The 144,179-nt window shown below is 44.2% G+C and overlaps 1 protein-coding gene, 1 long non-coding RNA gene and 1 pseudogene across 6 annotated transcripts in view; 2 read left to right on the plus strand and 1 right to left on the minus strand.

Moving 5' to 3' along the window:
• Window positions 1-8,681: 8,681 nt before the first annotated feature.
• LOC309492962 (verrucotoxin subunit beta-like) lies at window positions 8,682-43,772 on the plus strand (annotated as a pseudogene). The gene is made up of 6 exons (XR_014211748.1): window positions 8,682-8,787; window positions 25,679-25,791; window positions 25,930-26,020; window positions 28,784-28,876; window positions 40,553-42,222; window positions 43,744-43,772. The product of XR_014211748.1 is annotated as a verrucotoxin subunit beta-like (transcript).
• A 5,875-nt stretch (window positions 43,773-49,647) lies between these two features.
• Window positions 49,648-50,974, plus strand: LOC309493144. Its single transcript, XR_014203816.1, has 3 exons — window positions 49,648-49,668; window positions 49,881-49,996; window positions 50,948-50,974. It is a non-coding gene; the product is annotated as an uncharacterized lncRNA (long non-coding RNA).
• Window positions 50,975-93,444: 42,470 nt separating this feature from the next.
• LOC309482911 (hydroperoxide isomerase ALOXE3-like) overlaps window positions 93,445-144,179 on the minus strand; it is a 61,353-nt gene continuing 10,618 nt past the window's right edge. Inside the window, exons 1-16 of one of the 4 annotated variants that reach the window (XM_082148514.1) lie at window positions 134,876-135,363; window positions 134,712-134,743; window positions 134,456-134,606; window positions 133,539-133,743; window positions 126,865-126,946; window positions 126,621-126,743; window positions 111,806-111,909; window positions 111,538-111,707; window positions 111,262-111,405; window positions 110,777-110,980; window positions 98,701-98,787; window positions 96,676-96,845; window positions 96,196-96,317; window positions 95,672-95,772; window positions 94,026-94,196; window positions 93,445-93,703 (exon numbers count right to left, since the gene is read on the minus strand). In XM_082148514.1, the coding sequence (XP_082004640.1) occupies window positions 93,524-93,703; window positions 94,026-94,196; window positions 95,672-95,772; window positions 96,196-96,317; window positions 96,676-96,845; window positions 98,701-98,787; window positions 110,777-110,980; window positions 111,262-111,405; window positions 111,538-111,707; window positions 111,806-111,909; window positions 126,621-126,743; window positions 126,865-126,946; window positions 133,539-133,743; window positions 134,456-134,599 (2,007 nt within the window). In that variant the 5' untranslated portion in view covers window positions 134,600-134,606; window positions 134,712-134,743; window positions 134,876-135,363 and the 3' untranslated portion in view covers window positions 93,445-93,523. Of the gene's footprint in view, window positions 93,704-94,025; window positions 94,197-95,671; window positions 95,773-96,195; window positions 96,318-96,675; window positions 96,846-98,700; window positions 98,788-110,776; window positions 110,981-111,261; window positions 111,406-111,537; window positions 111,708-111,805; window positions 111,910-126,620; window positions 126,744-126,864; window positions 126,947-133,538; window positions 133,744-134,455; window positions 134,607-134,711; window positions 134,771-134,875; window positions 135,364-143,585; window positions 143,778-144,179 lie in introns of those variants that run through there. The other 3 variants (XM_082148513.1, XM_082148515.1, XM_082148516.1) reach the window with 3 other exon arrangements.

The following is a 144,179-nucleotide window of genomic DNA, read 5'->3' on the forward strand; positions in this document are numbered from 1 at the left end:
TAGCGCATTTTCGTTCCGCTTTCATTTTGTTTGGATTCGCTGCTCGCCAACGTTGTGGTCGCGCCAGTGTGACCTAAATAAATATTTGGTCGCACCGGCAGGAAAAATGGTTGCAAAATGCGACCAATTGGTCGCAGTCTGGAGCCCTGATTCCGTTAATTTTGTGAATTGGTAAGTTTCGTCTGGGCGTGAAGAAATATAGAGCTGAGTATCATCAGCATAACAGTGAAAACTAATGCCATGCTTCCTAATGATATCTCCCAAGGGTAGCATGTACAGAGTGAACAGCAACGGTCCTAGTACTGAGCATTGTGGTACACCATACTGAACTTGTGATCGATAAGACATCTCTTCATTTACTCCTACAAACTGATAACGGTCAGATAAGTATGATTTAAACCATGCTAGTGCAATTCCACTAATGCCAACATCATTTTCGAGTCTATTTAAAAGAATGTTGTGGTCGATAGTGTCAAATACAGCACTAAGATCGAGTAACACTTATAGAGAGATACAACCACGTTCGGATGATAAAGAGCAAATCATGTGTGACTCTAATGAGAGCTGTCTCAGTACTATGGTACGGTCTAAATTCTGACTGGAAATCCTCACAGATATAATTTCTTTCTAAAAAGGAACACAGTTGTGAGGATACCGCCTTTTCTAGTATCTTTGACAGAAAGGGTAGATTTGAGATCGGCCTGTAATTGACTAATTCTGTACGATCAAGTTGCGTTTTTTTAACAAGCGGTTTAATCATAGCCAGCTTAAAAGTTTTTGGTACGTATCCTAGAGACAAAGATGAATTAATGATAGTAAGAAGAGGATCTATGACCTCTGGAAGCATCTCTTTCAGTAGCTTAGTCGGTATACGGTCTAACATACATGTTGTCGATTTAGATGATTTAACGAGTTTAGTAAATTCTTCCTCTCCTATAGCAGCAGGGCTCCAGACTGCAACCAATTGATAAATTGCAGCCTGATAAATGTTCATATTTGTGAGATTTTTGAAATTCCACACATTGCTCACCCTTGTGACACAGTAAAAACAGCCAAATGACCCATTCGTACACATAGAAACCACAAAATAGTGAAAGAGCAAAAAAAATGTATGAGAGCAGTCAAATATGAGCCTTAGTGCATAAGATGCTCATATTTGTGAGATTTTTTTCCATTTCGTACATTTCTCACCCTTATGTCACAGCACAAGCAGGGAAATTATCCATTGGTAATCAGCGACCATCTCAATGCGATAGTGATGAGCCTAATTTTTTTGTATGGATTAAGTTTTCAGGGTGTGGCTTTGGAAATGTACCGTTCGGTACCATAATTCATGACTCATATTAGGCCTAAAAGAGTGAGAATGTGCTGGACGCAAGCTCTCGCGGGACAGACCGTTCAGGTGCGCAACTCTCACAATCTAGCATATGTTCACACATATTTGGAAAATGCTCACTGAGACTTCGAGGGGCTCTCTGGAAAACTCAAAGTTGTGACCCAGCGTCTGATCCAAGAGAATCAGGTATCGACACATCCGGCCCGCTCTCCCAAGAAGATTGGTGCCTTCCATTTCGACATACATGTTCGTGTCACGGGTGACTAGGCAAGGCAAGGCAAGGCAAGGCAAGGCAAGTTTATTTATATAGCACATTTCATACACAATGGCAATTCAAAGTGCTTTACATAGAAGAAATTAAAATAATAAAAAGAAATTATCCAAAGCGACTTACAATTGCTATATGTCAGAGGTCGCACGCCTCTGGAGCAACTAGGGGTTAAGTGTCTTGCTCAGGGACACATTGGTGTCTCACAGTGGATTCGAACCCGGGTCTCTCACACCAAAGGCATGTGTCTTATCCATTGCGCCACTCCCACCCCTAGCTTTAAAAAAAAAAAAAAAAATATTATTATAGATCTTTCCTTCAAAGGATTCCCTTAAGACTTAAATCTTTCCTTCTTTTAACCTTCAATCTTCTTACGACTTCCATCTATCAACTTTCCTTTAACTTTCTTTTCTCCCTCATTTACTCACACGTTCTTTTCACTTTCTTTAGCACTGCGTTCACATTCTTTCTCGACTTCCATCTATCAACTTTCCTTTAACTTTCTTTTCTCCCTCATTTACTCACACGTTCTTTTCACTTTCTTTAGCTACAGTACAGTACAAACAGTCGGACGAACAGCGGCACAGTGCTCATTCAGTAAATGCACAACTAAACACAAGTGTTTTGAGTCTGGATTTGAATGTGACCACTGTAGGAGCACATCTGATCTCTTCTGGAAGCTGGTTCCAGCTGCGGCTGGCATAATAGCTAAAAGCAGACTCACCATGTTTAGAGTGAACCCTTGGTATTTCTAGCTGATATGATCCTAATGATCTGAGTGATCTGTTGGGTTTATATTCAGTGAGCATATCTGCAATGTATTGAGGTCCTAGGCCATTGAATGATTTATATACCAGTAATAGTACTTTAAAATCAATCCTAAATTTAACTGGGAGCCAGTGTAAAGACCTGAGGACTGGTGTGATATGTTCATATTTTCTGGTTCTGCTCAGAATCCTAGCGGCAGCGTTCTGTATGAGCTGCAACTGTCTTATGGTCTTTTTGGGAAGGCCAGTGAGGAGTCCATTACAATAATCCACCCTGCTGGTGATGAAAGCATGCACAAGTTTCTCTAAGTCTTGCCTGGAAACAAAGCATCTAATTCTTGCAATATTTTTCAGATGATAGTATGCTGATTTAGTTATTGCTTTGACATGACTACTGAAACTAAGGTCTGACTCTAGTGTCACACCAAGATTCCTGACTTGATGTTTAGTTGTTTGACCCCTAGAGTGAAGGTATGCGTTCACCTTGAGAACTTCATCTTTGTTTCCAAACGCAATAACTTCAGTTTTGTCTTTGTTTAATTGAAGAAAGTTTTGACACATCCAACTGTTGACTTCGTCAATGCATCGGCACAAGGAGTCAATGGGGCTGTAATCGTTAGGCGATAGGGCTAAGTACAGCTGTGTGTCGTCTGCATAGCTGTGGTAAGCAATTTGGTTATTTCTCATTATTTGGCTCATTGGGAGCATATACAGGTTGAACAGGAGTGGCGCAAGAATTGAGCCTTGAGGGACTCCGCATGTCATGGATGTCCACTCAGACTTATGGTCTCCTATACTAACATAATAACCTCTCCCATCTAAGTATGACCTGAACCATTTTAGGACTATCCCAGAAAGCCCCACCCAGTTTTCCAGCCTGTCAAGAAGTATGTTATGATCGACAGTGTCAAATGCAGCACTGAGGTCGAGTAGTACCAGCACTGATAATTTTCCTGAATCAGTATTTAAGCGAATATCGTTTATTATCTTTATGAGCGCTGTCTCTGTGCTGTGATGCGGTCGGAAACCAGATTGAAAATTGTCAAAGTATCCATTTGAGCTTAAGAATTTGTTCAGCTGATTGAAGATAACTTTTTCAATGAGCTTGCCTATGAAAGGAAGATTTGAGATCGGTCTATAGTTGCTTAATATGGTCTTATCCAGATTGCTCTTTTTCAGGAGGGGCTTGACAACTGCAGTTTTCAGGGAGTTTGGAAAACTCCCAGAGAGAAGTGAGGCATTTACCACTTCTAGAAGATCTGCTTCTAAACTGTTTAGCACACTTTTGAAAAAAGATGTGGGAAGTGTGTCAAGAGCGCATGTTGATGTTTTAAGGTGCTGTACGGTTTCTTCCAAAATTTTGCCATCAATTTCTTTGAAGTCAGACATAGTAACTACTTTCTCAGGTGGTCTGATCTGTCTGACCTCAGTGCAACTCAAGGATGTGCTGATCACCTTTCTGATATTATTGATTTTCTCAGAGAAGAAAGAAGCAAACTCACTGCACTTGCTGTTTGAGAGCATTTCACTGGGAATCTGGCTTGGGGGGTTTGTCAGTCTCTCTACAGTAGCAAAAAGAGTGCGTGTGTTGTTTAAATTGCTGTTTATAATATTTGAGAAGAAAGTCTGTCTAGCTTTGCCTAGTTCCATATTGAAAGCATGCAGGCTGTCTTTGTAGATGTTATAATGGACTACAAGTTTTGTCTTCCGCCACATGCGCTCTGCTTTTCTGCATTGTCTTTTCATATGTTGCACTGCTGTTGAGTTTCTCCAAGGTGCTTTTTGTCTGCCACTCTTCTTCCTGACTTTAACAGGAGCAATATCATCAATTATATTTTTAACTTTTGAATTAAAAGAATCAAGGAGAAAATCAACAGAGTCAGCAGATATGCTTGGTGTTAAAGATATAGCCTTCATAAATAGTACACTAGTGTTCTCATTTAAGCATCTCTTCTTGACAGACACAGATCTAGCTTCAATGGCAGGAGAGATCAATATATCAAAGAAAATACAGAAATGATCAGACAGTGCTACATCCTTAATAACAATCGATGAAATGTTTAGACCCTTACTGATAAGTAAATCTAGAGTGTGTCCATGATTGTGTGTGGGTCCATGTACATGCTGAGTCAGATCAAAAGTTTTTAAAACAGTTTTGATTTCTTTTGCCATATTGTTTTCTGCATTATCTATGTGAATGTTAAAATCTCCAGCAATGGCAAAACAGTCAAACTCTGAAGAAATTGTTGATAACAGTTCTGTAAAGTCCTCAGCAAAGGCTGGAGAATATTTTGGAGGCCTGTAAATAATGATAAGTAAAATGCGAGGAGCACCTTTTAACACAGTACCCAGATATTCGAAAGACGGGTAATTCCCAAATGATATTTGCTTACATTGATAGATATCTTTAAAAAGAGCAGCTAGACCCCCACCTCTCTTAACAGCTCTGCAGACACTCATAAAAGTGAAGTTAGGAGGGGCTGTTTCATTGAGGATTGTTGCACTGCAGCTGTCTTCTAGCCAGGTTTCATTTAGAAACATAAAGTCCAGGTTGTTTGTGGTTATTAAGTCGTTGACTAGAAGTGATTTATTTTTAAGTGAGCGAATGTTTAAAAGTGCTAACTTAACAGTCTTACTTTTTGTCCCCACAGCAATCTTAGTTTGACATGTAATAGGCACCAGATTAGTTGGGTTTGCTGTACGGCTATTGAAGGCCTTAGACTTTCTATCTTGTAATAGAACAGCAATAGAGAAAGATACAGGCACACTGGGTTCCCGCTTGTTCTGTAAACATTTGAGAAGGTTACTGTTATCATAACAGGAACCCAAAATACATCACTGAGAGCTGGTATCAGTTGTTTTTGGTTCACCTCGAGCAGATGGAGGAGGGTGTGGGCCCTGGCGTTTTGGCCGAAGAGGCCGAAGAGCTCTCACAGGAGGAGGGGGCGGGCGAGCTCGGCGCGCAGGCTTTGGTGTTTGAGGTGCCTGACGTTTTTTGGTTGGTATCTGGGGGCTTGCAGCAAAAGAGTGGGATAGTCTGGTTCCAGCATGCACAAGTTCTTCCATTTTCTGTGAGAAGCACAAAAGTGGAGTTGCTGGCGAGAGTGAGAAAGTATCTGGTGAAAGGGGCTGTTGCTCAGGTGTTATCGGAGGCTGGGATATGCTGTCCTGGCTTCCCTGGCTGTTTTCCAGGAAGTCGTCCTTGGGTGCTGAATCTTGGAGCAGTTCTGATATGACTGTCTGTGGTGAGCTCTGTGGGCAGGGCTCAGCTGAGATGGTGTCCATGAGCAGAGGTTGTTGTGGCTCAGTGGTGTTATCATTGTCCTTGTGTGATATGTCAACCGCATGTCCATTTTGCTGCTGAAGTGAAGTCCCGTGTTCATTCATACTGTTTCCAGGTGTGTGTGTGTCGTTCAGATTGACACACACTGCAGAAGGACGATTGAGGGAGAAGTTGATATTGTCCTTTAACACTCTTGAACCAAGTTTGTTTGGGTGATGGCCATCCCGATGAAATAGTTGTCTCTGACTCCAGAAAAGATTGAAGTTGTCAATGAAGTTGACTCCTTTTATATTGCAGGTTTTTTGCAGCCATGTATTAATCCCAAGCAGCCGTGAAAACCTGTTTGTTCCTCTTGCTGGGAGTGGTCCACTGATGAATGTTTGAACTTTCAGTCTTTTAAGTGTTTCAAAAAGTTCATTGAAATCCTTCTTAAGGAGTTCTGACTGCTCTTTATGAATATCATTCTTCCCCACATGAATTATGAGTCGATTTGCAGTCTTATGTTTCATCAGAATGTTTTGAAGTTCCCTGTTTATATCAGAAGTTGTAGCTTGTGGAAGGCAGCATGTAGTTGTATCCCTGCTGCTAATGTTTCTGATTATGGAGTCCCCCACTATCAGAGTCCTTGGCTCGGCTGTGCTCTGAGCTGAGTGCCGCTGTCTGCTCGACCTTGAGCGCCAGTTAGCATCAGTGTTAGCTACTGGCTGATACAGTCTGTGTTCGATCATATTCATCATGTTTGGGGATTCCTCATTTACATTCATTAGTACTTCAAATCTGTTCTCAAGATGTATAGGTGTTGGTAGGAGACCAGTGTTTGCAGTCCTTGTCAGAGCTGTATCTGGGGTAGAGGATGCTACTGCGGTAATATGTGAGGCTCGTGACAATCTGATGTCTCGAGTGCCTTTGGGTCTCGCTCCCTGTTTGTGCCATCGATTTGTAAGTCGATCGGCTTGTTTCTGTACCTGTCGAGGAGCACTAGTTTCATGGGACTCACCGGCTATATGCTGAGGGCGTCCATGACGAAGCTCTGTTGTGTGTTCCGTCTGGTTTGGTGGTCCCGTAAATAACTTTGTTTCAAGAACTGCAATCCTTTGTAAAAGTCTGTGGCAGTTAGTGCAGCAAGTAGATTCCAGAAGAGGCATTTTCTCTCTTATCCTTGTAGGCAGTTGTGTTTTCCTTTCCCCGGAATGTAAGCTGGTCGGGTAGAAGAATTCTGCGTTTTTGTGGTAATCCAAACTTTGTCGTTTGAGCACTGTGCTGATTTGCTGAAGTAAAAATTAGGTGATAAAAGGAGCTAAAATATAAAAATATAGAAGATAAAATATAAAAGCGATAGAGCAAAGCGCGGAGCAGTAAGCAAGAGCGTCCGAACGGTAGCTGAGCTGAGCAGGAAGCCTAGTCGCGGAGAAGACGGAACGAATATTCGGAGTTAAGGTTCCTATGGGGAGCGCTTTCAGCGTGGGACCCACCGAATCTCCGGTTTCGGGTAAACCCACAAACGCTGGCTATTCTAATGTTTTAATTAGAAACAGGTGCGTAAGGATGGTCCGCGGGGTCCCGATTGGAGAGCCCCGAAGAGAAACCTACCTCCATTCTTTCTGCCTGAGCCCCGAAGAGAACAGTTACGCTGGTGAGCAACCTACTTTCATTCTCTCTGCCTGAGCCCTGAAGAGAACAGTTACGCTAGTGAGCAACCTACCTCCATTCTCTCTGCCTGAGCCCCGAAGAGAACAGTTACGCTTTCATTCTCTCTGCCTGAGCCCCGAAGAGAACAGTTACGCTGGTGAGCAACCTACCTCCATTCTCTCTGCCTGAGCCCCGAAGAGAACAGTTACGCTGGTGAGCAACCTACTTTCATTCTCTCTGCCTGAGCCCTGAAGAGAACAGTTATGCTGGTGAGCAACCTACCTCCATTCTCTCTGCCTGAGCCCCGAAGAGAACAGTTACGCTGGTGAGCAACCTACCTTCATTCTCTCTGCCTGAGCCCCGAAGAGAACAGTTATGCTGGTGAGCAACCTACCTTCATTCTCTCTGCCTGAGCCCCGAAGAGAACAGTTACGCTGGTGAGCAACCTACCTCCATTCTCTCTGCCTGAGCTCCGAAGAGAACAGTTACGCTGGTGAGCAACCTACCTTCATTCTCTCTGCCTGAGCCCCGAAGAGAACAGTTACGCTGGTGAGCAACCTACCTCCATTCTCTCTGCCTGAGCTCCGAAGAGAACAGTTACGCTGGTGAGCAACCTACCTTCATTCTCTCTGCCTGAGCCCCAAAGAGAACAGTTACGCTGGTGAGCAACTTACCTCCATTCTCTCTCTGCCTGAGCCTCGAAGAATACGGCTATTCTGGCTGTCCTCCTGGTTGACACGAAGAAACCTGCCCACGGAGAGTCGTTCTAAAATCAGAGTTTTAATCAATAAAGAACTTTTTACTGTACTTCACTGTCTCTGTCTGTCTGTTGTGTACCTGCGGTGTCGGCTCCTCACAGTGGGGTGTAAGTCAGGGGTTTGGCCGGTCATCTGGCGCCCGCCCCGGCCTACACCAGTGACATTCGCATGACAATTGTGATTTTGGCTTGACTCTGGCCAGAGAGAGACCGATCGGTACAAGAGGTAAACCCAGAAACGAGGTGAATACAGCAATGGGCTTGGACTTGTTGCAAGCAGCAAAAAAATTGGCTTTACAATGACATAAAACATATGTATATTGTATTTTATTTGGCAGAATCACCAAGAAAATTACAGTAATTTAATCTGCCTGATTATATTGTCTGCTATATTTGCTTATTTATTAAATCCAGGTGGGTGATAAGATAAGATAATCTTATACAGAATATAATGTATATTGTAGGCCTATATGCAGGGGCGGATGGGACAAACATTCAGCCCTGGCACTGTAGTCACACAAACACAGTATACTGCCAAAAATGATTGTATACTGCCAGAAAGCATTTCAAGGTCAAAGGGGCAATGTCCACTGGGCCACCCCCTCTCCCACTCCCAACCTTTCTCAACATTTCTGAGAACACTTTTTTCTGACAACACACTTTTTCATGAGACGTTTCCTCAGTAGCAGAACTTTAACTATAACTACAGCCTCAGACTTCTTACCATATCAGGAACAGAGACTCCAGGTAAGATGTGATTTTAAAACAATATCAAGAGGCAGTGTCAGTGTGTGTTGGAGTAAAGGTTGAGAGAAGGTTGAGAGAAGGTTAATACAATGCTCAGCAAATCAATCTACATGTTCACTGAAAGGAAAAGTTAATGCAAGTTTTGCATTAATGCAAATTGTGAAACCATGAAGTTGAAACTGGAGAGACTAGAAAGTGCAACATTGTGTTTAAATATTATATTATCTTTTACCTTTTATATTACTGTTATATATATATATATATATATATATATATATATATATGTATGTATGTATGTATGTATGTATGTATGTATGTATGTATGTATGTGTGTGTGTGTGTGTGTCCTGTGCTAGCAGAATGAGTCAGAATGTTAATTCTTTCTAATAGCGATAAAAAAATTCTGTATTATTAATTTTAAGGCCAGTCAAGTAGTTTGTTGAGGGTTGGTTTGTAGGGAAGGACTACACGCCTGCGCACATATATTCAAACGCACATACCTATAGACTGAACTCGTAATACGCATGTAATACGCCATCAGCGTTCTCACTGGTTCGCATTTTTGAAGTTTGCGCAGAAAGAACTTAAGAGTTTTCTGTTAGAACGGTGTGTGTTAGCGGCCCCTAAGTTAATAACTAATGATCTTCGCAAATGAAGTGAATCAATCAAACTAACTTTATCTGGAAAATAACTTTATTCTAGAGCTGCTGTAAAGCCTAAACAATCTCTGTTACTGTAATCTCCTGTTATCACTGTAAAGCTGCTTTGGAACAATCTACATTGTTAAAAGCGCTATATAAATGAAGATGACTTGACTAATTATGAGCTGCAGGAAAAATGTCAATTTTGGTCGAATTTGAGGTTCTCTGAGAGGAATACCTTCAAATACTGTTTTAGCGCAGCATTCCAACTTTGTGAATATTCATAGCCAATTCTCGATGGCATGAGTGATTTTCAAACTCATGCTGATGTAAACAAACGATCTTACGCGCGCTGACGGACACAAAAACTCTCAGACAGCTCGATCTTGACATACACACATACACAGAATTACAGTGTTTCAAAATATCTGTCTTGGCAAGTATTCACACGAACATTATCTGTTTTGTCTTAAATTAACATTTTGTGAACTGTTGGGGGAAAACATTTGATGTGTAACATTATATTACATCCGTACGGTTCTGTAAGTCATAATATATATGCTGTCTGTCTCATTAAAGTTAATCAATCAATTGTGGTATCATGGAAAGATAATGAATATATATTTTTTCAATAGATATGGATTTTGACTTGGTTTGTTCCAAATGTGGTGTTATTATCAGGGATTTTACAGTATGATTGCTTAGTGATTTTGTTTTGGAACCTTCAGAAAACTTTAACATGATTCTTCTCAAAACTCTGTTGACTGAGCAACACATGTTTGAAGTCGATAGAGACAAAGAAACACAGACAACAGAGAGTATAATGGGGATAAAAGAGAAGACTGTCTATGAAGTAAATTTATGTGATTAGTGGAATATTAAACAAAACGAGTAACGGCTATATAGCTGTGTGCGCGAGCTGATAAGAGAAAAACGCGCAGTAGGTCAGTCGGATGTCAATGGCAAATGAAGGAAAAACGAGGCATGTATTCTTAAGGTTAACTGACGAGAGAGAAAGAGAGAGAGAGAGACAGACAGAGAGAGAGAGTACTTCTGTTGAAGACCCTTGTCAAAAAATCTTAAAGGATTCCAATAAGAAAATTGTACAGGATTCTAATTAGAATTTCTATCATATTTTGGAACCATTCCTATAGGATTTCCAATAGGAATTGTCTTATAGGACTATACATACATATTCTATAGGATTCCGATAGAAATAGTCTTATAGGACAATGCATAAATATCCTGTAGTATTTTCTACAGGATTTTAATGGGATCCAATTGGGTCACTACTCCGGTTTATATGGGATTTCCTTTTTTTTTCCTGAGAATTTTTTAGAATCCTAAAGGTGCACTTTTCCAATGTTTTTCTTTTACTAATGGTAGTTTTTTTATTGTGTCTTGCAGTTTGCTTAAACTCACCTCAATGTAGACATTGTTCACTGTTTAATGTATGTTGTGCAACCTGCAGTCACATTATAAACAACATGGCAGGTGATTTGGGCACACAGTATTAGTGCACACATTTTCTAAGGCACTGATAATGGATTGATGAAATAAAACAAACAAATCAACAAATGCATTTTCTGTTATTTTAATTTCATTAGTATTTTCTTTTTCTTTTTTTTCTTTCATAACTAATGAATTTATTACTTTTTACAGATTATATACATTACAGACTTACATTCAAACAAACTCACACACAATCATTGTGGCGCCTTTTTGAAATCTTGCATTCATCTGCACATTTCTGGGACATGGCCTTCTTAATTATACTTGCTTCAATATTAAATTTATTTTGTAGCCTGTAAGGAAAGAAATAAACAGAACATACGTTTACAAACCATAATGATTAATGAGGAATGGTTTTGGGCATCTATGTTCACAATAGAACTCCTCAAGGGAAGCCTGTGCCTATATTCTTATAGGGATATTCTTACTATGGATTAGGGTTGAGAGAAAAAAAATCGATTCACCTAGCTATCACAAAACATTTTTTTACGATTCTAAAATTTAAAAAAATTATTCCAGAATCAATATTAATTCAAATTCAATTGCTTTTTTTTTTCATTCTTTTTTTCGTTGGAAGCACATCCCATGTTGGGGGATCTTCAATACATTGGATTGACATAAACCTCATTTTCTAAATAGGATAAAAAAAAAAAGACAATATTCAGTCAATCACATGCTCTTGATGTGTGGGTAAAACAAAGAGTGTTTATCCTAATATTATATGCTTTGATGTTTAATGTAAAAAGACATGAATGTTTTATAGGTGTATTAATCTTGGTTGAGGTTTTGTTAGATCTGGACCTATATTCAGACATAGCCTCGCACCAGCCGGTGGATCTAGCCGTGTTACTGTAGTTGCGTGCCTGTATGAATCTTGTACATTATGACAGCCTGTTGCTTGCTTTCTCTCAGGAGAGATATGCTCAAGGTCAAAGAACACAAGTTGTTTCTCGTTTATATTGCGAGGTTTACAGTGGATTTAGAACAGATAAGGGTCATTTCCCTCCAAAATAATGTTTTAAACTGTTACTAAGCAACCAGCAACAGAAACGTATGTCCGAGGCATAACCGACAGCCACTGATGATTAAGTCCATTGTGATGTTAATTACAAAAATAACCTTTAAGAAATTACTTAAGTTTCTACTTAAGGTGTATTTCTACTTAAAAGTTTCTACTTATGGTGTAAGTAGTTGATAAATGTAAGGACCGTTAACGTTAAACATGATCTATACTGAAAAGCAGATGACTAACGTTAACGTTACTGACCACACATGTCTATGTTAAGAAAAAAACATTGTACGCAGGCTTACACATAAATATTTCTAGATTGTGTCAAATGTTAATATAAAGAAACATTTAAATATGTTACTTACAATTGTTTGTCACAGCTCGTCACAGAAAGTTCGTCTCCTCCGACCGTTGCGCTGCAGTGTGAGCAAGGATGCACATGCGCAATTGAATGTTCATGCCTACGAGTTGTGGGCGGTGTTCTTTGTATGAATATACAAATTATTTTCCGTTCAGTTTTTATTATGTTAACTTTCTAACGCCAAGCTTTTGTATTATAATTATTATTATTATTTACAATAATAAATAAATAAATAATGATAATAATTAATGAATAAATAAAATGTTGTGTTTAAAATGAACTTGCTGTATAAATGTTTATAATATTTAATATTATACATTTAATGTTTAATATTATATATTTAATTTAATATATTTTATATTCAATGGTGTTCCTGCAAGTGTAAATAAATCCTTTTATTGTGTCGACTAAATGACATTCTACCTAAATTGTATTTATATTCTTTTATTTATGAATCTGTCTATAATGTATATAATTTCTGAATTGAAATTATTAAAATGATCTTGCTGTATAAATGTTTATAATATTTAATTGTAATTACCTGGAAAAACAGTACAACATACAGAAATACAGATATAGAATAAAAAATATATATATACTATAGGACAAACTGAAATTCCATGAAAATAAATTTGAATGAATGACTCTAAGAATAATACGATCCTATAAGAATCAAATTAGATCCTACAGGACAAAGTGAAATTCCATTAAAAAAAATCTGAATGTCCAATAGGATTCTAAGAATCCAATAAGATCCTATTGGAATCCAATAAGATCCTACAGGATAAACTGAAATTCCATTAAAATAAATCAGAATGTCCAATAGGATTCTAAGAATCCAATAAGATCCTATTGGAATCCAATAAGATCCTACAGGATAAACTGAAATTCCATTAAAATAAATCAGAATGTCCAATAGGATTCTAAGAATCCAATAAGATCCTATTAGAATCCAATAAGATCCTACAGGATAAACTGAAATTCCAATAGGATTTTTTGACAAGGGGACTCATGACTGCTGATCGTTCACTCAGCACACGTGTCATTTGGATTAAAACTAACTCGTATTTGTAAGTAGAAACTGTCACCTGATTTATGTATAACGAGTGGTTCCCTACATTATAACAGGATGTTTGCAAGTCAAGAAGTTTAATGAACGCAAACATCTGAAGTGCGCGCCCCGAAAACCTGTGTCTCTGAATTCTTCAATACTGAATTGAATTCTCTTTCACGTCTTGTGCTTGGACAAACTCACACTAAATCGTTTAAAAACACCCGTCTTGGCGAGTATCCTAAACATAGTCAGTTATATCTCAAGGAAACGTAGACAGTATATTCATATTGGACCGGTGCATTCGGTCTTAAAGGGACAGCAGTCTAATAAACCTGCAAAGAAATCACTCACTGCTGTTGACTAAATACCTCTCGTAACTTTATGAAGTTCCATCTATATTTAATTTATACAGTGAAGAATATGCAGTGATATTTCACATATGATTACTTTGTTTTCTTGTATTTATTTGTGCTATTTGTAATTTGATTATTTGTTCATGTTTTATTAATGACTATTTACTTGTCTTTAATAATGTTGTAAATTTACATTAATCAGGCTTGTAGTTTTGCTGTAGTATAAAAATTATAATAGAGAATTGTGATATTTCACTGGTAAACATCTGAACCGCTGGCCCAGTCCTCAGCACTGAGCCCTGCTGGAGCTGCTCTGAATATGTGCTGTGCTATTAAATGATAGATCAAATATGATAGAGCAAAAGAATGAACAATAAAAGTAACAGAAACTCATACAATGCATTTTAGCAGGATTAATTAATCATGAAAATAACTGAAGAAAATATATATTTGCTGAACAAATTAAGCCAACTAATATTATTTATATTATTTTGGTTTCTCTACACAATATATATATATATATATATATATATATATATATATATATATATATATATATATAAAAAAAAATTTGTTGTTTTTTATTTTTTTTACAAATGCAGTGAAAATACAGGTATCGGTATCAGTACTCGGTATCGGTGAGTACCAAAAATTTAAGTATCTGTATCAGACTCTTTCTGGAAAAAAGTGGTATTGGTGCATCCCTATAAAAAAATTAAAAAAAAATAAAAAAAAATATGTATATAAAAGTGGCGAGCGGTGAGTTTTTTAACCTGGTATGCTGGGTGACGTGTCATGTCAGAAATGCACCTGGTGAACGTTGGGTGGGTTTATAATAAGTGAGTTCGCTCTAGACAGTGTTCGCTGCTCAGTTGCTTACTCTCATGACATATAGCAACACAGATAAAAGTTTCTTGATATATTTGACCATTTATTGAAAGTAGCCATTTGCTAAATATGCTGTATTTTTGTAATTCCGCTAGGTGGCACTAATGTCACAGAAACTACATGCTTCACCTTTAAAACAGGGGACGCACTAATATAAATCAGAGATGACAAATCAGAAACACCATGGCAGGCGTCAATTTAAATTTATGACGTAAGTGTTTTTTATTTATTTATTAAGAGTTAAAAATGTGTATATTATAATAAATATTAGTAGCCTATTATAAATAACATGTATGTAAAATATGATTAGAATAAATGTAAGGGAAAATTAAAATATAAGTATTCGTTTTAAATATATGTTGAAATAATGCAAATTGATGACTTTAACAAACACATAGACTACGATTAACATAGCCTTGTATTCATGGGTTTCATCAGGTCCCTTTCCACAGGTGTATAAAATCAAGCACCTAGATTATGAATGCAGACTGCATTGTGCTTGATTAATACACCTGTGGAAAGGGACCTGATGAAATCCATGAATAGTTACAATTCTGCTTACAGTAGGTCTGTCTTTAACAGTTTATACGTTTTTGTTAATAATAAATATCCTTATGGAGAAAATAAAATACTATGAAAATAGTTTCCTTTATGTCTTTTTTTTCCACTTGATTTAGTCTAGTTAGTCTTGTTTTTTCCAATCCAATTTTTGTGGATCGAGATATGGCAGTAACAGCACATTTTTCCTCTTGGGCGAACGATTCGCGGACACCTTTCCCTGCGCATTAAATCCCCCATATGCCAGCAAACCAATGAGAACGCCGGACAGTGATGACGATCCATAACAACAGAACGTAAACCAATGAGAACGCGGGACAGTGATGACAATCCATAACAACAGAACGTAAACCAATGAGAACGCGGGACAGTGATGACGATACATAACAACAGAGTGTAAACCAATAAGAACGCGGGACAGTGATAATATCCGTAATCAAACTATAAATAAACTAAGCAGTTTTTAAAGTGCCATGTGTAGCGCATTTTTTACAATCTATGATTAGACCGTTTGTTTTTTATTTTATTGTTTGCCATCTCATCCAGTAGCAGGTGCTCTAAACGTATTGTAGCGTAGGCCCATGACCAAATCAAGCGAATAATAGCCACCGTTTTGAAAATGGAAGATAACGCACAGAACGGCCAGCCTGAGCGGACAATTACGACCCCAACTCATCTAAAAAGTAGTGTCTGGAAATATTTTGGGTTCTACACCGTAGATGGTAAAGTAACCGTTAAAGATAAGGTAGTTTGCCGTATTTGCAAAAAAAAAAAAAAAACAGTTTACTTACGCATCCTCGACATCCAATCTTCGCGCTCACCTGTGGAGTTACCGTAATGAGGGCGGAGTCAGAGACAGAGCAGACGGCCAGAGCATCGCCAGGCGTCCAGCATCGAATGACTGCATACGTTCCTGCACAACCGGTCGGCACCTTTTATTCCATGTGGCCTGATTTTGTGATTGGCTATGCATAGTGACACTTAATATAGATTAAGTTGATAACCTGCTGTTTAAAAGAAAAATTCAGACAGGCCTGTTTATGACTGTCAGACTGTTAATAAATTTGTGATTGAATCTCCGTTACGTTTTTTTTCTTCTTTTTCTCGTAGATATTAGAATATATTCGAATACAATGCTTGATATTTGATATCCGTTCAAATGAGATTTTTCTCAAAAGTGACAGCCGTAATGAGAACACGGGACAGTGATGACGATACATAACGTACTTGGTTACTTACGTAACCTCGGTTCCCTTAGAGATAAGGGAACGAGTACTGCGTTGCAAACGCTGTGGGAAAACTCCTTTTCTCGAGAATATTGAAGCCTTTATTTTAAAACGCATTGCTGCAGCACAGGCGAGAGCATCAGGCTCGCGCGAGCATGCTGATAGGCTGTGCTGTGGCAACTGCACGAACCAATGGCGGATAGGCAGAGGCGCGCGAACCAATCAGGGCGCTTGGCACACTGCCAAAGTCAAGCGCGCGAAAATACACGTGACCATAGAATATAAATACAGATAAAATCCGCCATTTGACAGGTATAATCGACTGAAGCGAAAAAAACACCTGACACAAGATAAACAGCATGGCAAGGCAACGCAGTACTCGTTCCCTTATCTCTAAGGGAACCGAGGTTACGTAAGTAACCAAGTACGTTCCCTTACGAGAACGTTCTCTCGTACTGCGTTGCAAACGCTGTGGGAACGCTATTTAAAACGCCGTGCTATAATCTTGTGGCCGCTCTGACTCACCAAGTACCGGGAAGTTACAGAATTGGCCAAGATAAACGAGACCGAAACATCGGGCCCAGAAATTTAAACCATAAGAAATGGCCAAGGGCCAGTCTTACGTAACCCACAACTCAAGGTGACAACCGTGTGTCTGAGTCAAAAACTAGTCTGGATCCACAGAGCCAGGGTCTAGATAGAAAGCACTCGTGCCTGCAGAGCAGGGACATCCAAGTTGTAAAATCTCACAAATGTGGCCGCCGCACAAATGTCCTCGATCGGAACACCACTCGACCAAGCCCACGAAGAGGCGACACCTCTCGTAGAGTGAGCTCTAACACCTATGGGACAGGAAAGGCCCAGTGAGGTGTAAGCCAGAGCAATGGCATCAACTATCCATCTGGACAGCGTGAGCTTAGTGACCGGAAGGCCTTTGGTTCGGCCCCCGAAACAAACAAAGAGCTGTTCAGACTGTCTGAAAGAGGCCGAACGCTCTAGATAAATTCTCAAAGCTCTGACAGGGCAGAGCGTGAGAGAATCACTGTCCTCCTCAGTGGGAAGAGCTGACAGAGAAATAACCTGGGGTCTGAACGGAGTTGAGAGCACCTTAGGAACATATCCATGTCTTGGCCTAAGAATGACCTTGGAGTCATTAGGGCCAAACTCCAGACAGGAGGCGCTAGTAGAAAGCGCCTGCAGGTCCCCTACTCTCTTCACTGACGCCAGTGCCAGGAGCAGGGCGGTTTTCAGAGAGAGGGGCTTAAGATCAGCTGACTGAAGTGGTTCAAAGGGAGGCCCCTTAAGAGCCCGCAGGACCAGAGAAAGGTCCCAGGCCGGTACAGACGGCGGCCGAGGCGGGTTAAGCCTTCTGGCGCCCTTAAGGAAACGAACTATAAGGTCGCTTTTACCTAAGGAGGCTCCGGCTTCCAATACGTGATAAGCAGCAATGGCTGCCACATACACTTTGAGAGTGGAGGGGGAACGACCCGCATCCAACATCTCCTGCAGAAAAGAAAGCACTTTTGGTACTTCACACGTGTGTGGGTCGAGGCCTCGAGCTAAACACCAGCTGGAGAACACTGACCATTTAAGGTGATAGAGGCGTCTGGTAGACGGAGCTCTAGCCTCCTTAATAGTGTTCAGGACACCTTCTGGGAGATCCTGGGGTACCCGTTGAGTGGCCATACATGTAGGGCCCACAAGTCGGGACAGGGATGCCAGATTGTCCCGTTGGCCTGAGTCAGAAGGTCGCACCTCACTGGGATTGGCCATGGGTCTGTTACAGACAGTTGCATCAGCTCTGGAAACCAAATCTGGGTTTGCCAGAGAGGAGCTACTAAGAGAACTGCGCTTCTCGTGTTCCTGATCCGTTCGATGACCTGAGGGAGCATCGAGACCGGAGGAAACGCATAGAGAGGAAGGTTGGGCCAATCGTGGGCCAACGCATCCCTGCTCTTTGAAAAGAAGATTGGGCAGTGACAGTTGTCTTTTGAGGCGAAAAGATCTACTTCTGCCTTCCCGAAGACCTCCCAAAGCAGGAGAACTGTCTGAGGGTGGAGAGACCATTCCTCTGGGGGGACTCTGCCCCGAGAGAGCATGTCTGCTCCTATGTTCATCGTGCCTGGCACGTGAGCTGCCCTGAGCGAGCGCAGGTTGGTGTGAGCCCATAGCAGGAGCTGAGAGGCTATGGCAAACAGGTTGCGAGACCTGATGCCGCCCTGGCGATTTATGTAAGAGACCACCGACATATTGTCCGTCCGAACCAACACGTGGTGACCAGCCAGGTATGGGAGGAAGGCTCTCAGGGCTAGAAAAACTGCTCTCATTTCGAGACAGTTGATGTGTAGGCGTTTCTCCGAGCTCGACCAGAGGCCGGAGACAGGCCTGCCCTCGTACAGAGCTCCCCAACCCAGGTTGGAAGCATCTGTTGAAATCATCCTCCTCTCCGAAACCACCCCCATGCTTACGCCCTGCTGGTACCAGCTGGCGTCTTTCCAATGGGCCAGGGCTTGAACACAGCGCTGGTCCACCTTGATAATCAAGTGGCCTGAGTGCCAGGCGTGGGGTGGCACCAGAGGTGCTAGCCACAGCTGAAGAGGACGCATACGCAGTAGGCCTAGTTGGAGTACTGATGATGCAGAGGCCATCAGGCCAAGGATCCTCTGAAACGTTCTGAGGGGTACATGAGAGCCCTTTAAGAACGATGCTGCGAGCTGCTGAATCGTTAAAGCACGGGCCGGTGTGGGCCATGCTTTCATAAGTACGGAGTCGAGAACTGTTCCCAGGAACGTGATGCGTTGGCTGGGCAACAGAATACTCTTGGAAAAATTGACCCTGAGCCCCAGACCTTCCAAATGGCTGAGGAGCCAGGCTCTGTGAGTATGTGACTCCGCCTCTGACTGAGTCAGTATGAGCCAGTCGTCGAGGTAGTTTAGGATGCGCATGCCCCGCTGCCTCAGGGGGGAGAGAGCTGCATCCATGCACTTCGTGAAAGTGCGAGGTGCCAGTGCCAGTCCAAATGGTAGAACTGTGTACTGGTATGTCTGCCCCTCGAAGGCGAATCTCAAGAATGGCCTGTGGTGGGGGTTCACTTGAATGTGAAAGTAAGCGTCTTTCAGATCTACTGAGAAAAACCAATCGCCTGGGCGAATTTGCGCCAGGATATGTTTGGTCGTGAGCATTCTGAACGGCCGTGACATGAGAGCCTTGTTCAGATGTCTGAGATCTAAAATGGGTCTCAGGCCGCCGTCTTTCTTTGGAACAAGAAAGTAACGGCTGTAAAAACCTGACTCGCTCTGAGAAGGGGGGATCTTCTCGATGGCCCCTTTTGCCAGCAGACTTAACACTTCGGTGCGGAGGACATGACTCAATGTGCTCCTTACCGTGGTTTGTATAACCGCGCGAAAACGCGGTGGTCTGCGGGCGAACTGAAGCGAGTAACCGCGCTTTATGATGTTCATCACCCAATCTGAAATTCCGGGGATAGCTTGCCAAGCTAGAGCCCGCAGAGCCAGAGGTATTATCATATCTGGAACGCCCAGTATCGGGGGCTCGGACTGACATGTATGTAGGTGAGAAATTTTGCTCGATTTGTGCTTTTTGTGGGTCGCTGTTAAAACAGCGTTTGTGTGCAGGGGTGCGTGACAGGTGACGGGCCCATGTACTGCATTTAAAACTGCTCCAACCACCTGAACTGAAGAGGGGGCTGCGAGTAGCACTCGAGCGACTTTTGGGGCTGGTCCGGCCGCAGCGGGACAATGACCCCTCTTTAAGCTGGTTAGGTTGGCTTCTTGGGCTCGTGATCGAGCGTGAGCTTAGGCCGTGGGCCCTGGCGCTTCGTGAACGGGAACCGTTTAGCAGGCTTCGGGTGCTGGCTGGTCTCAGCCGCTGGGCGGGGCTGGAGGACCTGTGAAACTACCCTCTCAGGTCGCGGCGTGCTCTTGGGGCGCCGTTGGACCGAGCTAGAGCGTTTGGGCAGAAAGTGCTTCATAGCGCTGGAAGCTTTTTGAGCCTCTGTGAAGCGTTCTGCGAAGCCGCTAACAGACGGGCCGAAGAGACCGGATGGTGTAACTAGATAGTCGAGGAAGGCGGTCTTATCTGCGTCCCTGATCTCAGTTAAATTCAGCCACAGGTGGCGCTCTAAAACCACCAGGCTGGCCATGTTGCGGCCCAGGGCTTGAGCAGTGGTCTTAGTGGCCCGCAGCGCCAAATCCGTTGCACTTCTGAGGTCCTTAAAGGTGTCTGGGTCAGGGCCTGACTCATCCATGGAGCGGAGGAGCTTAGCCTGGAAGACTTGAAGGGTCGCCATGGCGTGAAGTGCAGAGGCGGCTTGACCAGCGGCAGCATAAGCGCGGCTGGCGATGGCCGATGTGGTCCTGCACGGCTTAGATGGGTGCACAGTCTTAGACCTCCAACTACCTGCAGTGGGAGGGCATAAGTGTGCGGCGACCGCTTCCTCCAGTGGAGGGAGAGACATATAGCCTTTTTCTTCAGCGCCGTCAACAGTGGAGAGCGTCGAAGAAGCAGATGAGCGCGTTCGCGCTGAAAAGGGCGCGCGCCAGCTCTTAGTGAGCTCTTCGTGGACCTCAGGCAGAAAGGGGGCGGCGCGCTGACGAGGGGCCTGATGGCGCCCCGGCAGGAACCATTCGTCGAGGCGGCTTCTGGGCGGTTCAACAGGAGAAACCCATTCGAGTCCCAGCTCGTTGACAGCGCGAGACATGACACGGAAGAGTTCGGCGTCGATGTTCGCTCGAGTGTCGGAAGAATCCAACTGAGAGGGGGGGACGGGGTCCGCGGAGCCCGACCAATCCTCGCTCTCAGATGCCGCCACGGAAACTGCGTCATCATTTTCCTCAGCAGATCCGCCAAAAGAGACGAGTCCAGCCGCATCAGATGAGGGGCGTTGGTCGCTCCGAGAAAATAGAACTGGAGAAGGGGGCGTGGGCGAAGCACGTGGAGAAAGGCCCGGCGTGCATTCGCTAAACTCACTGCATTCAGGACGCCTCTGCTCGCGTCGCTTCTTCCTACGGGGCTCGCGGGGCGCCGAAGACGGAAGATGGGCGGGATCACTCACCGACGAAGCGAGGGCGAGTCTCGAGCGTAGAGTAGAAACAGGCATCCCGTCGCAGAAAAGGCAGCCGCCTTTGGTGAGCGCTGACTCGGCGTGCTCAGGGCCGAGACAGGCAGCGCACTGTGTGTGTCTGTCAGACACATGCAGGGGAACCCCGCAAGATAGACAGAGAGAGGGAGGCATTTGAAGCAACGCCTATGCGCTGTGAAAACAGCGATTTGCTCTTTTAGATAGAGAAAAAGGATACTCGTCGGATGCCACAGGGAAACGCTTGGCTGGCAGGTGCCGAGATGCGAAGCTGTTCCGCTGGAAGGCTTTTCAGACGACGAGCGGCTTCTATCCGGAGATGATCAGCGACGAGGTGAGTCGAGCTGAAGGAGATTAAATCTGTCAAATGGCGGATTTTATCTGTATTTATATTCTATGGTCACGTGTATTTTCGCGCGCTTGACTTTGGCAGTGTGCCAAGCGCCCTGATTGGTTCGCGCGCCTCTGCCTATCCGCCATTGGTTCGTGCAGTTGCCACAGCACAGCCTATCAGCATGCTCGCGCGAGCCTGATGCTCTCGCCTGTGCTGCAGCAATGCGTTTTAAAATAAAGGCTTCAATATTCTCGAGAAAAGGAGTTTTCCCACAGCGTTTGCAACGCAGTACGAGAGAACGTTCTCGTAAGGGAACAACACAGCGTAAACCAATGAGAAGACGGGACAGTGATGGCGATACATAACAACAGAGCGTAAACCAATGAGAACGCGGGACAGTGATGGCGATACATAACAACAGAGCGTAAACCAATGAGAACGCGGGACAGTGATGACGATACATAACAACAGAACGTAAACCAATGAGAACGCGGGACAGTGATGACGATACATATAAACACAACGTAAACCAATGAGAATGCGGGACAGTGATGGCGATACATAACAACAGAGCCTAAACCAATGAGAACGCGGGACAGTGATGACCATACATAACAGAGCGTAAACCAATGAGAACGCGGGACAGTGATGGCGACACATAACAACAGATCGTAAACCAATGAGAACGCGGGACGGTGATGACGATCCATAACAACAGATCGTAAACCAATGAGAACGCGGGACAGTGATGACGATCCATAACAACAGAGCGTAAACCAATGAGAACGCGGGACAGTGATGACGATCCATAACAACAGATCGTAAACCAATGAGAACGCGGGACAGTGATGGCGATACATAACAGAGCGTAAACCAATGAGAACGCGGGACAGTGATGACAATCTTATAACTACTTATAACTACTAGTTGGCTTGTGGTTGGCACTATCTAAATCTCGCCTAGAGCACCAAACAGAGCCTGGGCCGGCTCATGAATATTTCACACCTGGGAAGACAGAGACTCCTCTCTTAATGGCCCTATCATGAATGGGACTAGAAGAAAGAATGTGAGGAGATTAAAATAATGGCTTTTTGATTGTTTTTATTTTATTTACATCAAAACACAATCCAAATATACATAACAAAGGACAAAAAGGCACATTGTTGAACAAACTGATCTAAACACCTTGGTGCCATTCCTAAAACAGTCCTTGTTCAACATACCTGTCATTTACCCTGTCATCATCTCTTTAAGAAAGAAAGAGACTTCCGGTAGAGTGAACGCTGGTGTGTCTGTCTGCCGCTGCTCTCTGGGTTTTCGTCTTAGTGGCGTTCTGTATGAATGACTTTAGGAACCTCAAATATTACCTTCTCTACGTACAATCTTATGGATAAATGACTTGTCTTGTGTTTGAAATCTACGCTACACCTCATGTCTTACTGGATTAACTCAAGGAAATTAAAACCGCTGCACTCACCTTTGCTGTGACCGTTACGTGTAGTGAACCTTGTACCTAACCCTAACCCTAACCCTAACCCTGCTTGTTTCCTTGTTCATTGTCAACATCAAGTGGGGCTGGAGCGTGTGGGTTTTAACTCCGAACTGTTCTGGTGGATGCATTGAGAATGATCTGCCTTCTGTTGCTTAGTCTGGCCTTCTGGAATTTTACTGCCTGCCCTCGCCAACTTCAACAGAGAGTTTCCTGCTTGTCTGATATGGTCCTATTCTACTCATCTCTGGAGTTACAGAGTTTGAATTCCTAGGATCGCTTGTCAGACGGAGTATACAATCATTGCACTGCGCATCGCTGTTATGTCCATTGAGGGTCAAAATGACGACATCTCTGCAGATTACAGATCGACCACCCTGATAACGGCCAAATACCGGCCATCTGATCTTCATGCCGTCGTTCTTCGATTAGTGAAAGTAATACGAAGCGGGGTGGAAATCTTGACATACTGACACGCACATCTCTCCCCAACAAAACATGGATAGTGTCAATATTAAAATGGCTCTCATTAATTCTCGTTCAATATCGAACAAGTCCTTTATTCTTAATTACTTTTTTATATTACAATCTTTGGATCTCTTATTCATCACGGAGACGTGGCTGAACCCCGGCGAACAAATGGCTTTGGGGGATGTAACACCACCAGGCTACGACTTTCTAAATTCCCCACGGATTTCAGGACTCGGCGTTGGTGTCGCTACTGTTTTTGAAAACTCTTTTAAATGCAGAACCTTTGAGGCCCAGTTGTAAAAAAATCGACATCTTGGGTCCTGTTTTCTGTGTACTCGTCTACAGACTTCCCAAATTTAACAAGGATTTTATTCAACAGTTTTCGGACTTCCTCTCTGGACTGGCGTCTCGTGGTGACAGACTCCTCACTCTTGGGAATTTTATTATCCATGTATGCTGTCCATCGAAACTGCTGGTAAATGAATTTATCTCGCTCACTGAGTCACTAAACCTTGTACAGCACATCACTGATCCTACTCACAACAAGGGTCATACATTAGATCTGGTATTATTGTATGGTCTTTCTGTGTTCAATTTAGTGATTTTATATACTGGCATTTCTGACCATTATTCAATCATATTTGAGTCTGTGTCTACCTGCCCTCACCCTTTACATACGCAGTTTTAAACATGTAATCTTACATCCCTGCATCCGGCAATACATGACAACTACAGAACGATCTCCAAACTGCCTTTCATGTCAAAGATTTTGGAGAGAGAGTTGTTTATTCCCAGCTCTACTCCTATCTAAATACATTTAACATTTTGGATACATTTCTGTCTGGTTCAGATGTGTTGCACAACACTGAATCTGCATTATTGAAGCTCACAAATGATATTCTAGTCTCCATGGACTCAGGTTCGCCTGTTGTCCTAGTTTTGTTAGATCTCAGTGCTGCGTTCGATACAATCGACCATGATAGTCTTTTAAATCATTTAGAATGTATGGGGGTATCCAGGATTAAGAAAAAGGAATCATATTTCCCCAGTTTTGGTATCTCTACACTGGCTCCCGGTGAAATTCAGGGTGGATTTAAAAAATTTGACTTTTGTTTACAAGGCACTATTTGGTCTCGCACCCAAATATACTAGTGAACTTTTACACCCTTAAGGCAGGCATACACTGTGCGATTTCTGCGCGATTTGAACTGAACGAGTAGATGTAAAGCCAAAGCCAAAGCTCACGTTTTATGTGCTCACACTATACGGTCCGATCATCAAGCATTTTTTTGCCTCTTCACGATGACTCGCTTAATTTTGTCCTAATTTGTAAGTCGCTTTGGACAAAAGCGTCTGCTAAATGACTAAATGTAAATGTATTCTTGCTTGATCTGTAAAGCACTTTGGGTCAACTTCTGTTGCTTTTAAATATGCTATAAAAATAAAGGTTGACTTGACTTGATCAGAGAAGGTTATGAGGAGTCAGCAGGACTCGTCAGTGGCATCTGGTCCCGGTAAAAAATAACTGTGAACCTGCTGAAATCAGGAGCAACTAGGGCTGCACAGTTTAGGGGGAAATCTGGTTAAATTCTGGTTAAAATTGTGATTTAACATTCACATTGTGCCTTCTTGTAGGGTTGCACTATTTCATTATTATAAAATTACAGTATTTAAGAATAAATATAATATAGTAATTAAAATACTACTAATAATTGCATCTTTATTTTATAAGAAAAATGCAGGCAGCCTATAACTATAAATAATTAGAAAGGAACACTTAAGAAACAACAAACAAAGAACGAGAACAAATGGTGACAGGGAAAACTAAGCAGAATATGACAATGAAACTAAACAAGACAAGACAAGGTCGACAGGCATCTCCTTCACATTCAAACAGGTCTCCTGGTTGACGATTCCAAGATGGCGGCACTTTTGACGTACCTGAAGCAGCCGAGCTGCACCTACTGTACATATCTATGGTTGGCGACCCTAGCTGCGGTGAATGCACAGGTAAGTGCACTCCCTCAGACAAAATGTGCAAGTGTAACCAGATGTATTTCATGAGTTTAAGGATAAAAAACCTTTGTGGAAGTTTTTTTATTTTTTTAACTTTTTTTATTTTTTAATGAACCATTCCTTCAAAAATAGGAAGTGTTACAACCCAAACCTGATGAACTTCAGATTTTAACCACCAGAGGACTTCATTTCTTAGCAGACGAAGGAAACAAAAAACATCCAGGTAAGATTGAAATGTTGTTACAAAATGTGAATGTGCAATCAAAAATATCACTGGACAGATTCAATATCATTTGAAGGAAAAATTCCCTAAGAGGGGTTGGTAATGACATTTCCATAGTGTCAACACCATGACAGCATTTAGTTCCCCTTTCAGGGAACCAAGTTACATGCGTAACCGGAAACGTTCCCTTTCGGAACTGAACGCTGTCATGGCATTGACACTATGGGAATGTCATTACCAACGCTGCCACACTGAGGAAGATTGTCTGCTCAACAAGGCTGTGCAATACTGGCATAGACAACTGTTGAATGCAGACATGACTTAGTAAACCCTGAAGGACCTGTGACCCTGGGGTTGAGCCCATGTCCAGACTGTAAATCCTGAGTAATGTGTGTGGAGAGGGCCAGCCGGCTGCAGCACAAACCTTATGTAAGGGCTCACCCCTAGATAGAGCTATAGAAGATGCTACACTCCTTGTGGATTTCCAGAGGCAAAGCCATTACGAGAGCCTCATAGGACAGAGCGATAGCATCTATAATCCAATGGGAAAGGCACTGCTTGGTGACTGTGTTACTAAAGCAGACCAGAAAACAAGACAGGGGTAGCTGCAGGTCAGAGCAATGGGCGTGCAGAAAGGAGGTGTGTTTTGGAGGTGTGAATTGCTACAACAGAAACTAACCCTGCCGCACACCTTGGTCGACAGCTTTCGCGACCAATAATAAAGACCCTTCTATGCGCACCTACCATTCGGCATGCCCCAACCTTTCGTCATGCTCATTACTCCAACCTGCAGATATCCACACTTGCAAAAAACTGGGCGAATGTACGCCACTGGTCCGACATAAATCCTAAGAGCCTGGATTGGTTATATTAGATGCAGCCTCTCTATTGCTCTGGCGATTCATGCGTCGAAGGGAAGTACGACCAGGTGGCTGGTTACAGGAGGTGTGCAAAATAGCTCTGATCATACCTGGGGCAAAGTCTACTGACAGGGCCTGCAGATCTCCTACTCTTTTGAGCAATGCCAATGCAAATAGTAGAGCCACCTTAAAAGTGAGAAGCCTCTCTGAGGCTGACTCTAAGGGCTCAAATGGAGCCTCTAATAAAATAAAATAAACTTTCCAGGACCACATAAAGATCCTACAAAGGAACTCTGCAATTTTAGGTCATACAATTTTCTTGTGGTGGGAGCTCTGGAAGTCAAAAGTGTCTCAACATCCTCAGTTGAGAGATCAGAATATATGAGCTGTTACCTTTCAGGGACAAGACCCAAAGTTTCCAAATCTCCAGCCAGAATGTAAATTGCGCTCTGGAAGAGCAGTTTGGCTTCTGCCAAAAGCAGGAACTGCTGTGCCTGCCTGAATAGGAGGTGCAAGCACAGCTCGCTCTGGTGATTGATGTGAGAGACTCTATTGTAAGTTGCTTTGGATAAAAGCGTCTTTTAAATGTGTACATGCAAATAAAGCATTTTATATATAATTATACTGACCTGAAGGTCGAAAGTTTAATTCTGTATTTCCTATGACCATTTTCTTTGCCATGTGCTTGCTATGGCTTCAGTGCTTTCTTGACCCCATATTGCTACTTGCATCTTTATTTTAAAATGGATTTCTTCAGTATTAACACTTTCCATTGACGGAAATTTCCATCATTTGTGAAAACGCTTCCCCGCCATTGACGGAAATTTCCGTCATTTCGTGTTTTCACTGTTTTACGGTAGCGGGCACTATTACACATCTTCTGAAAGAGTACAGAATCTCCTGATCAAAACACAGGTGAAAAAGCAGAAACATTCATTCATCAACATTAAACATTGCCTAATGTTACCGAATGAAAAGTCGACCCAGGACAAGCTATAGGACTGTGCAACTTTGAGGGTGTTGACTCAATCTACTCGATCCATCTATGTTTTTGTTGTGAAGAGGCAGAGACAGTGGGATCCATTTGCAGCTTTTTTAGAGAATGGTCAAGACAGGCAGGGTCAAAAACAGCAGACAGGGCAATGCAGGTTAGGCAGAGACAAACCAGGTAGACAGGCAAGGGTCGAGGCAGGCAGCAAGAATCAGGAGTCGATAAACAATCCAGGTCAGGCAGAAGAGAATCAGCAACGATAAACAGTCCAAGGTCAATAACAAAATCAAACACGGGAAATAACACTCAGAAATGGCCAGGGCAGATCAAGACTTCACACTGAATGGTGTGTGGAAGTGGTTTATATGTGTGTGTAAATGAGGTGCAGGTGTGTAGTGCAATCAGTCCCAGGTATTATGGGAATTGGAGTTCGGTGAGTAATATTAATATTCCGGAGGCGGTTCCCTCCGGTGGTGAAGAGGAGGTGGTGCGGGAGCCTGCTCTGTAACAGTTTTGATCATCGTTCTGAATTAGATCTAGATGTAGTCTTTGACAAAAACGTGATTTTTTTTCAGCTTTTTGCTCAAATTGTTGCTTTTTTTTTTTATACTTAAAAAGGAAGTGCATAAAGCTAGAATAAAATCTTTTTGTTTTTTAAAGCAGAGGGTTTTTAAAGCAGAGGGTTTTTATTTTGAAATTTAGCATGTTTGAGATATTCACACAACAAAATATTCTGGGGGTCATGAAATGTTGTGAAAATGATCCACAATGCTGGCAGTGGCTAGCAACTTTTTTCAAAAATGCTGGCGGGTAAAGAGTTAAACAGTATTCATTACCATCAGATATAATTTTGTTAATATATGATAAATATTCTAAGTATAAATGATACCTTTTATTTGTTATTTACTGCAGCCCTGGCATCACAGACCATTGAAGTGGCAGCTCTAGGAAGACCTCTGTATCCTGGTATGCTGTATGACTGCCGCAAGGATACCTTCATTCCAGGTGCTTTACAAACCTAAAATATATAAATAAATAAAAGTTTATTTTCCCCTCTTCATCAAATATTGCATCACTAATTACCAATCCTTGTTTAATAACACTATAAAACCTGCATGTTTCTTCAACAGTACATCACTTCCTCGTACATCTATCTGTAAATTACAGCAACGTCTGTCTGTCAGTCTGTGTGTGTGTGTGTGTGTGTGTGTGTGTGTGTGTGTGTGTGTGTCTGTGTGTGTTATTCGCATATCTCTCAAACCGTTAGTCCAATGGATTTCAAACTTGACAGGTGTCTTGCTACGGGCACGAGTAAGTGCAGTGCCAAGTTTGACGTTGTTTGGATTAGAAATGCAAAAGATATCATTAATATATATCGGTAAAAGAAGCACACACTGCACACTGAATGAGCACAGCTGGCCACTCCCCCTCTCACACTGACACTGAAGCTGTGTCCCAATGTGAAGGCTGCATCCTTCGAAGGACTGAAGACTTCAAGGATGCAGCCTTTGCGTCCTCCGAAGGACGCACCATGTAGCCTTCATAGGATTTCCTAATTGCGCAACCAGGTGTTTCTGATCACCGCTCCTCAACGGTGCGAGAGGACAGCTGCCATCCTGATAACTCATTTGATATAGCCTAATTGAGTAAACAGCTATGGAGCCAGAATTGGCTATTGTCATTTTTATGTTTTATATTTTACTGGAGGACATGGTGAGGATGTTTCAGCCCCGGCGCTGCCAGGTCATGTATTTTCGGCTTAGCCCTGTTTGAATATAAAACCCAATTGAATATAAAAAAGTCCAGTATTTCTCCCGCTCGTCATCGGCAGCTGTCACGGTTGCCAGGCGACAAGAGTCGCAGTCCTTGTAGGCAAGACCGGTCCGAGTGCTTCAGATGCGCCCTTTGATATGGGACATATCAAACTTATATGAGACTTTAATTTTCAAACTGATATGGGACTTTAATTTTCGGAACTGCATATTTCATTAAATATTCACGTACAAATGTGAAGTAACCTACTGAAGTACCTTTTTTCCCTCACATATGATTTTACATTAAACTACACAAAAGTATATAATGTAACAACCTTGAAAATATTCATAAGTAAAATGCAGGAGTAGCATAATATAAATACAAACTATAATAAAAACCCTGACAATGAGTTTTTTTTCCCTGCAGAATACATACCTCTAGTTTTACTCTTGATACTAAAAACTTGTTATTAAAAGTACTTTTTTTCAGAAATTACTCTTTTTGAAAGTCTAATTATTATTCTAATAAATTCTAATAAAAGTCTACATCATTTTTTTCTTTTTTTATGTACTGTAAATGTTTGTTGATTTTGATATGTTTAACGTATGTTGTTAATAGTTGGAAAAAGTACTTTAATGTAGCCCATGGAACAAATTATTTTCATTTACCAATTGTATTTTTTAAAAAAAAATTTTAAGGTATACAAGAGTTTGTTTTAAGTAGAAATTATGACTGTCAAAAAAATAACCAATGTCCAGAACAATTCATTCTCTTTTATTTACACATTTAAAGTTACATAAAAATAATGTACAGATTTTCTTTCCTTTTAAAAAATAGTGAAAAAAGTTAAAGAATATGTAGAAAAAAAGAAATATTTTTCAATCATTTTCTCAAGAAGAGAAAACAACCTGTCCATCCTCTCCCTGCTCTCTTCGCCTCTGCCTTGGTGCTGGTGCTGCTGGTGCTGGCTCCTCCTCACCGTGGATACCCACTGCTGAACTGGGCCCTGAGGACAAACCAGGGCCAAGTTTCAGCAGTGGGTTTCCCACTCACACCCTCACCTGTCCCAGGACACTTGCAATCCTAAGGGCAGAGCAAATTAACCATGGCTTGTTAACAACAACAGCACAATACATTTCAGCAAAGACGTGTGTATTAACTTTCTTACTTTGTATTTTTTTTCTCCTGAATTGCTCTAAAAAAGCTTAACACAGGGGTGCAATCTTAAGTGCATTGTTAACACTGCAAAATATGACACATCAAGACATGCATACAAAATACTTAAGAAATCATATTTCTATATACTCAAATTTGGTTAAAACCACATAGCTTTCATGACAGCACTACAAAAACACATAAAAGTGAAACCCCATTGCCTTATCAACTGCTTTTCTTATTGTTGTGGGCTTTATAGGGTGAGTGATATTTCTTATAATACACAAGTGAGATAGACTAGTGCAAATATTACAAATAGGTCGTTAAACTAATATTAGCACAAGTTTTGCCTCAAACTACCTGACAAATGAAGCCACGCAATGGTGACGAAGGAGTTAAGATGAAGTTTATAATAAACTTTAACTCGGTTTCGCTAGCTATTTAAGTAAATGAAAACATAATACTTACATTTAAATGTGAATTTTCTGTCCACCACCGATCTCTAGTCTCGACCGCCTTTAAAAATAAATAAATAAATGCTGTCGTCAACGGTGCGCAATGAGTTATGGGGTAGAATAGGGTAGGATAGGCCGCTAAGTGTTCATTTATGTATCCTTCCTTTCACGGGGAAACGAAGGAGGCATTTGGCGTCGCTTTTGAATCAGGGTAGCCTTCGTCGCGTCGCAATGACGCAACCGGTCTTCAAATACGGACTTCGGAGGATGCAGAACTGAATTGGGACAGCCTTCATCGCGCCGCGGTGACGCAATCAGCCTTCGAATGCGACCTTCCAAGGATGCAGCCTTTGAATTGGGACGTCCTTCGTCGCGCCGCTGTGACGCAATCGGCCTTCAAATGCGGCCAATCGGCCTTCAAATACGGCCTTCGGAGGATGCAGCCTTCACATTGGGACACAGCTTGAGTGAGCACAGCTGGCCACTCCCCCTCTCACACTGACACTGAGTGAGCACAGCTGGCCACTCCCCCTCTCACACTGACACTGAATGAGCACAGCTGGCCACTCCCCCTCTCACACTGACACTGAATGAGCACAGCTGGCCACTCCCCCTCTCACACTGACACTGAAGGCTTGTTTGAGATGAGCAAAATCTGCGCAGAATCGATCACCGGTGATCAGCGCGAGATGCATGCCGGTTAGAAATGTGTCCTAGTGCGGTCAGCCTTGCTCTGATGTCATGCTGACGTATGTCAAAAATCTCTCGCGAGCGCAAGGCGCACCTGTCGGATTCTGCTGTAACGACAATGACTATGACATGCGGTCACATGCTGTTCAAATTAGTAGATCCTGATCTCCCAACACATCCTTCGTTGTCTCCTTAGACAACGAGTTTGTTCATGGCGCCTCTGAGTCTGCTTGAACGGTCAAAATGGCATCTTTGTGGCTCCCCAGAGGGACATTTGATTCACATAGGGAACCCTGTTTTGGAGAATACCCTCTAAAACCCCCATTTGAGCATGGACTCCCTGTGACTTTTACAGCCTCATGACATTCCAACGCACGCACGCACACACACACACACACACACACACACACACACACACACACACACACACACACACACACACACACCAAGAGACCAACATTTGTGTGTAACTCAGGATAAGCAATATTTCTTGTAAATATATGTACAATTCCATTATGCATGTGTGGTTAGTTTGCCTTATAATAGAGGTGTGGTTTACTAGAGTATAATTTTGAATTCTAAAGGTTCACTGAAAGAAGGTTCCTCAATAGTGTCTTGTAACCCGACCTCGACCTGGTCATAAACTTTATGACTCCAAAGCTGCAGCTCAGCCAGTTCTTCTGCAAGCCAACATTCCAGACATTTCCACACATATGATCCAATAGCAATGTTTGTGATATGTATTTTTATGTGTGTATAATTAGCCAGATAATGTCTGAGGTATCTATGCAACGTTATTACGTTAATCAAAATCACTAGGCTAAGTGATTATGAGGAAATTATGTAACCCTGTATTTCTTTCATGCAAAAACGTCATTCGAGGTGTCAATGTAATGGGAAAAACACGTCGGAGTCGAATCTTGACTGCAAAGTACAATAATATGCATTTATTCCAGGAAATACCATATTTCTAAATATGAATGTTATTTTCGACCTCTCACATGACAGTCAAAGGGGGGGGGGGGGGGGGGGGGGGGGGGGGGGTTCTTCACAAACAAAGAAACCTCTCCCCGCTTCAGATCAGAAGATCTGATTCGTCCTCCACGCAAAAGAAGGCGTACACGAGACACTGTTAAAAGTCCGAACCTTCAGTTTAGACTCTCTCTCATCCAACTCAACTCAACTCTCAACTCTCAACTCATCCTCTCTTCGGACCTTCTTCTCCCCGGCGCAGCGCTTCTCCAAGGAACATCTGAAGGAGGCCCTGGCCTTCTCTATCGACGAACACATGTTCGAGTCGTAGCTGCGTCCTTTGCAACAAAGACTTTAAACCTCTCCCTGCCCGGGAGATGAATCTGAACTTTCTCGGTAACGTTAAATTCAAGTGAGCCTTTACATCGTCTTGCGAAACGACCCAAAAGACGAAGCTAGACGCAAACCAGCCGGACACGCGCACGCGCGCCCCCTCTTCAGCACCACACTGAAAGAACACAGAATCTTGCACGTAACGTAACTCTCTCTAAACGCTGATTTCAGGTGTCCAATTCTTAGGTCTGTGAATTAAGTTACCCTCTATCTCTTCTCTCTGTCTATCTTCCTTTCTTTCATTTCATTTCATTCTGATCACGCTATGTTTTATGTTTTTGTTCGGTTAAATGTTTGTTTGTTTGTTTGCATTTTTACGTACGTTTATATTTGTAGTTTATATAATCTCTAGTGTGTGCCATTTTATTAATAAACCCATTTATACTTTTAATTGTCTCTGTGTTTGAAAACCCACCTTATAAAAGTCAATGAAACTAAAAGATCTAAGCTACAAGCTCGATATAAACTACATTTAGTAGTTCTTAATTCATAAACTCAGAAAGTTTGATATTCGTGGCCAGAAGATAAAACTTTCTCGGAGTTTGAAAAGGGATATCCCCTTCTTAACTGTAATGATCTTACATTTATTCGCTGGATGAATTGAATGGTGATCAGACAGTTACAGAACAAGGAAATCTCGATAATTGATAAAATAAATGTACATGCGACTTATGAATTATGACCATGAGTCATAATTATTAATATTCCCAAGATTCCCCATATTCTTGAGCTAATTCACATTTACCCAGAGTCGTTATTGTTACACTGCTGTCGAGCGCAGTTGCTCTCCACTGACTGCGCTGATCAAAAGCATGATGGGAAACGACTTGCTGACGACACAGCTTAATGTTCATTGGTTTAAACAACCGTGAAGTAGGCCTATTGTTCTCTTTTAAAATGTTTGATTTTAAAACTCTGATATCATGCTTTATGTGTATACGTTATGTGTGAATATTCCCAAACTATCTAACAGTGCGATCTCTATGGGTTATGCAATGTAATTTTTATTAAAAAAAAAGAAAAGAAAAGAAAAAACAAAGAAAGAAAAAACATGTCTGTATTAAAAAAAAAAAGATTGATAAACATGTATTTGGAATGGAATTAAATAAGTAGGCTACTTTGGGTGTCTTGTTCATTATATTTATTTTCATATAAAAGCAACAGAACTTAAATTCCATCCAGTTTATTAGCAACACTGTGCACGAGCGTGAATCCGGTGAATCCCGCGATATCCATCTTTGATCTCACAGGTGTCAGATCCACTGCGAGAAGAGAGAACTGTCCGGCTTGCCTGCACTTTTTTCACTCCTCCTCTCACTGCGGCCGCCTACTCTCGCGTACATTTCAGGCGAGGCAAGGCGTATCTCAAACAAACCTTGAGTGAGCACAGCTGGCCCCTCCCCCTCTCAAACTGACACTGACACAGCTGCGGCTGGATGTAACCAATCGGCGAGAGTAGCTGCGTGCAGGCGGGGAGGAGCTGCAAACGGAGGCGTGAAGTCGGACACTTTCTGGTTACCGTAGTGACCGCTCACGTGGTGTTTGCATACTTTACCACAGCTGAAGTGAAATAAATGCAATATTTGCCAAATAATACACAGATGTTTCAGAGGTATTTTCATTCAATACTTTATGTACTGCTTCATACAGCGTCTGCTTGAACAAGAATAAAGTTCAACATAAGCTACTATCAATGAAGTGGAGTCTACGTTTTTTAATCAGTTTTAATTTGATAAACATGACACAATATACCATTGCAACTACATGAAAGAGTGTTTACTGTTATAAAAAACTGATTTGTGAGCTTTAGAGGAACTAAAGGTGTTCAAATAAACACGAAACACACGTGATCGTTGTCATGCGGTGAATCCGGCCAATCATGGAACAGCTGTGTGGTCATAAGCCTTCATGCAGCCCAGTGTAGCCGCTCTTGAGAAGCTGCGCTGGCTGAGTTCTCCGGCTACTCTTGAATTGCTCTTGCAGTACTCTGATGGCACACGTCACAGTCACGTGGCGTTGGCGCTGTATCAAGTCGGACAAAATTTCTAACTGGCATGCACTGCTTCAAGTCAGCCGGCGATCGGTCTGCGCAGAGCTGCATGAAGTCGAACAAGCCTTGAGTGAGCACAGCTGACCACTCCCCCTCTCACACTGCACACTGAGTGAGCACAGCTGGCCACTCCCCCTCTCACACTGCACACTGAGTGAGCACAGCTGGCCCCTCCCCCTCTCACACTGACACTGAGTGAGCACAGCTGGCCACTCCCCCTCTCACACTGCACACTGAGTGAGCACAGCTGGCCACTCCCCCTCTTACATTGACACTGAGTGAGCACAGCTGGTCACTCCCCCTCTCACACTGCACACTGAGTGAACACAGCTGGCCACTCCCCTCTCACACTGACACTGAGTGAGCACAGCTGGCCCCTCCCATTCTCACACTGACACTGAGTGAGCACAGCTGGCCACTCCCCCTCTCACATTGACACTGAAGCTGTGTCCCAATGTGAAGGCTGCATCCTTCGAAGGACTGAAGACTTCAAGGATGCAGCCTATGCGTCCTCCGAAGGACGCACCATGTAGCCTTCATAGGATTTCCTAATTGTGCAACCAGGTATTTCTGATCACCGCTCCTCAACGGTGCGAGAGGACAGCTGCCATCCTGATAACTCATTTGATATAGCCTAATTGAGTAAACAGCTATGGAGCCAGAATTGGCTATTGTCATTTTTATGTTTTATATTTTACTGGAGGACATGGTGAGGATGTTTCAGCCCCGGCGCTGCCAGGTCATGTATTTTCGGTTTAGCCCTGTTTGAATATAAAACCCAATTGAATATAAAAAAGTCCAGTATTTCTCGCGCTCGTCATCGGCAGCTGTCACGGTTGCCAGGCGACAAGAGTCGCAGTCCTTGTAGGCTAGACCGGTCCGAGCGCTTCAGATGCGCCCTTTGATATGGGACACAGCTGTAGTTAGCAACAATTTGTTAATATTGTGACAACAGACCTACATTTTGTTACTTTAATTTTCGGAACTGCATATTTCATTAAATATTCACGTACAAATGTGAAGTAACCTACTGAAGTACCTTTTTTCCCTCACATATGATTTTACATTACACAAAAGTATATAATGTAACAACCTTGAAAATATTCAGAAGTAAAATGCAGGAGTAGCATAATATAAATACAAAACTATAATAAAAACCATGACAAGGAGTTTTTTCCCCTGCAGAATACATACCTCTAGTTTTACTCTTGATACTAAAAACTTGTTATTAAAAGTACTTTTTTCAGAAATTACTCTTTTTGAAAGTCTAATTATTATTCTAATAAATTCTAATAAAAGTCTACATCATTTTTTTTCTTATTTTATGTACTGTAAATGTTAGTTGATTTTGATATGTTTAATGTATGTTGTTAATAGTTGGAAAAAGTACTTTAATGTAGCCCATGGAACAAATGATTTTCATTTACCAATTGTATTTGAAAAAAAAAAAGGTATACAAGAGTTTGTTTCAAGTAGAAATTATGACGGTCAAAAAAATAACCAATGTCCAGAACAATTCATTCTCTTTTATTTACACATTTAAAGTTGCATATAAATAATGTACAGATTTTTTCTTTCCTTTTAAAAAATTGTGAAAAAAGTTAAACAAGAATATGTAGAAAAAATATATATTTTTCAATCATTTTCTCAAGAAGAGTCCATCCTCTCCTCGCCTCTGCCTTTGTGCTGGTGCTGCTGGTGCTGGCTGCTCCTCACCATGGGCACCCACTGCTGAACTGGGCCCCGAGGACAAACCAGGGCCAAGTTTCAGCAGTGGGTTTCCCACTCACACCCTCACCTGTCCCAGGACACTTACAATCCTAAGGGCAGAGCAAATGAACCATGGCTTGTTAACAACAACAGCACAATACATTTCAGCAAAGACGTGTGTATTAACTTTAGTACTTTGTATTTTTTTTCTCCTGAATTGCTCTAAAAAAGCTTAACACAGGAGTGCAATCTTAAGTGCATTGTTAACACTGCAAAATATGACACATCAAGACATGCATACAAAATACTTAAGAAATCATATTTCTATATACTCAAATTTGGTTAAAACCACATAGCTTTCATGACAGCACTACAAAAACACATAAAAGTGAAACCCCATTGCCTTATCAACTGCTTTTCTTATTGTTGTGGGCTTACTTCTTTAGAATATTTCTTTTAGCCTAATACACAAGTGAGATCGACTAGTGCAAATATTACAAATAGATCGTTAAACTAATATTAGCACAAGTTTTGCCTCAAACTACCTGACAAATGAAGCCACGCAATGGTGACGAAGGAGTTAAGATTAAGTTTATAATAAACTTTAACTCGGTTTCGCTAGCCATTTAAATAAATGAAAACATAATACTTACATTTAAATGTGAATTTGATGTCCACCACCGATCTCTAGTCTCGACCGCCTTTAAAAAAAAATAAATAAATGCTGTCTTCAACGGCGCACAATGACTTATGGGGTAGAATAGGGTAGGATAGGCCGCTAAGTGTTCATTTATGCATCCTTCCTTTCACGGGGAAACGAAGGACGCGTTTGGCGTCGCTTTTGAATCAGGGTAGCCTTCGTCGCGTCGCGATGACGCAACCGGCCTTCAAATACGGCTTTCGGAGGATGCAGAACTGAATTGGGACAGCCTTCATCGCGCCGCGGTGACGCAATCGGCCTTCAAATGCGACCTTCCAAGGATGCAGCCTTTGAATTGGGACGTCCTTCGTCGCGCCGCGGTGACGCAATCAGCCTTCAAATGCGGCCAATCGGCCTTCAAATACGGCCTTCGGAGGATGCAGCCTTCACATTGGGACACAGCATGAGTGAGCACAGCTGGTCACTCCCCCTCTCACACTGACACTGAATGAGCACAGCTGGCCACTCCCCCTCTCACACTGCACACTGAGTGAGCACAGCTGGCCCCTCCCCCTCTCACACTGCACACTGAGTGAGCACAGCTGGCCCCTCCCCCTCTCACACTGCACACTGAGTGAGCACAGCTGGCCACTCCCCCTCTCACACTGACACTGAGTGAGCACAGCTGGCCCCTCCCCCTCTCACACTGACACTGAGTACAGCTGGCCACTCCCCCTCTCACACTGACACTGAGTGAGCACAGCTGGCACCTCCCCTTTTCACACTGCACACTGAGTGAGCACAGCTGGCCCCTCCCCCTCTCACACTGACACTGAGTGAGTACAGCTGGCCACTCCCCCTCTCACACTGACACTGAGTGAGCACAGCTGGCCACTCACCCTCTCACACTGACACTGAGTGAGCACAGCTGGCCACACCCCTTCTCACACTGCACACTGAGTGAGCACAGCTGGCCACTCCCCCTCTCACACTGACACTGAGTGAGCACAGCTGGCCCCTCCCCCTCTCACACTGACACTGAGTGAGCACAGCTGGCCACTCCCCCTCTCACACTGACACTGAGTGAGCACAGCTGGCCCCTCCCCCTCTCACACACACACACTGAGTGAGCACAGCTGGCCACTCCCCCTCTCACACACACACTGAGTGAGCACAGCTGGCCCCTCCCCCTCTCACACACACACTGAGTGAGCACAGCTGGCCACTCCCCCTCTCACACACACACTGAGTGAGCACAGCTGGCCACTCCCCCTCTCACACACACACTGAGTGAGTACAGCTGACCCCTCCCCCTCTCACACTGACAGTGAGGGTGCTTTCACTGAGGGTGCCTCATTTAGTTCGGTTAAATCGCACTAGAGTTCGTTTTCCCCGTTGGTGCGGTTCGTTTGGGCAGGTGTGAATGCGGCAATCGCACTCGGGTGCGCATCAAAAGCGGACCAAACAAGCGTACCGAGACCTCCTGGAAAAGGTTGTCTCGGTACGCTTTGAAACGAACTCTGGAGCGGTTCGTTTGTGGTGAGAACGTGATCCGATCTCGAACAGAACCAACTGCCAAAGAACTGCGCATTTTTGGACTAAGCAGTTGCCGTAGTCAGCTGCGCTGTGCATTATAGGATGAGGAGAAATGTTTGTTGACATTTTGCAGCTCGCGGACAAACTTGGAGTTGTGAGGAGGTGCGGAGCCTGATATAAATTATTATTAACATTATTTTCGAGCCGCATCCTCGGTTCATTCTCAAATATTATTGTTTGTCTAAAGTGGTGTAGACAAACTATATGATAAAATATGACCAAGGATACAATCAGCCCACGCAGTCGTCTCTCCATAAACAGCAGCGTTTGTCTGCCGGATTTTCCACCTCTTTGTTTACTTCCGGGAGTTCTGTTGGAATTTTCCCGCACTTTAATTCTGACCAAACGAAGTGCAGTTATGGAATGCGTTCCGAGTGATGTGGATGTTGTCACGTGACTGCATTTTGGTTCGTTTTATCAACTCATAAACTGATTCGGACCAGAGCGATCAGTGTGGTGTGAAAAGGAACCAAAACGCCTTAAAAATGCTACAAAGTATAATTTTTTACCCTTGGTCCGGACCAAATTAACCGAACTACAGATGTGAAAGCACACTGAGTGAGCACAGCCCAGGACCAGAGACAGAGAGGGTCGTAGAAAGCAGCGGAGCTTGAGTAGCATTTTCTCTGAGTTCACTGTGTAGCCTGTTCCCTGAATCGTGTAGTTCAATTTTCCACATTTATTGTATGTCATTATGTCAGTATCAGTATTTGCTTTCTACCATGCACAAATAAAAATGTCACTGAACTTTTGCTGTGTAATTGTAACAATGAGCACTCAAATACACCAAACCAACAATTACTAAAAACACACAAAAACTGATTTTGCACGGGCACTTTGCACTGCTCCCTGAATCGACGCGCTTATTCATTTGTGGATGTTAACTGAATCTGTAAGTCAGCTATGCTGTTTACTTCTGAATATTATATTTCATTCTGGTGCGCTTAACGTTATCACTACGGTGTAATAGTAGCCTATGCTATTCACCAGCTAAACATATCCTATTCAATGCGTTCACAGTCTCTTTCACAGGCATCATTTGTAGTTACCTATTCACAAACTGTTTGCTCAAGCATAGCGTTTTCTCGGAGTTCACTGTGTGCTTTCTACCATGCACAAATAAAAATGTCACTGAACATTTGCTGTGTAATTGTAACAATGAGCACTCAAACACACCAAACCAACAATTACTAAAAACACACACAAAAACTGATTTTGCACGGGCATTTTGCACTAGTAACTCTAAAAGTAATTTCTCATTTCAGGTGTCACTCTGTGGGATAAGAAATCAGATTTGGACAGTCGTCCACAGTTCAGGACAGATTTGAAGTTCAGTAGCTCCGACTCTCACTCTAGTAAGTCCAGTCTCCTGGATGTGAGTGCTTCCCTGAAGGCCAGCTTCTTGGCAGGGCTGGTGGAGGTGGGAGGATCTGCCAAGTTCCTGCGTGACACCAAATCCTCAAACCAACAGTCCAGAGTTACAATGTATTACAGTGAAACCTCTAGATTCGAACAGCTCAATATGACTCAGTTGGGACAGATCACCTACCCTCAGGTCTTTGACCAGAAAACTGCAACTCATGTGGTCACAGGTGTACTATACGGAGCTCAGGCCTTCATGGTGTTTGATCTGACATTTTCAGAAGAGGAAGAAAAGCAGGAGATTGAGGGAGAACTGAATATCATGGTCGAGAAGATTCCTCAATTTTCCATTAAGGGACACAGAGCTGTAGATTTCATGGTGACGTCCGCCTTGAGCAGAACCCCACCACTTTCATGCAGGCCCTAGAGGTGTACAAGAAGCTCCCCACTATACTGAAGGAGAATCCACAGAATGCAGCTCCAATAAAAGTCTGGCTCTATCCTCTTTCTCTACTGGATACAAAAGCAGCTCAGGTCGAGAGAGAAATTAGCACAAGTCTGGTTTCCAACACTGAAGATATAATAGAGGGGCTGGGAGAAGTAGAGAGGACATGCAACGACCTCTCCAGAAAAACACTGGTAAATGTTTTCAAAGACATCAAAGAGAGGCTCCGTTTATTTCAGGGCTCTCTTAGCACTTACGAAACGGTGCTCCTGAAAGAAGTGGCCAAGGTCTTGCCTGCTATACGAGGAGGAGAGAAGGAGCAAAATTCATTGGAAGACATCCTTAAGATCCACTACAGCTCCCCCTTTAATACTGACATGCTTAACCAGTGGTTAGATCATGCAAAGACTGAACTTAACCTCTTGAGTTCTCAAACCAAGATGCTGGAGGGAATCTATACTGTAGACTCAAACCATCTCAACACCATCCTCCTTGACCCTTATATTGATGTTGTGGTGTGCTTGACCTTCACATCTCTGAAGTATGAAGACCCGTATCTTTTAGCCGTGAAGAATTTTCTGGAATCTGATGAGTTTAAAGAGCTAGATGTGGGAATGAAACACACTTCTATCATGTTAGCATCTGTCAGAAAGTGGTTCAACGATCGTGATGTCATCTCAAAAATGAGAGAGAACTTATCTCTTTTCAGAAGTTTTTCAGAGGCTAATAAAGATAAAAAGAGATATCGATTCATTATTTCTGCCATCTCTGATCCCTCCAATCCTGGCTCCTCTATCTATCTGTATGAATCAGGGAAGCTGACAGATACACAGTTCCAGCCCATGTCGAAGCCTCCTCCACCAGAAGTGATGAAGGTCCTGGAGCGCGGTGTGACCCTGAAACTGCAGAAGTCCCCAACTGGAGAAACTGTGCAGTTCAGAGTGGAGTACCAGCAGGTGAAAGCAGATTCTGGCGCTGAGGAACAGTGGATTATAATAAACACAGCTGAGGAAGTCTTTAATCTGACTGGATTGGAGTTTGGAAAGCAGTACTCGATCCGCTACAGGATAGTGGGTAAAGTGGGAGTGAGTGAAGCCAGTGACACTATCTTCCCCATACAGTCTTCAGGTAAGTGTTATATGCACTTCTTTTTTCTTTTTCTTTTTTTTGCATTAATCTTTATCTTTAAAAAAAAAACATATTTTGGTTCATTCACAGTCAATGTTTGCATTGACAACCATATTTCCTAACATGTGTGGCTATAATTAAATGTTTAACATGTTGTAAAGTGTTTCCCACTTGACTGTATATATGAACGTATTATTTCCTTTGTTCATGTTGTTACAAATAGTCCTTAACCCTCTGGTGTCTGAGCTTTTTTCTGGCCCTGGAGGTGTTCTGACATGCTCTGACATTTGTCCTTATTTCTGTTAATTGTGACATTGTCATGGCTAAAGTCTTATTACACTGTATTTAGCACAAACTCTGCTACAATAATATATCAGCAGCATGTGTGTAAAAGTTTGTAGTTTTGAGATAATGACATTTATGCGTGGTTTGTGAAAATACAAAAGAAAATTGTCACTGAAATAAGGCCATGAAACCCATACTGATTATCTCTTCACAAGACCTTTGAAAATTGTATCGCGTAGCCTAGAATATTTGCTCCAAAACTATGTGAAAATCACCCTGACTGCTCATTCAGATAAGACAATATATTGATTTAAAATTTCTAAGACGTGTTTTGTGTGAAAAAGCCTTATACGAAGAGGCGTGATCATCTCATTAATATGTAAGCCTTTAACACCTGAGAAAGACAAAGACACTCCCCTAACGGCCCTATTAGGAGCGATCAGGCCCTGTCATTCAGAGCAACCTTGCACAAAGAATGAGGAGATTTAAAAAATAATGGCTTTTAGATTGTTTGGATTTATTTACAACACAACATAATCCAAAGATACACAACAAATGACAAAAGAGCACATTGAAAACTGTTCAAAAGGCTCCTGTTACTTGACCAATCGCTACCTTCAACGTCATCGCTGATCACGTCATCACCGATTATGTGCCAGAAGGGAAAGTAGGTGTACCGAGCAGATGTAATGAACGCGAGCTGTTAAGAGATGACTCCGCTTTAACGCACGTTGTGGGCAGCATCTGAATATTACTGATGTAATATAGTGTGCGTGAATGAAAAGTAAGTGTAATTTGTTAGTTTTCCCTCAGAATTATGCCGATCGTTTCTCCCGCGATTCGGATGTATCTAGCGCCATTGCGCTATAGGAATTTGTGTTATCTGCATTATTTGAGTAATACTGCTGTCCTGTTATTCTTTCTCTATTGTCATAATAGCTACTGCAAGTAATGTATGCAATCTACAGGGAAATATGACAATGTCTTATTTTATTCGTGATTAAAGAGTACATGTTATTATTGAGGTAAATGTGTTCAGTCATGATAAATGTGCTAAGGGCGCCATCTTGTGGGCTTACATAGAATAGCACTTTATTTTTCATAATACTGGTATTAACAGCTCAAATGTATAGTTATTCATATTTGTAGAGCATTGTCTATAATCCTATTACCTACAAATGTTAAAGAACATTTATGTAAATCACTCATTTAAGTTTATTTCTGTATTTGTTCCAGAACCACACCTGTTACATTTGAATCAGTAAAGTCTTTCAAAGAGATTTGGAGTTTGCAGAGTGAATTCAATTACTTTGATGTCATTCCACAGTTCTGACCGACTGTCTGCAGGGGTTCGAAAACAACCCGAATAAGCGTAAACTTAAACCTCAATTATAAAAACAATGATCCAAAGACAGAGACCTTTGTGCCATTCCTAAAAACATTGTACATACCTTTAATTTCCAATGTGTTACATTTTAGATTTTTCTGGTTAAAATTGCTTTTTAAAATTCACAGAATACACACACACACACACACACACACACAAATGTTTCCAACAATATATAATATAATGAACACCATGTTTGTTGTGCCTTGTAGGCATAGGCTATGTGCAGTACTGCATAAAATAATAATAACAATAACCTATAGCAGCCTATCAATCTTCCAAAAGATTTCAGTAACAATGCTAGAGAAAAATATATTGATTATCTTATGTTACTTCAAATGTTTCCATTCGTTATGATGATATGAAATGAGATAATAGTAAAAACATAAAGCCTAATGTTTGGTGCATTTTTCCTTTCAAACGCGATCGCGCTCCAAAATATGATACATTCAAACGGGATCGCGCTCCAAAATATGATACATTCAAATGCGATCGCGCTCCAAAATATGATACATTCAAGCGCGCGATCGCGCTCCAAAATATTAAACATTATGGTTACCATATTTTACATATCTATGTTTGAGCAGATATCCACAAACAGTATTTAACAGTAAACACGGGTCTAAATAGTATAATATTCACCATATATCTTGCAACAGTTCAACTGCAATGTGAAGTTTATGCAACAATACCATAAACTAATAAGTAAGAATTTCTTACCTTACATCTTTCTTGTCTTCAAATCGCGTTCTTCTTCTTCTGAGGTAAATCCAGTGTAAGCTCAGACGTGTCTTCCAAACTCGACGAAAAGCAGAGACTTGTGAAGTTTTTTGGTGTTTTGTGTTTGAGGTAACGAGGGCGTTCGCGTTCCATGTGGATGATTTGCATGTGAATCACTTTTGCGCGAGTGGGCGTGGTCAAAGTAAAAATAATTAGAAAGCGTTTGAGATACTGGACATCCTGTTGGTTTTATACAAATGACTTATAAAAAAGTCAAAAAAAAAAAAACATCCAAGATGGCGCCGCGGATGGCTGCCTCGGTGTGGAGCTCTCCAGTTATTGTGTTGTTTTTGTTGGTTTGTTCTGCGTTTAGTCATTCTTTTCCTATCAGTTTCACCAAAGACGAACTACTGGACATTAGGAAACACACACCAGACAACTTTTTTACAGATTTTGATTACTCAGACGTTTTACTGGACATTCTCGTCGGAGGGGCAGCGGTGTTGTTCAAACGCGCGGTCAGACGCAAACGCGGGAAGCGCGCTGGCGCGCTGGTTAAACTCCGCGAGCGCGGCCTCCGCACTGCACTCCCCAGTATTCATCTTGCGAATCTCCGATCTCTTCCTAACAAAATGGACGAACTTCTTCTCCTCACCCGCACTAACAAGGATTTTTTAAACTCCGCTGCTCTGTGCTTCACTGAAACCTGGCTGAGTGAAGCCATACCGGACAACGCACTACATCTGCCGGGCTTTCAGCTGTTCCGAGCGGATCGCATCGCGGAACTAACGGGGAAAACGAGAGGTGGTGGATTGTGTTTCTACATTAACGAAAGTTGGTGTTCAGATGTAACAACACTGAAGAAGATGTGCTCTCCTAATTTAGAGGCACATTTCATAAACTGTAAACCTTTCTACTCGCCGCGGGAGTTTTCCTTATTCATTCTCGCGAATGTTTACATTTCTCCAGACGCGTGTGTGAGCGCGGCGATACAACAGCTGGCTGAACATATAGCTGAAATGGAACAAAGGTACCCAGACTCTCTTTTAATCATTCTTGGGGATTTTAACAAAGCAAATCTCTCCCGTGAACTGCCAAAATACAGACAGCATGTTACATGTCCTACCAGAGACAGTAATATATTGGACCACTGTTACACCACGATAAAGAATGCGTATCACTCCGTCCCACGGGCAGCTTTGGGGCTCTCTGATCATTGTTTGGTTCATCTTATACCGACCTACAGGCAGAAACTGAAATCAGCTAAACCTGTAATAAGGACTGTAAAAAGATGGACCAACGAAGCAGAGCAGGATCTACAGGCCTGCTTCGATTGCACTGATTGGACTGTTTTTGAAGCTGCAGCCACCGATCTGGATGAGCTCACAGATACTGTAACATCATATATCAGTTTCTGTGAGGATACATGCATTCCTACCAGGACATTCTTATCATTCACTAATGATAAACCATGGTTTACTGGGAAACTCAAACAGCTTCGTCATGCCAAAGAGGATGCTTACAGAAGTGGGGATAAAATCTTGTATAACCAGGCCAGAAACAGACTGACAAAGGAGATCAGAGTTGCTAAAAGAAGCTACTCTGAAAAGCTGAAAAACCAGTTTTCAGCCAACGACCCGGCATCAGTCTGGAGAGGCCTGAGGAACATCACCAACTACAAATCACCATCCCCCCGATCTGTGGAGAATCAACAACTGGCTGACACTCTCAATGCATTCTATTGCAGGTTTGAGAAGCCCAGACTCACACCTCACACCCGCTCTGATGTGCACTTCACACATCCACCATCACCTCCTGCAACCCCTCTCCTCCCCCCTTCTGCCATCCAACCTGAGCTTAAGGTCTGTGTGGAGGACGTGAGCCGAGTCTTCAAAAAACAGAAGACTAGGAAAGCTTCAGGCCCAGACGGCATCTCATCTGCTTGTCTAAAAGCCTGCGCTGACCAACTGGCCCCAGTCTTCACGCAGATCTTCAACAGATCACTGGAGCAGTGTGAAGTTCCCTGCTGCTTCAAACGCTCCACTATCATTCCGGTTCCCAAAAAAACTAAAATCACTGGACTTAATGACTACAGACCTGTCGCTCTCACGTCTGTGGTCATGAAGTCGTTTGAAAGACTGGTGTTGGCCTATCTGAAGGACATCACTGGACCCCTTCTGGATCCCTTTCAGTTTGCTTACAGAGCAAACAGGTCTGTGGATGATGCAGTCAACATGGGACTGCACTATATCCTGCAACATCTTGACAGACCTGGGACTTATGCACGGATCTTATTTGTGGACTTCAGTTCGGCCTTCAATACCATCATCCCTGATCTTCTCACAGCCAAACTGACTCAGCTCTCCATGCCATCCTCAATCTGTCAGTGGATCTCCAGCTTCCTGACAGACCGGCAGCAGCGAGTGAGACTGGGGAAGCTCACATCCAGGACCCTCACCATCAGCACTGGCGCCCCCCAAGGGTGCGTTCTCTCCCCACTGCTCTTCTCCCTGTACACTAATGACTGCACTTCTAAAGACCCCTCTGTCAAGCTCCTGAAATTTGCAGACGACACCACCGTCATCGGTCTCATCCAAAATGGTGACGAGTCTGCTTACAGACTGGGGGTTGAACAGCTGGCTGTCTGGTGCAGCTATAACAACCTTGAGCTGAAAACGCTCAAAACAGTGGAGATGATTGTGGATTTCAGGAGAAAATCCCCAGCACTCCCCCTCTCACCATCATGAACAGCACTGTGGAAGCAGTGGAGTCATTCAGGTTCCTGGGCTCTACCATCTCTCAGGACCTGAAGTGGGCAAATCACATTGACTCCATTGTGAAAAAGGCCCAGCAGAGACTGTACTTCCTTCGCCAGCTGAAGAAGTTCAATCTGCCACAGGAGCTGCTGATCCAGTTCTACTCAGCCGTCATTGAGTCTGTTTTAAGCACTTCCATCACTGTCTGGTTTGGTTCAGCTACCAAATCGGACATCAGGAGACTACAACGGACAGTCCGGACAGCAGAGAGGATTATTGGTGCCCCCCTGCCAACCCTCCAGGACCTGTACTCTTCCAGAGTGAGGAAGAGAGCAGGTAAAATCATCACAGACTCCACTCACCCTGGACACCCCCTGTTTGAACTGTTACAGTCAGGACGGCGACACAGATCACTGGCCACAAGAACATCCAGGCACAGGAACAGTTTCTTTCCACAGGCCATTTCCCTTCTGAACACTTAACATGCCCCCCAAGGCATATGCCTGCAAGTGCAATACTCCCACTGTCTAGTGCAATATTCTCTTAACTCAGGTGATATTTATATTTATATTGATATTATTCATACTACTCAAAATACTGTAAATATGTTCATAATCTGTAACATGCACTAGACTCCCACTGTCTAGTGTAATATTCTCTAACTCAGGTGATATTTATATTTATATTATTCATACTTCTCAAAATACTGTAAATATGTTCATAATCTGTAAATGTTTATTCAGACTAAACCCAACTGTGACCCCTTTTTTTACTTTTTATACTATTTTCTTTTTTTTTAATTTTTATTTTAAATTTTTATTTTATTTTTTTTAATATATTTTATTCTTAGAATTTGTATTACTATGTTTCTTGTTGTATTTGTATTTGTATATGTGCACTGGAAGCTTCAGTACCAAGAAAAATTCCTTGTGGGTGCAAGCACACTTGGCAATAAAGCTCTTTCTGATTCTGATTCTGATTCTGATTCTGATTCTAAACAGAGAATATTTGTTTTCAGTTTGAATCCGATCATTTAAAAGTACACACTTAAATGTGTATAAAGGTATATGGCTCATAAATGTGTGACAAGTATTCGCTGAGTTTTGTTTCAGTTTATAGACGTGCTCAGGAAAAAAAAGTTCACCGCGATGGAGAGGCAGAACGCACACCCTGTTTATTTTCTTTATTTTACAAAAGTACAATGTTTTGATTCGATTGTAAGTGGACACATACAAAAGTAGAAATATCACAGATTCTTTTTTTATATTTCTTTTTTCTGTATGACCATAAATTACGGAGTAATTTAAGTTTATTGTGCTACAATGTGAAGAAAATCCAGCAAAACGCGGGGGCGCGTTTGCCGACCACAGAGGGTTAAAGACGCCGAGTATATTATGTATTTGATGTCTAATGTAGGCTACTATACTTAATCATATGACATTCACAATAAACAATACAAAGCCTTGAACAAGTGACACATACATTTCTCTGTATGAAAACCAATAGGACATTTCAAACCCTCTGGTGCTCCTCATTTGGGAGTCACACTTATGATCTTTGCGGTCAAAAGTGACCAGACACCTGAAATTGTTTTATTTTGTCAAATTTGTCAAATGTAAAATTGTATTTTGAGAGGACTTGATGGTAATTATTCATGTTTATGCAATAATTATGGTCCATTTTTGCCATTGAAAATAATTTTAAAACAAATTCACATTTTTTAAAATATATTTTCAATGAATGCAGTATTTCAGATTAATATAGAGACTAGGCCTTTTAAATAAATTTTTGAAGGCAGATTAGCGCCATCTGTTGTAATTTCATGGTGTTACCACAAGATGCCTGTATAGCTCTCTATGGAGAGGCTTGTGAATTCTCTAGTAGTTTTTGGACAAAATGACTTACTTTTAAGATGTGGATTTTAATTGTATTTTTATATTTTTTTTATATATATTTTTTCAAAATTCTCAAATAATCCTTTTTTATGTTGATTTGAAGTGTACACGTTTTTGTATTATTATAACTACAGTCAAACCTGAATACAGAGACATTTTGTTACACATAACATTAAAATTCAATAAAAATTTAACAAAAACTAGAAAAAAAAGTTTGTTGAGACAAACTTTAAGTTGGCTTGAGAAAGCAGGACCAGAGAGTTTGAAGAAGTTTAAAGTAGTTTAAATTTTGATTGATAGATTAGTTAGAAAGGAAGATTAGTTAGTAAGAAAGAAAGAAAGAAAGAAAGAAAGAAAGATACATTAGTTAGAAAGAAAGATAGAAAGAAAGAAAGATAGATTAGTTAGAAAGAAAGATAGATTAGTAAGAAAGAAAGAAAGATAAATTAGTTAGAAAGAAAGAAAGAAAGAAAGATGGATTAGTTAGAAAAAGAAAGATAGATTAGTTAGAAAGAAAGAAAGATAGATCATATATAGATAGATTAGTTAGAAAGAAAGAAAGAAAGAGATTAGTAAGAAAGATAGATAGATAAGTTAGAAAGAAAGAAAGATTAGTTAGGCAGAAAGAAAGAAAGATTAGTTAGAAAGAGAAAGAAAGATAGATTAGTTAGAAAGAAAGATAGATTAGTTAGAAAGAAAGAAAGATTAGTTAGAAAGAAAGAAACAGATTAGTTATAAAGAAAGAAAGAAAGAATAGTTATAAAGAAAGAAAGAATAGTTATAAAGAAAGAAAGATTAGTTTGAAAGAAAAATGGAAAGATTAATTAGAAAGAAAGAAAGAAAGAAAGAAAGAAAGATATATTCTTTAGAAAGTTAGAAAGAAAGAAAGATAAGTTAGAAAGACAGATTAGTTAGAAAAGAAAGAAAGATTAGTTTGAAAGAAAAATGGAAAGAAAAATTAGTTAGAAAGAAAGAAATATTAGTTAGAAAGAAAGAATGATAGATTAGTTAGAAAGAAAGAAAGATAGATCATAGATAGATAGATTAGTTAGAAAGGAAGAACGAGATTAGTTAGAAAGATAGACAGATAGATTAGTTAGAAAGAAAGATTGGTTAGAGAGAAATAAAGAAAGATTAGTTAGAAAGAGAAAGAAATATAGATTAGTTAGAAAGATAGCTAGATTAGTTAGAAAGAGAAAGAAATATAGATTAGTTAGAAAGATAGATAGATAGATTAGTTACAAAGAAAGAAAGAAAGATAGATTATTTAGAAAGAAAGAAAGAATAGTTAGAAAGAAAGATAGATTTGTTAGAAAGAAAGAAAGATTAGTTAGAAAGAAAGAAAGATAGATCATAGATAGATAGATCAGTTAGAAAAAGAAAGAGATTAGTTAAAAAGATAGGTAGATTAGTTAGAAAGAAAGAAAATTGAGAAAGAAAGATTAGATAGAAAGAAAGAGATAATGAAAGAAAGAAAGAAAGAAAGAAAGATAGATTAGTTAGAAAGAAAGATAGATCATAGATAGATAAGTTAGAAAGAAAGAAAAATATTAGTTAGAAAGATGGATTAGTTAAAAATAAAGAAAGAAAGAAAGAAAGATTAGTTAGAAAGAAAGAAAAAAAATAAAGATTAGTTAGAAAGAAAGAAAGATAGATCATAGATAGATAGATAAGTTAAAAAGAAAGAAAAAGATTAGTTAGAAAGAAAGAAAGATGGATTAGTTAGAAAGAAAGATAGATCATAGACAGATAGATTAGTTAGAAAGACAGAAAGAAAGAGATTAGTTAGATAGATAGATTAGTTAGAAAGAAAGAAAGATTAGTTGGACAGAAAGAAAGAAAGATTAGTTAGAAAGAAAGAAAGAAAGAAAGATAGATAGATAGATTAGTTAGAAAGAAACAGATTAGTTAGAAAGAAAGAATAGTTATAAAGAAAGAAAGAAAGATTAGTTAGAAAGAAAGAAACAGATTAATTTGATTAACAAATAATAATTTGAAAGAAAAATGGAAAGATTAGTTAGAAAGAAAGATATATTCTTTAGAAAGTTAGAAAGAAAGAAAGATAAGTTAGAAAGAAAGATTAGTTAGAAAAGAAAGAAAGATTAGTTTGAAAGAAAAATGGAAAGAAAAATTTGTTAGAAAGAAAGAATGATAGATTAGTTAGAAAGAAAGAAAGATAGATCATAGATAGATAGATTAGTTAGAAAGGAATAAAGAGATTAGTTAGAAAGATAGATTAGTTAGACAGAAATAAAGAAAGATTAGTTAGAAAGAGAAAGATATATAGATTAGTTAGAAAGATAGCTAGATTTGTTAGAAAGAGAAAGAAATATAGATTAGTTAGAAAGAAAGTTAAGTTAGAAAGATAGATAGATAAGTTAGAAAGAAAGAAAGAAAGAAAGAAAGAAAGAAAGACTATCTGTTAGCTTTGAATGTGTCCGTGACTTCCTGGAATGTCACATGATTATGGCTCTTCTTCATGTTCCATATATGGACTATTATTGTGCATATAGCGCCCTCAGGCTATTGGTATGAATTGAAAACACAGCACATCTCAGTAAGAAGCGTTCATAATGATTACATCGACGCATTTGGGTATAAATTCAATAAATATTATTCCTGTCTATAGAAATATGATGTGAATCTATGAGAATATATCAGTATTTCTCCAAGTCTGCACATTTTTGAGCTAAAACCCTGAGTGACGTTGTTTTGTGAAGCACTGTCATGACGACAGCACAGAGTTTTTTTTCATAATTCATATTAAAGGTATCGACGCATTTTTCCATTTCATAACTCCTGACACAAATTAAGACATAACTGTCACTATAAGTTTCTCAGAATACAATAGTGGTCAAATACTGAAACTTGAGTCTTATATCTTTTTAATGATGTATAGTTTGTCAAGGTATAACATTAAATCTGATAGTAACTTTGAACTAAATAAATAAAAAAACGCTTCAGTGCGCCGACACACTGGTGAAGCTTAGGTTAAAAAGAAAGAAAGCTAGTTAGAAAGAAATATAGTTAGATTAGTTAAAAAGAAAGAAAGATTAGTTAAATAAAGAAAAAAGATAGATTAGTTAGAAAGAAAGATTAGTTAGAAAGAAAGAAAGAGTCACCGGTGCGAGCCGGGGCGGACTCGGATGACCAGCCACCCCGGACTTTAGACACCACCGCGGGGAGCCAGCACCACAGGTCCGCAACAGAAGGACAACGCAGACAAGAGATAATTTCAAAGGAATAACAATCTTTATTGAACACAATGTATCAATGAGCACAAGCGTAATAGACTTCCGTGTCTTCTAGGTCTTCTTCAGCTACGGATAAGTACTGATCGTACGGCTTGCTTCAGGACTCGGACGATGAGTATACAGGTAAGGGTTCTTCTCAATACAGAATACTCTCGTCAGTGCACAGTAGTGGGGCGTTAATTCAAAACTTACTTCACCAGCAATGCTGCATTCTTCAGGACTCGGACGGTAAGTATGAAGGTAAGGATTCTTCTCAATACAGGATACTTTCGTCAATGCACAGTAGTGGGACAATGATTCAAGAGCTTACTTCACCAGCGATGCTGCATTCTTCAGGACTCAGACGGTGAGTAGACAGGTAAGGGTTCTTCTCAGTACACAGTACTTTCGTCCATGCACAGTAGTGAGACAGTGGTTTAAAAGCTTACTTCACCAACGATGCTGCAGACTTCCAGACTCAGACGGTAAGTAGAAAGGTAAGAATTCTTCTCAGTACAGGATACTGTCGTCGGTACACAGTAGTGGGACAATAATTCAAAAGCTTACTTCACCAGCGATGCTGCATTCTTCAAGACTCGGACGGTGAGTATACAGGTAAGGGTTCTTCTCAGTACAGAATACTTTCGTCAGTGCACAGTAGTGAGACAGTGGTTTAAAAGCTTACTTCACCAGCGATGCTGCATACTTCCAGACTCAGACGGTAAATAGAAAGGTAAGAATTCTTCTCAGTACAGGATACTGTCGTCGGTGCACAGTAGTAGGACAATAATTCAAAAGCTTACTTCACCAACGATGCTGCATCCTTCAAGACTCGGACGGTGAGTAGACAGGTAAGGGTTCTTCTCAGTACAGAATACTTTCTAAAGCTCACAAACAGAGAGAGGGGATTAAGAGGAGGTTTCAGTGAGGCATTGTAATACTCAGAGCTCAAACGGCCCGAGAGAGGATAATACAAGAAGATACTTCACCAGAACAGCTGTAACACTCTGGGATTCTAATCGAGAGCAGGTATCATAACTTTTCACAAACGTGTAAGCAGGGGTTGCAGCCGCTTCTCAGCAAAAGCACACCGCACTCGTGTTCACTTCAAATCCACAGCAATGAGTCAATGTGTATCAATAAGACAAAAGCACTGCAATTCACTCACACATTAAGGCTGATCCGAGGCCTCAATCCCTTCGTTACACTCTCGTGGGAGGATATTCAATACTCCATTCCTCTTCAGCACACTCTGAAACGCGTAAATCTGACTGTTGGGGAAGTTATATTCACTACGTCCTCTTCAAGCTTTTCAAATGTTCATAAGATGAAATCAGTTCACTTAATTCTTTTTCTCCCTTCACAGCGCAGATCCAATCGATAAATCAGTCCAGCAGATTCCCACGGACAAACTCTGATCCAGCAGGCTTCAATGGGCAGCTGTATCACTCCAACGAGACTTCAACAGGAGACCTTCACATCCAAACAACTTCCCCGAACAAGCGTGTGCCCAGAACTACTCCACAGAACCCAACTGCGCGAACCTCTCTCCCCGAACCTCTCTTTACTTCTCTGAGCGGCCCTTTTTATCCTTAGCTTGTGAAACAGGAAGCCTATGCGACCGCCGCTTCTCTCTCTCCCGCACCTGCCATGCATTAACGCTAATCAGGCCGGGCAATATCATCAAAGGGTTCCGCTCGCTGAGCGTTTTTGTCACCCGTGACATCAGCTAAATTAGTTGGAAAGAAAGAAAAATGAGTTAGACAGAAAGAAAGAAAGAAAGAAAGAAAGAAAGAAAGAAAGAAAGAAAGAAAGAAAGAAAGATAGATTAGTTAGAAAGAAAGATAGATTAGTTAAAAAGAAAGAAAGATAGATTAGTTAAAAAGAAAGATAGAAAAAAGATTAGTTAAAAAGAAAGAAAAATATATATTAGTTAGAAAGAAAGAAAGATAGTTAGATTAGTTAGCAAGAAAGATATATATATATTAGTTAGAAAGAAAGATTTACAAATTAGTTAGAAAGAAAGAAAGAAAGAAAGAAATATTAGTTAGAAAGAAGGATCGATTAGTTAAAAAGAAAGAAAAAAGATAGATTAGTTAGAAAGAAAGAAAGAAAGATCGATTAGTTAGAAATAAAGAAAGATAGATAGATAGATAGATAGTTAGATTGGTTAGAAAGAAAGAAATATAGATAGGTTAGTTAGAAAGCAAGAAAGATAGATTAGTTAGACAAAGATAGACATAAAGATAGATAGATAGATAGATAGATAGATAGATAGATAGATAGATAGATAGATAGATAAGTTAAAAAGAAAGAAGATAGAAAAAAAGATTAGTTAAAAAGACAGAAAAATATATATTAGTTAGAAAGAAAGAAAGATAGTTAGATTAGTTAGCAAGAAAGATAGATATACTAGTTAGAAAGATATACAAATTAGTTAGAAAGAAAGAAAGAAAGAAAGAAAGAAAGAAAGAAAGAAAGAAAGATTAGTTAAAAAGAAAGGAAGATAGTTTAGTTAAAAAGAAAGAAAAAAGATAGATTAGTCGGAAAGAAAGATTAATTAGAAAGAAAGAAAGAAAGATAGTTAGATTAGTTAGAAAGAATTAATGATTTGTTAGACAGACAGAAAGATAGAAAGAAAGAAAGATAGATTAGTTGAAAAGAAAGAAAAAAGATAGATTAGTTAGAAAGAAAGAAAGATAGGTTTGTTAGACAGAAATAAAGATAGATAGATTAGTTAGAAAGAAAGAGATTAGTTAAAAAGAAATAAAAAATATAGATTAGTTAGAAAGAAAGAATAAAAGATTAGTTAGAAAGAAAGATAGTCAGATTTGTTAAAAAGAAATAAAGATAGATTAGTTAGAAAGAAATAAAGATATATTAGTTAAAAAGAAAGATAGATTAGTTAAAAAGAAAGATAAATAGATTAGTTAGAAAGAAAGATATAGATTAGTCAGACAGACAGAAAGAAATATTAGTTAAGAAAGAAAGAAAGAAAGAAAGAAAGAAAGAAAGAAAGATTAGTTAGAAAGAAAGATTAGTTAGAAAGAAAGAAAGAAAAGTTAGAAAGAAAAGTTTGAAGATAGAAAAAATGTGAAGATATAGATAGAAAAAGTTTGAAGATAGATAGATAGATAGATAGATAGATAGATAGATAGATAGATAGATAGATAGATAGAATGGTAGTTTGATTGAGTCTAATGCTTCAGAGAGTTTAGACTTGAGTTTTTGGGTTGTGCACTAATGGGCCACCGTAGCCTTGGCTCAATTTGAGCATTCTGCAATGTAAGTCTATGGGATTTTTATGATTTTTTATCTTAATTTTTAAGAAAACTGAAAGTCAAATCAGTCTGAAAAGATATAGCATATTTCATATGTTACAAAAACAGCCTTTTTCCACCTTAGAAACATTGCTAAGCTACGTAATATGCTATCAGTTTCTGATGCAGAAAAGTTAGTTCATGCATTCATGACCTCGAGACTGGATTACTGTAATGCTTTATTAGCTGGTTGTCCTGCATCCTCAATAAACAAGCTACAGTTAGTCCAAAATGCCGCCGCTAGAGTTCTTACGAGATCAAGAGAATATGATCATATAACACCAATTTTGTCATCACTGCATTGGTTACCTATAAAGTTCCGTATTAATTGCAATGTATTGCTACTGACTTATAAAGCCCTAAACGGCTTAGCTCCAGTCTATTTAACGGATCTTCTATCACCCTATAATCCATCGCACTCTTTAAGATCACTAAATTCAAGGCTTTTGGTCATACCTAGGATATCCAGAACCACCAAAGGAGGGAGAGCATTTTCACATTTGGCTCCAAAACTCTGGAATAGTCTTCCTGATACTGTTCGTTTCTCAAACTCGCTCTCCCAGTTTAAAACTAGATTAAAGTCGCATCTCTTCAGCCAGGCATTCATATAATCCTACAGTTCAAACTACAATCCGGCATCTAGCTCATAAATGCCAGAGGAGAACTGGCCCCCGACTGAGCCTGGGTTCTCCCAAGGTTTTTTTTCTCCATTAGGTCACCTGATGGAGTTTTAGGACACCATTAGGTCACTTGATGGAGTTTTTCGGTTCCTTGCCACTGTTGCCTTTGGCTTGCTCAGTTGGGGATATTTTGGGGATATTTAATTTAATTTTATCAATCAATAAATTCCTCTTGAAACAAACTTTGTTGTATTATTTTAATTTAATACTGTGAAGCTGCTTTGATACAATCTGTATTGTGAAAAGCGCTATACAAATAAACTTGACTTGACTTGTTATGCGATGAATTTTGCCCTCACCAAGGGGTCGTCTAGCGCCTCCACTGTCAGGGAGGTATGACAGGGATTCAGTTGTAGTTTAAAATGTACAGCAAATTTGTGAGAGATGAAGTTTCCCGCTGCTCCTGAGTCTATTAAAGCAGTGGTTGAAATAGCATTACCCTGGACTAGCAGACGCACAGGTAGAGTGAGACTGGATACAGTTGTGTGGGTTTTAACATTTGAACTCACCGGTGGAGACTTGGACGAAGGACAAACTTGGCCAGGAAGACTTCATGTGTCTAGACTGACCACAATACAAGCATAGGTGATTCTGCATTCGTCGTTCACGTTCTTCTGGCGTGAGGTGAGTGAAACCAACTTGCATCGGTTCATGATCGGATGTTGATTCTTGGAAGGAGCGATGTGATGTTCGGGTAGAACGTCGTGAACGGATTAGATTGTCAACTTGTATGGCCAGATCGATGTATTGATTCAAGTCTTTGCCTTTATCCCGACAGGCTAGCTCAGATTTCAGTTCAACAGTTAATCCCTTTCTGAATGTAAGCGGTAGGACATTAGGACCCAGTAGACGCCACCTCCGAGCGCTTCATTGTTCAGCCGGTTATTTAGTGTGACGTATTCACAGAGCGACAAGCCAAGCTAGCGTTTCAGCATAGCATGTCGGTACAGCGTGGGGAATGAAAGCATCAGGATCGCGGGTTCAAACCAGTGCTGTTGTCGTTGTTTGAGGCTGGAGATTGGCCAGTGGACAAATCGGTTGTTCTGGGCAAACTGCTACAGTAATGCAGTTTGAGATTGTGGTGAGGACACATCCTATTTTCTGTCACAGTAACGCAGTGTGAGATTGTGGTGAGGACACATCGTGCAAACATTTGTTTGCTATTCAGGGAACGTGTCCAGTCACTGTTTTTCCTAGTCATTTTAGTTATACAAACTGCCTACCATAATTTATAACGTAGTGTTTGCCGAACGCCCGTGCGGCATGTGAGGAGAGAGAGAGAGGGGGTTTTTGTTTTACATTGTATTTTGTTCTGTTCGGAGTCCCTCTGATAACCTTATACTCTGTGGGGTTCTTTTAATTGAAATACTTATTGGGTAACGTGTAGTTTTCCAAAGAGACAAACGCCTGCAGTGGTGTGTGTGTGGAGTGAAGGGGGGATATTGCTGTGAATCACGTGTACTATATTTAACTGGGTTAGTTTACCTGTGTATTCTTCTTAACTTATTTATTAAGAGTGATGTGTAGTGTGCTTTAAATTCTGACACGCCTCGAGAGGGAAACTCAGTGCACACTCTTGACCATTTGGTGTTTTGATTGAGGGAAGTTTCATGAAGTATTATAGATGTCTTTTTAAATTGTTTGTATTATTGAATTATTGTGAAATAAAGAAATGTATATTTTTGACACACCAGCTTCCATCTGCGTCCTTTAATTAGGGTGGCTTGCGTGAAACCAGGTAGTTCTTTTGAACTAACTATTGTATAATCATGGGTCCTTGATCTATTTGAGTAGTAGTTCAGAGGGTGTAGGTGGCCACATGAAAATGGTTTTTTAGTGTATCTTCTATCCAGTTGGTTTGTGCAGCGAGCGTGCGGAAGCTTAATGCATACTCTGCTGTTGTTATTCTTCCTGGGAAAGATGGAACAGTTGTTCACCAGCACTTCCTCTCTCAGTAGGATGCTCAAATGTTGCGAAACTTTCGAAGGAAAGCCCTGAAGGATGTGAAAGATTACCCATCTGGTCCCCAGACAGCAGTGGCCCACTCTAATGCTCTTCCTGTGAGTAGTGAACATACAAATGCAATTCGGCTGGAATCATTGGAGTAAAGTGATGGTTGTTGATCAACGAAGAGTGTGCACTGAAGCAGGAAACCTTTGCATTTTGTAGGGGTGCCGTAAAATTTTTCAGGAAAGGCTACTCGAGGGTTAACTGGAGTACTCACAGTGGGTGGAGAAACTTCTTGAGGTTGCACAAAGGGAGCATTCGCCGCTAACGCACGGAGACCTTGTAGATCCTTGACAAGCTCCTCAGTAAGCGTCGTCAGATGGTTAAGCTGGTGGTGATGCAATGTGAGTTGTGAAGCTTGAGCTGACAATTCTGTGGACAGTTGCGTAACCGCTGCTGGATCTAGTTTTGGCTTCTGGAAGTCTTCTGTAACAAGGCACCAGACTCAGTAGGAACCAATTGCAGCTTTATTAAGAATAGTCGTACAGGCAGGGTCAACAACAGCAGACAGATCAATGGAGGAATCACAGAGAGCATCCGTATAACAGACAGAGGTCAGGGCAGGCAGCAATAATCAGAGTCCAAGAAACAATCCAAGTCAGGCCAGGCAGAGAAACAATCAGGAAATGGTGAAACAATCCAAGGTCAGTAATACAAGAAGCAAACACGGGGAGAACCGCTCAGTAGTGACAGCCAAGGCAAATCAAGACTTCACAGAGATGTGGTGTGTGGAAGTGGCTTATATGTGTGTGTGTAAATGAGGTGCAGGTGTGTTGCGCAATCAGTCCCAGGTGAGAGGCATTATGGGAAATGGAGTTCAAAACGAGATGGTTAATATTCAGGAGACGGATCCCTCCGGTAGTGCCGAGGAGGCGGTACGGGAGCCTCCTCTGTAACACATTCTCTTAACGAACTATGTTTTATTTTCTCTTCCATACTGTGAATAATAAATGTGTATCATTTTAATTTGCTTGTTACACAATGGAGCCTGACTTGTTGCAATAATTATTTGACGTAGCCTACTTTTACACGTAGAATTATTCCTTAGTATCCTCACGTACTAAAATGCATTTCTTTTTATTGTTTGCGTGCTGGAGGTACGCTATTACGTTGTGTGCAGAGTTACGTTAACATTTAAGCTAGCTGGTGAGAGAAAATGTCTCTATCAAAGAGTCTAAAGAGGAAAGTTGACAGCGAAAATAGAGCATAAAAAGAAGAATGGAAAGACAACTATGCGTTCATCTTACCTAGTTTTGTGAATGCAAACCGGTGTGTCTGATCTGCAACAAAGTTGTTGCTGTTTGCAAAGAATATAATATTAGACATTTCATGACGGCTATTTTATAGCGATCGACAGCTCTCAATTCATCTCAAAATTAAAGATTGCTGCAAAAAACGTTCTCGTACTTTTATTTTGAAGGCAAAATCACTAAAGAGGAAGTGATTGTGAGTAACTGTTGCTGTCATGACAGATCTATTTCAGAACCAGCCGCTATCAGAATAATCTGGCTACGGCGGTGGCCTGTTATCTGGTATTATTGCTGGCGGGCCAGTTTTGGCCCGAGGGCCGCCTGTTGCCGACCCCGGTGTAGAGTGTGTGGGGGCGATATTAAGGGGTTGGTAATCTGTGTGGAGGGAATAAATACATTTTGTGAGAATTTCTAATGTTATGGGTTGTCTTGTCTGGTTTCAGGGTGGGTGGGCTGGGACCGTTGAATCCCTTTGATCAGGAGGAAGGTTTGTGAATAATTTATCTCGGGGGAGGGAGTGTGTTGAAATCAACTTTTGTGGAAAAATTGGATGCCGCTCAGGTAACTTTTGATGGACCCGACCTGGAGACCCTTAACCCCCTGGGGTCGGCTATCGCACCGGTGCGATAGGCTCGCTTTTTTTTGTGTGTGCAAAAGAGACTCAAAATACTCTGTTGACTTTGATCTTACATATAAGTGTTATACGTCATTCGATCCTCACATATAATCACGTATACTCACAATAAAAACAAAGTGTTGTGCTTTTTGCCAAATAAAGAAAAATAAACATGATGCGAGCTCTTCCTTCTCTCTGTCAGTGAAGTCCATTCTGCAGAGATGGGGGACTCGAGTCACATGACTTGACTCGAGTCAGACTCGAGTCGCAAATTTAAGGACTTGAGACTTGCTTGACTAAATTAAGAAAAAAACTCGACTTGACTTTGACTTGAGATCCAATGACTCGAGACTTGACTTGAACTGTATGACTCGAGAATGACTTGTTATACATTTTTATATAAATCATCGCAACATCAATTGATGAACAAAATGAAAGCAACGGAACCATTGACGCCAGTCATCAGATTCTGCGCGATTGCGTGACGCTGCACAAGCCCAGAAAAAGAATACATTGCGGTGAGCGCGCTAAATACAAAAACATCTCCCAGCATCGTTTCTTTTTGGATATAAACACTATAAATTGATCATATTCATACAAGAAGATTTGCTGTACGCATAATAACTGGCAAGGGATATCGGACGACCACCACAACCTCGAACAGTCGAACTTCATTCACCATGTCTAAAAGTAAGCTATGGCTTGTTTAACCTGTTTGTTATAGTTAATTTGACTATCTTTAAATCTAGAGAGAATATTGGTCAAAACGTACTCGGTTACTAACGTAACCTCTGTTCTCTCTAGAGAGGGAACGAGTATTGCGTAAGCTAGCTTACGCTGCGGGAAAGTCTCCTTTCTCGAGATACTGAAGCCAAAAATTATCCTTAATTTTTTTAAACTTTGTCAACGCAGTGCGGCAGCCTGCAGACCTAGGGCAAGCGAATCGCGTGCCCATTGGCTGCCCTGCGGCAACTGCAGCAGCCTATGGCTGAGCCTTGCGCGTGACGTCACGTCCAATGAGCGCGCTTGGCGCGCTTAATGCGTCACAGCCCGTCATTAGGGGTGTGGCTTAGCGTATATAAGCAAGGAACAGAGGCTGCTTCACTGGTTTCTGTCGCATGAAGCGAAATGAGCTCGTGGCGAGAGCACGGCGGGTTACGCAATACTCGTTCCCTCTCTAGAGAGAACAGAGGTTACGTTAGTAACCGAGTACGTTCTCTTACGAGAGGTTCTCTCGTATTGCGTAAGCTAGCTTACGCTGCGGGAACACCCTTGTCAACGCCGTGCGCGCGCCCAGCATCCTGAATGAATCCCATGGGGGGGGGCCCAGGGAACGCGAAGCGGAGCTGGGCGACCAAGATACCACAGTACACAAGCACATAATATGGGGCAGGGAGCGGCACAGCCGGTCCAACTAACACTTCCCACATAGTGTAGCTCAACCAGTAGAGCTAAATCCACAACATAGCCCGCGCACAGACAGTGGGCTGGCTTACGCGAGACCTAGACTGATAGCACTTTGGCCTGCAAAGCGGGGACTTCCAGGTTGTAAAACCTAACAAATGTGGAGGGGGAGGCCCAGCCTGCCGCCGCACAAATGTCATGAATGGGAATCCCACTGGACCACGCCCACGATGAGGCCATGCCTCTGGTGGAGTGTGCCCGAATGCCCAAAGGGCACTGCAGGTTTTTAGATGCGTAAGCAGCTGCGATAGCGTCAACTATCCATCTGGACAGGGTGTGTTTCGAGGCGGCGAGACCCTTGGTGCGCCCACCAAACGAAACAAAGAGCTGCTCTGAACGCCTGAAGGCGGCGGAGCGTGAAATATAGCTTTTTAGCGCTCTAACTGGGCAGAGGAGATTACTATCCGCTTCGCAGCCATCATTTGGCAGGGCTGACAGGGAAATGACCTGCGCTCTGAAGGGAGTGCCCAGAATTTTGGGGACGTACCCATGCCTCGGTCTGAGAATAACTTTAGAGTTATTGGGTCCGAACTCGAGGCACGCAGCGTTAGTGGATAACGCGTGAAGGTCTCCCACACGTTTTACTGAAGACAGAGCTATCAGAAAAACGGTTTTGAGCGTGAGGTATTTCATATCCACAGTCTCTAAGGGTTCAAAGGGATGTGCTTTCAGTGCGTCTAAGACCAGTGAAAGATCCCACATAGGAACCGACGGGGGTCGCGGGGGGTTCATCCTCCTCGCTCCTCTAAGGAAGCGGATGACAAACTCGTTCCTTCCTAATGCGCGGCCCGGCTCTGAGACAGAGAGCGCTGAAATAGCCGCGACATAGACTTTGAGCGTGGAGGGGGACCTGCCCGCGTCCAGTAGCTCTTGAAGGAAGCACAAAACGTGTGAGACCCCACATGTCTGTGGATTAAGCCCTTTGGCAGTGCACCATTTGTTAAACACCGACCATTTAGACGTGTAGAGCCGCCTCGTGGAGGGGGCTCTAGCTTGTATGATCGTATTCATCACCCCTTCTGGTAGATCAGCGTGTAATTGTTGAGGCTCCACGCATGCAGAGACCAGTGCTCTGGATGGGGATGCCAAATCGAGCCGTGGGCTTGAGAGAGAAGGTCTCTCCGCACCGGAATCGGCCAGGGGGCTGAGTCTGCCAATTGTATGAGTTCCGGGAACCAAGCTTGGTTCTCCCAGAACGGGGCTATGAGGAGCACTGTGTGGCGCGCTTTCCTGACTCTCTCGATGACCTGAGGCAGCAGAGAGACTGGTGGAAACGCATATAGCGGGCCGCTGGGCCATGTCTGGGCCAGCGCGTCCTCGCTCTTTGAAAAGAACACTGGGCAGTGGGCGTTGTCTTTTGACGCAAAGAGGTCGACTTTCGCTCTGCCAAAGCGGCGCCACAGCGACTGGACTGTTTGGGGGTGTAGAGACCACTCCCCAGGGGGAACGTTGTCCCTGGACAGTCTGTCGGGGCCCTCGTTCAGATGGCCAGGCACATGCGATGCTCTCAGAGAGCGCAGAGAGTGCTGAGCCCATACGAGGAGGCGTTCCGTCAGGGCGCAGAGTTGCTTTGATCTGACACCGCCCTGGCGGTTCACATAGGCCACTACTGAAGTGTTGTCCGTGCGGACTAGAACATGGTGACCATGGAGGAATGGGAGGAAGTGCATGAGCGCTTTCTCGACCGCGAGCATCTCTAGACAGTTTATGTGTAGGAGATTCTCCTGGTCTGACCAGTGGCCATAGACCGGTCTGCCTTCGAAGAGCGCTCCCCAACCTAGGTTGGATGCGTCTGTTGAGACAACTTTCCGGTGTGAAACCACTCCCATAGTCACTCCAGTGTGATACCATTCGGCTGCTAGCCAGGGCTGCAGGGCTGAGACACAGACCTGAGTCACTCTGATTAGCGAGCCGCCGGTCGCCCAGGCTCGATGGGAAACGCGCGCTTTCAGCCAGCGTTGAAGCGGGCGCATGCGCAGTAAACCCAGCTGAAGCACTGCTGCAGCTGAGGCCATATGCCCCAGAATGCGCTGAAATGCTTTCAGGGGAACCTGTGTGCCTTCTTTGAAGGATGCGGCGAGGCGCTGAATGCGGCGCGCGCGCTGCTCCGACAATCTGGCCGTCATTGCCACCGAGTCCAGTTCTATTCCGAGAAAGGAAATTGACTGCCGGGGCGAGAGCGAGCTCTTGGTCCAGTTGACCGCTAGACCCAGACCCTCCAGGTGGTCGAGTAGCGCTGTTCTGTGAGACACAAGTTCTGTCTCTGACTGCGCTAGAACGAGCCAATCGTCCAGATAGTTCAGAATTCGCATTCCCTGACTCCTCAGGGGAGCGAGAGCCGTGTCCATGCATTTCGTAAATGTACGGGGTGCTAAAGACAGGCCGAACGGCAGGACTGTGTATTGATAAGCTCGACCGTCGAAGGCGAATCTCAAGAATGGCCTGTGACGGGGAGTTATTTGGATCTGGAAATACGCGTCTTTCAGATCGAGAGAGATAAACCAGTCTCCTGGGCGAACTTGCGCAAGGATCTGTCTGGTTGTAATCATCCTGAACGGCCGTCTCATGAGAGCCTTGTTCAGATGTCTCAGATCTAAAATAGGTCTTAATGCTCCGTCCTTCTTGGGGACGAGGAAGTAACGGCTGTAAAAGCCTGACTCGCTCGAGGAAGGATGAACTTGTTCTATGGCCCCTTTTCGCAGCAGCTTTGCTATTTCTGCTTGAAGCAGGTGCGCTGTCTCCAAACTCACTTTCGTTTCCGTCTGCGCTAGAAAGCGCGGAGGGCGACGAGCAAATTGGAGCGAATAGCCGTGTCTTATGGTGTTGAGCACCCATTCTGACGCGCCCTGAATAGCTTCCCATGCTTTTGCATGCATAGCTAGGGGTCGAATGGTCTCTGGGTTCAGATCGCCGCGTTGCGCGGGGTGGGGAACCTGTATCAGAGAGGGTGGGGCGGCGCGCGCGCCGCCGATGCTCGGACACGAGGGCAGAAGAACAGGGCTGGCCGACTGTGCAGATTTTAGAAGCTCGATCTCGGACGATGGAGCGTGAGCTGCTGTCAAATAACCCAGGCGCGAGAGCGGCGTGGGGATAATGGTGTCTGAAAGTGGGTGCGCGTGCTCGTGAGCTGGCGCGGGATTTGCACTTATGACACGGCCAGTGTTTGGGAGCTTTATGAGGTTTGCAGCCTGTCTGGCAGAGCTGGTAGTGGGCAGGTGTGAGCACAATGCTGTGGGCACATTTTCTGCACTTGATGCTCGAGCGGAAAGTTTCCGCTTTAAGAGATAGCGTTCTGGACGCGTTGCCATGGGAACCTGGTCTGTGTGAGGCAGTGAATACACGGGAGTGGGCACTTTTCCTACACTTAATATCCCTGCGGCTTGGGCCGTAGCAACTTGAGGTAACTGAGTGACAGAGCGAGCAGCGAGTAGGTGTGGGCACGGAAGTGTGGGCACATTTCCTACATTTAGTACTCGAGCGGTGTGAGGCCGCTTTATGAGAGATCGCTCTGGGCGCGTTACCATGGGGATTGTACATGTGTGAAGCAGTGAACACGTGGGTGTGGGCACATTTTCTACACTTAAAGCACTTGTACTCTTTTTGAGATTTATCTGAGTCGCCGTGAAAACGGCGTTTGTGTGCAGGCGAGCGAGTGTCATTACTGGCTCGTTGGCTGCGGTGTGTGCTGCTGCAGTAGCCTGAACATAGGGGACTGACAGAGCTGTGCGTTTCGATGGCGGTCCGGCCGTAGCGGGACCCAACCATCTTTTCCTCCTTGCGGATGCTAGGAGGACTTCGCGGGCTCAGGCTTCAAAGCGATCTTGGGCCGCGGGCCCCGTGGGGGCGGCGGTCTGTGACGGCTGGTCGAGCGTGACCTGGGGCGACTGCCCTGGCGTCGCTGCGAAGCGCTGGGAGGCCTGGAAGAGCGCTGGTTAGAGCTGCGCACAGGAGGCTGAGTTTGAGGGCGGCCTGTGGCTGGGCTCGAACGGCGGGGCAGGAAAAGGTTCATCGCCTGTGACGCCTTCTGAACTTCGGAGAACCGATCCACGATTCCGCTGACCGCAGGGCCAAAGAGGCCGGTGGGCGAAAGTGGTGCGTTCAGGAAAACGGCGCGCTCTGAGTCACTCATGTCAGCGAGAGTCAGCCAGAGGTGTCTGTCGATGACGGTGAGCGCGGCCATGGATCTGCCGATGGCTTGAGCAGCGGTCTTGGTGGCGCGTAGCGCAAGATCCGTAGCGCTGCGCAGATCAGTTAGGGCGGACGGACCCGAGCCCTTCTCATCCAGCTCACGGAGGAGGTCGGCTTGAAGGATCTGAAGGACGGCCATTGAGTGCAGGGCGGAAGCAGCCTGGCCGGAGGCGGCGAAAGCGCAGCCGGCGAGAGCTGAGGTGGTCCTGCAGGCTTTAGACGGCAGGGCAGACTTTGAGCGCCATCTAGCAGACGGCGGGCAAAGGTGCGTTGCCACAGCTTCCTCAACGGCGGGGATAGCGTTATAGCCGTTCTCGGCGGCTCTGTCCACCTGAGAGAGAGCCGAGGAGACTGGTGAGCGGAGTCTGGTGGAGAACGGAGCGTTCCAGGATTTAGAAAGCTCGGTGTGGAGCTCAGGCAGGAAGGGTGCTGACCTAGAGGCAGGCGCAGGGCGGCGGCTAGGTAGAAAGCACCCGTCCAGGCGATTGGGCTCCGGCTCCTTAGGTGGGGACCAATCCAGTCCCATTCTCTCGACCGCTTGAGTGAGGAGGCGGAGAAGCTCCGCGTCAACACTGGCACGTGACCTGGTAGACTCCAAAGTCGAGGGGGCGGAGCGGTGAGAGCCCGACCAGTCCTCGCTGTCAGACGCGAGCAGAGAGCAGCTGTCAGCGGCATCATCTGCATCATCCCCCAGGACGACGGCAGTGCGGGCAGAGGCCGGCAGCTGCGCGTCGGTGAAGGGTGGGGGGGAAGGAGAGAGCGAGACTCGCGGGAGAGGTTCCGGCGAGCGCTCAGCTGTAGCGTCCAGTTCCGGCGGCCTTTGGGAGCGACGTTTCTTCTTACGTGGCCCAGAAGAAGTGGCCGGAGAAGGTGGAGGTTCCTCGAATTTAGCGAGTCGAGCCCGTAGGGTCGACATCGGTAACTCCTCACACTGATCGCAGCCGCCCTCGGAGAGAGCGCGGGCTGCGTGGTCGAAGCCCAGGCAGAGAGTGCACAGCACGTGGCAGTCTCCGTCGCTGAGCGCGGCTCTGCACGAGCCACAGGATGAGCGAGGCATTTGCAACAACGCCTCGCGCTCTTTTAGATGCAGGTGTGTCGCGGCGGACACACAAACACACAACACAGAGCAAAGAAAGGATATGTATGCCGGATGGCGCAGCAGGCAGGGAAGGCTGAAGGCGGCGAGCGGCCGGCGTCCTCAGGCTGAAATCCTCGGCGTGCTGGTCGCTTGATTCGACGGCGGCTTCCTCGGAGATCAGCGATGCGAAGAGCTTCGCTGAAGAGACAGAAATCAGTGAAGCAGCCTCTGTTCCTTGCTTATATACGCTAAGCCACACCCCTAATGACGGGCTGTGACGCATTAAGCGCGCCAAGCGCGCTCATTGGACGTGACGTCACGCGCAAGGCTCAGCCATAGGCTGCTGCAGTTGCCGCAGGGCAGCCAATGGGCACGCGATTCGCTTGCCCTAGGTCTGCAGGCTGCCGCACTGCGTTGACAAAGTTTAAAAAAATTAAGGATAATTTTTGGCTTCAGTATCTCGAGAAAGGAGACTTTCCCGCAGCGTAAGCTAGCTTACGCAATACGAGAGAACCTCTCGTAAGAGAACAGCATACCTCTTTATACACAATTATGTTTTCAAATGTAGCTTAATGTTGTCATGTTCAAATGATAATTAATGATGGCATATGTTTTGTATAACATTTGTCACATTTCTTTCTAATCATGCTTTAAAGCCAAATATGTCGTTCTTTCCAATGATAAAAAACAACATAGAAAACTGTTAATGTTTTGTCGTGTTTTATGTTTCTCGCAGGGTTGGATGTTATCAGGGGGTTGGATGTTATCAGGGGGTTGGGGGCAAAATGCCAGCAGAATTAATATGCACCAAAATTCAAAATGTGGTGGAAAAATTGCCCTAGTATGAGTTAATTTTATAATTATAACATATGATATTAAAAAATATTTCCAGAATATTGGCGCGTTTGCAAATGTGATAATGATTTTATAAAACAGTTCAGTAAACAAAGAGTGAATATTGTGATGTGACATTTTAGACAAAATATTCCAAATATTCCGTTTTTGCTCTATTTCTCCAATGACAATAGAGCCACAGAAAGATTTATGCGTATTTGTGAATCAGTGACCTAGTTGCTTAGTTCCAGAATGAATCTGCCGTTTTGAACAAATCAGTTGAATGAATGCTTCTATGACTCGTACATTAAGACCGTGATTTGGCGCCACCTATTGGCGGTTTTAACTTCATAATTAAAAATATATAACTTATATAAAGGGGATGCCAGTTTGAAGAATGCCATTTGGTGGCATAGGAACCATTATACTTGAATTGTGAATTGTTTAATACCTTTTAATGGTCTTCTGCAATGAGGCAAAATATAAAACCATAGTCCACAACTTCTGTAGTTTTAACTTTTTTTAATATATAAATTCAGTGAAATCCTCAAACGTTTGTATGACTTGCCATTGACTTGTGACCCAAGCTACGACTTGACTTGACTTGCTTGACATAAAGCAGTGACTTGACTTGACTTGACTTGCTTTTCACAAAATTGACTTGGACTTGCTTGATACTCGAAGGTTAAGACTTGAGACTTACTTGTGACTTGCACATGTGTGACTTACTCCCACCTCTGCCATTCTGAAACGCATCCGAAAATGAACTATAACTCAGCGAATACTCAGTCAAACAGGCATACAGACACACAGGCATGAAGCTTGAATTCTCTTTTTTTAAATGAAGTAATTTATATAAAAAAATTCTCAGTTTATGTAATATGTATGAAAAGAGAGAGATGTCATTCGTTCTCATCTCAGCTCATTATGTTTTAATTTGACTCCGCCCACGGAGAGCGCGCTATTCAAACGCAAATTATCTGAGGCGATCCATACAAACCTGTGAACGCCCACATCAGCTGGATAACACACACAGCGAGTTCACTTTCAGACTCATGTACTTTACGACGCTGTGAGGAATAATACTATCTTAATAATAATCCTGGAAAATTTACCTCAGAAGTTCTGGAAGTTTCATTTCGAGGAGCAACGGATCCGGCTGAGGAATAGGTCAGTTCTATATTTGCTTTGTTCTAATCGCAATAGTGTCTGTACATGGAAAAATACTGTTTAACCTGTTAAGCTTCACCAGTGCACGGACGCACTGAAGCGTTTATTTTATTTTATTTAGTTCAAAGTTACTAACAGATTTAATGTTATACCTTGACAAACTATACATCATTAAAAAGATATAAGACTCAAGTTTCAGTATTTGACCACTATTGTATTCTGAAAAACGCCTCGGTTACGACTGTAACCTCGGTTCCCTGAAGAGGGAACGAGCGTTGCGTCGAAATTGACGCTATGGGAACGCATTGCGTGATTGCATCATGAAGCACTTGTAAAATCAGTCCAATGGCGTATAGGCGGGTGACGTCATGACAGGAAGCTATAAAGCGCACCCAGACCAAACATTGTCAACTTCTGATAGGTCGAAGCAAGTCGATCACAGGCACGCCGGAAGTATGGCAAGGTGACGCAACGCTCGTTCCCTCTTCAGGGAACCGAGGTTACAGTCGTAACCGAGGCTTTCCCTTTCAAGGGAACTTAAGTTGCGTCGAAATTGACGCTATGGGAACGTCTATACCAACGCCACCATAGTGACCAGTGCCTGTCTTGTGTGAAATCAGGCGAGCACAACAAAGACAGAATAACCTGGGACCCAGGAGTGAAGCCCAAAAATAGGTTTTAAACCCGATGAGTGTGTGCGGAAAGGAACCGCCCGCCGCATCTAGCACCTCTTGTAGGGATACCCCTAATACAAGGCTACAAAGCTGCCATACTGCTCCTGCTTCAACGCACCATGGAGGAAACCGGTTTGTTTCCTGTGCAGGGAGCTCTAGAGAGATCGTGGCCTCAACAACCTCAGTTGAGAGACCTGAGTCTATGAGTTGGGCCCCCTCAGGGGCCAAACCCATACTCCCATAACTCTGTTCTCCAGAACTCCCGGAAGTAGAACAATCAGGGAAACCATGTACAGATGCTGAACTGCCACGTCTGCAAGTCCATATGAGCTCCACCACCTCGGGGTGGAGTCTCCCTCCCCTGGGCCTCAGCCCCTGCCTCGACAGGATGTCTGCTTCCTGAATCTGGTGCCCAGGGATGAAGAGCCTGAGCCATCATCACCAGGTGATTAAGTGCCAGGTGAGATGGTGACCCGTCCACGGGCACCGAGCGACCATCCATGATCGCACCCCAGCCCGTGAGGGAAGCATCCGTCGTAAGCATTAAGCGACGACAATGAGCTCCCAGCACAGGATCCTGGGGACAAGAACCAAGGCTTCTTCCACATAACTAGGGCATGTAAGCATTGCCGCGTGACCCTGATCATGTGAAAGGGGTTGCCCCTCGGGGAAACTCTTTGGTCCTGAGCCACCACTGCAGGGGTCTCATGTACAACAGGCCAAAAGGTATCACGTTGGACACTGCTGCCATCAGACCCCACAGTCTCTGAAACTGTTTCACAGTGAGTGACTGGCCTAGCTTTATTCTTTTCACAGCTGACAGGATGTACTCTATGCGTGCAGGTGAGAGGTATGCCTGCATCAACATTAAGTCCCAACCACGCCTAGAAAAAGTGGTCCTCTGTAGTGGAGAAAGCACACTATTTTTGGCGTTTAGCCGTAACCGCAACTCTTTCCAGTGTGCGAGATCGACATCTCGATGCCGAACTGCCAACTGATGACACTGATCGTGAAAGTTTGGGGTGATAGTGCTAGGCCGAACGAAGAACTCGATATTGGTATGCTTTGCCCCCAAAAGCAAACCTCAGGAACTTCCTGTGATATGGAAGGATGGAAATGTGGAAGTATGCGTCCTGGAGATCTATCGTGACAAACCAGTCCTCGGATCTGATCTGTGGCATGATTTGTCTCAGTGTTAACATTTTGAACTTTAGCTGAATGACTGACTCGTTCAGAACACTCAGATCCAAAATGGGACGCAACCCCCCATCCTTCTTTGGAACGATGAAATACCAACTGTAAAAACTGGTGTCCCTGCTGGAGGGAGGTACATGTTCTATGGCCCCTTTCTCCAACAGGGTTTTCACTTCTTGTTCCATTACCAGAACCTGCTTGGGGCCCACCACGGCGGATAGGACCCCCATAAACCTGGGCGGGCGAGACCCGATGATAACCCTTTTCTATGGTCTGCAGGACCCAACAAGAAATATTTGGCAGCATCTTCCACGCTGTCAAAAATTCTAGCAGAGGTACCAGCCTCTCGAGACCGGCTTCTGGATTTAGTTGTTGTTGAACAGTCAGTCCGTCGTCCTGTAACGCGAACCGGCAGGGAACGACTGAACTGACTGCTCTGGGACCCTCCTCGGAGGGGGCAAGCATCCCAGGACCACTACGTTTCCGGGTGGACCCTGAGATATGTGCTCACCGGAGACCACTGCGCCCCGAAACACACAAGGTGGCGGGGTTAGCATAATGGTCCCCTGAGGGCACCGAAGGGCAGCGGGCACCGTATAATGAGGTGTTAACCGCTTTACTTCGGGGGAGACTGCCCTCGTTGTCCTGACCCCTCAGGCGTCAGGACATTTTCTCCACAGCCTTCTTCGAAATAATGATGGTCCTCAGATCTGTCTTACTCCTTAAAGGCTGTGGTTGAGAGTGCCAGCCCGAACCCCAGTCCTTTAGTGGGGGCTCGGGAGCAGATGCTCTGCTACTGTTGAGATATGTTTGGCAGAAGTTCCCACGCTGCCAAACAATCTACTAAGAGAACCAGTCTCTCAAGACTGGTGTAGGTGTTATTCGAGCGACCAATTCGGTGCCCTGTACGGCGAACCGGCAGGGAACGATCGAACTGACTGCTCTGGAACCCTCCTTGGAGGGGGCGGGCATCCCAGGACCACTACGTTTCCGGGTGGACCCTGAGATATGTGCTCGCTGGAGACCGCTGCGCCCCGAAACACACAAGGTGGCGGGGTTAGCATAATTGTTCCCTGAGGGCACCGAAGGGCAGCGGGCACCGTATAACGAGGTGTTAACCGCTTCCCTTCAGAGGAGATTGCCCTCATTGGCCTGACCCCTCGAGCATCAGGACCTTTTCTCCACAGCCTTCTTGGAAATAATAACGGTCCTCAGATCCGCCTTACCCCTTGAAGGCTGCAGTTGCACTCTGTTTCTGTTGAGATATGTTTGGCAGAAGTTCCCACACTGCCAAAAAATCTACTAAGAGAACCAGGCTCTCCAGACTGTTCTAGGTGTTACTCAAGCGACCAATTCGGTGCCCTGTACGGCGAACCGGCAGGGACCAACCGAACTGACTGCTCTGAGACCCTCATCAGAGGGGGCAAACATCCCAGTGCCGCTACGTTTCCGGGCAGACACGGAGATGTAGGCTCGTCAGAGACCGTTGCGCCCCGACGCACACGAGGTGGCGGGGTTGGCAGAATGGCCCCCCAAAGACATCGAAGGGAAATGGGCTCCATAAGGTGAGGTGTTAACCACTTCCCACCAGAAATTAAGAGAACCAGCCTCTCGAGACTGGTCTCTGGTATTACTCAAGCGACCAATTCGTTGCCCTGAAGCGGCGCACCGGCAGGGAACAGCGAAAATGATTGCTCTGAGACCCTCCTCGGAGGGGGCAAGAATCCCAGCACCGCTACGTTTCCGGGCGGACAGTGAGATAAAGGCTCGTCTGAGACTAGAATTCACTGGAGACCGCTGCGCCCCGAAGCACACGAGATGATGGGGTTGGCAGAACGGCCCCTGAGAGCACCGAAGGGAGATGGGCACCGTATAATGAGGTGTTATTAATTTCCCCCCAGGAATTTCACCATTTATTTCCTCAGAATTAAATGCAGCCAAAGATCAACCAGACAAGTCAACACGGTCTGGATGAAAGGCTGAATAGTATATTAATACCGAAATCTAACTCCTCAGAGATCAGATAAGTACATATTTAATTTTCTCAAAAATTAAATGCTGCCAAATGTCAACCAGACAAGTAGAAACGGTCTGGATGAAAGGCTGAATACTATATTAATATAGACATAACTCATCAGAGATCAGAAGAGTACATATTTAATTCTCTCAAAAATTAAATGCAGCCAATATCAACCAGACAAGTAAACACGGTCTGGATGAAAGGCTGAATACTACATTAATATAGACATCTAACTCCTCAGAGATCAGATATAGAACTTGGTCTGGATGAAAAATAGAATATATTATTTTCATACATCTTCTTTCAAAGCCAGACAAATATTTAATTTCTCCGAATTAAATTCATATTATATTCTCAAACAAAAAGAACCACAATAATAGTCTACAAACACATGATTAGTTTGCAAACAATCATAATAGAGAAAGAGAGAAAAGGAAATTCCCGTCTGCTCAGTTCCCTGTGTGTATAAATATATCAGACCTATTAATCTACACGTTGCCTCGGCAAAAGTGCGATCTGAGCCACTAGATTCTTATTGCAGAGATGCAGACTCATAATCTACGCGCTGCCTCGGCAAACGCGCGATCTGAGCCATTAGATTCTTATTGCAGCCCCGTAATCTACGCGCTGCCTCAGCACACGCGAGATCCGAGATCGAGTCACAGAATCTTTATTGCAGACCCGTAGCCTTAATCTACGCGCTGCCTCGGCAAACGCGAGATCCAAGCCAAAGAATCTTTCTCGACTTTCTTCCCTCGAGAAGAAAGCCAACAGGAGCAGAGCTAAAACTCTCGAAGTGCATATGTTACACGTCAGGAATTATGAATGAACACTGTCATCCCCATTTTACTAGAGCTGACCGTGCATGCTCTTCTCCCAAACAAACAACACATAAATCGCGTGTATCCCCACTCATAATGAAGCGAGGGCGGGGAGGAACACACGATCCAAAATGCTGTTTGCTCGCCATTATATTCCTGTCTAGATATATAATATGCTTGAGGACAAACAACAATAAATAGACAGAGACAGATTTCACAGAGAGCGCTTGCTGAAGACACAGAAGCTGACAATGTTTGGTCTGGGTGCGCTTTATAGCTTCCTGTCATGACGCCACCCGCCATTGGACTGATTTTACAAGTGCTTCATGATGCAATCACGCAATGCGTTCCCGTAGCGTCAATTTCGACGCAACGCGAGTTCCCTTGAAAGGGAACTTATAGTGACAGTTATTTCTTAATTTGTGTGTCAGGAGTTATGAAATGAAAAAATGCATCGATACCTTTTATATTGATTATGAGTGTCAGCCTCTCCCATTAAAAAAAAAAAAAAAACTCCGTGCTGTCGTCATGACAGCGCTCGACAAAACAACGTCCCTCAGGGCTTTTAGCTCAAAAATGTGCAGATTTGGAGAAATATTGATAGATTCTCATAGGTTTACATCAGATTTCTATAGGCAGGAATAATATTTATTGAATTTATACCCAAATGCGTCGATGTAATCATTATGAGTGCTTGAAACTCTAATGTACTGTGTTTTCAATCCATACCAGCAGCCTGAGGGCGCTATATGCACAATAATAGTCCATATATGGAACATGAAGAAGAGCCATAATCATGTCATGTGACATTCCAGGAAGCCCCGGACACACAAACAGATAACATGCAGATAAAGACGTTTTGAAGACAATAAAGATGATTGCAATGATATTTGATTTGCCTGTGTTCTTCGAGCCATGTCAGGTATTTTCATAATAATAGATTATATTTATAATGTAATGCTAATCGGTATAGACTTTATCATTGTGCAGAATACTATAAAATAATGTATTTTCTGTGTGATTTTTTTATCTGAAGCCACATTAGATCACAGAAGATTATTTAAAACACTCGACTTGCGTTATAAAGTACGTTTGGAGCACAAACATGGTTTTAATCTCATATATTGTCCACAAACCACAAGCATGGTTTTAATCTCATATATTGTTGTGTATTGATGGTGTGCTAAGCTAACATGCTAGCTAGCCCAGGTGCACCTGCCACAGGTCTAGCAGTTATTTCTTTTATGATTTTTTTTCTAAATAGGAATGCTTATTGAAATGTTTCTTTATTCCAGAAGGGCATTTGATACAGTTTCAAATGTTAAGTGAGAACTTTGATAAAAGAAATTAGGGATTGAAACTCTATGAATAGCCTGTGAATAGCCAGTCATTAGTAACTATAATGCAGACAAAAGAAATGCATATTTAGAGCCATAACCAGGCTGGAGAGGTGTGAATGTGTGCAGAGGGGTATTCCAGAAAGCAGGTTATGTGACATACCCGGGTAAGTTTAAGGGTAAGTTAGTGGATAACCTCAACTTTCGGTTCCAAAAACGGAGGTAACTTTCTGGGTATGTATGTAACCATAGGAACTTACTCTCTGAAGATAACCTGCTCGGTAGCAGGTTATGTTCCAGGGTTAGTTTGTTTCAGAAGGTTACTGAGCATGGCGTGCCCTTTTGATGACGATCCTGTGGACGTGGAGGCACAAATTATACGAGTTTTTTTTCGCCGGGAGAGAGTTATAAGACCGCGAATTGATGTATTTTCATTTCCTAATGATTATTTGAAAGAGCGTTATCGATTTTCAAAAGATTCGTTAATTTATTTAACACATCTCTTGAGACCACATATTGCAAATGTCACAAACCGCGGGTCTGCGCTTAGAACAGAGAACATTCTGTGTATATCACTTCGGTTTTTCGCGTCAGGGCATTTTTTGTACAATGTGGGCGATGCAGAGCATGTGGGAAAGGCAACTGTGTGTAGAGCCGTTCGCACAGTATGTCTGGCACCAGTGGCGTCATGCCCATTCAAAGTGAGGAGGCACGTGCCCCCTCAGATTTTTCCTCCCTGATCATTTTTTTGTCACAACTTTATTCCTATTATGCTCCATAATATACCAGAGCCTATAACGACTCAAATGTATTCTTCTGGATGTGTAATAAATCGGTCAGCATCAGCCCGCCCCTTTTTCCTAATATGGTGTCTGTGTATATCAAATCTAGAGTGCTACGCGCGTAGCCTTCTAGAATCTTTGCTGTGTATGTTCAAGCAACTCACTCGTCTCGCACGTTGAGCTGGCAATGTTTTACAGATGGTCTTGAAGTGGTAAGTGGGCAAAGCAACAAATCAGCATTGAATTAGTTATCGGATGATATTAAAAGGTAGTGGGATTATTTGTGGTTGACCTGGAAATTTTAACTTGATCAAAAAGTTATGGATTTGATATTAGCTGTGAATTCAGAGCATTAACTTAAGTTGTGTCAGTGTAACGTTATCGATAGCTAGCCTAGTCTAACCGTAAACTAGTTGGCTAACGTTACTGCCATACAAAGCCATAGTAACGTTATCTGATCGGTTTTGATTACTTTTTTATATTTCTGTCAAATATTAACCATTTTCAAATAAACGGGGTAGTGTTAACCTTATTCAGCACTGAAATCTGTCAAACTTCTTTCAAAGTCCTTCATCACATATTAATATTAAAATAACTTAATTTCAGAGCACCACAAAGTCAGACCTCAGCACCTTTATGTACCTTTAATGTAAGATTGTTCTTAGGTCACATACCAATTATCATAACATAAAAACTGCAATACTGTTTTTAAAATCATGTGTAGTAGGCCTAAGTGTACAGTAAGTGTGTGTGTAAACATGCTTTAATGAAGTAGACTTCAAAAGCTTTTGAATTTGAGCTTACAGTTCTTTCATCAACCTGTCTTTTACATAAACTTACAAAATAGATACTTTAACTTAGTCCTCAGATAGAGGAGGGTTGCTGCTAGCTCTGTTAAGGTATTTCTGTCCCTCCCAAACTGCATTGAAATGGTATGTTTAGCAGCCAGAATTAAAACATTTTCAGGGGGAGAAACCCCCTGACCCCTCCTAACATGATCCATATCACCCGTCAGAAAACAATTGCAACGTCTCAGATTGTGCCCCCCCAGAATTTTGGCTTGCATGACGCCCCTGTCTGGCACTTAAACGATTCTTACACACGTTTGTACAGTTCCCTGGCCATAAACCTCTGCGTGTTATTAAACAGGAATTCCACAGAGTGGCAGGTTTGTCCTTTGTAGTAAAATCTATGACGCATATTAAATATGTAGTCATACTATTTATATCTATGTATTCATCCTGCACACACACACACACACACACACACACACACACACACACACACACACACACACACACACACACACACACACACACACTTTAAACTTCCATATATGACTTTCTATTTCAGGATTTCCAAATGTAATTGGGTGCATTGATGGCACACACATTCCTATTAAAGCTCCTTCAGTAAATGAGGGAGACTATGTTAATAGGAAATCTATTCATAGTATCAATGTGCAGGTAACAATTTCATTTTGTGTTCCTAATTTTTTGTCTTGTTAAAATCATTAAACTCATTACTTTTTCCCACTAACTATAGGTAATATGTGAGGCAACCCACATCATTACTAATGTGGAGGCAAAATGGCCAGGATCTGTGCATGATGCCAGAATTTTCCGCGAGTCATCATTATGTCAGTCATTTCAGGAGGGTATGTTTTGCTGTATACAATTATTAATTTTTTTACTATATTTGTATTGTACACTTGAATCATTACAGGACAGTACAATGGTTACTTGCTGGGGGACAGAGGATACCCTTGTCTGCCCTATTTAATGACACCCTACCCTGAACCTGATCCCGGACCACAGACCCGCTTTAACCTGGCTCACAGCCGAACACGGGCCAAGGTGGAGATGACCATAGGGATCCTGAAGTCTAGGTTTCAGTGTCTGCGTGAGCTCCGGGTCAGTCCAGAGAGGGCATGCGACATCATAGTGGCTTGTGTTGAGCTTCACAACATTGCCACTATAAGAGGAGAGAGCCACCTTCCTTGGATTGAGGAAGATGGCCCAGAGGAACCCCAACAGGGTTTTGCACACAACAGAGATGGAAGACTATTGAGAGACAGGATTTGTCAAAATTACTTTTATTAAAATGTTTGCACTGGTCTGCTCTGCAGTTCATTTCTTGATTTCCTGCAAAACAATGAAAGTAAAAATGAAATAAAATGTGTTTTATTTTTTTATTTTTTATTACAATGCTTTATATACACAACACTTTTAACATGCAACAGATTAATCAGACGTTCTCAGCTTAAGGCGATGCTCCAGTAATTCAATTTCAAGTTTTGCTTTTTTAATTTGAAGCTGTATAAGGTCCATCTCCATGTCACTTTTTCTTATTTGTTTTTGAAGATGGACCTTATACAGCTCCTTTGCTGGCAACTAGGAAGGCAAAAAAAGTTGAATAAATGAGATTCTGTCAGACAATAAAAGTAAAATATGGACAACTGCACTCAAATTCTTACTCCAGTTAGATTGTGCATTGAGGTTGAAGGACCTTCATCTGTGGGCAAATCCCCAGGTATGTACTGTGAAAGGACAATGACAGTTTGTAACTCTAATGTAAAAAGGGGGCATGCATTATAATGGTGTGCATCATACCTCAGTGGATCTACCAGCATTGTCCACTTCTGTCACAGCAGATGTGGTCTCTTCATCGTCATCTTCATCCTTCAGTGGAAATATGCAAGTATACATTATCTGGCAAAAATAAACATAAAAAAATATCTAAAAGCAACTAAAGGTACCTGACAACAAAACAGCTGCCGTCGGCAAGTCTGGCAGATTGGGTCGATTAGCCAAAATTTTGAATGTTTACAACTCTCATGCCCCTCCCCACTACCAGCAAGCACCCGCCCATCGAGGTCGTGCTCGTCAGTGCGTCACTGTGCGTGTGTACCTGATTTTCTGTGAACGCGTCCGTCTCTTCAGCATCTATCAACACCATGGACTCGGAGGTAGGCAGCCCTGGCTAATCTATCCATAGATACCAATAACCGAGGAATTGGAAGCTTGTTAGTAGATTTTCTCTCCGCCATCACGCTTCATGCAATCTCCAGGCGAACTTCAGGCGTGTCGTGTGCATGTGATATTAACGTGCGCGAGTGAGGGGGGATCTGTGGCGTGTGCACGACCTGTGATTGACAGTCAGATCTCACACCCCCCTGCGCTGATTGGACCTGATGAAGCGGGAGCGCTGAATTTTTGCAAAACAAATAACACGCTCCAGGTGGAGTTAGAAGCTCGGGTTTTTTTCTAAAACCACCTTATTTATGTTGTTCTGTCGGATTATAGTGTCGATTACACTGAATATGATCAAAAAAATGTTGCCGACGGCAGCTTTAAAGCTGTGACAGACTGTGTTCTTTCTGTAGGGTCCAATAATACAATCCCTCTGTGTCAGTATCTATAAGAAAATACAACCCATACAATTCTCAATATTATCAAAGAGAAACCAATAATGCAGGAAAAAATATCAAAGCAATATAACTAAGACCACAGTAGCCTATACATCATATGTAGTTAAATAAAGTAAGCCTGCACATCTGTGGCGTGTGCATGTGCACGACCTGTGATTGACAGTCAGATCTCACACCCCCCTGCACTGATTGGACCCGATGATCCGGGAGCGGTGGATTTTTGCAAAACAAATAACACGCTCCAGGTGGAGTTAGAAGCTCTGTTTTTTTCTAAAACCATCTTATTTATGTTGTTCTGTCGGATTATAGTGTCAATTTCACTGAATATGATCAAAAAAATGTTGCCGACGGCAGTTTTAAGTCATAATGAGAACAAATCACAGTGGCAAACTTACATTTCACCATGTTACTTGTGGTGCATGGTGTGTGTGATGAAGTGCCCCCTGGAATGCCAGCAACCACTGGTCGCCCTTTATTAAGGGACAGAGCCAGCTCCTCAGATGGGGTGAGGGGAGGTGGTGGTGGGCCCCCGCCAGTTAGACGGGCTTCAGCCTTCTTTCTATTAGCTACATGACAGAAAGAATATATTAAATCGTGTTTAATAAATAGTTCAGTAATTGTGTAATCAAATATTACCTTTTTGCAGAATGTTTTTGTGTTTCATTTTGACTTGGCTCAAAGTTCTTCTGGCTCCAGAAGGATTACACCTTATTAAATAAGAAACCATATATTCCTAGTCATTATACACTGGTATTTTAATCTAAAGAAATGAATGGCAGGAAAAGTAAATGCTTTCGTAGTGATTTAACAGTCAAAAGGATGCGGAAGGGTTGTTTAATTATTGTGCACTATAATAAAAGGGGAGGCAATATCAAATTTGCAATTTAATACACTCACGCATTTACTCTGTCCGTTATTTTTTGCCAAGCCAACTCTCTTTCTTTAGCCCATGCAGCCGTATTGCTTTTTTTCATTATTATTGGCTTGAATTCTTCGTATGCGTGCATTAAAACCTCCAACTCCGCCTCAGTAAAGTATGCCGCTCTCTTTTTTTCGTTGTCATTTTCCATTTTGACTCGTGAAATCGGCGATCCATTGAAAACGCCTTTATGCACGCGCATTAACTCTGGGTAACCAGTAGGAGGTTGATTAAACTAACTCTTCTCAGGTGTTTTGGAACCGACATACTCATGGTATGCGGGTTTGGGGTAAATCAGCCCAGAGGTTATGATTTACCAAATGGTAAGTTAACCAAGCTTTCTGGAATACCCCTCAGGAGAGACTGAGACTGAATGGGGCTTGTTTGCACCACAAACAATAGAGACAATAGACTGAATAGATGACTTAGAAGATGAAAATAAACATAAGTTGCATTTTAGAGTCTAATCAAAATAAAGTCATATGACATGATCTTGAAAAACATTTAACTAAATACAGAGTTTTAGACTTATCATCTTCAGATATTAAACATTTCATGGTCAGACATATGGCTTTAGCTGCAGTGCATTTCTAGATTGCTACAGTGCCAACTTCAATTTTATTTTCATGAAGATGTTTAATAAAAATAAATTTCTAATAACTTTACAAAACTTTGAAGCTATTTATAATTTTTTTTTTCATTATGACAATAATTAATTCTACATTTACAATAAACTACCAGGTGTCAGCTTTCAAATGAGACCATACTTGAAGGGTTCTTGAACTGTATCTGTTTCAGTTTGGATATGTCATTTATATATATATAAATTATGTTTTGTCAAAAATAAAGTCATCAACTAAGATGTTGTTATAGTGTTTGTTCCAATGTAGGCTATATTCAAACTAATGAATCCTTTACTTTGAAATACGTATGATACAATGTATACTTTAGTTTTTACAAAGAAAGATTACACTGGAAATATTGTTAAAATTTTAATTGTTGTTGTAATTGTATAACCTTTTTAATAAAATAGCAATATATATATATATATATATATATATATATATATATATATATATATACACAAGGATAGAAGTAAACAAAATTTTAAAAGGTCAATATAAGCCTTCTCTTTAAATTAATTTTATTGTGTTATATTAGTGACACATTTGGGTAGAGAATATATTCCAACATTTTCTGAAAATACAGTATGAGAATTAACTGCACAATTACTAGAAATGTTTACCTTGGATATAATAATAATCCATCCATCCATCTTCTACCGCTTATCCGGGGCCGGGTCGCGGGGGCAGCAGTCTAAGCAGGGATGCCCAGACTTCCCTCTCCCTAGACACTTCCTCCAGCTCTTCCGGGGGGACACCGAGGCGTTCCCAGGCCAGCCGGGAGACATAGTCTCTCCAGCGTGTCCTAGGTCTTCCCCGGGGTCTCCTCCCGGTGGGACATGCCCGGAACACCTTCCCGGGAAGGCGTCCAGGAGGCATCCGGAAAAGATGCCCGAGCCACCTCAACTGACCCCTCTCGATGTGGAGGAGCAGCGGCTCTACTCTGAGCTCCTCCCGAGTGACCGAGCTTCTCACCCTATCTCTAAGGGATCGCCCAGCCACCCTACGGAGAAAGCTCATTTCGGCCGCTTGTATCCGGGATCTTGTCCTTTCGGTCATGACCCACAGCTCATGACCATAGGTGAGAGTAGGAACGTAGATTGACTGGTAAATCGAGAGCTTCGCCTTGCGGCTCAGCTCCTTCTTTACCACGACAGACCGGTACAGGGACCGCATTACTGCAGAAGCTGCACCGATCCGCCTGTCAATCTCCCGTTCCATCCTTCCCTCACTCGTGAACAAGACCCCAAGATACTTGAACTCCTCCACTTGAGGCAGGAACTCTCCACCAACCTGAAGCGAGCAAGCCACCCTTTTCCGACTGAGAACCATGGCCTCGGACTTGGAGGTGCTGATTTTCATCCCAGCCGCTTCACACTCGGCTGCAAACCGTCCCAGTGCATGCTGGAGGTCCTGGTCAGATGAGGCCAACACGACAACATCATCCGCAAAGAGCAGAGATGAAATCGTGTGGTCCCCAAACCCGACCCCCTCCGGCCCCTGGCTGCGCCTAGAAATTCTGTCCATAAAAATTATGAACAGAACCGGCGACAAAGGGCAGCCCTGCCGGAGTCCAAAACGCACCGGGAACAAGTCTGACTTACTGCTGGCAATACGAACCAAGCTCCTGCTCCGGTCGTACAGGGACCGGATAGCCCTTAGCAAAGGGCCCCGGACCCCATACTCCCGGAGCACCCTCCACAGGCCGCCGCGAGGGACACAGTCGAATGCCTTCTCCAAATCCACAAAGCACATGTAGATTGGTTGGGCAAACTCCCATGAGCCCTCCAGCACCCTGTAGAGGGTATAGAGCTGGTCCAGTGTTCCACGACCGGGATGAAAACCACACTGTTCCTCCTGAATCCGAGGTTCTACTATCGGCCGGATTCTCCTCTCCAGTACCCTGGCATAGACTTTCCCAGGGAGGCTGAGAAGTGTGATCCCCCTATAGTTGGAGCACACCCTCCGATCCCCCTTCTTGAAAAGAGGGACCACCACCCCGGTCTGCCAGTCCAAAGGTACTGTCCCAACAGACCCTCACAGTACGCTTGGGTCTGCCGAGTCTGTCCAGCTTCCTCCCCCGCCATCGGATCCAACTCACCACCAGGTGGTGATCAGTTGACAGCTCCGCCCCTCTCTTCGCCCGAGTGTCCAAGACATACGGCCGGAGGTCGGATGAAACAACCACAAAGTCGATCATCGACCTCCGGCCTAGGGTGTCCTGGTGCCATGTGCACTGATGGACACCCTTATGCTTGAACATGGTGTTCGTTATGGACAAGCTGTAACTAGCACAGAAGTCCAATAACAGAACACCACTCGGGTTCAGATCAGGGGGGCCGTTCCTCCCAATCACGCCCCTCCAGGTGTCACTGTCGCTGCCCACGTGGGCGTTGAAGTCCCCCAGTAAAACGATGGAGTCCCCAGTCGGAGCACTTTCCAGCACCCCTCCCAGAGACTCCAAGAAGGCTGGGTACTCTGCACTGCCGTTCGGCCCGTAAGCACAAACGACAGTGAGAGACCTATCCCCGACCCGAAGGCGTAGGGAAGCGACCCTCTCGTTCACCGGGGTGAACTCCAACACATGGCGGCTGAGCTGGGGGGCTATAAGCAAACCCACACCAGCCCGCCGCCTCTCACCATGGGCAACTCCAGAGTGGTGAAGAGTCCATCCTCTCTCGAGGAGTGTGGTTCCAGAGCCCAAGCCGTGCGTAGAGGTGATCCCAACTATCTCTAGTCGGAATCTCTGAACCTCACGCACAAGCTCAGGCTCCTTCCCCGCCAGAGAGGTGACATTCCATGTCCCTAGAGCTAGATTCCGCGTCCAGGGATCGGATTGTCTAGGCTCCCGCCTTCGACTGCCGCCCGATCCACTTAGCACCGGCCCCTTACGGTCCCTTCTGCAGGTGGTGGGTCCACGGGAGGGTGGCCCCACGTCACTCCTTCGGGCTGAGCCCGGCCGGATCCCATGGGGGGAGGCCCGACCACCAGGCGCTCGCATACGAGCCCCAACCCCGGGCCTGGCTCCAGGGTGGGGCCCCGGCTGCGCCATACCGGGCGACGTCACGGTCCTCCTTTTTTTGGGCATCATAAGGGGTTTTGAACCGCTCTTAGTCTGACCCGTCGCCTAGGACCTGTTTGCCTTGGGAGACCCTACCAGGGGCATATAGCCCCAGACAACATAGCTCCTAGGTTCATTCGGGTACTCAAACCCCTCCACCACGGTAAGGTGGCAGTTCAAGGAGGGGTATAATAATAAATAAATAAATAAATAATAATAAAAATTATATAATAATAATAATAAACTTTATTTTATATAGCACCTTTAAATGTAGCATCTCAAAGCACTTTACATACAAATATGAAATTAAAAGATACACATAACAGTGCAGGCGGTAAACACTAACCAAACAATAATAAAAATAAAAAAATAAAAAAAGCCAATATAATAACAAACAAAGTAATCACCTAAATCACATAAAAGCTACCCTTAAAAGTACATTTTAAGGGACGATTTAAAAACACTAAGGGATTCTGCATTCCTAATCTCAGAGGGCAGGGAATTCCACAATTTAGGAGCCAAAGAAGAAAATGCCCGATCACCCATAGTTCTCTTACGAGAGGTTCTCTCGTACTGCGTAAGTCTTACGCTAGGGGAAAATCTCTTTTCCGCGAGATACTGAAGCCAAAAATTATCCTTAATTTTGAAATAATGTAAAACGCGTTGCGGCAGCATGCAGACACAGGCGAGACGGCTTGTGCGCCTATTGGCTGCCCTGCGGCAACTGCAGCAGCCTATCGATAAGGCCTTTTCGTGACGTCAGCTCCAATGGGGGCGCTTCGCGCCCAATACGTCACGTCCCGCCAGAATGGGCGTGGTCTAGGGCTATAAATATAGCTTCGAGAGGCTAGCTCACTGGTTTTTCATCTCTTCAGCGAAGCTCTCGCATCGCTGGATCCGGAGAGAAGCCGCGCCGTCTGAAGAAGCCTTTCAGCGGGACGAGTCGACACTCTGAAGCCGCTGGCCGCGCCGCCTTCAGTCACCTTCCTGCTGCGCTATCCGGCGTTATATCCTTTCTCTGCTACTGTGTTTTGTGTATGTATGTGTGCTCGCCGCCGCGACACACACTCTCATTGCACTAAAAGAGCCGGGCGTCTTTTTCAAGACGCCCCTTTCCTGAGGATCACGCAGCTCTCGCGCTCGCTGACGGCGACTGCCCTCACTGCGAGCCAGTTACTGCCTATGGTGACTCTGAGGACTCACCTGGCATCCTTCTCCGAGACTGCTCCTCCGCCCCCCCCCAACCCGCAAAGCTCGCCGGTTCGCCCGCTTGCCTTGCCTGCTTGGGGGATGATTCCTGCTCTCCCTCTGTTCGAGCCGCGCAAACCGCGCCGTTCACAGGGGATGTCAGGAGCGGACGGTCACGGGGCTAGCTTTCTCTCTCCCTCTGTTCGAGCCGCGCAAACTGCGCCGTTCACAAGGGAGGCTGGAAGCGGACGGTCGGGGTTAGTTTTTCTTTACGTTACAAGAAAGCTACCCTGCCCTTGCGCCCCATTCACGCGTCACTCACCGGCGAAAAGAGAACTCAGTTCCCTGATTAGGCGACTGGAAATATCAATATTGCAGCAAACGAGCCTGTTGTAACACGTACGCTTGCAAGCAAACGCCGAAGAAAACATGTTGACGCTCTCTTATATGCTCATGCATCTATACACCTTTGTGTTCCCCCCTGTGGCTCAGTGGCGGCATCTAAGGTTTTTCGCACGAGAGACCGGTGTTCGAATCCCGGTCTAACGGCAGATATATCATGCCGCCAATGCTTCGCTCTGTCAGTTCCCTGAAAGGCGACTGCAGATGTGCATTTTGCAGCCAACGAGCGCGTTGTACAACCCGCTCGCCTGCACCCAAACACCGTTTCTATGGTTCCCGTGCGTCACTGGCGAAAGGAGAAAGGGTGTTTTTAGCCCCGCTGTGGCCGGGCCGACCTCCACTCCTGACACATTTCTCATTCCCCTCTTAAGTTCAGGTGACTGGAAATGTCAATATTGCAGTGAGCGAGCCTGTTGTTTTGCACGCACGCCTGCAAACAAACGCCAGAATGTTGAGATAATACTCGCGCTAACTGAATGTCTATGTGTCTTCCTCTGTGGTCCAGTGGTAGATCATCAGATTTTCGCGCGCGAGAGACCCGTGATCGAATCCGCTCTCTGTTTCTATGGCAACTTCTCGCTCGTTCAGTTCCAGTAAATGCGACTGTTCCAGTGTATTCTGCAGTAAACAAGTCGGCGAAGCAGCCCGCTTGCCTGCACACAAACGCCGCTTTTACGGCTACCCAGATAAATCCCATAAGAGTGTATTTTCTGGTGTCCCGGCCACGGCCGATGGTGTTACGAATGTAGACAAAATGCCCACTGCCCAGTGCTCATTCCTACACACAAACACAGCCCGTCACACAGGGCTCGCGCACATGAAATCGACCCAGATCGATTGCGCATTAAACGTGGTAAATGTGCCCACTGCCCAGTGCCCACAAACACTACGTTCCGCATATCTCAAGGTTTCTGTAAAAACAAAACCAACATGCATTCGCTCTGCTCAGGCGGACAATGCTCTCAGTGTTGTAAATGTGCCCGCTATCCCGCGCCCACATTCACACATAGACATGACAGGTCCTACGGGACTCGCCCAGCCCTCCCCTCTCGGTTGACCACCGCAAAGGAGTCGAGCGCGGGCAATCTGCCCGCTGTTATCAGCGCGCCCCCTGCCTCGAAGCGCGACGCTTATGTTGCAGCACACCGAAGCCCCTCTGTCGCTGAGCGACCAGAGCGCGCTCCGCATTCAGCCCCTAGCCATTCGTGCAGATGCATGGGCAAGGCTACCCGGGGGTTTTGAAGTGGGTGCTAGACATTATAGAAAGAGGCTATTCGCTACAGTTTCGCCGACGCCCTCGCCGCAATGTGACGCGCGTCGAAGCGACGGTAAAAACAGAAGTAGCACCACCTACTTCGAGCCGAAATTTTGAAACTGTTGAGCAAAGGGGCCATAGAGCCTTTATCTCAAGCTCAGAGTGAAGGAGGGCTATACAGCAGATACTTCCTGGTACTGAAAAAAGACGGGGGTCTCAGACCCATACTAGATCTAAGGCAACTGAACAGAGTGCTTGCGAAGCAACAGTTCAGAATGCTCACGACCAGAAAAATCCTCACGCAGATTCGCCGAGGAGATTGGTTTGTGTCAATAGATCTGAAAGACGCATATTTTCAAATACAAATAGCGTCACGTCACAGGCGACATTTGAGATTCGCCTTCGAGGGCCAGGCATATAAGTGCTCAGTCCTACCGTTCGGCTTGTCTCTAGCCGCTCGCACCCCTCAGACTACAGGGCATGCGAGTATTGAACTACTTGGACGATTGGCTGATTCTAGCTCAATCTCACTCAGTGCTCATAGAGCACAGGACCATTTTGCTCGATCACCTCGAGAATCTGGGTCAATTGGGCGAAGAGTTCTCTGTCTCCCAGACAGATAATATCTTTTCTGGGCACAGAACTGGACTCGCTGTCTATGATAGCGCGACTGTCACCAGAGCGCGTACTAGACATTCAGCGCGCAGCGAGCTCTTTCCGCTGCGGCGCATCTGTCCCACTCAAGGAATTTCAGAGGATGCTAGGTCTCATGGCCTCAGCATCATCAGTACTTCAGCTGGGCTTGCTTCGCATGCGCCCGCTACAGTTCTGGCTGAAAGCGCGAGTACCGCGCCGAGCGTGGGCTTCCGGTCTGCTTCGTCTCAAGGTCAATCAGAAATGCATCGCAGCTCTGAAACCTTGGAAAGCAAACGACTTGTACCAATCAGGTGTTAGCCTGGGGACTTCCTCGAGTGTGAAGGTAGTGTCTACGGACGCCTCCACCTTGGGATGGGGAGCACTGCTCAAGGGCAGACCGTTCTTCGGCCAATGGTCAGAACGGGAGAAGCTTCTACACATAAACTGCCTCGAAATGTTGGCAGTAGACAACGCACTGACGCGTTTTTGTCCCCAAATACGAGGACACCACGTCCTGGTCCGCTCGGACAACATGTCAGTGGTGTCCTACATAAATCGCCAGGGCGGCCTCAGGTCCCGAAACCTGCACAGGCTGACAGAACGCCTCCTGGTGTGGGCTCAGCGCAACCTGCTCTCGCCGAGAGCAGCGCATGTGCCAGGGCTCCTAAACGTAGGACCGGACAGACTGTCCAGGAACAATGTTCCGACAGGCGAGTGGCCTCTACACCCACAGACAGTCCAGCTGCTGTGGAAGAAATTCGGCAGAGCGGAAGTAGACCTGTTCGCGTCTCAAGAAAACGCTCACTGTCTGGAATTTTTCTCCAAGAGCAGGGACGCGCTGGCTCATGTATGGCCCCGCCGCCCGCTCTATGCCTTTCCTCCCGTCTCTCTCCTGCCTCAGGTGATAGAACGGATCAGAGAAGGATGCTCAGTGCTACTCAAAAACCAACCCTGGTTCCCAGTTCTGATGCAGCTAGCAAGCACTGCCCCGTGGCCAGTGCCAGTGAGGAGGGACCTCCTCTCTCAGGCCAAGGGCTATTTTTGGCATCCGCGCCCAGAGCTGTGGTCCCTTCATGTTTGGGCCATCAACGGGTACCCGCTGACCTCCCAAGCGGAGTGTTAAACACGATCACGCAGGCTAGAGCTCCGTCTATGCGACGTCTCTATTCCTCGAAATGGTCAGTGTTCTCCAGCTGGTGCACAGCTTGTGGCGTGTCGCCCCTAGACTGTGGGGTGACGGAGGTTCTCTCCTTCCTACAAGAGCTGTTGGACAAGGGCAGGATCCCTTCCACGCTCAAAGTGTATGTGGCGGCCATAGCAGCGTTCTCAAAAACAACGCTGGGTCAGTCAGTAGGAAGGAACGATTTAGTCATCGTCTTCCTTAGAGGAGCTAAGAGACTGAATCCTCCCAGACCTCCCTCAGTCCCTGTATGGGACCTTTCTACAGTGCTGGAAGCCATGAAAGGTGACCCATTCGAGCCTTTACAGACGATTGATCTTAAACACCTGTCTTTCAAGACAGTGTTTCTTCTGGCTCTCGCTTCAGTGAAGCGCACAGGGGACTTACACGCGCTCTCAGTAAGCGCGACGTGCATGGAGTTTGGGCCTAATGACTCAAGAGTTATACTCAAACCTAAGCACGGTTATGTTCCAAAATCCCTCAACACACCGTTTAGGGCGCGGGTCTTTTCCCTGTCAGCCCTACCGGTCTCTGACGAGGAAGGAGACGCAAGCTTCCTTTGCCCAGTCAGGGCATTAAGAGCTTATGTGTCTCGCACGTCTGTTTTCAGAGAGACAGAGCAGCTCTTTGTTTTCACTCTACGGACGTTCTAAGGGACTTGCCGTGTCGAAACAGAGCCTATCCAGTTGGATAGTTGATGCTATAGCGCTGGCTTATACCTCTAAGGGCTTACAGTGCCCATTTGGAGTCAGAGCACACTCCACGAGAGGCGTGGCCTCGTCGTGGGCTTGGTCTAGTGGGATTGCCTTGCAAGATATCTGTATGGCGGCAGGCTGGGCCTCCCCGTCTACATTTATAAGGTTTTATAACCTAGAGGTTCCCGCCTTGCAGGCTAAGCTGCTTTCGGTCTAAAATCGGTACTGTCTGCCCTGATGTGTTCGGGCCAGAATACTGAAACTGCTTGAGCAAATGCTCGCTGTTTGATCGCGCAGCTCTATGGGCAGTGTGTAAGACCCACTATATTCGTCAGTCCAGGCCGGGGGTCGCCCTGACTGTACGACACATCATCAGTATAACTGCTCCTTATAGGATGTTATATTATTACAGGAATGATGCTATTCTAGCCACTCTTTCCTGGGCTCTCTGTGAGTCCCTTATGATCATGTACTATATGAGCCCGGGCACTTGCCCTTGGGACTTTGGTGCTGGATCTTAGCATGCACGGCGTTTTACACTGTGTTCCCCTAGCGTAAGACTTACGCAGTACGAGAGAACCTCTCGTAAGAGAACGTACTCGGTTACTAACGTAACCTCGGTTCTCTCTAGAGAGGAAACGAGTACTGCGTATCTTGCCGTGCCTGCACACGCTCTGGTTCGCTTCGGCGATGAAAAACCAGTGAGCTAGCCTCTCGAAGCTATATTTATAGCCCTAGACCACGCCCATTCTGGCGGGACGTGACGTATTGGGCGCGAAGCGCCCCCATTGGAGCTGACGTCACGAAAAGGCCTTATCGTTAGGCTGCTGCAGTTGCCGCAGGGCAGCCAATAGGCGCACAAGCCGTCTCGCCTGTGTCTGCATGCTGCCGCAACGCGTTTTACATTATTTCAAAATTAAGGATAATTTTTGGCTTCAGTATCTCGCGGAAAAGAGATTTTCCCCTAGCGTAAGACTTACGCAGTACTCGTTTCCTCTCTAGAGAGAACCGAGGTTACGTTAGTAACCGAGTACGTTTTTAGCCGTGTTGTTTGGACAATTAGAAGACCAGCTTCACAAGAGCATAGAGAACGTGTAGGAGTGTAGGGGGTTAAAAGCTCACACAAATATTGAGGGGCCAGATTATTCAAGGCCTTATAAGTGAGCATAAGAATTTTTAAATCAATACGAAAACTAACAGGAAACTACAGTTTTGTACCAACTGTAATTTACTTAGGGTAGCTTTAGAAACTCCACCCTGCAAAGCATTGCAATAATCAATACGTGAAAAAACTAAAGTGTTGATTAACTTTTCAGCCACAGAGAAAGTCAACATGGGACGTAATTTGGCAATGTTTCTGAGATGAAAAAATGATGCTTTGACTGTGTTACGAACATGATGGTCAAATGTTAAATTGGCGTCAAATATCACCCCCAGATTTTTTTATTTAGTTTGGAATTGCAAAGCAGAGCCATCCACACTTAAGGTTATGGACTCAAAACATGATTTAAAAAGACAAGATGGTATCGGATCAGCTCTAGAAGTTGAGGCTTTCAGTTTTGAAACCATATTACATAGAGACTGGGAGTCATGAATTGCAAAGTTAGAGAGAGAGATACCAGAAAATGCAGAAATATTTAAGGAGGAGGCAGCAAGAGTATGAGTGGTAACAAATGTGGTTACGTATATTATAAATCTTGGTGCTAAAAAACTCCAAAAACATATTACAAAGGTGAGTTGAAGCAGGAACATTAGAGAGGCTGTGATTTTTAAGCAGCTTGTTGATTGAGTGAAAAAGTTGTTTAGGGTTTCTCTGATTGCTGACAATTATCTGAGAAAAATAAACAGATCTAGCTGACACAATTTCAGCCTTATATTCGAGTAAGCTGTCTTTCCAGGCCTGGTGATGAACAGTTAAACCTGATATGCGCCATCTACGCTGAGCGTGCGGAGCGTGCAAAAGAAACAGATCGTGATTTCAAGGGAGCCAGCGTGTCCAGGCCAGACAACAGCACAGAATTCAGCACAGAAACATTATCATCCAGATCATCAGACAGAGAATCACAACTTAAAAAAGAGTCAATAAAATCTGAAAAATCAGTGGGCTCAATAGATCTCCAATTGCGATAATTAATGATGCGAGAAGCGGTAGTGTTCATGACAGGTAATTCCATGTTAAAAAAGACAGCCCAGTGATCAGACAGACCAAAATCCGAGGTTGACAACTGAGACACAAATGAACCATTGGTAATCACAAGGTCTAAAGTGTGGCCTTTGTCATGCGTAGGACAGTCCACGAGTTGGTCTTATTCAAAGCACTCCAATATGGACAGAAAGTATTTTGTTATTGCGGAGTCTTTTATATCCATATGGATGTTGAAATCCCCCAGGAGAAGAATTCTTTCAAATCTGAGGCAGAGAAAAGACAACATATCTGATAATTCAGACAGAAAGTCTTTAGTTGTCTTAGAAGGCCTGTAGACTGTAGCCACTGCAGTAGAGAGGGGCGCAGAAACACTCAAAACAAGACATTCAAATGAGTCAGATTTGGGGACAGCCACGGGACACATGTTGAACTGTTGACTGTGCAACACAATGATACCCCCACCTCTACCAGAAGAACGCGGGAGATCAAATAATCCATAGTCAGCAGGAGTCAGTTCATTAAAAAGAAGACCATCAGACTCTTTGTGCCATGTTTCAGTTAAACAGACAAGGTCCAGCTTTTGTTCTAAAATAATGTCAGATAAAATAACAGCTTTGTTGTTGACAGAGCGCGCATTAAACAGTGCTGATTTCAGCAGACGCGGGGGAGTAGATGAATCCGATGCAACCTCCACACGCCTGAGTGCTGATAAGTTATTAAAATGAACCCCTGTAGGTCTAAACAGCAGTCTATGGGGTTTGCGCAGAAATCTCGGATAAGCGACAGGTTTAGATGTTGAGCATAAAAAAACTACGCCTTGAAGAGCGATGTATGTAACGCTTAGGTTGCAGTATTCCAACATGACTGCAGAGAGCACGTATGTCATTCGCCGTATCTAAATGTCCGTTCAGGTTCAACAACTGGCGAGCAGTGTACCTGAGAGCCATTCGGGGAGGGTCCATACCAACAGCACCCACACAGCGGTGTAAGCAGTGTACGTCCTGGGCCAGGCGACAGAAGAGTAAATTCCAGTAAACAGCACTCAGAGATAAAAGCAGTAGTCCAGCATGTGAAGCGTGAATTCCACATCACGGTAGAATAAAAAAGACACAGATAGTCTTCACTGGCTCATAGCCAAAAAAACGATTAAAAATAAACGGGAGAGAGGAGCAGCAGCCAAACGCGCCAGCGTGCCCTTTCAACCGGAAGCCCCGGTGCAAATTATACAATTTGCAAGCACAATTTGTGAAAACAACAACAACTGTGTTTCCAACTGTGAACCAGTTTTATATTTTATTTATTTATTTTGTCCTTGCATTCTTTCTTGTGGCTCAGTGACACACCTGAATGAAAGGCTCATTATGCGGGTCATTGGTACCTTCTCAGGTGTGAACCACTCAATTATTCATGATGGTGTTGGATCGTTTACACCCCTACGCATACTGCCTTTCCAAACAAAAAGTGTCTTACAAAATTTAAATCAATGTATTGTTTTATGTGAATGATTAGGCAGGATGATTTTCACATCATTTTGAAGAAAAAACTCTAGGCGACAAAATGCATTATTCAGAAGTCTTGTGGACACATATTTAGTATGTGTTTTGTGGCCTTATTTCAGAAACTTTCGTTTTCTCAATAACCATGCATAAACATTATTCTCTCAAAAATACAAACATGTACATGTTGCTCACATATTATGGTAGCCCTGTTTGTGCTAAATAGAGTGTAATTACACCTTTGCCATTAATATGTTTATAAGCAACTGAAAAAGCACAAATGTCAGGGCATGTCAGAACATCTCATGGACCCCAAAAATACCTCAGACCCCAGAGGGTTAATATTGCAAGAATGTAGATTTATGTCACTAGATGACACCACAGTTGTAAAACATATCTCAGAACCTACACATTAAGCAGTGCCTTTCACATTATTTAACTTATTTTCCCAGAAATCCAACATCCATGACACACTTTGAGTCATTTTTGCTTTGGTCTTTATTGTGATTGACAAAGCTATTAATAGAAAGACAAATGTATTAAGGACTTATGTATCCTTTCAAATGGCTACACTGTTGTCCACATTTTTGGGGTTCAGATAGGTGTAGGGAAGCTCCAACTTCTTGTTCCGCTCCTCGATGAGATTGGACAACTCCCTCAGATCCTTTTGAAAATCTTCAATGAGTTTGCAAGGGACCTCTTCATCATACAGATTTTCTGGGAAATGTCCCAGAGGGTACTACGGACAGGGTATCAAGATTGTAATCGTAAATAGCATGTTGATAAGAAACATGTTTATAACAATGTTTAACACAGTATGTATGACAGCACTAATATTCTGCAAGAGCCCACTGCAACACTATGCTCACTGTTTGCTAATCTGCTTTGTAATGTAAAAGTCAGGTAATGCAAACTAGAGGAATGAAAGCAGTGTAAGTAAGCCATTGTCATCTAGAGTAATATGATGGCATTCACAAGAACGCCATTCAGATTGTTCACTTTTTCACAACGAAATTGAAATGCAGTCTTTAAACATGTGCCCTGATGGTGTAAAAACTCACATGGTCTGCAGAGTCCTTGCTCAGGAGTCTCAGGACAGCCATCCCATTCACCGTGGTGCTCACATCAGGTAGGGTCTCCAGGATCGTGTTCTCAGTGGTCTGCCCTTTCTCCTTGGGAGGGGGCTTTCTGAGGGCAGTGGGGTAATTAGGCATCCAGCCACCAAAGTCAAACTGGGGGGAAAGAATTTGTGAAAAATGTGATATACAAGCCAACTATTCATAAAGAATAACAAGAGCACATAATTAACATTACTTAGGCCATGGAAAGTGGATATGGACAGGTTTTTCTAACTTTTTTAGTCATGCCCCTCTTAAAGGAGCATTTCACCTGTGGGAACATTATCTTTATTGAAAGTGGGTCATATATGTAGTCGAAATGTAACGTAAATTTCGAATTTGGTTGATTTCATCCAGGAGAAATTGGCACAAAAAAAGCCACGAACAGCTGATTCGAGCATCAGACTTTCGAAATCCTCTTCTTCCATATCATACTGAGTACCTTCTGCCATTGTCTTAACTTCACATCTGGCTCCACAGTGCCTGTTAGCTTAGCTTCCAAACAAGATGGCGGATATTGCTTTTAGTTTCTACAAGTAAAGTCCCACCCACTGATCTGTAATAGGTCTGTAGCGTAAGTGGGTCCCACCCCCTGGGAAAATGAGGAACGAGTGTTTGTAGTCTCAACCCCACTACAAAGATGTGGGACTTCCTGCTTAGAATGACATTATTGATGACAGAATCATTATAAGCAAGAACTGCAACACTAAAATCCGTATTTCTCCCATCTCAGAGGAAAATGAGGGAATAATGCACGACCATTCAAAAATATGACTGGGTTTCTAACGATACAAAGCTTCATGAAAATGGGTGAAGTGTCCCTTTAAACACAAATCTGGTGACAAGTCAACAGTCTTAAGAATGGAACTGGCGTTCTGTGCCGCTTTATAAAGGCAAAGCGCCAACCGCTATTCACACACTTGAAAGCCATTGTAACGACTGTGTTCTGTTTTTCTGCTGATCTCCTTATAATAGTTCTTTACGATTGTTGCTTGTCAGATTGTATGAACATGATCCTCGCTGTAAGATCTCAGGTGATCAATCAATGACACGTTCGGTGATCTGAGCTGCATTACACGCGGGATTGAAATGGTGGCTACAAAGAAATCTCTAACGTTAATTTTAGTCATGGCTTGTCTTGAAAAACAAAGACAATTTGACGGTCGTCGTAGAAGTCACACTGCAGGACTGAGATTCAAATCTTCTGACACTGCAAAAATTTCGTCTGAGGTAAAATGTGATCGCAACGGTCATCAATCGTCTGTCTGTGAACATGTCAAACTAACGATCAAAGACTTAAGATTTTAGCCAAGGATCAGAGGAATCTTTTAGGATTTGCTAAATTTGTATCAGACGGCCAAATCGTGGCCAAAATCACACAGTGTGCACTCGGCTTAACACACAGATCACAAAAAACTAGAACATAACTATATACATGAATCAAAACACATGAACACGTGACACTGAATGTACAGCTAGAGGAATGTGCAATTCACTGGATTTGAGAAAAAGTGTATGAGATTAGGATCACGGACTGCAGCTTTAATGGCTCTGTGTGATTGGAAGTGAATTGACTGTTACTAACTGACCTGTCCACTGTTTACAGTGGCATGTTGGGCTGATGCAGTGAAGATCACCATGGTGACAAACTTGATAAGCTCTTTCAATGTCTGAAAAGATGATGGTATTCCTGGGAAGAATGAAAGGCTGTTTCTGTGAGGAACTCAGTTTAGAATGTTTATACGTAAACACGCACACATGCACACACACACACACACACACACACAAACTGAAATGGAGAGTGGAACCATAAACCAAACTACTTTTGACTATTGACCTGGTTAAATTATTTTCCATAAAACAGTGAATTACAGTGGGGTTTACAAAAAGAGGTTGTGCCTCAAAGCAAATATGTCTATTTTATGCTGTGCAAATACTGAGCTGAACACAAAATAAAAAGAAAGGAAACCTTTGTTGGATTAAATGTCCTAATATGGCAACAATTCCGTTGGAAATGCATACTCATTGATCGTGACACTTTATTTATTCCACCAGATATCACACTTGCAGCATCTTCAACTGCAACAGCCCTGATAACGGACTGATAACAGACCTGAGGAATCTCTTCCCAGGAAGCCATTGGTGAATATCTCACTGATCCAACGCTGCAGTTCTGTGTCCTTCTGCACATGTGCATCACTTTGATAGTAGTGTGACAAGAAAGCTGCAACAAACCTGTAAGCAACCACAGTCAGATATTTTCCAGGTTTACATATTTACAGCTTTACTTTTTTTGTACATTTGCTTTGCATTTATTTTTTAAGCAGGAATTTATTCAAAGCGACTTACAACACAGAACATGTACAGCATGTGCTTAGTGACTAAACCCATGAACCTATATAATTGACACTGTATTTGTTGAAATTTAATCAAAGTGCACCAGGATGTATTAGTTCAGCCCTAAAAACTGGATGTATTATGTAACACACACACACACACACACACACACACACACACAGAGAGAGAGAGAGATAGATAAAATCATAATGCCTTTAAATAACAACACTAGACTAAACTCCACTGGTAGTCATACTTGTTGATGATATTCCACAGTTTCATCCCGTCATCTCTGTAGTAGTAGTGGGGCACAGTCTTCAGGCCTCTATCGGAGATGTTATCAGGAAGACAGAGGGCGCTGTAGGTCAGGGAGGCAGTAGCACGCTTCAGCAACTTTTCCAATGACTCTCCACCTACTCCTGCATACTAAGAGTAGTATCATTAACGGAGAGAAGACATGACATAAAGTTAGGTTAAAGGCTACTGTAAAAACTAAGTTCTGTCACCACAAATCCCATAATAATTTCCCCCAAATTTTTATTTAAAATTTAAAATCGAGTAAAAGAGTAGATTGTTAAAGAAGTCAGTCATCACAGAAAACATTAAAGATCCATTTTGTATATATATATTTTTTTAACAATCTCACAAGATATGTTTGCAGGTACTGTAACTGATGTGTGGCTGAGGGTGACCAGGACAGAGACTTGGGCTTGCCTTTCAGGAGGTTTGTTAATGGGAAGACGATGGAGCTGAAGTTCTTGATGAAGCATTGAAAGAAATTGGAGAAACCGAGGAAGCGCTGGAGTTCTTTGATCGTTGTGGACCAGTTTCGAACAGCATCTACCTTCCCCTGTTTAAGATGATATAGTTTCTCACCAATGGTTGAATCTCCTTGTGGTCGCCCAAAGACCTCGCGGAAGTGCCTTGTGAAACTATCCAGGGATTGAGTTACGGGTCCTGCTTGAGTCCAGAGAGTTTCGGCCCACTGTAAAGCTCGCCCCGACAGCAGGGATATAATAAAGGCAATCTTGGCTCGATCGGTGGTAAAACGCTGCGGTTGCATCTCTAGAGCCAGTGATCATTGTAAAAGGAATCCGTTGCAATTCTCCGCCGAGCCAGAGTAGGGCGCCAGGTTGGCCACGGGACTGGCAGAATAGTGGATGTTGTGGCTGTGGAAGCACTGAGGGTGCGCTTGAGTCCGTCCACGATCTCCTGAAAAGGATCGCTCATGCTGCGTTAAAGTGGGTCTGGTCTTCTGTAACGGATTGACTCAGATAGATGGAATATAATCAAGAAAGGGTTTGTTGCAGTATAGCGAAATCAGTGGAAATAGATGGGAGATGTCAATGGAGATAATCACTGAAGAGAATGGCTTGGAACTTTACTGTAACATGGACGATGCAGAGAAGATGCGGGGGTGGTGACTTCAGAACGGGATGAGGAGCACACACCTCACGAGGACTCATGAAGAGGAGGCAGGTAGGTAGAGCACAGGTAGGAAGAGCACAGGGAAGCACACACGGGGCGAGGAGTAGTGAGACTTGGAACGCAGGAATGTAGAATATGCAGAGAATAACGTTGCTGGAACAAGGAGTACAGGTGTCATGATCACGCTTCGTCCCTGCCTCTCTGTTACAACGGGTAATCAGTCTTTACTTAAGTACGAGACCAGACAACTATGAGGCTCGAGGTGTGTGCTTAAGTATGTGCGTGGTGATGAACTTGAGAGGTATCAGGTGTGTGTGATACTCCGGGGATGGTGCTCTCTGTGATTGGCTGGTGACAGAGCCTAGCGTGTCTGTTACAGGTACATAGGATAATGAACTGAATTCAACAAAAAATGTATTGGATTATAATTGAAGACCTTTACACCGTGTCCTAACTACACATGACGCCGCGACACGTGATAAAAGGTATCTTTTCCATGTTAATCAGAGTTTTTGTCCTAACCAGCCGTGACTGCGACACGCAACAATTCTATTTTATAAACAGTTTCTATTTTTCTGCGTCGTCGTGCTGGGACAACAAACACAAAGTGTGGCGATGATGATCTCAGGGACTGTTTATGTGCTTTATTTAATGTTAAAAGCGTGTAATGTGACGTTGAATATCATTTAGTGCTCCAGCTTTGTAGCTGTAAAAGCAACAATGGATAATTCATCCGATAATTCGCGTCGCGTCTAGTGTGGACAGACAAATTATTTGTCGCTGGAATCTTATTGCATCGCATCTGGTTAGGACATGGTGTTAGTGCCTCTGCAACCATGACATATATGCATACCATTGTAATGGCCCCATCCTTGGATATCAGCTCATTCCGGGCCATGATGTTGATCTGGAGCGTGTATCGGATATGAGGAAAGAGGAGCTACAGAAGGAAAAGTAAGTAAGAGATTTGTATTTTCTGCCAATGAATTTTAATTTCTTGTCTGTGAGTGTGTGTGTTTTTGCACCTGTGTGTGTGTACCTGTACACCATTCCAGTTATTTTTACATGAATTATAGAATGATTAATTTTTTTAAGAGAATTGTTTCAGGGAGGTGAATGGGTTTGAGTAAGACATTAGTGACCCTTCATGAACTTAATGTTCTGTGTAGTCTTGTGTCCATAGGCTATAGATGAGTCAGTCCTGTTCTCCAAAAGGAAAATATTGAAGGGCAGGCTTTTTCACAAAGCCACATCTCTGAGGTAAAATAGACAGCCGTGACCACAGATTACAGCTGAAAAACTCTCCTGCCGTCAAATAGTATAGAAGTAACAAACATTCTCTCTCACTCTCTCTCTCTCTCTCTCTCTCTCTCTCTCTCTCTCTCTGCTTCCGGCGTGAGTGTTGGATGCGAGTGGACGGTTGTGAGCGTGGGTGGATTTACTTGAGTGAATCTTTTTTTTCTCTCTTTTTTCTTTTTTTTTTTTTCTGTTTTTTTTTCTTTTTTTTTTTCTTGCGTTTGCCTTTGGGGCTTTGTGCTACCTGATTTATCAGGGAAACATGACAGCCCAAAGTGCGCATGTTTTTGGTTCGCTCACGTGGCACCATGCGGTTAAAGTGGCGTCTGCTGCAGGTGTTGAGGAATGTTGCATGGCTGTCGGAGTGGTTGTGGGGCATGAATGTATTGTATCTGCCTCTAGGATGAACAATGCCATGGTGATTTCCCTCAACAGTATTGAAAAAGCAAACGAATTAGCTGCACATGGAATTGTGATCAGCGACGAGTTTGTCACTGTTCTTCCCCTCTTACTACCATCAAAAAGAGTTACTTTATCCAATGTTCCCCCTTTTCTTAGTGATGAAATACTAACTCAGGCGTTGTCTCGTTACGGAAAACTGGTATCCCCAATCAAAAAGATTGCGATCAGTAGTGAATCCCCTCTTTTGAAACACATTGTTTCTTTTAGGCGTTTCGCATATGATAGTTAACCCTCTGGGGTCTGAGGGATTTTGGGGTCCTTGAGATGTTCTGACATGCCCTGACATTTGTGCTTTTTTCAGTTGCTTATAAACATATTAATGGCAAAGGTGTAATTACACTCTATTTAGCACAAACAGGGCTACCATAATATGTGAGCAACATGCATGTACATGTTTGTATTTTTGAGAGAATAATGTTTATGCATGGTTATTGAAAAAACTAAAAACTAAAGTTTCTGAAATAAGGCCACAAAACACATACTAAATATGTGACAATAAGACTTTTGACTAATGGATGTCGTTGCCTAGAGTTTTTTCTTCAAAATGATGTGAAAATCATCCTGCCCTTATCATTCACATAACACAATACATTGATTTAAATCTTGTAAAACACTTTTTGTTTGTAAAGGCAATATGCGCAAGGGGCGTCAACCATTCAACAGCATCATGCATATGTAGTGGTTCACACCTGAGGAGACAATGGGGCCCGCATACTTAATGAGCCATTCATTCAGGTGTGTCACCTATAGCCACAAGAAAGAATGCAAGAGCTATATATATATATATATATATATATATATATATATATATATATATATATATATATTCTACCAAATTGGTTCACAGTTGGTAGCATGTCAATTTTTTTTTTTTTTTTTTTTTTTTTTTTACAAATTTTGCTTGCAAATTGTATAATATCCAAGGAAAACATGTCTAGTAATTGTGCAGTTAATTCTCATACTGTATTTTCAGTTTTGGAATATGTATCCTCTCCCCAAATTTGTCAATAATAAAACACAATAAAAATTATTTAAAGAAAAGGCTTATATTTACCTTTTAAAATGTGTTTACATCTACCTTGTAAATATATTTTTTTTTATTAAAAAGGTTACAATTACAACAACAATTGAAGTGTAATCTTTCTTTGTAAAAACTAAAGTATACATTTTATCATACATATTTCAACGTTAAGGATTCATTACTTCGAATATAGCCTACATTGACAAAACATAATATATTTAACATATTAGCAAAAATTGGCAAACAAAAGCTTATTTGAGGTGGCAGATATTTTACAGTAATAATGTGTAATCTATCCAAAACTAATCAACGAAATGTTGTCTTTCATTTGTCTGTAACATAGGTCTTTCGTTTTTATTATAAGGAATATAAATATTAATTTGCAGTTTAATACGTTGCTTATACAAATACATTTTATTTCAACATATTTCAGTCGATTTTTACTCAGTATAGCAAAATAGTTTGCTAAAAGCAGATCATTCATTCACACACAGAAACGCAATTCAAAAACCGTCTTTTTGCGAGTTGTGGTAAACAGCGCATCTCTGCCGTTCATTCATTCACACACAGAAACGCAATTTACTTGAGAATGAAAAAAAACTTACTACAGTATTCCATCCGTTGCTCCTCGAAATACCAGCCCTTCTGAGGTACATTTTCCATTATTATTATTCCTCACAGGGCTGCGAGACAGTGTAAACAAGTACACTGATCTGAATAAACTTGATGTGTTTTCTCGAGCTGATATGTGGGCGTTCACAGTTTGTATGGGATCGTCTCAGTCATTTGCGTTTGAATAGCGCGCGCTCTCCGTGGGCGGGGCAGATTAAAACGTAATGAGCTGAGATGAGAACGACTGACATCTCTCTCTTTTCATAAAGATAACATTAACAGAGAATTTTTTTTTTTATATATAAATTACTTCATTTAAAAGAAGACAATTCAAGCTTCATGCCTGTGTGTCTGTATGCCTGTTTGACTGAGTATTCGCTAAGTTATGGTTCATTTTCGGACGCGTTTCATAATGGACTTAACTGACAGAGAGAAGGCAGAACTCGCTTCGTGTTTATTTTTCTTTATTTGGCGAAAAGCACAACACTTTGTTTTTTATTGTGAGTATACACAAAAATAATACACATTTAACAGAATCGATTGATGTATGAAACTTGTTTGTAATATCAAAGTCAACAGAGCAAAATGAATCTCTTTTGAACTGATAAAAAAAAAGCGAGCTGGTATCGCCGGCGATACAGCCGACCCCAGGGGGTTAAAGATGATGTCGAGTTGGAATTGTCACTTAATTTTCGAATTGAGGGATTTGATTATGTGATATTTGTTACAACCGCGAAAGCAAAGTGTTTCGGTTGCGGCAAATCAGGACATGTAATTCGAAATTGTCCGGATAAATTAAAGTTTAAGGTTAAATTAAAGGTTTAATTAAATTAAACCGAAGCTAATAAAGAAAATAACGTTAAATCCGTTCCCGGTACGAGTGAAGCAACCGAGGCTGTTTTGTTGAACTGTGAGGCGCCGGCGCTGAGCCGGGCCGAGCCGGAGTCGATGGTCACGGGGAAGGACCCCCTCGGTGAGGGGCTGGATGCTGCTGGCTTCGCTGAGACTGGTTCAACCTCGACGCATCTAGAGCACTCAGGTATGATACGTGTTGAAACAACTACTTGCAATGATGGAAAAGTGGGTTAGGTAGGAAAAAGAAAATAGAGCAAAAGCCTTGCCAAAGCATCATTGAGGGTTCCCTTTCAAGGGAACTCGCGTTGCGTCGAAACTGACGCTATGGGGAACGCTTTGCGTGATGATGTCTTGAAGCACATGTAAAATCAGTCCAATGGTGTGGCGGAACGTCAGAGGCGGGTGACGTCACGTACCAAGAAGCTATAAAAGCCGGCCCGAAACAGAAAACGAAAGCTTTCTGAGTCTTCAGTTGCGCTCTGTGTTGAATCTGTCCTTGTTATTTGGTGTTGTCTGTCTATATTATATATATATATTCAGTATGGCGAGCAAGCAGCAGTTTAGAGTGTGTGTCCATCCCTGCCCGCGTTATTTAACGGGAGGTGATACTCACACTCTTTGTGTTGTTTGTTTGGGTGAGGAGCATGCCCAGTCAGCACTCGAGGGTGGTGACTGTGTGCATTGCGAGGCGCTTCCATTGCGTACGCTCCGATCCCGCTTGGCTCGGTTCAATCCCGATCACGTTCCCCAGGGCTTGGGTCCCGCCGCTGCCGAGGCACGGCGTCGATCTCAGACCTGGGGTTCACAAATGGATTTATCAGTGGATGTTGAGACGGGCTCTGCCTTATCTCAGCCTCCTTCTGATGGATCCAGTGCCTCTCATCAGGGTGTGGAAGCACGCGCTGCGGTTTCTTCCCCCCCGATGGAGGCACCAATACTGCAATTGTCCAGCTCTGAGGAGTTGGACGTTGTTAGTATTGAAGCTGAGTCTGAGGATTCGCCACCTCAGTCTCACGCTTTTGAGGAATTGCTCGATGTTGTCTCGAGAGCAGTTCAGAAATTATCTATTGAGTGGCCAGAGGATAGGCAGGACGTTCGTTCGAAAAGTAAGCTCGACGAACGCTTCCTGCCATCTCGTACACAGCCTCAGCGCAGGAGCCTTCCGTTTTTCCCCGATCTCCACACCGAGGTGTCGAGATCGTGGGGAAAACCAGTGTCTTACAGAGTGTACACACCACAAACATCTCACTATTCTTCCATTTATAAATATAAAGAATATGGTTATGGGGAGATGCCGAAGGTGGAGGAGACGCTTGCGAGCTATCTCTCTCCAGCAACGGCATCTTCCTTGAAGGCTCCTTCACTTCCCTCTAAGCCAGTTAAATTCACATCAGCACTGGTTCATAAATCGTATGCAGCCGCTGGTCAAGCTGCAGCGTGTCTGCATACGATGTCCCTTATGCAAGCTTATCAAGCAGAATTATTGGGAGATTTAGAGGAGGGCGGGGGAATTGGTCCTGACACGGTGGCCGAACTACGCAGAGCCACAGATCTGTCTCTCAGGGCCACCAAGGAGACCGCTAAATCAATCGGGCGGTCTATGGCAGCCCTGGTGGCCACTGAGAGGCATCTGTTGCTCAATCTGAGCGATATTAAAGATAAAGAGAAACACGTTCTCTTAGATGCTCCGGTCTCCACTGTTGGTCTTTTTGGTGATGCAGTTAACAGTGCTGTAGCTAAATCTCAAGAAGCTTCTAAACAGGCAGCTGCACTGCAAAAACTTCTCCCCCGCCGTTCTTTCATTGAGGCTGCTGAGCGGGAGCAGCCTCACTCCTCTAAAAAGAGCGCTGAACATCGTGCCACTCAAAAACAGAGTGTGTCCTCCCGTGCTCCCCCACAAAAATCTCGGGGACACGGAGGGCGCTCTCAAACCCAGCAGCCTTCGAGGGGTAAAACGGATCTGCGGACCGTTATTACCGCCAAGAAGGCTGCTGGGAAAAAGTCCTGACGTCCGAGGGCTCAGGACAAATGAGGGTAGTTCCCCCCGAAGCAGAGCGGTTAACACCTCTTTTCACGGTGCCCGTCTCTCTTCGGTGCCCTCAGGGGACTGTTCTGCCAACCCTGCCGCCTCCGGTGTTACAGGGCGCAGCGGTCTCCGGCGAGCACATATCTCAAGGTCCATCCGGAAACGTAGTGGCCTCGGGATGCCCGCCCCCTCTGAGGAGGGTGCTAGAGCAGTCTGTTCGGTCGTTCCCTGCCGGTGCGCCGTTACAGGGCGACGAACCGACTACTCAACAGCAACAAAATCCAGAAACCAGTCTCGAGAGGCTGGTACCTCTAGTAGAATCTTTGACAGCGTGGAAGCTACTGTCAAAATTTCTCGTTGGGTCCTGCAGACCGTGGAAAAAGGGTATCAGATACAATTCAAGAAACGCCCACCTCGGTTTATGGGGGTCCTGCCCACAGTGGTGGGCCCCGAGCAGGTTCTGGTTATGGAACAGGAAGTAAACACTCTGTTAGAGAAAGGGGCCATAGAATATGTACCTCCCTCCAACAGGGAAACCGGGTTTTACAGCCGGTACTTCATAGTTCCAAAAAAGGACGGGGGATTGCGTCCCATTTTAGATCTTCGAGTTCTGAACGAGTCAGTCATGCAGCTCAAGTTCAAAATGTTAACTTTGAGACAAATCGTGCCACAGATCAGGTCCGAGGACTGGTTTGTCACGATAGATCTCAAGGACGCATATTTCCATATTTCCATCCGTCCGTGTCATTGGAAGTTCCTGAGGTTTGCTTTCGGGGGCAAAGCATACCAATATCGAGTTCTTCCATTCGGCCTGGCTTTATCACCCCGCACTTTCACCAAATGCGTGGATGCAGCTCTGGCGCCTCTGCGCCTCCAGGGTATTCGCATCATGAACTACATCGACGATTGGTTGATTTTAGCTCAGTCGCATCAGTTGGCGGTTCAACATCGAGATGTTGTTCTCGCCCACATGAAAGAGCTGGGGTTACGGCTGAACGCCAAGAAGAGTGTGCTTTCTCCACTTCAGAGGACCACTTTTTTAGGCGTGGTTTGGGATTCAGTGTCGATGCAGGTGCGCCTGTCACTGCCACGTGTAGATTCCATCCTTGCAGCTGTGAAAAGTGTAAAGCTAGGCCAGCTACTCACTGTCAAACAGTTCCAGAGACTGTTGGGTCTCATGGCAGCAGCTTCCAACGTGATACCTTTTGGACTACTGCACATGAGGCCCCTGCAGTGGTGGCTCAGGACCAGAGGGTTTTCCCCGAGGGGCAACCCATTTCGCACAATCAAGGTCACGCGGCGATGCCTATGTGCCTTGGTTATGTGGAAGAAACCCTGGTTCCTGTCCCAGGGCCCAGTGTTGGGAGCTCCTTGTCGTCGCAAACTGCTAACGACGGATGCTTCCCTCACGGGCTGGGGAGCGATCCTAGAGGGTCGTTCATCTCAAGGTCTGTGGGAAGACCATCATCGTTCCTGGCATATCAATCGCCTAGAGATGTTAGCTGTCTTCCGGGCTCTGAGGAGCTTTATCACAGATCTCAGGGGACACCATGTGTTAGTGCATACGGACAACACGTCGGTAGTCGCCTATATCAACCACCAAGGCGGTTTGCGCTCGCGCCCATTATCCAATCTGGCACGCCATATCCTCTTGTGGTCCCAGGGGAAGTTGCTGTCACTCAGGGCAGCCTACATCCCCGGGGTACAGAATATAGGAGCAGACACTCTGTCGAGACCGGGGCCGAGGCCCGGGGAATGGAGGCTCCACCCCGAGGTGGTGGAGCTGATATGGAGGGAGTTTGGCCAAGCACAAGAGGATCTGTTTGCGTCTCGAGAGACGTCTCACTGTCCACTTTGGTTCTCCCTCACGCATCCAGCTCCTCTGGGACTGGATGCTATGGTACAGACGTGGCCGAGGCTACGTCTGTACGCCTTTCCCCCAGTTGCTCTGCTCCCGGGAGTTCTGGAGAGAGTTCGCAGGGACCGGGTTTGCCTGCTTCTTATAGCCCCGCGCTGGCCGGGCAGAGTATGGTTTCCCGATCTTGTGTCCCTCCTCGACGGGCATCCTCTGGAGCTTCCTGTAAGGAGGGACCTTCTGTCTCAAGCAGGGGGCTCAATATTTCACCCCCGCCCAGAACTGTGGAACCTGTGGGCTTGGCCTCTGAGGGGGCCCAGCTCATAGAGTCAGGTCTCTCAACTGAGGTTGTTGAGACCATTCTACAGTCCAGAGCTCCCTCCACGAGGAAACTTTATGCCCTGAAGTGGAGAGTATTCACTTCTTGGTGTAGTGACCGTCGGTTGGATCCAGTCAACTGCCCAATTGGTACAGTTCTGGAGTTCCTGCAGGACCGGTTCACTGCAGGTCTGACCCCGTCCACCTTAAAGGTTTATGTGGCGGCCATAGGTGCTTACCACATTCCTTTGGGTGGAATGTCTGTGGGGAAAGACCCTTTGGTATCTCGTTTCCTTCGTGGCACTTGGAGGCTGAGGCCTGCAGTTCGCTCTAGGGTGCCACCATGGGATTTGTCCGTTGCGCTGCAAGGCCTTTCCCTGGCCCCCTTTGAGCCCATTGAGGAGGTTCCTGAGAAGTTTCTAACTCTGAAAGCTCTGTTTCTTCTCGCCGTCTCTTCTCTGAAGAGAATAGGGGATCTCCAGGCATTGTCGGTTGCTCCGACATGCTTGGAGTTTGCTCCGGGTATGGTCAAAGCGTTTCTTCACCCTAGACCAGGCTATATCCCCAAGGTCCCCACTAATGTGGCTAGACCTATTGTTCTGCAGGCCTTCTGTCCTCCTCCTTTTCAAAATGCGGACCAGGAGGCTAATAATTTGCTTTGCCCAGTTCGGGTGTTAGACGCTTATGTCCACAGAGCTGCCCTGTGGCGTAAAAGTGATCAATTATTTGTGTGCTTTGGGTCTCCTAACAAGGGAGGTCCGGTGTCTAAGCAAAGAATGAGCAAGTGGGTGGTTGAGGCTATCTCACTTGCTTATGAGGCGGCGGGACAGCCTTCTCCTTTGGCTGTCCGGTCGCACTCTACTAGGAGTATGGCGGCCTCTAAGGCCCTTATATCAGGAGTGTCTTTACAGGACGTTTGTGATGCGGCAGGCTGGTCCTCACCGCACACCTTCGTCAGGTTCTACTCTCTGGATTTAGACTCTGCTCCAGGGTCTCATGTTTTGTCTTCTTAGTGCTGCTCACTTGATTACACACAGGACAGACATTTGTAGCTATGGAGGCGTTGGTATAGACGTTCCCCATAGCGTCAGTTTCGACGCAATGCGAGTTCCCTTGAAAGGGAACGCCTCGGTTACGACTGTTACCTCGGTTCCCTGAAGAGGGAACGAGCGTTGCGTCGCCTTGCCATATCTCCTTCATGCCTGTCAGCGCGACTTCAGACTTTACGAAGCTTTCGTTTTCTGTTTCGGGCCGGCTTTTATAGCTTCCTGGTACGTGATGTCACCCGCCTCTGACGTTCCGCCACACCATTGGACTGATTTTACATGTGCTTCAAGACGTCATCACGCAAAGCGTTCCCCATAGCGTCAATTCGACGCAACGCTCGTTCCCTCTTCAGGGAACCGAGGTTACAGTCGTAACCGAGGCGTTTTTCAATGCTGGTTAAATCAAGGGTGGTGATTGATTTTAAATTTTATAAAACTATGGAAGACTTGTCTACTTTTGAGATTATTTGGTGTAGTAATGGAGCATTGTGTGTTGTTTCTGAAGATGAGTTAGTTTTTTCTTTGTAATGTAATGTAATGTAATGTCTGTAGAGATAGGACTAAATTGGCAATGGTTTCCGAGTTTTTCTAAATTAACTGGGTTGATGTAGCTTTTTTACAAGAAACCCATACTAATACTGATAATGAAAATGAATGGAGCATGTGGTGGGAAGGGAAGCTCACTTTAAGTCGCAGGACAAATAACAGCGCAAAATATAAATATATCGAAAAATATAAATGTTAGTTTTTTAGCTGTAGATGAGGTTATATACCTTTTGTTAACTAAGATTGAGGTTGGAGGAATGGTATTTGTGTTCATGAATGTTTATGCCCCAAATAATGGGTGTGAGAGGATGGATTTTTTTTATGAAAATGAGAAGGTTAAGACAATTGATAGTAATGTGTGTGTTGTTGTGGGAGGAGATTGGAATTGCACCACAGATTTTACAACTGATAGAAATGGTGAAGAGCCACATAGTCAATCAAGTATTGAGGCATTAGGTAAGATGGCGGCACCAGGTGTGACAGGTGTAGCTGCAGCGCTCTTCACCTATGTGCTGCTCGTGAGTATCTTTAGCTATACTGACACCGGTCAAATTTTGGATGACTACTATTTTAACGGTAACACAAAGCTACCCTCTGTGACTGATCTACTGACAAGCCAAGCAAAAAAACATTTTGGATTTGGGAGACACGTCTTCATTCAACTGCACCTTTCCAACCGAACAACAAAATGCTCTAAAACCACAATAAAGCCACAGAAAAGCTACGCGTTTCTAATAACCATGACCCTCTTGCTGTCCAGAGACATCCACCATTGCCCTGGTCCGCTCAACAATCAAGAACAAGACAGACTCCACACCACGTCCGCACACAGCACGAGCATCACTGGTAGTAGTCAGGTACGCTCTTTATGTAATTTACACTACAGTAATGGGCAACAATCTTACCTGAGTGATTTTGTCTCTCCGACTAGCGTCGTGGACGTGACGGCTGGCTGGATGGAGACTGGGACCAGGCATGGCATGTCTACCTGTGTGGAGCCGCGTGCACTACCTCTGCCATGAACGTCTTCGGCGTCGACTTGGAGTTGGGATGCCAGTGTGCTAAGCGCTCAAGATGCATCGGATCACCAGAAACTATAATTTTTGTCAAATCCTGCAGTTGACATTTCACAAACTCTAACTCCAAAGGAATATAAAGCTATTCAAAACAATAGCTCAATTATACCCGGAAGACCCGAAGGGACGTCTCCCTCATGGCCGCCCGATGGGACGTCTCCGCCATGGCCACCCGAAGGGACGTCTCCGCCATGGTCATCTGCTCAGCCTAACCCGCCCTAGTTTCCAGTACTGCCTGTACCGACCTGGATTCTTCAGTCAATGTTCACCCGGCTCACCCCCTTGTAGAAGACTCCAGGACGTCCACCCCCCTCCCCCCAAGAGGATTATTTGGGGGGCACCTCAATATTCGAAGCCTCGTATCTAAATCTGATCAAATTCAGTATATTTTAACAGAATCGAATCTAGATTGTCTTTGCTTGTCTGAAACCTGGCTCCAGGCTAATTCACCACCAGCTGCAATTATGGTAGCAGGCTACCAAATCTATAGACGTGACAGAGTGAAATCTAGAGGCGTAAATCTAGAGTTATGGTCTAGAGTTATGGTGTATATAAAGAACAGTATTCAATGTGAGGAGATAAACTTGGCAAACTGTGACTTAGAATGTATTGGCCTAAAAATAATTTTATCACCACATATGTCTTTTAGCCTCATTATAATTTGCCGCCCACCCAACTCAAATACTGATATCTATGAAAAGTTACAAAATATGCTGACAAATTGCAATTTTGATAAATAGGTAATAATAATGGGGGATTTCAATGTTAACTGGGAAGATAGATCAGTCAGAAAAAAAGCTCAAATAAATAAACAAAGATAAAAATAGCTCCCTTAAGTAAGGAAGATTTGGAAGGTGTGGACGCTTGTTCTTTTGAGGTTCCTCAAATATAACTTTTTGAGTCTACTGTACATCAAAAAAGGCCATATATCACATCACAGTGAAGGTCAAACATCAAGAATCACTCAGGAGAGTAAAAGCCTCTGGGTGGCCAGGTCTGTTGACACCAGATTTCCTCGCAAGGGACAAATGGAGAGCACTGTATAAACCTCCGGTGGAGAAGCGAACAGCTGATCTACAGTGTAGGATTTTTCACAGGGCAATAGCTACAGACAGACATGTGGCACACTTGAATCCAGCAGTGGGTGGGGAATGTAGGTTTTGTGGTGAAGAGGAGGATTTGGAACATTTGTTTTTAAGATGTGCAAGCCTTTTTAAACTTCTTAAGGAATGGTTCAGGGAATTTAGCGAGGATTTGTCAGATCAGTGTTCATTGGAGGGTTAAAGTATGAATTTGTGATGATGAAGAAAGTGTGTTTATTAAGTTATCTGATTGGGACTGCAACATTGGCAGTGTGGAAGACTAGGAAGAACAAAGGCTTACAGTTTGCATCTACGGATCCTTAAGTTATGTTTAGGATATTAGTGTCAGGAAGGCTTAAAGTAGAGTATGCGTATTATAATATTGTAAATAATATCAGTTGTTTTATTGAAATATGGTGTGTTAATGATGTTTTATGCACCATTTATGATGATGTGATGGTTCTGATTTTTTTTAACAAAATGTTACATATGTCTGTGGGTTTATATGTGTTCTAATTTTAAAATGTAATATTTGAATATGAGTGTATGAATGTAAGAGTTTTTAAATGTCAAAAATTAAAGAATTTTGAACCTTTCTCTCTCTCTCTCTCTCTCTCTCTCTCTCTTTCTCTCTCTCTCTCTCTGGATATGACATGTCTGGAAGACGCCCCTGTTGTTCTATGAGCCCTCACCGTTCACACGTCAAACCAACTCATGCGCGACAGATTCAATACCTTGTAGAGAGGATGTGGAGAGGGAAGATTGCGCCATGTGGCCACGGTGAACACCTCCGCCAGTAGGTGAGTCCTCAGCAGGTGAAAGTCCACCTCGTGAACGCCAAACTCTGCGTTTCGGACGAAGATCTTGGCCAGTTTCCAGTCGCCCTTTGAATCCGTTGGGAGGAAGATGGGATTGTCTTTGCTGGGCTTTTGCCTTAACTGTGCAGATTAAATTTGAACACTGACATCTTAAAAAAGGTTTATTTAATGTTTAATCATTCAGACATGTTTGCCCACTCTTCAGTTGTACATTATATTTCACCTTTTCTTTGTTTCTTTGTAATAATTTGGTTTTTTACCTCATCTTTCAAGATTTATTCATCTGTATTTAATTTAATAAACGATATCCCATACAGGGTGATGTCTTGTGTTCTCCCTCAAAGAGCCGAGGTTATATTCATAACCCGTGGATTTCTGCAATTCGGATACAAGATACGCACCTGAATGGCGATGGGCAGCATCATGCCATGAGGGTTGCAGTACAGCAGGACCAGGGGAGCCGTGAGATACTGCTGCCTGCCACTGACAACATTCCCCACCAGCCCGTCCATCATCTTATAGTCAGACAAGAAGATGTTCCCTTTCTGGGTATGGGGGTAGATCACACCAAATAATGAAGAAACCCAGGAAATTAGGCAAAATCAAAGCAAACCAGACCCAGTCATTCCAAATCTCGAGAAGAACTCGCCCATCATTGCCAGGAGCAAGTAGCATACCTTCATCTCCTGCTCCAAGCTGCTCCCTCTTAGTGAGTCTTTGACCATGTCATCTGTGATGGGGAAATTCGTGGGCAGAGTTGAGCAGCGCTGGATCATCATGGGATTGAGGCCATTCAGAAACTGGTAGCCAAAGAACTCGTCCTTATCCCAGTGCCCCTGAATGTATTCTGCAAAGCATGCTGTGTCAGAACATATGCTACAGTACAGACAGTAATTTATTTGCAATACAGTCATTTTGAACAGTTCATTCATTTAAGATGACTACCAATGGTTTTGTTTCCATTTCCACAAAAGAGTGCTTCCATTTGGCTGATGCTTTCCCACGATTTTCTGCTGTCAGCTAATCCAGTAAGCTTCAGAGCAGCTAACCTGCACACACATAATACACAGGTACACAATGCAAACATTAATAGTGTAACTAGCCTTGATATACTACCTATGGTCCATCCTAGCTTTAGTTGTGATCATCTTTGAAGTTACTATTAGATATTATATTATTACTGTCTTCAAGAAGACAAAGCTATTTTGTGAATGCCATCCACTTCCATACAAAATGCACTGTATATACATGGATCATGTTTTTAAATCACCAAAGTTCATTTTTAACTAAAGCATACTTAAAGGGGACATATCATGCTAAATCCACTTTTTTAGCCCTTAAATGCATTTTGTTGTATATTTGGAGTGTTTAGAAGTACAGAAAAGTTGAAATTATTCTCTTCAGGTGCTTCGTTGATATCTTTATATTCTGTTTTGGTCATATTTTTCAACCGGTTCAGATTTTTCTGTCATCTATGATGTTTTTTCAACTATTACGTCACAGTATTTGCAGCAGAACTGCCAAATAAGGACATCGACTTCCGGCCCAACACTTCCAGCAATCCGCCATTTTTATTTCTCGCTGCAATTTTGTAGTCCAAGCTAAAGGATGCAGAAGTTACGAGAGGGTAAGTTAAAATGTTCGGTTGTTGGATGTAGTAACCCACACGCTTCATTACACCGTCTAATGTAGATGAACTGCCGCGCTTGTGACAGGGCGCATGTTTAACTGAAAGAACGAGCAGAGAGAGAGACCCGGTCGCGCGTGCACTCTCTCTCTTCGGAGCCAGGCGAAAGTGTAAACAAGACTTCACCGTCTCCAAACTAGGCACTGTCTTGCTCTCTCTCTCCCTCGCACATATTAATCAAAATAAATCGACACGGTGGTAAAAGGTCGGAAGACCAAAGTTTCATGTGTAAATACAGTAACACACCATTGTGATGCATACATCCATATGAAGACGTTGTTCTGCAGGTTCGTCGTCTTCATTTTCATCTCGCTCCGGCTCCGACTCTGGCTCGAACATGTAAGGCTGGATGGACAAGTCTTCCGTTGTTGACATTTTGTTAATAACGTGTGAATAAAAAGTTACAAAAATGGCCGAACGGGGTGGAGTTGAACCGAGTGTCGCCTCTGCAACCTGGAGAGGGGGCGGGGTATGAAGTGTCTCAATTGCATTTAAAGAGACCGCACCAAAACGAGTTGCTCTCAGACACACATCAGAAAAGGGGCCTGTGGAGCTATAATAATGAGGAATTCAGACCCAAGCATTGCAGTTCCGCTTTATATAGACCACAAATGTATGATTTATATGTAAAAAGGAACGATTTAAAAGCATGATATGTCTCCTTTAAAATTAAATCTAGCTATAGATATTTAGCATTTCCACCAGTGCAATCTATCACTAAAAATCACACCATATTTGTTATGAGTCTGGTATCTTTCTCTTTCTCTTTCTCTTTCTCTTTCTCTTTCTCTTTCTCTTTCTTCTGGCCACACTCGCACACACACACACACACACACACACACACACACACACACACACACACACACACACACACACACACACACACACACACACACACACACACACCCTCCATTACGCACACACACATAATCACACGCACCTTCACTCTCTCTCAGCTGTTCCTAGTTTCTACTTGCTATTGCGCTAATTCTCCCACACCTGTTCTCGTTTGCTACTTTTAGCTTTCTCTTTTCCTGCTTCTTTGCCAGATTATTACGTGAATCACTATGCAAGGAGCTCTCTTTCTATTCCCTTCACGTTCCTGTCCTGTCTGAGTCTTGTCGGGATCTGCTGAATTATTCGCTTACTCTATACTCTGCCCAGTTTACCTGCTGCTGAAGACCGGCCAGCGCCTGTACCCCGCCTGCTGCCAACCTTTTCCTCTCTGAGAGAGCTGAGGCTTGTCGCCACCAGACCCTGGACTTATCTGCTGTGCCCAGCTCTGTGTATTTTCTACAAGAGGATTTCTGTTAATTGCCTTAACGCCCAGATTGTTGGCTGTTTCTGTTCTTCATCTTTATAAGAGGAAGTTTTCTTTTCCCTTACAAGAACGTTCTCTTGTACTGCGTTGCAAACACTGTGGGAAAACTCCTTTTCTCGCGAATATTGAAGCCTTTATTTTAAAACGCATTGCAGCTGCACAGCGAGAGCCTCATAGCTCGCGCGAGTGAGCTGATTGGCTGTGCTGCGGCAATTGCACAAACCTATGGCGAGTGAGCAGGAGCGCACGATCCAATGGGAGCGCTTGGCGCCCTGCCAGACTCGAGCACGCCAATTTGGACGTGACAGGAGAGTATAAGTTCACAGAAAACTCGCCATATGACAGATCTATTCTCCTTCAGCTCTGAGACACACCTCGTCGCTGATTTCTCCGGATTGGAAGCCGCCTCGCTGTAGAACAGCCTCTCAGCGGAACAGCTTTGCGCCGTCGGCAGACTTCGCCAGCAAGCGTTTCCCTGTGGCATCCGGCAAGTATCCTTTGCAAGCTTTTCTAAAAGAGCAAATCGCTGTTTTAACAGCGGAAGCGCGTTGTTACAAATGCCGCTTCCCATCTGCGATTCCTGCGGGGTTCCCCTGCATGTGTCAGACCTACACACCCAGTGCACTATCTGTCTCGGCCCTGAGCACACCGATGCAGCGCTCACTAAAGGCGGCTGTCATCACTGTGACAGCATGCCTGTGTCTGTCGTCTGATCCAGACTCACTCTCGCTACTTCAGAGAGTGAGCCCGCCCACCTTCCATCTTCGGCGCTCCGCGAGCCCCGTAGGAAGAAGCGCCGCGGTCAGAGGATCCCTGAACGTGGTGATTTCAGCGTGTGCACGCCGGGTCCTTCCCCGCGTGCCTCGCCTACACCTCCATCTCCAGTTCGGTTCGTCAGAAGCGACCAACGCACCTCTGTTGCAGCAGCGGGACTCGTTTCCTTTGGCGATCTGCTGAGGAACTGGATGACGCACTTTCAGTGGCGGCATCTGAGAGTGAGGATTGGTCGGGCTCCGCGGACCCCGCCCCTCCCTCTCAGAGGGATCGTCTCGACACCAGAGCGAGCATTGACGCCGAGCTTCTCCGTGTCGTGTCTCGCACTGTCGATGAACTGGGTCTCGACTGGCTTTCACCAGCTGAACCCGCGAGAAGCCGCCTCGACGAGTGGTACCTGCCAGGGCGCCGCTCTATTTCTCCCTGAGGTCCACGAGGAGCTCACAAAGAGCTGGTGCGCACCCTTTTTAGCGTGTTTGCGCTCTTCTTAACAGTACCTGCAAGATGGCGCCTTTGTTTGGCATGACCGCTGCAGCATCACATTTGTGTCGTTTTTATTTGTTTGTGTATGTCTCTTTTATGGTCACATTAATCTTGCCTTTAAACCACTGTGTCACCGCTGTTCAGACATACGATCATGTCACCCTGATGAACATTGGAGTGTATATGGAAGGACTGTGTAACAGCTGGGAGAGTTATAGTCAAACTTTTCCACCCCCGTTGGTGTGTGTACCCAGCCTATTTGATTACCGATTTTTGCTTCGGGGCCGTGGAAATCCCAAGAAGAGAAGAAGGAGAAGGGGTTGCAGAGCTGGCTTTCGGGTCGGGATGAGGCTCTCTTTGTGGATGGGGGCGCCCAATCTTCTCTGTGGGTGGCGGCCACGGTGGCTGCTGCCAGTTTTTCCCCGGGATATATGTACTGGGGGCGCTCCGTCGCAGGGTCGCCTTCAGCTCGTCCTGCCCATTGGACGAGATCCCCTTTGGTCATCGTGGGTCGGTGGTGGAGACGCAGTTAGGAAACAGCAGTTTGTGGCCGACCTGCCTGACCAGCGATTGGCCGCACGGCACCGCTGGAAACCACGTGATTATACCAGGTGTTTGCGGCCACTACAACTTGCTATTAAGGAGACCGGTCTGCCATCATCGCTCCGTTTAGCGCTGCTAAATGCTCGTTCTATCACTAATAAGGCGCATGCTATCAACGATCTTTTCACCACGGAAAAGATGGATTTTATGTTTCTTACAGAAACGTGGCAAAAGGATAAGGAAGCTGTACATTTAAATGAGCTCTGCTCTGCAGGTTGCTCAGTGATTGGGACACCTCGAATGGCTCGCCGAGGCGGCGGCCTTGCTGTTGTGTATCGTGACAGATTTGTATGCAGAGGAATCCACTCTGAAACCTTCTCCTCTTTTGAGTCACAGATGATTAAGGTCGGTTCTGTTAACATATTTCATTGTGTGTTAATTTACCGCCCTCCTGGTCCTGCAGGTATCTTCGTGATTTTACAGATTTTTTAACCTCTATGATCAAGTTGGAGAAAGTTTTAATTATTGGAGATTTTAATCTTCATATTGATGATATTTCATGTATTGCAGCTACAGATCTCCTATCCATTACTGACTCTTTTAATTTTACACAACATGTCTCAGGTCCTACACACTTAAAAGGGCACACCCTGGACCTTGTTTTCTCATTAGGTCTTGAGATAGTAAATGTGTGTGTGGAGGATGTACATTGTGTTTTCTTTAACCTGAACTTACCTCAGGACCCCCCGCCTCTGAGAATTAAGGCGCAAAGGAGAGTTATTAACCAGGATGTTGCTGGGAAGTTTGCTATTTTGTTTGATCCATGCCAGCTAAGGGGTTGCAGTGATGTAAATGTGTATGCTGAGTCTTTTAATAGCCAATATTTAGCCATCTTAGATGAAGTGGCTCCTATGAAATTAAACATGGTTTCTATTAAAAAGCCTTGCCCGTGGATAAATACATCTATTCAGAGCTGTAGAAGTAAACGTCGGAAAATAGAGCGCTTATGGAAAACAACTAAACTCGAAGTTCACAGACTTTATCTTAGGGAATTAACTGCTTCTCTAAATTAACTCCTGAAAAGTGCTAGAACTAACTACTTCTCTCAGCTAATATCCTCTAATAAGAAAACCCCCAAATTTTTGTTTGATACCATTAATTCTATTGTTTCGCCATCTGTTTCTCCGATTGCGGTGCTCTCTCTGTTAAATAGTAATGTATTCCTTAACTTCTTTGTTGAGAAAATTAAGGATATCAGAGCTAGCATTTTACCTCCTCCTGCATACAAGGCTTGCACTTTGGCTCTTTCCCATCCGTGTTTTTCCTTTAAACTAGTGACATTACATGATGTTACCACTCTTCTAGATAAGTTGAAGCCCTCTTATGGCCACAGTGATGTTCTCCCGACTATGCTGTTTAAGCAGGTTTTTGATAGTATTGGCCCCTGTGTTGTAGAAATGATCAATACTTCTCTTTTAACTGGTGTGGTTCCTGACTTTTTTAAACATGCTATTGTTGAACCTGTTCTTAAAAAGCCCAGTTTAGACCCATTGCAACCCATGAATTATAGGCCTATATCTAAACTCCCTTTCATGGCTAAGATTCTAGAGAAAGTGGTAGCAGAGCAGCTTACTACTTTCTTAGAGATAAATGATATTTTTGACAAATATCAGTAAGGTTTTCGTAAAAAACATTCTACGGAAACTGCACTGGTGAAAGTTTCAAGTGATATTTTGATGTCAGCTGATTCTGGGAAGCATACAGTGTTAGTTTTATTGGACCTTACATCTGCCTTTGACACTATTGATCACAATATTATGCTTAATAAACTTCAGGATCTATTAGGGATATCTGGATCAGTTTTAAAATGGTTTTCATCTTACCTTACCGGTAGAAGTTTTAGTGTTTTTATAAATCAGATCATGTCAGATACTGCAGGTTTATCGAGTGGTGTTCCTCAGGGTTCTGTCCTGGGACCGATTCTTTTCCTTCTGTATATACTCCCTCTAGGACAGATAATCAGCCAGTTTCAGGATGTCTCATATCACTTGTATGCAGATGACATTCAGTTATACTGTTCTTTTAAGCCTACTGAGTTATATAAACTGTCATCTTTAATGAGTAGGATCAAGCAGTGGCTAAATGATAACTTTTTAATGCTGAACTCAGCCAAGACTGAAACTTTAATCATCGCCCCTGAGCAGAGCATCCCTCAGATAAAACAACATATCGGTACCTTAGGTTCGTCTGTTCAGCCAAGTCTCAGGAACTTAGGTGTTGTTTTTGATGCGGACATGTCTCTGGAGAAACACTCGAAGCAACTTATTAAAAACTGTTTCTTTCAATTAAGGAACATTTCTAAGATAAGAGCCTTGGTGTCAAAGGCCGAGTTGGAGATGATCATTCATGCTTTTATCTCGTCTCGTTTAGACTATTGTAACAGTCTTTTTATTTGCCTTAATAAGAAGGATCTTTGTCGTCTCCAGACTGTCCAGAATTCTGCTGCTAGGCTTTTAACACACACGAGTAAAAAGGCACATATTACTCCTGTTTTAGCTTCATTTCATTGGCTACCAGTGAAATTTAGAATGCACTTCAAAATTTTGGTTCTTACTTTTAGAGTCCTACAAGGACAGGCACCCCCATATATCTCTGACCTGATACAACTGCGTACGTCCTCACGTAGTCTGAGATCAACAGGCCAGAGATTTTTAGTTTCCCCTCTTACACATTTTAAAACTAGAGGGGACCGTTCGTTTCAAGTTGTGGCACCTAGGTTGTGGAACGCTTTGCCTCCTTCCATACGCTGCTTGGATTGTGTGGAAAATTTTAAAACCCAGTTGAAAACTCTTCTTTTTAAAGAGGCTTTTAACTAGACTGTATTGTGGTTAGTCTGGTCTTATGTGTACTTCTGTTTATTTTGATTATGTGTTGTAATGTATTTATAAGAGTTGTGAATTCTTTCTTTTGTTGTGAAGCACTTTGTGATTTTTATCTGTGAAATGTGCTATACAAATAAATTTTACTTACTTACTACTTACTTCTTCCTCTACCACGCTCTCCACTGTTGACGGCGCTGAGGAAAAGGGCTTCGTGACGCTCCCGCCACTTGAGGAAGCGGTCGCCGTGCATTTGTGCCCTCCCACTGCAGGAAGTTGGAGTTCAAAAGTGGTACACCCATCCAAGCCGTGCAGGACTACTTCGGCTATGGCCAGCCGTGCTTTTTCCGCCGCCGGTCAAGCCGCCTCTGCACTACACGCCATGGCGACCCTTCAAGTGTTCCAGGCTAAGCTCCTCCACGCTATGGATGAGTCAGGCCCTGATCCGGACGCCTTCAAGGACCTCAGAAGTGCTACAGACTTGGCGCTACGGGCAACAAAGACCACTGCCCAGGCCATTGGCCGCAACATGGCCAGCCTAGTAGTATTGGAGCGCCACTTATGGCTGAATTTGACTGAGATCAGGGACGCGGACAAGACCGCCCTCGATTCACCGGTCTCCACAACTGGTCTCTTCGGCCCATCAGTCAGCGGCTTCGCAGAGCGCTTCACCGAAGCCCAAAAGGCTTCCAGTGCTATGAAGCACTTCCTCCCGGAGCGCTCCAGTTCGGCTTCACGGCGCCCCAGGAGCACGCTGCAGCCAGAAAAGACAGCACCGCAGGTTCATCAGCCCCGCCCAGCGGCTGAAACCAGCCAGCGTCTGAAGCCAGCGAAACGGTACCCGTTCCCCAAGCGCCAGGGCCCCCGGCCGAAGCTCATGCTCGACCACGAGCCCAAAAAGCCGTCCTAGCCAGCAGAAAGAGGGGTCTATGTCCCGCCGCGGCCTGACCAGCCCGAAGACCGCTCGAGTGCTTCTCACAGCCCCCTCTTCAGCTCAGGCGGCTGGAGCAGTATTAAATGCAGAATATGGGCCCGTCATCTGTCACGCACCACTGCACCCAAACGCTGTTTTAACAGCGACCCACACAAAGCACAAATCGAGCAAATTCTCTCCCATAAACCCACGGCGGTTCGGGCCCCCAAGTCTGGGCGTTCCACCGTCAGATATGATTTTACCTCTGGCTCATCGGGCTCTGGCTTGGCAGGCCATCCCCGGAGTCTCAGATTGGGTGATGAACATTAAACCGGGCTCTGTCAATTCAGCGGCTCACCGCGTCGTTCAAGGAAGGCTCCTATGTACCCCTCCGAACATTTCAGAGGATTTTGGGCCTTATGGCTTCAGCATCATCAATACTCCAACTAGGCCTACTCCGTATGCGTCCTCTTCAGCTGTGGCTAGCACCTCAAGTACCACCCCATGCATGGTGCTCGGGCCTCTTGAATATCAGCGTGGACCAGCGCTTTATTAGAGCTCTGGCCCGCTGGAGGAACACCAGCTGGTACCAGCAGGGTGTGAGCATGGGTTTGGTCTCAGAGAGGAGGATCATTTCAACAGATGCTTCCAACCTCGGTTGGGGAGCCCTGTACGAGGGCAGGCCTGCCTCCGGCCTCTGGTCGAGCTCGGAGAAATGCCTACACATCAACTGCCTCGAGATGAGAGCGGTTTTTCTAGCCCTAAAAACCTTCCTCCCGTATCTGGCGGGACACCACGTCTTGGTCCGCACGGACAACATGTCAGTGGTCTCCTACATAAATTGCCAGGGCGGCCTTAGGTTCCGCAACCTGTTCGCCATAGCCACACAGCTACTGCTGTGGGCTCAAACCAACCTGCACTCACTCAGGGCAGCTCACGTGCCGGGCACAATGAACACAGGAGCAGACATGCTTTCTCGGGGCAATGTTCCCCCAGAAGAATGGTCACTCCACCCCCAGACGGTTCTCCTGTTATGGGAGGTCTTCGGGAAGGCAGAGGTAGACCTCTTCGCCTCAGAAGACAACTGTGCCCAATCTTTTTCTCAAAGAGCAGGGATGCGCTGGCCCACGAGTGGCCCAGCCTCCCCTTTATGCGTTTCCCCCGGTCTCGATGCTCCCTCAGGTCATCAAATGGATCAGGAACACGAATTGCGCAGTCCTACTTGTAGCCCCCCTCTGGCGAACCCAGATTTGGTTCCCAGAGCTAATGCAACTGTCTGTGATAGCTCCGTGGCCAATCCTGCTGAGAAGCGACCTCCTTGCGCAGGCAAACAGGACTATCTGGCACCCCCGTCCCGACTTGTGGGCCCTCCATGCATGGCCACTCAACGGGTACCCTGGGACCTCCCAGAAGGTGTCCTGAATACCATAATGGAGGCTAGAGCTCTGTCTACTAGACGCCTCTACCAACTTAAATGGTCTCTGTTCTCCAGCTGGTGTTTAGCTCGGAACCTCAACCCACACACTTACGAAGTACCAACGGTACTTTCCTTTCTCCAAGAGCTGCTGGACGCGGGACGTTCCCCCTCCACGCTCAAAGTATATGTGCCAGCTATCGTAGCCTTCCACGTGTTGGTGGCTGGCTCTTCTTTAGGAAAAAGCTACCTCATAGTTCGCTTCCTTAAAGGAGCCAGAAGGCTTAACCCGCCTCGGCCACCTTCAGTGCCGGCTTGGGACCTTTCTCTGGTTCTACGGGCTCTTAAGGGGCCCCCCTTTGAGCCACTTCAGTCGGCTGATCTAAGACCCCTCTCTCTTAAAACCGCCCTGCTGTTGGCACTGGCGTCAGTAAAATGAGTGGGGGACTTACAAACGCTCTCCACGAGCGCCTCCTGTCTTGAGTTTGGGCCTAACGACTCTAAAGTCTTACTTAAGCCAAGACACGGATATGTACCAAAGGTGCTCTCAACACCGTTCAGAGCCCAGGTTATTTCGCTATCTGCCCTCCCAGTTTCGGGAGAAGATAGTGATGCTCACACGCTCTGCCCCGTCAGAGCTCTGAGAATATATTTGGAGCGTTCGGCCTCTTTCAGGCAGTCTGAACAGCTCTTTATTTGTTTCGGGGGCCGCACCGGCTGCCGGTCATGAAACTCACGCTATCCAGATGGATAGTGGATGCTATTACATACACCTCTCTGGGCCTCTCGTGCCCCATAGGTTTAAGAGCTCACTCCACAAAAGGCATGGCTTCCTCTTGGGCGTGGTCCAGTGGAGTCCCTATTGAAGACATTTGTGCGGCGCCCGGCTGGTCCGCTCCGTCCACATTTGCAAGGTTTTATAACCTAGAGGTCCCTGCTCTGCAGGTACGAGTTCTCTCCATCTAGGCCCTGGCTCTATGGACCCAGGCCGGTGTGGAACTCAGACACACTGTTGTGACTTCATTTTCTATGTGGGAATAATATTCTAGGTCCCTGGCTCTTTCGACCCAGCCCTATACATGACAAAAACATACGCACGAAAGCCGAAAACAAACGCTGGTTGGCCTCTCACGTCCAAATTTGACGAAGTGGTGGGGGAAGTGACGTATGCCGTAAAGCAGTCGAATTTTGTAGTTCGCTTTGCGTGATGACGTCTTGAAGCACATGTAAAATCAGTCCAATGGTGTGGCGGAACGTCAGAGGCGGGTGACGTCACGTACCAGGAAGCTATAAAAGCTGGCCCGAAACAGAAAACGAAAGCTTTCTGAGTCTTCAGTTGCGCTCTGTGTGAAAACTGTCTGTATATTTGGTGTTGTCTGTCTATATCATATATACATATATTCAGTATGGCGAGCAAGCAGCAGTTTAGAGTGTGTGTCCATCCCTGCCCGCGTTATTTAACAGGAGGTGATACTCACGCTCTTTGTGTTGTTTGTTTGGGTGAGGAGCATGCCCAGTCAGCACTCGAGGGTGGTGACTGTGTGCATTGCGACACGCTTCCATTGCGTTCGCTCCGATCCCGCTTGGCTCGGTTCAATCCCGATCGCGTTCCCCAGGGCTCTGGTCCCGCCGCTGCCGAGGCACGGCGGCAATCACAGACCTGGGGTTCGCAAATGGATCTATCAGTGGATGTTGAGACGGGTTCTGCCTTATCTCAGCCTCCTTCTGATAGATCCAGTGCCTCTCATCAGGGTGTGGAAGCACGCGTTGCGGTTTCTTCCCCCCCGATGGAGGCACCAATACTGCAATTGTCCAGCTCTGAGGAGTTGGACGTTGTTAGTATTGACGCTGAGTCTGAGGATTCGCCACCTCAGTCTCATGCGTTTGAAGAATTGCTTGATGTTATCACTAGAGCTGTCGAGCGATTATCTATTGAGTGGCCAGAAGATAGGCAGGGCGCTCGTTCGAAAAGCAAGCTCGACGAACGTTTCCTGCCATCTCGTGCAGAAGCCTTCCATTTTTCCCCGATCTCCACACCGAGGTGTCGAGATCGTGGGGGAAACCAGTGTCATATCGAGTGTATACTGCACAAACATCACACTAGAATATGTACCTCCCTCCGACAGGGAAACTGGGTTTTACAGCCGGCACTTCATAGTTCCAAAGAAGGACGGGGGATTGCGTCCCATTTTAGATCTTCGAGTTCTGAACGAGTCATTCATTCAGCTCAAGTTCAAAATGTTAACATTGAGACAAATCGTGTCACAGATCAGGTCCGAGGACTGGTTTGTCACGATAGACCTCAAGGACGCGTATTTCCATATTTCCATCCGTCCTTGTCATTGGAAGTTCCTGAGGTTTGCTTTCGGGGGCAAAGCATACCAATATCGAGTTCTTCCATTCGGCCTGGCTTTATCACCCCGCACTTTCACCAAATGCGTGGATGCAGCTCTGGCGCCTCGGCGCCTCCAGGGTATTCGCAACATGAACTACATCGACGATTGGTTGATTTTAGCTCAGTCGCATCAGTTGGCGGTTCAACATCGAGATGTTGTTCTCGCCCACATGAAAGAGCTGGGGTTACGGCTGAACGCCAAGAAGAGTGTGCTTTCTCCACTTCAGAGGACCACTTTTTTAGGCGTGGTTTGGGATTCAGTGTCGATGCAGGCGCGCCTGTCACCGCCACGTGTAGATTCCATCCTTGCAGCTGTGAAAAGTGTAAAGCTAGGCCAGCTACTCACTGTCAAACAGTTCCAGAGACTGTTGGGTCTCATGGCAGCAGCTTCCAACGGGATACCTTTTGGACTACTGCACATGAGGCCCCTGCAGTGGTGGCTCAGGACCAGAGGGTTTTCCCCGAGGGGCAACCCATTTCGCACAATCAAGGTCACGCGGCGATGCCTACGTGCCTTGGTTATGTGGAAGAAACCTTGGTTCCTGTCCCAGGGCCCAGTGCTGGGAGCTCCTTGTCGTCGCAAACTGCTAACGACGGATGCTTCCCTCACGGGTTGGGGAGCGATCCTGAGGGTCGCTCATCTCAAGGTCTGTGGGAAGACCATCATCGTTCCTGGCATTCTATAGCCTAGAGATGTTAGCTGTCTTCCGGGCTCTGAGGAGCTTTATCACAGGTATCAGGGGACACCATGTGTTAGTACATACGGACAACACGTCGGTAGTCGCCTATATCAACCACCAAGGGGGTTTGCGCTCGCGCCCATTATCCAATCTGGCACGCCATATCCTCTTGTGGTCCCAGGGGAAGTTGCTGTCACTCAGGGCAGCCTACCTCCCCGGGGTTCAGAATATAGGAGCAGACACTCTGTCGAGACAGGGGCCGAGGCCCGGGGAATGGAAGCTCCACCCCGAGGTGGTGGAGCTGATATGGAGGGACTTTGGTCTCCCTCACGCATCCAGCTCCTCTGGGACTGGATGCTATGGTACAGACGTGGCCGAGGCTACGTCTGTACGCTTTTCCCCCAGTGGCTCTGCTCCCGGGAGTTCTGGAGAGAGTTCGCAGGGACCGGGTTTGCCTGCTTCTTATAGCCCCGCGCTGCCGGGCAGAGTATGGTTTCCCGATCTTGTGTCCCTCCTCGACGGGCATCCTCTGGAGCTTCCTGTCAGGAGGGGCCTTCTGTCCCAAGCAGGGGGCTCAATATTTCACCCCCGCCAGAACTGTGGAACCTGTGGGCTTGGCTTCTGAGGGGGCCCAGCTCATAGAGTCAGGTCTCTCAACTGAGGTTGCTGAGACCATTCTACAGTCCAGAGCTCCCTCCACGAGGAAACTTTATGCCCTGAAGTGGAGAGTATTCACTTCTTTGTGTAGTGACCGTCGGTTGGATCCAGTCAACTGCCCAATTGGTACAGTTCTGGAGTTCCTGCAGGACCGGTTCACTGCAGGTCTAACCCCGTCCACTTTAAAGGTTTATGTGGCGGCCATAGGTGCTTACCACATTCCTTTGGGTGGAATGTCTGTGGGGAAAGACCCTTTGGTATCTCGTTTCCCTCGTGGCACTTGGAGGTCCTCCTCCCTTTCGAAATCGGACCAGGAGGCGAATAATTTGCTTTGCCCTGTTCGGGCGTTAGACGCATATGTCCACAGAGCTGCCCTGTGGCGTAAGAGTGATCAATTGTTTGTTCGCTTTGGGCCCCCTAACAAAGGAGGTCCAGTGTCTAAGCAAAGGATGAGCAAGTGGGTGGTTGAGGCTATCTCACTTGCTTATGAGGCGGCTGGACAGCCTTCTCCTTTGGCTGTCCGGTCGCACTCTACTAGGAGTATGGCGGCCTCTAAGGCCCTTATATCAGGAGTATCTTTACAGGACGTTTGTGATGCGGCAGGCTGGTCCTAACCGCACACCTTCGTCAGGTTCTACTCATTATTGTCTTCCTAGTGCTGCGCAATTGATTTCACACAGGACAGATATTTGTAGCTATGGTGGCGTTGGTATAGACGTTCCCCATAGCGTCAATTCGACGCAACGCGAGTTCCCTTGAAAGGGAACGCCTCGGTTACGACTGTAACCTCGGTTCCCTGAAGAGGGAACGAGCGTTGCGTCACCTTGCCATATCTCCTTCATGCCTGTCAGCACGACTTCAGACTCTGCGAAGCTTTCGTTTTCTGTTTCGGGCCGGCTTTTATAGCTTCCTGGTACGTGACGTCACCCGCCTCTGACGTTCCGCCACACCATTGGACTGATTTTACATGTGCTTCAAGACGTCATCACGCAAAGCGTTCCCCATAGCGTCAATTCGACGCAACGCTCGTTCCCTCTTCAGGGAACCGAGGTTACAGTCGTAACCGAGGCGTTCTTTTTGTGCTCTTGTTACTACCCGAACACCGAAGTTACATAGTGCCAGTAAAAGCGATACAGACCCTGTCAGGCTATGGCAGACGTGTCATTCAACCTATTGTAAGTCGATGTACCATCACAAGGATCTTGGAAATATATTATGAAGGTTGAAAAGTTACATAGTGTCGCTTTAAAGACATTGTTATTTTGCATTTTCGCATTTGGGTCCTCCCTTACCTTTTATGACAATATTAGGCTAACCTACAAACAGAAAACATTGATACAGTCCATTGTCCTAACAATAATGGTGAAATGGTTAAGCTTGCTGTCGTCGGCTCACTACTTATGAACTCTCTAAATGCATTTCTCGAGTTACGATTACATTGGCTAACCTACTTTCAGCTGAGTATACATGGCGAATCCTTGAAGAATTATTGCAGTTAATTTTTTAATAAAGCATACTCCAAAGTAATCTGACATTGCCTCTACATTACCAATATAACTTATGTCTCCTGTGGTGCTTGGGTCCATGGAATCCTGAGGCAACCGAAATGTGTAAATCGTAGGTGAGAAAAGGCAAACATGGTAAAAATCTGTTAATCCGATGAAAAACAGATGCCGTGCAGTGTGCGAAACTACACCAACACTCAGACACAGTTGCAACAGTGATGTATTTTAAGCACGAGAATCTTCATGTGAGTGAAACTTATGCTACTGATTAACTGTGATCTGGAAGAGGAAGCCTATATGGCAAAGATTAACCATGAATATGCCTACTGTCCATATTGCTTGTAATTGAAATTAAAACAGAGTTGACGTCTGTTCAGTTGTTTCCCTAAATTCTTATGGTTGTGTTGTTCTAAAAACACAATATTGGGGCCAGCAGACCCGTGAACACTGAACAGTGTGTAACAAAGAGATGAACACTACAGGAGGGTTAAAATGACTTGGTCACTTACTGCTTTGCTGCACTGGAGTAAAACTCGTTTTCCTTTGTGTAAGAGAATCGGACTTCAGCTGGCAGAGCGAGCTCAGTGTCGTAATCGATAACTTGAGGTGTGCCCTCGGCATACACACGCCACCTAGGAGTAGAATATTCAGCTGTATTTCAACGGAAGGAATTTAATTTCACTGAATTTATTTTAATAAAAGGCAGACACTTCGCTGTCACACCCGACTTGTATTAGTGTGCTGCCTACTAACCTAAATAACTTTTGTTGCTCTTCTAGCTGCCTCATCCTTTGTCTTTGGGCTATTGGGTTGGTGTCCTGGAACACAAGTGAAGCTGAAATGCAAATGCCAACATTAATTCACAAATAAATAAATGTAGGCTATATTTTGTATATATCGTTTCTTGATCATAGAACAATGACTTGTCATCCATGTAATTTTGACATTAGATTAGATTAGATTAGATTCAACTTTATTGTCATTACACAAGTACAGGTACAAGGCAACGAAATGCAGTTTAGGTCTAACCAGAAGTGCAATAGCAGCAAGTGCAGGATATACAGTGGTTCCATAAGTGCAGAACATGGATATGTACTGAATAAATATAGAGTTGAATACTATTATAAACAAAAATTTACAGATAGATTGTCCTATGAATATAATATACAGATAACTATTACTGTGAACAGAGTTTACAGCTAGATATGTACTGAATATAATAATATACAGATGGCTATTACTATAAACAGAATGTTTACAGATAGATATGTACTGAATATAATATACAGATGGCTGTTACTATAAACAGAATTTTACAGATAGATATGTACTATGAATATATATACAGATGGCTGTTACTATAAACAGAATGTGAGCATAATATACAGATGGCTATTACTATAAACAGAATTTAACAAATAGATATATGTATAAGTTAGGCTAATGAGCAGTATAACAATGGATTTAAAGTAGTGCAAATAAAGTTTGGACAGAAGCTATCCGAGTGAAAGTGCAGTGGAAAGTAATTGCATATTACAGTTAAGGTACGATATTGCAATGTATATATAAACAGTCGGTACTGTAAATAAACAGTCGGCAGTGCAAATTGAGCATATTCCAGTCAAGGTAGTAGTGCAAGATGCATATGTAAACAGTTGTTACTGTAATAACAGTCAGCAGTGCAAATGAACATTATAGTATTGCAAATAACAAAATGGAGGCAGGTGTGAGGAGGGAGAGGAGAGTCAATCAGTATATGAGGGGAGTGGGATCAATGAGGGTTAGAGTTTAATAAAGAGACAGCTCTGGGGAAAAAACTGTTCTTTAGTCTGCTGGTCCTGGTCCGGAGGCACCTGAAACGCCTGCCGGAGGGCAGGAGAGAAAACAGTCTGTGGGCTGGGTGAGAGGAGTCCTTAAGGATGCTGCGAGCTCGATGCAGACAGCGTTTCCTCTGGATGTGCTCGATGGCAGGTAGTGGAGTCCCAGTGATGCGCTGGGCGGTTTTCACCACCCGCTGCAGTGCCTTGCGCTCTGCAACAGAACAGCTCCCATACCACACTGTAGCACAGTTGGTCAGGATGCTTTCTATTGCACAGCGATAGAAGTTCACCAGGATAGTGGAGGAAAGCTGATTCTTCCTCAGTGTCCTCAGGAAGAAAAGGCGCTGGTGAGCCTTCTTGACCAGGCTGGAGGTGTTGGTTGTCCAGGTCATGTCCGCCGAGATGTGGATCCCCAGGAACTTGAAACTGGAGACACGCTCAACAGCCATTCCATTGATGTGGATGGTGTCGTGTGTGCCTCTTGACACTTTCCTGAAGTCCACGATGAGCTCCTTCGTTTTGGTGGTGTTGAGGAGCTGGTTATTTTCGGTGCACCATGTGGCCAGGTGCTTGATCTCCTCCCTATAGGCAGTCTCATCGTTGTTGCTGATGAGACCAATCACCGTAGTGTCGTCCGCAAACTTGACGATGGAATTAGATCCGTACACAGGCTTGCAGTCGGAGGTGAAGAGGGAGTAGAGGAACGGGCTTAGCACACAGCCCTGTGGTACACCAGTGTTGAGTGTGATGGATGTGGAGCAGTTGGAGCCTGATCGAACATTCTGGGGTCTGTTGGTCAAGAAGTCCAAAATCCAGTTGCACATGGAGGTGTTGAAGCCCAGGTCTCCAAGTTTGGCTATTAACTTAGTTGGGATGACAGTGTTGAATGCTGAGCTGAAGTCAACAAACAGCATGCGTGCATAAGTGTTCTTATTGTCCAGATGTGTGAGCACAGAGTGCAGTGCCATGGAGACTGCATCCTCTGTGCTCCTATTGCTACGGTAGGCAAACTGGTGTGAGTCCAATGTGGATGGTAGAGAGTCTTTTAGGTGTGCCAGGACCAGCCGCTCAAAGCACTTCATTACGATGGGTGTGAGTGCTACAGGGCGGTAGTCATTAAGGCACTTCGGGCTGGAGTGTTTTGGCACTGGCACAATGGAAGTGCATTTAAAGCATGTTGGTACAGCTGCTTGGGCAAGAGACAGGTTGAAAATGTCTGTAAAAACCCCAGCGAGCTGCTCCGCACATGCCCTGAGTATGCGTCCAGGGATGTTGTCTGGTCCAGCAGCCTTGTGCGCGCTGATCCTGCTCAGTGCATTGCAGACATCTGTGGAGGAGAGTGTGATCGGTGGGTGGTCAGCTGAGGATTTGAGCTTGGTGGCAGTTTCTCTGTTGTCTCTTTCAAAGCGAGCATAAAAGTCATTTAGCTCGTTCAGGAAGTTGACATCAGTGGCTGCGGGGGTGGAGTGAGAGGGTTTGTAGTCACTGATGGCCTGAATGCCCTGCCACATGCGCCGAGGGTCAGCGTTGGAAAAGTGTCCCTCTATCTTAAGCTTGTAGCAGTGCTTGGCCTCTTTGATGCCCCTTTTCAGATTTGCTCTGGATGTGCTATAGGCTTGTGCATCTCCTGATCTGAAGGCAGTATTGCGTGTCTTCAATAGGAGTCGCACTTCCCTGTTCATCCATGGCTTCTGATTTGGGTATGTGGTGATCTGCTTCTGGGTTGTAACACTGTCAATGGTGGTATTAATATAATCCAGTACAGAGGAGGTGTAGCAGTCAATGTCCGTGTGAGAGCCACTGGTGGCTTGAGAAGCAAACATACTCCAGTCTGTGTGTAGAAACCTTTCCTGGAGTGAGGAATCTGCCCCCGCAGGCCACACCTTGATGGTCTTCACTGATGGCTTCACGCGATTGATCAGAGGTGCATATTTGGGGGTGAGGAACAAAGAAAGGTGATCTGACTGTCCCAAGTGGGGGAGGGGTGTCGCGACGTAAGCTTCAGCCATGTTTGTGTAAACATGGTCTAAGGTTTTGTTTCCTCTGGTGTGACAGGAAACATGCTGGTGAAATTTCGGTAGCACAGACTTTAAGTTTGAATGATTAAAATCACCCGCAACAATAAACGCAGCTTCCGGGTGAACGGTCTGTTGTTTACTGATGGCTGCGTGAAGTTCTTTCATAGCAAACTTGGCATCAGCATCCGGGGGAATATAGGCTGCAGTTATAATAGTGGAAGTGAACTCCCGCGGAAGATAAAACGGTCTACATTTAACCATGAGAAACTCAAGGTTAGCTGAACAATGTCTCCCAACAATAGCAGAGTTTGTGCACCAAGCTTTGTTAATGTAAATGCACAATCCACCACCTCTGGTCTTACCGGAGCCATCTAATGTTCTATCCGCCCGGAATGTATGGCGTCCCGCTAGCTCAATAGCGTTGTCCGGTATTCCGCTGTTTAACCATGTTTCCGTGAAAATTAGAACATTACAGTTCAAAAGTCTCTTGCTGTATGTGATGTTGAGTCGAATCTCCTCCATTTTGTTCAACAGCGACCGTACATTGGCAAGGAAAATGCTGGGTAAAGAGAGCCGGTGTGGTGTTAGCTTTAGCTTAGCTCTTAGTCCTCCGCGCTTCCCCCGCCTTTGTTTACGATCTCGCCGGCGCCTGCGAGCACTTCCGCCCGGCCGGGCAGAGTGCATAGCCTCGGGTGATCTGGCGATCTCAGGAAGGAGTCGAAGGTTGTCCATAAAACTGTCGGAAATTCGCAAACCAATATCCAAAAGCTCACCTTGGGTGTACGATGTTAAGGCACAACTGTTCTGGACGAACAGACCCGAAATGAGCAAGAAAAATACTGCTAAATTACAGAATCTGGAGAGACCGCGAGCCTCGCGATGTACTCGCGCCGCCATCTTGGATATATACATGACACTTTAATATGAATACAAATGATGTGCTTTATTTTAAAAAGGCTAATGGTAACATTAGCCTATAGTTAAGTCACAGTCTTCTGAGATACATATAAAAAAAGATGTCTTTGTTAAAAAAAATTTATAAAAGAAAAAACAAGAATGACAACTACGTATGCAGTACATCTGCAAGCCATCACCCAATGACCATCACAACAATGACAGCCATGTAATCTCTAGTCCTGAGCCTGTGCAGGAGATATACTTTATTAGAGCATCTGACACTTTAGACATTATCTCTCCATCATATGAAGAAATAAATGTTTGCTTAAAGGAATTCTTCTATGTGTGTGTGTGTGTGTGTGTGTGTGTGTGTGTGTGTGTGTGTGTGTGAAAGACTGAAAGACGCAGTGGAGGAAACAGATGGTATAAAGCAAAGTCTGACAAGCCCCCTGCCTTCTCATTAATGCAGAAACCCATCCGACTGTATGAACACCACGAAACATATCCTTTTCTGGGTCATAAATTTAACGTCAGTGGCGATTGGGAGGAACAGATCACAGAGCTGTGTCACGAGTACACCCAAAGACTTGGGCTGATTGACGCTGCCCCACTCCCCATACTGATGAAGATTGAAGCCATCAGGTTGATCGCAGTGGCTAAAATCCAACACCTTTTCCTGAACGTACATATTCCACAATGTACACTTTCAGCGATGAACAACGAAACGGTGAAGCTGGTGAGGAAGTGTTTTTTTTCTTAATAGTCGTACAACTCAGGATATTATCTTCCAGCCATGTAGAGACGGAGGTCTCGGCGCCCCAAACATCGAATGGCTCTACACCGCCTCCAGAACAGGACATCTTCTAAACATGCTTAACAATGACGATACAACTGTTAGACAGACCGTTGCAGAATACCTGCTGCTTCCACAAACGAGTCCCAGTTTCTTGGATTTAAACTAAAGCAGAACGGGAAGTTAGACATCAGAGCAGCCGGATTTGGAGTGCACTCCGACTGGCTGGATTTAAATGACCTCTGCTGCCGTACAGGAATACAGCTGTCCTGGCTGGGACTCGACGGAGAAGTAGTTGCTCTTAACGACAGCATAATCACCGCTGGTTTCCACCCTGGCGATCTTCAATGAAGACAGTACACCTCACCAGCTACAGATTAAACACGCAAGAGCCTCAATTCTTCATCTTAGACAGACCCAAAACGGACAGCACTGGACGGGTCTCAGATTAAGGAAAGGAAAACTTGCATTTCTCCAATTTGCCAACCATTCAGTGTCTCATTCTGTCCTGACAAACCCCTCAATCTCAGATGACATTCTGATATTCATGATTAAAGCAAGACTACAGTGTCTTCCAACGAAGTACAATTTGGCAATATGGTATCCATCAAAGCATGAACCCTATTGTATATTACATCCAACTCAGCAGGAAAAAGAAACGGTTGCTCACATACTAAACGGATGCTACAACTATAAAGGACTTTATGTGGCCAGACATGACCGTCTGGTTGATCTGGTTGCAAAGGACTTGCAAAAGGTAATCTGTGGACATGATAGTAAGATTTACAAGCATAGCACTGTACGAATTAACTGGTTTCATCATAGCACATCTGACAGTGATTACTTTAAAAATATTCCAAACACTCCTGACATTGTAATTGTAAATGAGGTTAAGAAATCTGTGTGTGTCTTTGAGCTGCTGTTCTGACCTGTATGGATACTTGCTACTATTCCAAACTATTGAAATATCAACCTCTGGTAGATCTCATTCTCCAACTTGGATACAACTGTAGATTAATAATTCTGGTATTTGGAAGTTTGGGTCATGTCCATAAGAGTGTGATCAGGGAGATGCAAAAAAAGGAGGCAAAAAGGCTTGCAAAATTCTGCTCTGTTTCAGCCATAGGGAGCGTGCAGATATGGAGACGGAGATGTTTTGTTTATCCTTAATGTGTTGAGTATCATAAATGGAAGAACCTGTACAAGTATGTGAGCCATGAATGAACTGTAGATCTGTCACCTTGTCAAAGACTCTTCCCAGAGTATTTGGATCTTGTTTTCTTTGTAATGTCTTTCAGATCCAAATAAAAGTATTCGTGTGTGTGTGTGTGTGTGTGTGTGTGTGTGTGTGTGTGTGTGTGTGTGTGTGTGTGTGTGTGTGTGTGTGTGTGTGTGTGTGTGTGTGTGCATAGCTTACATATCTGGTGGACCTGTCACAAAGCATTAACAATATGCAGAATGTAACAATAAAAATATCCCAAACAACCCAGACATCACCCACATAAATGATTATAGTAAAACCATGACCATTATTGAAATAGGATGCTCTAAATATGAACACTCGTTTCAACTCCAAGTTGCACCTAACCCTTGGGCATGTACATAAACTTGTTTTGCATATAGGTTGCAGCTGGGTGGGTTAAGCAAGCCCACTGCAAAAAGATTATAAAAGTATTGATCGTGTGTGTGTGTGTGTGTGTGTGTGAACATGCAGTATAGCCTGATCTCATGACGCTAAAGGGTGCCATGTGCGTTGGATGTAGACGAAATGTCAAAAGCGTCAGTATATGACGCCCTAGGATGAGAATGCGTTGGTATATTAGCAAGACATCACCACTGAACTTTCAAGTACACCGATAAATGTGAATTTTGGCCATGACTTGAAATGGGAGTGCCTACCTTTAGCAGGTCTTAAAGTGAGCCTCTCGTTACAGTCAAGCCAGCAGTAGCACGGAAACAAAATCTTGTCACCTTCTGGAGTGTTGATCAAGATCTTATCACAGAACCACTGGTTGTGAAGAAGACCCATTAACGGCTTGGAGTGGAGCTTGACAGCTATTAGCTCTCCCAGGGACGCTTTACAGTGAATCTTAAATTCTCGCTCCTGCACAGACAGATGTACAATGGCGTATTAGGGTCTTTGTAGATAAATATTTTTTTAATAATATGCAATTGGGGAGGGGGTTTAAAATTCAGCGAAGAATTTCCATGAAAAAAAATAATATATATATATATTCTGAGATTATAAAATAACAATAACCAAATATTCTAGTTTATATTCCGAGTTTTTTCCTGGAATGTTACGACTATACATAATATTAGAACTAGTGCAACTAGTATGAAGCATATGGCTGTCAAACCTGCCTGGCCAATGAAAGACTGGCTTTTAGGCAAAACAGTGTTAGATTGATTGATTGGGCTATAGGCTGTTTCTTCCTCTCACAGGCACAGCTTGCCTCAGCCACCGAGAGATTGGGTCTAATCTGTTGACCCTGGGTGATCTCTGGATGATGCCTCGTGACGCGGGCTGAGGAGCAGGTTCAGTCTCAGTGCAAAGTGAAGCAATGTGGTTATTTTTTCACGGATATTCTGAGTTTGTTATTTATTTATTTTAATTTTATTTTTTTACCTATAATGTCCCTAATACGCCGTCGTACATATGGGACGATAATTTTAAGGTAAATAAAAAAAAGATTTTTTTTCATTACTCCATACAACTTTTATTCTCACTCTTTCAAATATCTTCCATTAAATGTAGTGTTGACTGATGGTTTAGTCAAAAACTCCTTACTGTTGGTTTAATTGGGTGCACTTACCGATCCTTGCAAAAAACCCTGAATGGGATTTAGATTCTGTTCCTCAGTCTCAGCCTCAGTGCCACGCAGTTGGATGTAGATACGGCTAGTGGTGCCCGCCAAAAGCCCCTTTCCTGTGTACACCTTTACTGTGTAGATCACCATGGCTGTTCTGCAAAGTAATAGACAATGATTTTTAAGAGAAAATCCAAACATGATGAGACCACCAAAGAATATCACCAAGTCCAGAGAGGGAGAGAGAGAGAGCGATTCTCACCTTTTTCTGTAAGAGAACTCACAATGTTACTGCTGTAAGAATTGCAACAACTGTTGTAACTAGATTGATGGTAAAGAGAGAGCAGTTTATGTCATGGAAATTACCACAGAAATGAAATACATTTTAATTGAACTCTGTAGCAAAGATCTTTAAAGTTTTATTACCAGATTTTTGCCAAAACAAGGACCTTGTTCCTTTCAAAATGACCTGAACAAGAAGAGGCCAAGGGCAGAATTCTCCAAGCATTTTATAACTTTCTTGTAAAGTATTCTTTTTCGTCACTGTCATGACACCCAATCTAAAAATTCCTTCCTTCCTTTGTACAAATAAGGAAAGTCTTCAAACTAGAGACCTCTCGAAAGGGAACTAGTTTTCACCACAGCACTAACTTATGCAAAATTCAACTCGCAGTCAAAAAATACACCCCCAAAAAAACCAACAACATCAGTTTTGCTCTCATTTAAGTGGAGAAAATTCTTAGCCATCAAGAATTTTACATCATCGAGACACTTAACAGTGTTGGCACAGATCTTATCAAGTGGTTATAATGGAACATACAATTGAGTGTCATCAGCATAACAGTGGTATGTGATCTCATATTTCCTAAAGATAGACCCCAAAGGTTACATATACAGGGAAAATAAAAAAGGACTCAATGTGGACCCTTGTGGGAGCCCACATAATAGAGGAGCTGAAGGTGATGAATGATTACCAATTGTAACTGACAGAACATTCTTTCTTCTAGATCTGCTGTACAGCAGAAACTAACTTTGTTGCATTATTTTCCTGTTATCTCTGGAAAGCTGCTTTGAAACAATCTGTATTGTAAAAAGCACTATATAAATAAAGGTGACTTGACTTGACTATGCTATCACAAGTCATGACCAGTTTGTGAGCCAGAGGGCTAAACATCTAGACTGAGGGATGGCTACAGCTATAGCTGGTACTAGCCAACTGTCCTGCAAAGCATTGGATTAACACACCGTTAACACTTCAGTGGGCAGGACACCACTGATCTTTGGCATTTACCCGTTTATTGAGCACTCATAACATTTAGGACTGACACAGATGGCAGGGAAAGCAGACATCTTATACGCGGACACAACATGCAACACAACATTTCTACACCAAGCCACTAACCTCTGCATGTCTATGTTTGCGTCACTACTTGTTCTGATAACTGTACAGGTTGGGTTAGGCAGTTGTAAAAAAGAGGAAGTCTTATCTGACCACAGCTCAACTTTTGAGCTCTTTATAACAGATTTCACTGCACTGTGTGTGACCAGCAATTCACTCACTGAGTTTGACTTTTTTCACATTTATAATGACATGAATAGTTTTCAGTTTTCAATAAACAAAATGCAAAGTGCATACAAAAGAATGTTTGACCATCTACATATATTCCCTGTGTTCCAAAGGTCTACTTAGGTAAATGGAAACCCTGCCTAAAGAGGTTGTTCAACATTATCAAGCAAGTCATAGTTTATACGGCGAGGAAGAAAGATCTTTCTGAAAAATTCAACCTTTCGATAAAATACAATATGGTTGATATGCATAATTTAGGTTGACACAACCTCCCACAGCAGCACCAGGTATAAGAATAGGGGTCAAATTATTATTATTATTATTATTTTTGCTTATGACATCTTACATTATGCTCCAACTTGTGCTGGTATGAAAACTTTCTTTTTGGTCAGAATTTTTCAAACAGAAAAAAAAGTTTGAAATGACAATATTTTTTTTTCCATCTTTAATTTCAGCAAAATATTAACAGGCTGATAAATAAAACAATTCTAATGGTTACACTGAACTGCCAAGTGAACAAAAAACAAATTACTCCAGACCAAGATTGGGGAGGGTGGTTGGGAAGTGCCTGGCGTATCGCAGACCAGCACAAGATGAACAATTGTGGTTAAAAAGTATATACATTTTTATTTTTATTTTACAAAATGACTTATCGTTTCACTAGATAAGACCCTATTCCTCAGCTGGGATCGTGCAGAACCCTTTGAAGCTCTTCAAAGCCCTTTGAAACTGCATTGATTTGGGTTAGGGTTAGCCCAACCCTAACCCTAACCCTAACCCTAAAAAGTATATACATTTTTATTTTTATTTTACAAAATGACTGATCGTTTCACTAGATAAGACCCTATTCCTCAGCTGGGATCGTGCAGAACCCTTTGAAGCTCTTCAAAGCCCTTTGAAACTGCATTGATTTGGACTTCAACAATTTGGTTACTGTTGAAGTCCATTGTGTGGAGAAAAATCCTGAAATGTTTTCCTCAAAAAACTTAATTTCTTTTCCTCTGAAGAAAGAAAGACATGAATGTATTGGATGGCATTGGGGTAAATTAGTAAATTATCAGGAAATTTTCATTCCCTTTCGTGGTCACTACGAGTTACATCAGTGACGACGAATGGGGTTTCGCTTAGAAAGCCTATCACTTTCGAGTATATAGCAATGAAATGCCATGGGTCTGCGGAATTTGCATAGCGTAACTCCGCCCCACCTCGTGGGTATATAGGGAAGTAAGCCGGCAACATGCAGATATGTTTTCGCTTCGGAGCCAAGTATTCACTTCACTCCACAAGCCAAATCTGAGATTCATCTCTACACTCTTCGAGACGAGCTTCTCTCCAGGTGTTGGTGTGACAGCGAGTTCCAGCGAGTGCACATTCCCTGCTGATCTGTGCAGTGATCTACATTTACATTTACATTTATTCATTTAGCGGACGCTTTTTATCCAAAGCGACTTACAATTGCTATATATGTCAGAGGTCACACGCCTCTGGAGCAACTAGGGTTAAGTGTCTTGCTCAGGGACACATTGGTGTCTCACAGTGGATTTGAACCCGGGTCTCTCACACCAAAGGCATGTGTCTTATCCATTGCGCCGCCACCACCCCAGTGTTTGTGTGATCTGCCAGTGTTTGTGTGTTCATCTCCCTTGTCGCTTCAACACTCTGCGGAGACTTCTCCTTTCACAAAAGAGCTTGCACGCGGTACGTCTTTTTAAAGATGCCTCGCCTGTGCACTTCTGGTTGCGATCGCATTGTGTCAGATTCTGATGGGCACAATCGCTGTGTTGTGTGTCTGGGCGTTGACCACGCTAAGGCAGCGTTTGTGGATGAATCATATTCCCATTGCAGGAACATGACCGTCGCGCTGTTGCGGTCTAGACTCAATGATCTCGTTAGAGGGAGAGTCCTCTTTAGGCACTCCATATGACGACACGATGTCGATCGCGGCATCACAAGGTGGGCAGGAGTCATCGGGAGATGGCGATTCGGCTGTGCTGCCGCCTTCAGGTGTGCCAGCATTGCCCAAGTCTGATCCCGAGCTGGACGATTGGTTTTTGGGTGCGGCCGCTGACCCCCATCAGCGTCCAACCCCAATACCTTTCTTCCCGGATGTGCATGAGGAGGTCACGAGGTCCTGGAAGACTCCCCTGTCTTCCCACGATCGCTCGACGGCCTCCTCCACCTTTCCTCCTCTTGATCAGGCAGCTGCCAAAGGGTACACTGGGGTTCCCCAGGTTGAACGCTCTGTGGCGATGCAACTGTGTCCTCAGAGTGCTTCTTCCCGCGGCGACCCAAAGCACCCCTCCAAGGCCTGTAGGTTCTCCTCCACTCTCGTGGCGAAGGCCTATAGAGCCGCGGGGCAGGCGGCTGCCTCTCTGCATGCCATGGCCACTCTGCAGGTCTACCAGGCCCAGATGCTCAAGGACATGCACGAGGGGAGGACTGACCCAGGGCTCTTTGATGAGCTGCGTGCCGCCACCGACCTTGCTCTCCGAGCGACCAAGGTGACCGCACGCTCCCTTGGTCAGGTGATGTCCACATGTGTGGTCCAGGAGCGACACCTGTGGCTAAACCTGGCCGATATGCGGGAGGCCGAGCGTACCTATTTCCTCGACACCCCCATATCCCAGGCTGGCTTCTTCGGCGGAGCAGTCGAGGACTTTGCCCAGCAGTTCTCGACTGCCCAGAAGCAGACTGAGGCTCTAAAACATGTCCTGCCCCGACGGCCTGCTGCTGCCTCCACCCAGCCGTCGGCACAGGTGCCTCAGTCTGCTCGCCGCCGAGGGCGCCCTCCCGCAGCTCCCGCCCCTCCCGCCCCTCCCGCACGGCCCCAGCAGCAGCCTGGCATATGGCATCCGCAGCTGCAGTAACGCCGCTCGGATTGCTTCATATGAGACCGCTTCAGCTTTGGCTTCGCGATTGAGTCCCGAGGTGGGCATGGCAACACGGCACACTCCGAGTCCTAGTGACTCCGACCTTCACCCCGTGGACGAACCTCAGTGTTACTACTGGCTCTCAAATAGTAACAAAAGAGGCAGGAGAAAGTTCGGCAAACAAATGTCTAAGGATTTATTTGTTAACCCAAAAGTTTACATAACCAAGGATCAACTTAAAGCAACAATTCAAACACAAAGCAAAGCCGCTCTCTCCCGCCACAACCAAGCCCTCTTTATGCCATCAGCTGGGACACGCCTCGCGCGCCGGCACACCCCATCAATTAAGCACAGGAACTGACCTAGGATAACAACAAGACACGGAAATACAGAACAGGAGAAATACAGACAATCGCTGGATGTAACACTCAGTTTTCTACGGGCCGGAGTGCCCTGTTGGCATGTTGTTGTATCAACAGATGCCTCCACCACGGGCTGGGGCGCCATGTGCAATGGACATGCTGCCGCGGGCTCCTGGACAGGACCCCAGCGTCTTTGGCATGTCAATTGCCTCCTGCCTCGAGTTGCTGGCTGTTCGTCTCGTCCTTCACCGCTTCCGTGCGTTGCTCAGGGGTCAGCACGTACTAGTCCGATCAGACAATACCGCGAAAGTAGCGTACATCAACCGACAAGGTGGTCTGCGCTCCCGCCGTATGTCGCAACTCGCCCGCCACCGCCTCATATGGAGTCAGAAGCATCTGAGGTCGCTTCGAGCCATTTATATCCCCGGGAGACCTGAACCGTGCGGCCGACGAGCTGTCTCGGCTTCAGCCTCTCCCTGGAGAATGGAGACTCCATCCCCAGTCGGTTCAGCTGATTTGGGATCAGTTCGGGAACGCACAGGTAGATCTGTTTGCCTCCCACGACTCGTCCTACTGCGACCTGTTTTATTCCCTGACCGAGGGCACGCTTGGCACGGATGCACTGGCGCACAGCTGGCCGTGGGGCCTCCGCAAGTATGCGTTTCCCCCAGGGTCTGCGCAAGATCAGGGAGGACGAGGAGCAGATCATTTTGGTTGCCCCGTATTGGCACAACCCGACCTCGTTCCCCGAACTAGTACTCCTCGCGACAGCACCTCCCTGGCCAATCCCTCTGAGGAAGGACCTCCTTTCTCAGGGACGGGGCACCCTATGGCACCCTCGTCCCGATCTTTGGAACCTCCACGTGTGGCTCCTCGACGGGACGAGGCAGATTTGAGTACCCTACCACCAGTGGTGGTGGCTACCATCACTTCCACTAGAGCATCGTCCACGAGACATGCCTATGTGTTGAAGTGGAACCTCTTCGTCAACTGGTGTTCTTCTCGTCGTGAAGACCCCACGAAATGCCCGATCAGTGTCGTGCTTTCCTTCCTGCAAGAAGGGTTGGAGCGAAGGCTGTCTCCCTCCACCCTGAAAGTGTTTGTTGCCGCTATTGCCACACATCACGATACAGTTGAAGGTAAGTCTCTGGGAAAGCACGACCTGATCATCAGGTTCCTGAGAGGAGCGAGGAGACTGCATCCTCCTCGCCCTCCTCTCGTTCCCTCTTGGGACCTCTCAGTGGTTTTAACTGCCCTGCAGAGTGCTCCCTTTGAGCCTCTGCAATCAGTGGAGCTTAAGTTCCTGTCAATTAAGACAGCGCTCCTGGTTGCATTGGCCTCCATCAAGAGGGTAGGGGACCTGCAGGCATTTTCGGTTGACGAAGCGTGCCTGGAATTTGGGCTGGCTAACTCTCACGTGATCCTAAGACCCCAGGCTGGATATGTGTCCAAGGTTCCCACCACACCCTTTCGAGACCAGGTGGTGAACCTGCAAGCGCTGCCCTAAGAGGAGGCAGACCCAGCCTTGGCACTGCTCTGTCCAGTACACGCCCTCCATGCTTACGTAGACAGAACGCAGTGTTTCAGGACCTCAGACCAGCTCGTTGTCTGTTATGGTGGGAAGCTGAAGGGAAAGGCTCTCTCCAAGCAAAGGTTGTCTCACTGGATAGTGGACGCCATTGCTTTGGCATACCAGCAGCAAGTTCGACCATGCCCCCTTGGTGTGACGGCCCACTCCACTCGGAGTGTGGCCTCCTCTTGGGCTCTAGTGCATGGCGCCTCGCTAACAGACATCTGCAGAGCTGCAGGCTGGGCGACACCTAACACATTCGCGAGATTCTACAATCTCCGAGTGGAGCCAGTTTCTTCTCATGTACTTGCTTCAACCAGCCGGTACTAGATTCTGCTAAGGTGTCTTCGCTTGCTCACCATTCCTCTCCACGGACGGGATATGTGCAATATTCTCCTCAGGTGAGCCTCCCCGCAGGCCCTGAGTTCCTCCAGCACTGTCGACGTCAACGCCAGAGTTATGTCACCGGCAGCTTTCGCGTTTGGCTAGGTGCCTCCATGTGCATGGTTCCCCCTCTGGGCAACCCCCACATGTGTATTTCCACTGTAAGCCTTTCTGAGCATGTGTCTTTCCCTCGGCAAGCCACCTTGCCACCCCTGGGGTTGAAATATTCCACCTGCGGCTGGACACCCCAGTGATACTCCAAATGCAGCCCCTCCGGGTCATATGTGTATTCTTAAGTTCTCCCCCTTCGGGCTGGCACTGATTGCATGTTTCCGCTGAGATATGCTTCCCAGTGTACCATGGTATTCTTGTGTTAAGTAGGAGTCCTTCGTCCGTGCCAGTCTCACGACAGGGAGCTCAGACTTACGCAGGGCACTGGAAGACAGCCGAGGTGGCGTGATTAGACTGGGAACCCATTTCGTCGTCACTGACGTAACTCGTAGTGACCACGAAAGGGAACGTCTCGGTTACGTATGTAACCCTCGTTGCCCGAGTAGGGAACATACGTTACATACGTAACCGAGACGTTTTGAGGTGAACTAATCCTTTAAGTGGCAATACTACAGAGACCCATGGTGACTGGTGTGGTATATGGCAGCAAACACATGACTGAAAATGGGTTCTGTAAACTCGCATCGCTGTATGTTAGGAAGGTGTAAGACTGCAATAGACAGTGGCCTTGGGTGACAAGATATTTAAGATAGCAATCATGAATTGAGAGAGACTGCATATAATAAAATGTCTCAGGCACAGCCCAAATGTAATGCTTTTGGATACTATAACTTCCATTTTAGCAAATACTAGATTACTTGTAGATGAGTTTAGAAAGAGGTAAGACAGTGAAGTATCCTGCTCCAACACTATCAGTTCTGCTGTCGGTACTGGAGAAATTGAGAAAATGCACTTACTATTTATTAATGATAAATAGATGTTATCTTGCAAATTCTATCTTTGCCATCTTTGCATTCGCTATAACAACCGCCTCGCTCTACATTATCCCGCTTATTACATGGCTACCAACCAAATAAATCAATAATTTGACACAAAATATTGATTTAAAAAGGAGTTTATTGATTTAAAAATTATTGATTGTATTGATTCCGCTAAAGAAAATAGTCCGTCCCGTCTCTACGGTTAGAATCCTGTGTCCATAGCAACGCTCTTTTTTTTTAATGGCAACGGTGTGTTATACTTAGCAGTGGTCTGATATCAAGAAATAACTACATTAGAATTCAACCAAGCCATGTAATAAAGCACAATAATCCGAGCAAGAGACGCTGTTTCCAACTTCAAGGCGGCTTATGTGTGTACGCACCGAAACCGACCGCAACTAGACAATCAAATTATACTTTAGGCTTCGTGTGCGCGTTTAACCATCAAATACACAACAAAATATGTCAAAATGACCGGATTGGAGAGTATTCACTTAAACACAGTTCATATCTTAAATTGGTGTAAATAGTTTGGAGAAAAGGGGAGAATGGTATTATTTGATCTGCATTCAGTCTAATAAACCTTCTGACGATTGCACCATTAATGTGAATCAAACAAAAGGAAAGGAGAAAATACTCACAGCCCTTGAATGAATAACTTTGTCTTGATGATTTGTCTTAATGCTTACCCTCACTTTTGTCTATCTGCATTCTTTTAATTTATTCAAATAGAACAATGTAAAAAATAAAATAAAATAAAAAGTCAGTTAAACTGGAGATCTATTTAAAGTATAAAAACAAAGAAATTAGTTCATTGTGTTTTTAAACTTTATACATGTAGCATATGCTTTTCAAATTTTTTTTTTTTTAAGTTTAAGTTAAGCTACCAGTTTAAAAAATCCAATTGGGTATAAATTTGTTATAATAATACTAATATAATTTGTCTCTTAGTTAAGCTTTATTGAACATTCAGTTGCCATTTAAATTCAGATTCAAGGTCAGATTCCTGTTCTGGTTTTGGCCAGACTCATCTCAGACTCTATTATGGACTCTGTCTTGAGTGCAACTCGTAGCTTTTTTGACTCGTCTCAACTGACTCGAAAAATAGACTCGGACTCAACTAAGGTGGACAACACTAACTCCATTATAACATTAATATCAAGTGGCCAAGGCTGATCAACATCATAATGCATCATATCGTTTGCTGCTTGGCTTACTGATTCCAATATTCTCATTCAACAAGCAAGCAAACAAAATTAAAAAAATTGACCAAACCATTTTCCCTTCTACAGTGAGATTTTTGCTAACACTGACACTAGAATATGTTGAGGTAGTGAATAAAAATAAGTTGGTGTTAAACTTAAATGACATGGGGGGGAAATGCTGTGTACCTTTAATTGCTTCAAAAGTTTGAGTCGTCTCCAGAGGCAGTTTCTGCTTCTTCCCCTTCCCCTTCATATTGAATTTTGCCATCAGCCAGTTGGTAAAGAGCCTGAAGAAACAAATTCACCATTTAGAAATGACATGTGTGTGGTAATCTACAGGAACTGTAGCATGGGTGAGAGTGCCAAGAGTGGATTAAAGAGATGGGGGCTTAGGACACTGTTGTTGCACATACACACACACACACACACACACACACACACACACACACACACACACACACACACACACACACACACACAGTATATTGCTTTAAATTTATTAGGATATAGTTAACAATATAATCCTAATATAAATGAAAGTCAAAAGCACCTTTTGAGTACACAGTCATACCTGGAAACAAATCCTGTTCAAATAGGCTATATGGGCCATTCTACAGAATTTGTTTAAAGTTAAACACATTTTTATGCATGCAAATTGTATAATGTCCAAGGTAAACATTTCTAGTAATTGTGCAGTTAATTATCATACTGTATTTTCAGAAAGGTTTGGAATATTTATCCTCTCCCCAAATGTGTCACTAATAAAACACAATAATACAT

The sequence above is a fragment of the Leuciscus leuciscus genome (genome assembly GCF_965113295.1).
Source record: "Leuciscus leuciscus genome assembly, chromosome: 2".
Taxonomy (NCBI): Eukaryota; Metazoa; Chordata; class Actinopteri; order Cypriniformes; family Leuciscidae; genus Leuciscus; species Leuciscus leuciscus.